Source organism: Clarias gariepinus, chromosome 14 (genome assembly GCF_024256425.1).
Source record: "Clarias gariepinus isolate MV-2021 ecotype Netherlands chromosome 14, CGAR_prim_01v2, whole genome shotgun sequence".
Taxonomy (NCBI): Eukaryota; Metazoa; Chordata; class Actinopteri; order Siluriformes; family Clariidae; genus Clarias; species Clarias gariepinus.
This window is the reverse complement of record NC_071113.1, coordinates 12,873,868-13,018,046: the sequence shown is the minus strand read 5'-3', so window position 1 is coordinate 13,018,046 and position 144,179 is coordinate 12,873,868. Positions and strand designations below refer to the sequence as shown.

Genomic DNA, 144,179 nt, shown 5'->3' with positions numbered 1-144,179 from the left:
AGCAAACCTGAGTGATCAATGAGAGTGAGGAAGACAGCATCCAAACATACCAGTTCACCATAATACTCTACGTCCACGAGTCCCCCAGATCTGCTCCTTTACCTATGGCAAATCTATTTATAAAAATGCTTGGCTAAATAAATAGGTTTTTAGCCTGGACTTAAACACTGAGACTGTGTCTGAGTCCCGAACACTATTTGGAAGACTATTCCATAACTTTGGGGCTTTGTAAGAAAAAGCTCTGCCCCCAGCTGTATTTTTCATAATACGCGGTACTGACAAGCAGCCTGCATCCTTTGATCGAAGTAGGCCTGGCGGATCGTAAGACACTAGTAGTTCGCTCAGGTACTGCGGTGCGAGACCATTTAATGCTTTATATGTCAAGAGTAGTATTTTAAAATCAATGCGAAATTTCACAGGGAGCCAATGGAGTGAAGATAAGATAGGGGTAATGTGCTCATATCTTCTGGTTCTGGTGAGGACTCTCGCTGCTGCATTCTGGACTAGCTGAAGCTTATTTATGCATCTAGCTGAACAACCAGACAGTAAGGCATTACAATAGTCCAACCTAGAGGTGATAAAAGCATGAACTAGTTTTTCTGCGTCGTTTAGCGACAATAAATTTCTTATTCTGGCAATATTTCTGAGGTGAAAAAAAGCTATCCTGGTAGTATTATCTACATGTGCTTCAAATAAAAGGCTGGAATCAATAATCACACCAAGGTCTTTTACTGTTGCATTTAATGGAACAGAAAGGCCATCTAAAGTTACGGTGTGATCTAAAATTTTACTCCTAGCTGTATGCGGTCCTATGACTAGAACTTCTGTCTTATCCGGATTTAGCAGAAGGAAGTTAATTAGCATCCAATTTCTTATGTCCTGCACACATTGCTCAATTTTAGTAAGCTGTTTTTTCTCGTCAGGTTTTGCTGAGACATATAACTGTGTATCGTCAGCATAACAATGAAAACTAATACCATGCTTACGGATTATGTTGCCCAGAGGAAGCATGTAAAGGGAAAAAAGCAGTGGACCTAAAACTGAACCCAGCGGAACGCCAAACTCCACTAGAGAACATGCAGAATAATCACCATTTAAGTCTACATACTGATAACGATGGGTCAGATAGGATCTGAGCCAGGAGAGGGCTGTACCCTTAATTTCCACTACATTTTCTAATCTGTGAAGAAGAATAGCGTGATCAACAGTGTCAAAAGCTGCACTGAGGTCAAGTAGTACAAGCATAGTTACACAACCCTGATCAGAGGCCAATAGAATGTCATTTACTACTTTAACGAGCGCTGTCTCTGTACTGTGATGAGGCCTAAATCCTGACTGATACAGTTCATGTATGCCATTTCTATGTATATATGAGCATAGCTGCTCCGCTACTATCTTTTCCAGAATCTTAGAGATAAAGGGGAGGTTTGATATTGGTCTGTAACTAGACAGCTGACAGGGGTCGAGGTCAGGTTTCTTAATTATTGGTTTGATAACTGCTAATTTAAAAGATTTTGGAACATATCCAATGCTGAGTGAAGAATTAATTATTCTCAACAGGGGTTCTACTATTGCTGGTACTATCTGTTTAAGAAAATGTGTCGGTACAGGATCTAATATACAGGTTGATGAATTTGAAGAAGAGATGAGTGAAATTAGTTCATTCTCTTCAAGGGGAGTAAAGTATTCTAGGTTCTGATCTGACATGGCTAGATTAACATCTGCATCAGTTACATTGTTCGGTTTCAAAACCTCAATTTTATGCCTAATATTTACAATTTTTTTATTAAAAAAGTTCATGAAGTCCTCACTATTGCATGATGTTGTTGTGGAGATTTCTGCAGTGGTCTTATTTCTGGTTAATTTGGCTACAGCATTAAATAAGAATCTAGGATTATTTTTGTTATTTTCTATAAGAGTGGAGAGATATGTTGATCTAGCTACACTAAGAGCTTTTCTATAGTTCAGGATGCTCTCCTTCCATGCTATTTGAAATACTAGTAATTTAGTTTGACGCCATTTACGTTCGAATTTCCGAGCGGTCTGTTTTAAAGTGCGCGTGTGATCGTTATACCAGGGAGCAAGTTTCTTATCTCTAATAATTTTTCTTTTGACTGGAGCTACATTATCTAAGGTATAGCGAAATGTCGACTCTAAATATTCAGTCGCCTGATCGAGTTCTGTGGGGTCAGACGGCGATCTAATCGAAGTTGGGAACTCTGGGAGATTACTGATAAAACTCTGTTTGGTAGTTGATGTGAATGTACGTTTCATACGGTAGCGCGGCGCTGTGTGTACATTATTATTATTGTGACACACTTGAATTGAGACAAGATAGTAATCTGAGATAACTTCAGATAGTGGTATTGTGAATAAATTTCTTATACTTAATCCAAATAATATTATTAAATCTAAAGTGTGACCTGCTTTATGAGTGGGTCCTACTACATACTGATTTACTCCTACCGAGTCCAGTATAGACATAAATGCAGTTCTTAGAGGGTCTTCTGGGTTTTCAAAATGAATATTAAAATCTCCAGCAATTAGCACTTTGTCTACAGAAACGACTAGATTTTAAAGGAAATCTGCAAATTCACTAAGAAATTCCGAGTACGGCCCTGGAGGTCTGTAAATGACAATTAGCGGGATCGACTGAGCTGACTTAATATAGTTAAATACACTTATGTTACTATAAAGAATTTCAAATGAATTAAATTTGTGTCCGTGTTTTTGTACAATAGTCAAATTATCATTGTGAATAACTGCGACGCCTCCTCCTCTACCAGTTAACCGAGGCTGGTGTATGTAGCTGTATCCAGGAGGACTAGCTTCATTTAGAGCTACATACTCGTCCTGTTTAATCCAAGTTTCTGTTAAACAGAGTATATCAAACTCCTGATCTGTGATAATTTCATTAACTATAACTGCTTTAGATGCGAGAGATCTAATATTTAACAGTCCTAGCTTCAGATCAGAGGTGCCGGCTGCGCATTCAGTCTGATCCAAGTTTGTAGTCTTTATGTTAATTAAATTACTAAAACAGACTTTCTGAGTCTTTCTAAATTTGATTTTAGCTCGGGGAACAGACACAGTCTCAATAGAGTGAACCCTGAGTGACGACTCTATGCAGCTAGCAGACGGTTGGGTTAGCCTGTCTGTCTGCTCCCTGGCCTGGGCTCTGGATCGTCACCGATTAACTAGGCCTTTTCTAAGACTATGAGCTATACTACAAGAAATGAGAGCAGCACCTTCCCGAGTGGGATGGACACCGTCCCGCCCTAACAGGCCAGCTTTGCCCTCAAAGGTCTTCCAATTATCAATGAAGCCCACGTTGTTTTCGGAGCACCACCTGGACATCCAGCGGTTTAGCGACCATAACCTGCTGTAAGTTATGTCACCACGTCTCATTGGGATGGGACCAGAGCATACTACTCCATCGGACATCGCCTTCGCTAATTTAAACACCTCTATAAAGTTATTCTTACTAACCTCTGACTGACGAAGGCGTATATCGTTAGCTCCAGCATGTACTACTATCTTGGAGAACCTGTGCTGTCCTAGAGCCCTAAGATTACCTGCTATGTCCGGTGCTCCCCACACGGAAAAAAACCTATATAAAACATATATGTTTTAATATAGGTTTGATATAGGTTTTTAATATATATGTTTTCCTATATTATATGTACATATATGTACATAGATGCGTGCGTGCATATATGCGTGCATATATGTACCTATAGACATATATGTGACATATATAAAATTGGCCGTTTTCCTATATTATATGTACATATATGTACATATATGCGTGCGTGCATATATGTACCTATAGACATATATGTGACATATATAAAATTGGACGTTTTCCTATATTATATGTACATATATACGTGCATATATGTACCTATGTGCATATATATGCACCTATATTTTTACCTAGATATTAGTAAAATTATTAAAATCTATAGCTGTTAGACAACATAAATAAAAGCCCAAAATGTAGAAATTAAATTTTTTTATTTTTTTAAGAACAATCAAATAGTAAAATAACAAAAATAAGACAAAAAAACTCAACAGGAAGAAAACATATATATATTTTGAGGACCTTCTCAGCTTCGTGAGCTTTGAATTGATAGACGTGCCTGTCTGCCCTCGGGTGGCTGCCGGCCACTTCTTCAATGTAGCATGTAGAAAAGACAAAAATAATAAGACAGTATAATAATAATAAATGATTATTTATTAAAACGTTTATAAACATCTGTAAACTCCATAAGGCATTAGCTTAGCCACCGGGAAATATCATGTTTGTGCTACATACAGAAAGGCAGCATGTTAGCATGATTTACCTCAACTATGTAAATGGCATTGAAAGCCAATGTGTCACACAAGCTGACAAGAGCTAGCTGAAGTGAGGAAAATATTTACTAATATTAGTTTAATATTATCAGAATAAGAGTTATATAAGACTTAATAACTTACCCAGTGTGTCCTCCTGGATTCTCTCTTCAAAATGCTCCCGTTCGTCGTTAGTTCGTCTTCTTCTGAGGTAAATGTAAACTCCTCCCACTTTCCAGAACATTCTGAAGAGTTTCCTTGTCCGGGGGCGTGGCCTAGTATGTAAATTAGCCGGACTGATTTCCGTGTGATTGGCGTGTGGGCGTGTCCTGGCTCGGGTCATTAGCAGATAATGCGACAGAAATTCTAAAATGTGTTTTTTATTTAGTTAGTTCTTAGTTATTGCCTTGATAATAGAAATATGAGCGCATCATGTATGACAGTTGCCAAAGTGAGATATGAGCTAAAATGACCAGATCCTGCCATGAGCTATATAGGAGACATATCTTGTATGTACATATAGGGCTTATATGTGGATATAAAGAAGCAATACAGGAGACCTATATGGCCTGTATATGCACATATATGCACCTCAATTTTGCCTATATGCAGCATATATATTATCATATATATGCATATATACTGCATATAGGCTTTATATATGCGCATATATCCTCATATAGGTCAGGATATATGTGCATATATACTGCATATAGGCTTCATATATGCGCATATATCCTCATATAGGTCAGGATATATGTGCATATATACTGCATATAGGTGAAGATATATGCGCATATATCCTCATATAGGTCAGGATATATGTGCATATATACTGCATATAGGTGAAGATATATGCGCATATATCCTCATATATGTGAGGATATATGTGCATATGTACTGCATATAGGTGAAGATATATGTGCATATATCCTCATATAGGTGAGGATATATGCGCATATATACTGCATATAGGTTTCATATATGCGCATATATCCTCATATAGGTGAGGATATATGTGCATATATACTGCATATAGGTTTCATATATGCGCATATATCCTCATATAGGTTTTTTCCATGTGGGTCTGGCTCCCGGGATACACCTAACCACTGCCGCTGGCGCCCCTAAAGGTCTAGCTAATTTCACGTGTCTCATTATAGAGTCTCCTATAACCAGAGCTCTTTCAGGTTTCTCAGTGGGTGCATCACTGAGGAGAGCAAACCTGTTGGACACGTGAAGCGCAGAAGAGGTGTGCTCCGGTGGGCTAGCCTTAGCGTTAGCTTTGGCTGAACGAGTATGCCGCCGAGTCGTCACCCACTCGCCCCGCTGTGAGGGCTCTAATGCCGGAGTCGGGGGCTGGTTATCTCCGCCTGTGGCACCCAGACTGTCCGCTACAGAATAACACTGCTCTCACACTCTCTAACCCCTTTCTAAAGTCTGGATGCGCTCCTCTAACGCTGATATCTTCTCCGTCAGAGTGCTCACTAGCACACACCTATCACAAATAAAATTATTACTAACGACGGAGGAAGAATGTCTAAACATCCTGCACTCTACACACTGAACAAGCTGAATATTGGACATGATAACGTACCTGAGTCGGAGTTGTTTGGAGCTGAATTCCGTTTGTTGTTTTTAGACAAAGAAACTCGCGCGTTCTCCAAAAAGCGCAGAAAAAGGCGAAGCCAAATAGTGTGAGATGTAAAAAACTAGTTGCTATTAATATTATTATTGTATAAATGAAAAAAAAAAAAAAAAGTATGTAATTTAAACGCTAACACAAACGCAAACTTTCGCGGCAACGATACGAAAACAGGAAGTTAATTTGGATAGTTAAACCTTAACTGCATGTATTTGTTGTCCTAATAAGTTAACATCCAAAGGTATGTTACTAAATCATTGCACTTGAAATTATTAAAAGAAATAACAATGACTTAATTGACTTAATTGATTGATTTTATAAAGGGGTGTGATCAACGTTAAGAACCTTCTAGGACAGGAAGCAAACTCCAAAATCTCATTTTAGCAAAAGGACTTTTCTATGAAAAGTCTCATCTTATGAAATAATTTTTATTAGGTTGTTAATTTGTGCCCACATTTATCATATTTATGATATAAATTTAGGATATTCTCTAAAACATGAACATGAAGTTCAAGTAATAATACAGATGTTTATATATTTTGTAATGATGTTTTAGTTTATCAAGCCATGGCTGTGTGTCAGGTTCATTGTGGAACTGTATTAAAATACTGTACAAGAAAAGTAAAATTTAAAGAATGAATAAAAGGGGTAGAATGGATTTTATTCAGACTTTTATTCCAACTTTTACTCACACAAAGTTAAATGGAAACAAACACAAAGTAATAATTATACTAAGATTTTATTTTTATTTTATTTAAAAAATTGGTAATATTAGAGGAGGCATGGAGTCTTACTGGTCTTAGGAGCACAGATGCCTTGCACCTGCAGTGAGTGAATTACATTCTCTGAAGTAGGGTGATGGACTATTCCACAGATTCGCAATTTTGCAAATACAGTAATTCCCAACATATTAAGTCACGTGAGGGTGTTCTGGAGACTGTTCTAAGTCTTTCTCCACTAGACTGTCTGCCTGGTTGTACTTATTTTGTCTCAACAACCTCACAACAAAACAAACCTTGGAGCCTAGTTTAAACTTTTACACCTGGAGAATGGGAGGCCACCTAGGTATTGGGCACTTTGGAATGAGCGAGAAATGAAAAATTATTTGGGCGCACACCTGTCACTGATGAATTGTTATAAGCTTCACAACACTGAATTAGGGAAATTCTCCTAGATAAACTAGCTCTTCTATTGTTTTGGCAGCTAGCAGCAAATTTTACAAAGCTGGAATTTTTGAGCAAGGAAATTGTACTCCCCTACTACAGTATGCTGACGTATATCTGTTATCACTGATTAAACAGAAGGAATGTTCAGCATGTGGAGTTCAGCCCAATGATGACTAACTAATATGTTGTTTCAATTTGTTGAGATGTTGGGTAAAGCCTCGTCTCTACACAAGAAATATGTAACCAAAGATGAAGTTTTACAATCGAAAACAACATTTACCTTTAAAAACACTTTTTTCACTTTTTTTTTTGCATTAACTGGCAGTGATATTGAATCGAGCCTGGACCCTGGAGGTGCAAGGTGACTGTACTAACCACTACACCACTGAGCCACCTTTTATTTAAGCTTTAATGGAAAAATGTAAGCTTTAGTTTTTTTCTTTCCTAGTAACAACTAGCTACTGCTTTACCTTCATAAATACGAAAGTTGTAAATAAGTGCTGTTTGTAGTACACAAATATGTGTTCAAAATTTAAATAACAATTCGTTAATTAAAAACATAATGTACATTACCTCTGTACAAAATGATTGCAAAAATTTAGTTGGAAGATTTTATTTTTCACTTTAGCATACAAAGATTTGAGCACCACAGATCAAGTTGCTTTTGCCATATGTCCTCCCTCAGGCGTTATTGACAAATTGGTTCCTGGGGTTTAATTCTTGATGCACAATAGTGCAAGTGTCAAAAAATGCAACGAGCATGCACTTGGTAAAACTGTGGACTAGCCTTGCCTTTTTTAGTCATGAAGATTATGGGGCTGTGTATAATAGTGAAGACCATTGCTTCTTCTGGTGGACTGTTTGATATGCTACTGGCAGCAGTGTTGTGGATTGTTCTCTGACAATCATCATGCACAAGTTGCTAAATGATTTTGACTTTTTCGAGGGGTTGTGCTTGTTGAAGGTCTTCTTGATCTCGTCATCTTCCAGAGATGTTCTTCTGCTTTTAAAGCTCTTGTGCCACTTAAAACACCTCGAACGACTCGTTGCAGCATCGCCGTAAAGGTGCCGAATTATGTCAATTTTCACTTTCTCATTTAAGGAAAGACAAGTAAAGACGTGGTAGACAGAGTTAGATGGAGACAAATGGAGTGCTGTGGTGAGTCTTGATTTCTTTTTACCTCGGATACAGCCCTGACATACTATACTGGGCACTTCTAAAAAGGTGAAATGAAAAGCTGCTCCCAATGTTGGCCTTAAGAATGCTGACTGGCAAGTGCAAGCAATCAGAGAGTGGATTCCGATCTGCCTGAAGTACAGTACCCTTTAAGGTAAACTGCACAAGGTGTTCAGCCATGTTAAGAGTGATTCCAAACTGGATGGATCAACCCAAATGTTAAAATAAAAAAAATAATAATACAAAATATAAAGTAAAAGTAAAACAAATTATGCTGCACTTCTGAAAATTTTTGTGGCTAATGTAAGATGAGAGAGGAGAGGAGGGGGGCTATTGTGTACACCCAAACACAGAGTTGTGGACTCGAGTCATGTGACGTGGACTCGAGTCAGACTCGAGTCATGAATTTGATGACTTTAGACTCGACTTGACAAAGTATAAAAAGACTTGCAACTCGACTTGGACTTTACCATAAATAACTCGGACTTTCACTTGGACTTGCGCCTATTGACTTGTAAAGACTTGCTACTTACCATAAAAAGCCTAAAGATAAAAAGTATGTTAACACGGTCCTCTTTATCTCTGTTTATGTGTCTGTGCGCGTGTGTGTGACAGAGAGCATGCACGCATTCGGTACGACATCCAATCAAGGTACCGTAGATTCTTAAAATAAAATAAAATAATTGTGGACAAAGATAAAAGGGAACCTTTCATTAGTGGGTGTTGATCCCCGGGAATGAATACTTGGCAACAAACGCTGCTGCTCACGAGATGCGAGTAGGCGCGCGCGCCACATGTGCTTTTGACATCACAAATCAAGCAGCACCATCACGTCACTCCATGAGAGCGTTGTAGTCAGAAGCGTCGGTTCGGTTGTCTGTGGATGAACAAGCAGCATTCTAAAATGTCAGGTAAATGGGGAAAGTTCCAAATGATGATAGAAAAGCGTTCTGCAAATATTGCATAAGAGCTCACCACGGTGATCTGGTAGCTCATGCTGCGACTGAAAAACATAAAAAATGCACCTCCTTTCTCAAATGCCAGAACATTATTTGACACAGGCAGTTCCTTTCTAAGAAATAATGCGCCTGTGAAAGAGGCAGAGTTAAAGCTGGCTGCCCATGTTGCTTGTCACTCAAGCACTTACACTGTTGACCACTTAGGAAGTGTTGTGAAAAAAATTCACAGTTCACAGAACGAAATGCACAGTGATAGGACCAGTAGTACATGAAGGCCTTTTGGAGGATCTAGGAAATGAACCATACTCTCTCATTGTTGTACAAGTTACAGTAAGTTAAGTACAAGTTAGTACTTCTGACTAGGGTCAGAAAATATCAGAGAGGACATGTTCTTATTTGACATTTATTGTATGAGATTGTGTATAAAAAAAAAACACAGTGTGTTATATTAAGAATTTAGGTAAGACAAAAGGCCAATACTTTAAACTTAAACTTATATAAATTTATTTTAAGGCCCTTTGTGGGAATCCAGCCGTTGTCTAATTTGATTGGACACTGAAAAATTGGGCTAGTTTTCAATCATTTTTGCGGATTTTGAGTTGTCATTGGGCTGGAAATATTTCTGGGACCTGGCAACCCTGAACGTGAACGCGCCAGTTCACGAAATGATAACGAAGGTAGTTTCGTTTGGCTATAACAATTACGAGGTGGTTAACAAAAAACGAATTGCAGTATCGAAGATTTCAGATGGAGTTGCCACAACTTCCAACTTTGTTCGACACTTGAGGTAAGTTTTGAATGAATGTCAAGACTACCTTATCAGCTAAGTAATTTACAAGCTGCATGTTTATATCAATGAGACTGTACATTTCCTCAATGTCACCTTTCAAACACTATAATCTGCAAACCCCTGCTGGTTCATACTGAGCGGGATTTTGAAAGCCGGATTGTTTGTATAAGGTAGCCTACGTAAGTGTATCACACAAGGTAGGGAGCAAAGTTCTTTAACGTTCTGTGAAGAAAACAACGTTATTGTTTGTATGAAGTAGCCTACTTCATTGAGAATATGTGCTACCATTTTACATTGCTACTAGCATTTACTAACATTTGTATTTTTATGTAAAATACAGATCTGCTAAAAAGACTTGAAAAGACTCGAAAGTCAAACCGTAGGACTTTGGACTTGACTTGAGACTTGTTGGCCTTTGACTTGGGACTTGACTCGGGACTTGCCTGTCGTGACTCGGGACTTGACTTGGGACTTGAGGGCAATGAATTGAGACTTACATGTGACTTGCCAAACAATGACTTTGTCCCACCTCTGCCCAAACATACGAGGATGTTGACTATACGAGTGATGCACGGGCACTAACACAGAGCATAAAAGACTATTACCCACAATCTCACAGCGTGCAAGAGAGAAGAACCACTGGCTCAGTTGTGATCATGTGAGGCTCAGCAGAGAAAGTGCATATGTACTAGTTGTATGTCAAGACTAAAATATGTGTATTTAAAGATTTTGCTGGTCTTGCCAAATTCTTACAGACCAAGGTTAATACAAGGTTCCACTGTATATATTTATTATTATGATTATGATCATTATTATTATTATTATCATCATCATCATCATTGAGGACATTATATTAATAGGACACAATAATTAAATCCTTAGTATTATATAGGCTAATAATCTGTAAAAAAAAAAAAAACTGTACATCTTGTAAATTAATCAAATAATTTATTTAGGAGTTATACAAGAGTTATAACATATATACTGTACAATAGTATATGTAGATATGTTTTAAAATGGTTTTGTTTTATAATGTTTTAGTTTCAAGAAACAGTCCATTTAATTTCCTTAGTGTAAAATTTCCACAGCAGCAAGAACAGGTATCTAAAGCGCTTATGTTACCAGGGAAACGCACAGAGGAAGTGACGTCTGTGCGGTGACGTTGCAGAGTGTTTCGGATGGTGGAATCTTGTTGAGGGAAGTTCCCTTGACCGATATTCCCTGCACACAGAGCAGGAGGAAGGGCGCACCCTGTGAAGTACACTTCGGAATGGAACGCAGCCGGGGTAAATCTGCCTGGAGACTTCTGGGCGGTTCTCCCGCACTGTTACTCTCCCTGTGTGCCGCTGCTGCCCTCTGCTGGCTCCCATCACTTTAGCGGAGACAGCTGTTAAATTTGTGTCTTCAAGCTCTACTGTATACAAAACGCAGTGGCATTTTTTTTTTAATTTGGCGAAGGGTTAAAAAACCGTGATAGACTAACAATTGCCTTTGTCTTTGAGTGACTTCGTTGTTGAAATGTATGTGTTTTTTAAATGAATGTATTATTTTTTCCTCATAATGGCATCTAAACAAGTTCGGTTGCATTTGAAAGATACTTTCAGTTTCTTTTCATGGATTTACGGGCGGAGAATTAAATATCCTGCATCCCTGTCGCTATAGTCTCTCTGTTTTCAAGCTTTTATACTGTATATACTATACACTATTATGATGAGGTAAGTACAGCGTTTTTAATCAGTATACATCGTATCATTCTTTCATTATCGGGGGTATTTGTTCCTTTAATATTAATATTTTAATTTGGGAAAAGTGCAACGGTAACTTTATGACTTTAATAGTTAATTTGACAAAGAAATATACGTAATCATTTTAAATTGCGCTAAGTTCCCTTTACAGTGTAATATATACACACCTAATGTACAGTAAATATGTGACCATAAAGGTGTCACATCAGTGACAGTGGAAGGTCCAGTTAAATGACGTCATGTCGTCTCGCGTTCTACACTGACCGGCCATAAAGGTCGCACGCTCTAAATATTTAATTGAACCGCATTTAGCTTTAATGTGCACTCACGGCATTGTCAACCTTATGCAACGTCATAACAATTATTCTTCTCTAGAGCTGCTGGATCTTTGGCTGAGATCTTGTGCTTATTATTGGAGAGTTGAACCCCTCCATAAAATCTTCTCCAGCACACTAAAGACTTTAAACAGATAACATACAAATTTTATGTACTACACTTTATATGCTACAGTTTAATGGAAATGCATGCTAATCTAAAAAACAGTCCTATGAAGATTCTTAGCAGTACATTTTCATTTAAAGAATGTGCATCTGTTTTCTATTTTTTGAATCAGTTTATTTTGTTCATCTGACTTCTTTCTTTTTCTAACAGTTCAGCTCAAGACACAAATTTAAAAACCAGACTTCTTCAGCTGGAATGCCATTTCACTTGGGGGCTGAATAAAAATGATATGGATCTCACTGATCTTCTGACCAGGCTAGAAGAACAACTTAACCTGGACCTTGGAAGGGAGGCAGGAGTTGCACGCACACACAGCTGTATGGGATTTGTAAATTTTCTACTAGGCTCCAATACTAAGGCACTTACCGACTTTACGAGATCTGTAGAGCTCACAAAGTCTCATGGAAATAGCTGTGAGAAGCTGCTTGTTGTTGTCTATGGAGATCTTGCATGGTTATATTATCATATAGGTAATTTTGCAGAGTGTGAAATCTACCTGAATAAACTTGGAGACATTGAAAAGAAATATCCAGTTGTTCCCTATGCTGAAGTACTTGGAGAGAAAGGGTGGAGCTTCTTTAAGTTTTCTCGAAAATATTATGACAGAGCTAAAGGGTGCTTCAATGAGGCCCTGAAACTGGACCCAGAGGATGCTGAATGGAATGCCGGCCTTGCAATTCTTCTTTACCGGCTACAAGATTCAGAGGCTTCAACTGCAATTGGTCAACTTAGACGGGCCATAGCCACTAACCCAAATGATGATGTTCTTAAGGTGTTACTTGGCCTAAAATTGTCTGCACAAAAAAAGCGCAGTGAGTACAATGAGGCTGAAAGTCTAGTAGAGCAAGCCTTAGAAGGGTCTCCAGAACACCCTCATGTTATTCGATATGTTGGAAAGTATTTCCGAAATCAAGGCTCTGTGGACAGGTCCATTGCCCTCCTCAGAAGAGCATTAGAGAAAGTTTCCAATACAGCTCTTATACATCATCAGCTGGGGCTCTGCTACAAGAAAAAGGTAATAGATCTGAAGAAAGCAGGGAGATACCATAAGAGACATAAAGAAATTAAGCATGCTCAAGGGCAGTGCATCCACCACTTAGAGTTAGCAACTGAAATGAAGACCAGCTTTATTATTGCTATGAGTGAACTGGCCTTGCAGTATGGGGTAAACAGAGATTTTTTAAAAGCAGATGAATTGTTCCAGAATACATTACAGGAAGCTAAAGAAAAAAAAGATAACTACCAGTCTGTTCTTCTGTGTTATGCAGAATTCGAGCAGTACAGGATGAAATGTGAGGCTGCTGCCATCAAACACTACACTGAATGTCTGAAAATAAATCCAAAAAGTGATGAAGGGAAGAGAAGTGCTAAAAATCTGATAAAGATTGCAAATAGACGAATTGAGCACAACCCAAAAGATGGAGAAGCCTTTGGAATACTTGGAATCGTTCATAAGGAAAGAAGAGAAAAACAACAGGCAGTAGAGTGCTTTGAGAAAGCACTGAGCTATGCAGACAACAAGGATTACCTTAGTGATCTTTCTGAACTTAGGCTTTCATTACAGTAATATTACCAATATGTTATATGATACATAGCCAACTATTTACACATTTAGATTTATCTGTAGCAACATTAGCATTGCAGATAAGTCTTGTATGGAAAATGATGGTTGCTTGACTTAGTAGTAGTAGTAGTAATGCTTTATGACTCTAAAGTCTGTTCTGCACATTTTATATTGTATGTGTTTCTATCTAAAATTAAATTATTTCTAAATGTTGAAAAAAGAAATCAGTGTGTGTTTATATTAGGCTTTAATGGAGAGAAAACATACATAACTTTTATGTAAATAACTGTTGAAACACCTGTCAATAAAACCTGTTTAGCCTCTGAAAGAAGCTAATTTTTAATCAATGGCATCATAATTTATTACATACATAAATTCCACTAACCATTTTACAGATTCATTTAATAAAAATTAATAAATCCACAAAAAGTATTTTTGCATTATATATTAACACAAAAACTAAAACCATTAACATTATGACAACCTAGATTTTTTGTGTTACCCTTGTGTCACTGAAGCAGGCGGCTTTGGGTCATTGGTCCGGGTTCGGTTCCCAACAACTGGATGAAGTGCCTGTCCCAAGCCCAGATAAAATGGGAGGGTTGTATCAGGAAGGGCATCTTGCGTAAAATCTGTGCCAAGCTTGTGTGCGGACTGGATTGTCTGCTGTAGCGACCCATTGCTGGGAGCAGCCGAAAGACTAATGACAATTTATTTGATTTGCAACAACAACAACAAAAAAAGAGTACAACAAACTCAAAAACTCATAGTTCCATTTACTTAAAACCGGAAACAGGTGCCTTTATATAATGGCTTTTTTTTTTGTGGGATTGGACTGGAGTCAATCTATGGGTGGGCCTTGGGTATGCATGATCCTGTCACCAGTTTCCTGGACTATATTTGGTGATCAATGTTGTTCAGTTTTTTAAGTAGTCATAATGAAGCATGAGGAATTTGCAGATCCATGGACAAAAATAGGAGTAAAGACCAAGAAAATTGTTGAGGAGAATTTTCTTATAGTTTCTTCTTTGAGAAATTTGGTCCAGCAAGGACCTTTCTCAGCAAAGTAGCATCTTCTGGATGGTAAGATCATCCTTACACCATCAAAAAACCTTGACTAAGGAATAGCCTTTGTGGAAGGGTAGCAGCCAAGAAACCACTTTTTTAGAAGTGAAACAGGGAGGAAAGCCATATATATGCAAAAGTTTACAAAGAATAGGATGAAGATACGTGGAAAAAGAGTATTACGGAGTGATGATTCGAAGTTGGATTTTTTGAGGGTCCAACTGTCTGAAATGATAGCAGATCATGATCATAAATGCTGAAAAGTATAAACTGGTTTTCCAGTTTTTCTTAATTACTTTGGTTCATTTCTCAAATAATAACCGAAATTCTCAAAATTGCCTGAAGCATATTCCCAAAAGAATCTCACATCCTCTATTTACATGTCCTCATCATAGCGTCATAATCACATCTTCTAACCCCCAAAATATTAAAGCACTAGTTCATTGTATTATTTGCATTATATGCAAAATGGTTGAAAGGTTCATCATCTGTTGTGCATATTTTCTATATAATTCTAACTGACATTTGTTCTGTAAATGATACCTAAAATGATGAGCGATGATTTCGGCGACTTCACCAACACCAAGATTGTTTAAAGTGTTTGATCAACTAGTGATTAACCAGTTCTCTAAAATACCTTGCAGTTCTTGCAGTGAAAACATCCAGATTCCTGCAAAGGATGGCTAAGACACTCCAAATCATTTTGTCAGCAATGTGATATGCTGTGTTGTGATGTGGAAGACAATCTGTGGCCTGGCAGACAGGAAAGTCAGCACATGTAGAATAAAAGCACTGCATTTCCTTATAACTGTACACTGCATGTACAGTTCTGCTTATGTAATGTTTCCCATATTTACATTTCTAATTTAGTATTTTGTTGTTCAGTACTATAAAATTAGCTTGTCTTTTTCTTTTCTGTTACAGTGATATTATTTGACAACAAATTACAGTGCAATCAGTGTAACGTGCAAAAGTGAATCCTGTCAAAACATTAAAGCATTTCGCTTGAACTCAATCTTGAACCTAACATTAATGTGTAACTTTGTACTTTGTAGTTTTTTGAATGCCATGCAGACAGAGTGCTTCCTGTACAAGACACTAAAGCAGAATATGAGAAAATATAAAGAGAAACTTACTTTTACAAGTCAGTTACAAAAGATTTTACACATCTGCCTACCATTTCATGTTTAATTCTCCTTACCTTTTAGTTACACATGCTTTAGTTACAAAATGCTTTAATGTTTTGACAGGATTCACTTTTGCACGTTATACTGATTGCACTGTAATTTGTTGTCAGATAATATCACTGTAACAGAAAAGAAAAAGACAAGCTAATTTTATAGGTCAGCGAATGTTTTCGCAGGACAAGCAATTATGCTAATTAAGCTATTATTTCTTAAGGGGAAATTCACTTTGATATACAAATGTTTTGACATACAAGCATGTTTTCAGAACAAATTATGCTCACAATTCAGGGTTTAACTGTATATAAAACAACCTATTCAATCTGAGCAAAATCATGCTCAGAGCTTGAGTCAGTAGCGGATCATGCCTGGATGACACATGATTCCATCTACATATAATGAGAAGAACTGACCCTGGCTTTGTAGTGTTTTGAGCAATTCCCCTTTGAACGTTCAAAGAGAAAGAGGCAATCAAACCTGGTAACCTTTGTTATCTCCCCTTTTGGTCTGAAAAATTATCTACAGTCAAGACTACAGCTACACTAACAGCTTTCTAGTGTTTTGTAGCAAGTGTCGCAGCAACATTTTTGCATTGCCTTTTTAAAGAATTAGTTTTTTCTCTTAAAGCGCATTGTCCAAATCTTAGACAGGTAACCAAATGTTCTAATGAGGTGAGGGTAATGTTATAAAAAGTGATGCTTTGACTTTAAACAAAAATCTGGAAATGTTGCCTGCAACGGGTGTCTGTGCTCTGCTATCTTAAAGTCCAGGAAATTCAAAGCCACCATCAATTTAAAAGCCTAAAGCAATCGTAAACTCCTCCCTTGCTGGAAGAAAGTTCTCCTAAATATTCTGCCTATCTACATAAGATCTGTATTTCTGTGGGACATGGAGGTGTTCTGACATACAGTAACTTAGTCTGATACATCAGTTTTTTTAAAGGGGTCATCCAGTCCCATTTTTATAAGTTAATATGATTCTTTAGCGTCCTAATGAAAAGTTTGTAATATACTTTAATAAAAAATTTTCAATGGTTGTGTAAAAAAACACCACTTTTACCTGAAAAAAGTAGCTCTGTTCTCAGCAACCTATTTCAGTACATGTTCCTTTAAATGCTAATGCCATCTGCTGAGCCCACCCCAGTTATGTGGGGCGTGTCTTCACAACACACATGGGGTATAGCCACGGATATAGCCACGGGAGTGTAGTCCAGTGCGGGCAACGCTTTGTAGGTAATGCAGTCCAAAGTGCGAAAATGTGAGATAAGCTGGAATATAGAGCCTGAGTCTGTTTTCTTAAGTAGTTTTTTGGTTTGATTTAAGTATGGAACCCACCCGGAAGTTTATAATATCGTCTGCCAGTGCAGAAATTAAAAGAATGGACATGCATCGACTCATTTGTCTTTCTCATCACTGCATGGGCATGAATTAACGGGCTGTTACGCTGCCGCGAGCAACGACAAAAAAAAAGCCGAGAAGCTAACACAGGGTAAATAGCGTACTGAGAGAGATACAAACGCGATGTGTTTACTGATGTGTTTACATGATTTCTTAATCATTGACAGACACCGTTATAAACCGTCTAGCGTTACAAAGGTAAGCATAATATAGTTTTCCACCTACGTACACAGTTTGCAACTATACAATCACCTTAATGCATTGTTTATTATAAACGTGCGATTAGGAATTATATAGAGACTGATGTACATAGAGAAGACAACATAACCATGTTCTATGAGAGTGTAAGTTAACTTTGACTCCGCATTGATCGTGATTATTAGAAAAGGCGATCTGCAAAGATTCATAGAAAAAGAAATTACACTCACCGAGCCTGGTGAAGATGAAGCAGGAACACAAAGCGTTAGTACAGATCTATTTTTCAGGAGCAGATTCCTAGCAAAACCTGCTTTATATTGACCCGCGTTTATGAAGCAGTCTGGTGAAAAATGATAAGCGCAAACATGAACGCATTTAGGTAGATCGCCGGAGATGTTAGCTTCAAAAACTAAATTCAGCCACTGCGTCCTCAGCGGCTCAGATGTCGGTAGTGAAAGCCGACTGCTGTGTTCGCTATTACACTCAACAACTGTACACAACACTCGCTTAGGCTTTCTTAGCACTCGGGGCGGGTCTTTGCTAAAACACCAGTGTCAATAAACTATAGTCGGGGGGGCCTCTGTCGGTGTGGCGTCACACCGACAGTCATTTGCGATTGGCCTGATCATTGTAGAGTGGTTGTGTACACACTCTCCTAACACACATTTCAGTCCAAACTGCTTGAAAAAGTGCATGTAGGACCGTATGACCCCTTTAAGCAACCTAGTGCAGCCCTTAGTCTGTTTTTCAGAAGTAGTTCTTATAGCTGATTAATTTGACAAAGCTGTTGTATTACTATTTGCACAGCACTCTCGGGTATGTGCAGAACAGTGTGCAGCTTTAACAGCAGAGATGCTATTTTCTGCTCAAGTTGGTTTTCTAAATCAATCACAAAGAACAGATGACACTTGACTCATTCTCTCCTTAGATACTCAGGTTTTCACTCAGATTTTAGCATGTCTGGCAGACTCTCCCTGGATTGCAGCTTATCACTTAAATCTCAGTAAAAAACCAAACTGCTGTTCATCCCAGGTGATTCATCCCCCTGTCAGGATCTTATGATCCCCCTGGACAACGACATCAGAAGAATTCATCAATTTCTTTCCACACAGGCCACTGAGGTGCTTGTTCAGTTCCTTGTTAGTTCAAGACAGGACTACTGCAACTCACTCCAGACAGGTCTGCCTCTGTGCACCATTTGTCCCCTATAGCTGTTCCAAAATGCAGCTGTAAAGCTTGTTTTCAACCGTCCTAAATTATGCCACACCACCACACTTCTTCGTTCCCCCAGGGATCAAGGAAGACATGCATTTACTGTAGACTGTTTTCTGTCCTGGGTGGTAAAATTAACTTTCTCTAGATGTCTGTACAGCTGAGTCACTGGCAGTCTTTAAGTGATGATTCAAAATCTGTCTGTTTCTTAGGTATTTGGGTTAAAAAAAAACCTTCCCACAGTGTTTGACTGATGGTACCTATAGTCAGTAACCTAATAACCAAGTGTAAGGATTTATCAATGACTTCAAAGAACTTTTGGAAGTCGCTCTGGATAAGAGCATCTGCTAAATGTAAATATAAATTACACTACTGTAATATTTTAACATTTGCGACCCTTTAAGAATATACCACATTATAAACCAGGGCTGGACTGGGACAAAAAATCGGCCCGGGCATTTTGACTAGAGACCGGCCCACTAGGTATTATTGGCAAAGCCATAAAGCCTTTGAATGAAAACAAACGCTGTTCTGACAGCGATGTACACTGTCCTGTTGGTATATATGTATCAATCTAATAAACTTAAACCTACACCATCCTCCCTATTCTGGTATTCTAAACAGTACTTAGCGGAAAACAAAAGACTGCTTAGTCGAGCAGTCTATCTATCTACAACACATGATGGAAACCTGAAATTAAGACAGAAGACTAGAGGTGAGACATGATCATTAATGAGTATTAAAATTAATAAATTAGAGATTTAGTGATATTTTCATAAACTATTTATTTACCACATCAACAAACAGCATGGCAGCACAAAATATTTTTTTAAACATGGCAACCTTTAAAAAGTGAAAGGAGAGAGAAAGAAAGTTGAGAAAGAATAACACTTAATTGAATTTTTGATGCCATTTTACACACAGTACATGGCACAAGAACTGACAACACAACAAAACACAGAGATCACGATCGCTGGAGTGTCATCCAGAGACCTGGGCTGCCACAACCAGCTAAATCGTAACACAAATGCACAGAAATTAATTATTTTTCTACAATAATTAAATAGATTTAACATCTTTCTTCGACATAATTTCAGACTGCACAGATGGTAAGCTTACTGGGCTTACAGAGACTTAATATTTTTAGACTTAATATTTACTATAAATGATAATGGATTTCTATACATTTAACATCAAATGACCACTTTGGTTGTAAGATTCAGATAATTATTTAAAAGCTAGACATTTAAAATGAGAATAAGAAAGAAAAGAATTTCTTTGTGCCCCCCTTTCCTTGTTAATGCCCTACCTGGCCCCCTAGCAAAACTTTGCTAGACCCGCCCCTGCACAGTTACCAGCTATGTAGAAAAGGATCCTGGTGTTATTTGTCTCTCAGAAACAGTTCATAACTTCCCTTTAACTCATTCATGTCACCTAAAAGATAAACCTGTTTCTCCATCACCTGTTCAACTCTGATGATTCATTAAGGACATCTGCTGGTTTCACCTTTATGTTTCTCTCTCACATATCCAAACCGATCATGACTAGCAGCTTTTATGGCTGTGGCTCCAGCAAACAGCTGATAAACCGATCAGCTGATCAACAGGAGAAGGAGGGGGAGAGAATGAGAGAAGCCGAGGCAGCTGCGCAGCGTAAAGTCACAGGATAACTCCAGCTTTGTGGGTTTTTTTTTTTTTTCTTCATTCTAGCTGAAATACAGGACAAATCGCGTTCCTTTCCACCTCAATACGTAACGCGTAATATTTTCTCTGAATACGGGCCGATTACATTTTTTACGTTTGGCAACCCATACTAACTAACCTTATCAATAATTCACTCTCAGTAACATCATAGCACCAGCATAGAAACTCTGTCATCATGCTAACTAGTACACAGTAGGAGTTATTGTAACTGACTGTAAAAAGTTAGCAAGCACAACGAAAATAAGCTACACCTACTTGGTTTATAAGTTTCTTTTAATGGTTTTACTTGGTTTTACTTAGGCTACCTCAGGTTCAGTTCTGCCACTTGGACCGGCAGCCGCCTCGGGTCTCTCCTCCTCCGGCCGCCTCGGGTCTCTCCTCCTCCGGCCGCCTCGGGTCTCTCCTCCTCCTGCCTCCCCTTTCCCTCTTTCGCGCTAATTTTTTCGGCTCCTCCTGCTGCTTTGCGTTTTTTGTTCTCCATTTTTGTTCAGCAATGATATGTGATTGCTGAGCCGTTGCAAGGGGGCGGGTGCATCTGACCTCCTCGGCTGTAATTGGTCCAGCCCAGAGTCGATCATGACCAATTGGCCAATCCGCCACCTTTAATAGTTTATAAAGTTACAAAAAAAAAAAAAAAAAACATGGGCGGCCGGCCCACAAAAGACGAAAATCACCATCGGCCCACCGGGCAAATGCCCGGTATGCCCTATGGCCAGTCCAGCCATGTTATAAACACAAGAGTCACAAGATTGGACTCTCATAGCCATACTCATCTGTAAACCTTTATTTAAAAAATTCACTCATAATCTATCTATCTATCTATCTATCTATCTACACACACAAAAAATATCAATTATTAATATTAATTAATAGTGGTTAGCAGTGTCACCTTGCAGCTCGAGGGTCCGGGTTCGATTCCCGGCCAGGATCGATTCTCGTCTCTGTGTGCATAGAGTTTGCACGTTCTCCCTGTGCTTGGTGAGTTTCCTCCGGGTACCCCGGTTTCCTCCCACAGTCCTAAGATATGCAGTTTAGGCTAATTGGCATTCACAATGTGCCTGTAATGTCTGAGTGTGTGAATGGGTGTGTGAGTGTGCATATGTGTGTGTGCCCTGCAATGGATTGGCACCCTGTTCAGGGTGTACCCCGCCTCATGCCCTAAGTCACCTGGGATAGGCTCCGGGATGCAATTATTATTTGTCCTTATATTTCTCTTCTTTTTTGTTGCCTTGGTTTTGCCTTACATCACTTGCATGTGTTAGTGTTTTTACATTTATACTGTATGAGTTTGTATTTTTTACATTCCTATTTACCTATTTTCAAACTTAAGATTAGAGGAGTAAATAGCTTACATCACAGCATGGGCGTTGCTAGGCCATTTTTAGGGGGGCTTTAGCCCCCTTAACATTTGTACTCAGCCCCCCTAAAAATTCTGCATAAACTTCACACAAATTGGTGATCGTCCATCGTCCCCTTTAAATTTCATATGAAAGCGGCAGCAGACTTCGACTCCTCTCCGTCTTTCAGCGCGGTGTTCAATTCGCCATCACAGAGGGAGGATTAAGGCAAGGTGTGTGTTTTTCGATAAATTGTTATATCTGCGCCAGTGCAGTCCTTTCTCATAAATACAGTTTACAAAATGTCCTGAGGGATTAATCAGTTACTAAGTTTTCGCTATTCACCCTCATCACACCAGCTGTTTCCTCTAGTGAAAATGAAGCCCTTAATTCACACTCTATGAACCTATAGTCATGCCGTTGCTGTTTTAATTGGAAAACCTAACTGTCTATATAAAACATTGCACAGTACATACAGGCCCGTAGCCAGCCTAGTGCAAGTATTTACTCATTTTGTATTTCATTTTGAGGTTTAAATACTGCATTTTAGTGACATGTGCTGGATTAGCTTGTCTGCTGGTATCATAATGTGCATGCTTTTGATGCACCAAAAATATTTACTACAATGTTGTCAAATTGCTTATCAAAATCATGTGCGACTTTTTTCACTCCAAACACACACACACACACACACACACACACACACACACACAGAGTTTAAAAAACACACTAACAGAATACATTTTTATTTTTTTATTTTTCCTGGAATATTATTAAACTACAAATTCAATTTCTCTCATCAACATGCTCTCTCATTTCTTTGTCTTTGCCTCTTCACTTTATTGAAATTATGGAATAAGAACACTGGTCAGCTCCAGTCTTCTTGGACTGTATAAATCTGTGCATTTATCATCTCGTCCACAATCTGGGCCTGAATCATTCTCTTTCCTATCACGTCAATTATCTGATTTTGGGTTTGGGGTGAGAGGTAGGTGGCATTTCTGAGCTTTGGACGTTCTATGTGTAACCCACGCCAGTAGGAGTGCACCGTGGTTACTAGATTTTTTTTCTATGCGGCTCTATGTGAAAAGATATACTAATAGACCAGTCAAGATTCTAGGATCGCTACAGGAGGGCACAAAATTTATATGAGTGTTGGTTAACAACAATAACAACACAGACAGACCAAGAGAATGACTTAAAATTGCTTGTTTACTTTAAAGTGGTAAACCAGGAAATTAAAATGAAAACATAAAATTAAATAGCAAACAGCACAGATAATATAAAATAATGCTTTCCCTTTAAAACTAAGTTTAAGCTCCTTGTACAGTAGCTAGTTAATTTATATATTTGTATTGCACTATATTTATTTATTCTGTTAATAGTTAACTTGCTCTAGTTTTAGAATTATTACCTTTCCTATATCTGTTTACTTTTAATTAATTTATATTATTTTCCTGTTTTAAGTCTTATAATAACTCTTTTTGGAGCTTTACTTTGGTTATTCGTTTCATTTGAATTAAATCTGTGACCCACAAATTAAAACAATTTTACAGTAAAGTCAATCTGATCTGAGAAAAAATCAATTAACCATAATAATTAAAACACTAACAATTGTAATATGCAACAAGAATTTTGGTCCATAGAATAAATGTAAACATGGAAAACAAACAAAACAGAAATGTCTTCTTACTCTAAATGACAAATTCAATTAACACAAGAGTCTTTGTGTAGTGCAAATTCTTGTAGTGCTAATGTTCAGTTGTGCAAAATTCCAAACAGGGCAACGATCAGCATGAGGTAGTTTCGTGGAAAAAAATGGATAAATTCCACCTGTAATACTGGATGAACTTCCAACACTTGTTGAATTGCAGGATTCTCTTCTGATTATGCTTTTCAAGATTCTCTAACTGGGTGGCTCGCCATCTCAGGATAACATCTCAACTTAGGCTCAAGGAAAAACCTGACCTGTTTATACAAACAGTGTCACAACATCACAGACAATTAACATGACTGCTAGACTGAACACATCTTCCACATGTAACCTTAAACTACTTTGGAAATACTATTTAAACACTTAAAATCAGTTATGTAAGTGATTAGTTGCTAATTTACACTTTTGAGCTCTTCAGAATTACAATGCTAAAGTTACAACACAACATGTGACCAATAGATGCATATAAACTCACATAAAACATTTCAAAACATTAACACATCACATTAACACTTAATTTAACAGAGTTGCATGTCATATTTTGAAACTCACCAAGTCCGGAGAATTTCAACACTCTTTAAATCAACCGTGTCAGAGCTTGCAGAGTTTACAATCGCACTTCATCCACTTCAATAACATCAATAATCATGCTAAGATGACCCAAATAAGATTTTTACACATGTTAAAATATTGTCCAAAGCATTATTTATGCTTTTTAAACAAAAATGACCGATATACCTGTCTTTGAATCAGTGCTGACACTCGCTCGTTGAAAAGCGCATGTTCTCTCTCCCTGCACCTATCTGTCACACTAATGACATCATCACCATGCGTATTTCACAAAACCCATAGTTATCCTAATAGTTTAAAAGTTCATGCTTTTCTTGTGCCATTTTGTGAATGGAGCATTGACTGAAACTCCCATCTGCTTTCTCTCTTTGGCATTGGCAAACAGGGCACAGCACACACAGAAGGCACCATCAAGCTTGGAACTGTACACCAACCACCAGCCATATTCCTCCAACCACCCATGCTTGAATGCCCTATTACATCCAGTAAGAAATTGTGTCGGAAAAATTAAGTTTTTAGAAGGCTTGTTGTGGTTCCTGAGTAAATGGTATTTCTGGCCATCAGACATCTTACGCACACCTTTTAAGATTTCTTCTACCGATTTTGTGGCCTGAATGAAAAATCCTAGATCACTGAAGATCTCTTCTTGACCTTCCCTGAGCTGTTGCACATCACCTTGTCCTTCCCTGAGCTGTTGCACACCACTTTGACCTTCCCTGAGCTGTTGCACACCACTTTGACCTTCCCTGAGCTGTTGCACATCACCTTGTCCTTTCCTGAGCTGTTGCATACCACTTTGACCTTCCCTGAGCTGTTGCATACCACTTTGACCTTCACTGAGCTTTTGCACATCACCTTGTCCTTCGCTGAGCTGTTGCATACCACGTTGACCTTCCCTGAGCTGTTGCAAACGAAGTAAATATGGGCTCATAGATGTGAGAGGAATAGTTTAAACACTCATGAACAATAGAAAAGATTAAGTACATGTTTTTTTTTTTTTAGAAAAAAGTATGACTACTTATTTTGATCAGTTTAATTCATACATATAATTTTACGTATTAAATTCTTTACAACTTATCACAAGACATAGTTTTAAAAACCAGACTTCTTCAGTTTTAAGGCATATCACTTGGGCTCTGAGTAAAATAATACCGATCACACAGATTTTCTGACCAGGTTAGAATAACAGCATAACCTGGATCTTGGAAGGGAGACAGGAGACACTTCTTATGGCTTTACCATACATACTGTACACTCATAAATAATGAAACAAATAACATACTTTACCTGCTACTCGTCTGTACAATTTCTGCTGTCATGCACACTCAATCGGCGACCAGCACTAGGACCCGGAAGTAAAGCGGTCGCAAACCAGGAAGTATAAGAGGAGTAAACAAACCACGATTCAACACTCAGTCATTGAGTTCGGCCCATGTCAGTTCTAGTTGTCCGTCCACCGATTCGTGAGTACTCACTTTCTTGGGTTTCGCTTTCTGATATTGAGTGTGTGTTTATAGGATGCGGGTTAAATTTGTGTTTTTCCCTTGCTCCCCTTTTGTGAGAGTCCTAAAACTAAATTGCGTGGTTATCCTACCTACTCGCTTTCTTCCGCGTTTGGGTTCACCATCCACGCTACATTGGGCTAATCGCTAAAGCTAAGTCATCTGGTCGCCTAGGTTAGTTCATCCTGACAGAATGACTGAGCCAAAAGCGGTAAACCCAGCGGATTACGCGCATCTCTGCAACGTGGTTGACCAGCATGCCGAGCTAATCAATAAGCTAACCGGGGAGATCGCTACTCTGCGCCAGGGCGTTGCGGAGCTCAGGCAGGAGAACGCGGATCTCCGGGCGGCTGTTGCTAGCACGGCGAGCCGGCCTCCCGGCGCGACAGTCGCGGCGCTGCATCACCTCCCCCCCTCTTCTGATGTTTTTCTCTCATTACCAGAGAAATGGAACGGCACGACAGGAAGTGTAGTGTGTTCCTAACAGCGCTCGATCTGGTGTTTACGTTTAATTCCACCAAATACTCCACCGATCGCATTGCTCTCCTCGTCTCGTTGCTATCTGGGCAGGCAGCAGAGTGGGCCACGGCAGTTCTTAAATCAGACTCGGACACCGCCCATTCATACAATGCCAACTCAGACTCACCTTCGAACACCCTGCGGGCGAGGTGGAGACCGACACCAAGCTCTATCACCTGCGGCAGGGTGGATTGTCTGTGAGTCGCTACACCGCGGAATTCAGAACCCTCGCCGCGCAGACATTATATATCACATCACCTTGTATTATTTATAAAGACGCCGCGCTCCGGACATCCTACTACGAGGGGCTGGCATCACGTATATCGAAGGCTGGCTCTCCGCATCGACCAGCGCCTCCTCTCTCGTCCAAAGCCAGCCCCGAGGACCCTGCCGCCTGCTCCCATCTATCACCATATTGCACCTCCACCACCGACCATTTTCACCACTGCTACTACTGGACCTGTCGGATCTCCACCTCCTGCCGTGGTTGACACCGGAGCCGGGGAACCCATACAATTAGGACGCGCCTCCCTGACCACAGCTGAACGCGCGCGCCGGTATCGAGAGGGGTTGTGTGCCTACTGTGCGTCCGCGGCACACCACCGGGCGATCTGCCCTGTTCGTCCGGGAAACGCGCAGCCCCGGTGAGCCGGAGGAGAGACTCACCGGGCTCCCTCCAAATCTCCAGCACGACCGACACCACCACCTCTCATCTTACTATTCAGGTAATCCTCCAATTTGGCCATAAACAAGTCAGAAGTGCGGCGTTCATCGACTCCGGTGCCGCCGGCAACTTCATTGACTCTACTTATGCCAGAGAAATGGGGGTAAAAATCGAGGCGTTATCCCAGCCAGTGCAACTCACTTCTGTTGACGGTCGGCCCCTGTCATCCAGCCCTATCACCCACCAGACTCAGACCATCACCCTTATCATAAATCAAATTCAAATTTATTTGTCACATACACAAACATACACAGTACGAAATGTAGTGAAATGCATTATACGACTGCCATTGACCCTAGAAGAGAATTAAAGTTTACAAATAAGAAATAAATATGAATAAAAGAAATACGATAGAAATTAAATAAAAAATTTAATTAAACTAGGAAAAATAGAACTAAAAATAAAAATAGAAATCAATACCACGAACCCATTCAATTCCACCTCACATCCATCTCCTCACCTCCCATCATCCTCGGATACCCCTGGCTGCTACAGCACGACACTCTCATCTTCTGGACCAGAAATAGAATCCTCCAGTGGGTGAGTTCGTTCAGGCGTGCCCGGTGTGCGCCAGGGCCAAGGACTCAAACCAACCTACCCCCGGAGAGCTCCAGCCACTGCCTGTTCCCCGACGGCCCTGGACGCACATCGCCTTAGACTTCATCACAGGCCTGCCGGTTTCCGAAGGAAAGAACACCATTTTAACCATCATCGACCGGTTCTCCAAAGCCGTACACCTGGTGGCCCTCACCGGACTCCCATCAGCCAAAGACACCGCCGAGCTGATATTGGAACATGTAGTCCGCCTGCATGGGTTCCCCAAGGACATCGTCTCGGACAGGGGGCCCCAGTTCACCGCCCGGTACTGGAAGGCCTTCTGCCGTCTGATCAATTCCACCTGCAGTCTGTCCTCTGGTTATCACCCCCAGACTAATGGTCAGACGGAACGGGCCAACCAACAACTGGAGCGCTACCTAAGGTGTTTTGTTTCGCCAGCGCTCCTGGGCCCGCTACCTCAAATGGGCCGAGCTGTCCCACAACCTCCACGTCTCCTCGGCCACCAACCTAAGTCCATTTGAGGTATGTTATGGTTTCCAACCTCCAACAGTTGGTCCGTAGGTGTCAGCGGTTATGGAACCAAGCCAACCTCGCCATCCAACAAGCCAATACCACCTACGTCACCCAGCATCGCCGCCGACACCCTCCGGGACGATTGTACCACATAGGTGACAAGGTATGGCTCTCCACAAAGAATCTGCATCTGCACACAGAATCCCGCAAACTATCTCCCAGGTTCATCGGTCCATACCGCATCACCCACCGGATAAATCCTGTCACCTACCGGCTCCAGCTGCCTGCGGCGCTCCGGATCCATCTAGTTTTCCACACCTCCCAACTAAAACACTTCACCACCTCTCCAATGAATCCACCCACCCCCCTGCTCCTCCTCCCCGGATCATCGACGGTGGTCCCGCTTACACCGTGCGCCGGATCCTCGACTCGCGCCCTCGGGGCAGGGGCACCCAGTACCTGGTCGATTGGGAAGGCTACGGTCTTGGGTCCCGGCCCGGTTCATTCTCGACCCTGAATTAATCTGAGACTACCGTCGTCGGGTATCCTCCACCCCAGGAGCCGGTCCTGGACAGGGGGGTACTGTCATGCACACTCAATCAGCACTAGGACCCGGAAGTAAAGCGGTCGCGAACCAGGAAGTATAAGAGGGGTAAACAAACCACGATTCAACACTCAGTCATTGAGTTCGGCCCATGTCGGTTCTAGTTGTCCGTCCACCGATTCGTGAGTACTCACTTTTTGGGGTTTCGCTTTCTGATATTGAGTGTGTGTTTATAGGATGCGGGTTAAATTTGTGTTTTTCCCTTGCTCCCCTTTTGTGAGAGTCCTAAAACTAAATTGCGTGGTTATCCTACCTACTCGCTTTCTTCCGCGTTTGGGTTCACCATCCACGCTACATTGGGCTAATCGCTAAAGCTAAGTCATCTGGTCGCCTAGGTTAGTTCATCTTGACATCTGCCTTCAGTCTTGTCTTCAGTAAGTGAAAAGCCAGCTCTATTGGCTATAGAGCAGACTTGGTCATTGAAGAATATCCCATTTCATTGCACTGAAAACTTTTCGGTAGCGTGGACTGTATGTTTTGGGTCATTATCCATGTGCAAAATAGTGCAAAATCCTATTGGTTTTGCAGCATTTGGCTAAATCTGAGCAGAGAGTATAGTTCTATACACATTAGAATTTATCCCGCTACAGCAATCAGGTCATCAATAAACACCAGTCACCCTGTTCTATTTGCATCCATACATGCTTATACCATAACTCTGCATCTGCATGTTTCAAGGTATCTTATTTGAAAACTGGGCATTTTAAGGTGTTTTCTGGCCAAGTCTAATCTGGCCTTTCTTTTCTAATTGTAAAGCATCTGTACAGTATTTACATTCATAAAGGCATCGCTCCCTATGACGTGCCGAGCTGCTCAAGAGTTCTTGACCTGGCTAGAGGTTGTGAAAGCACCATGGACAAAATTCTGTGGTCATCCACATTAGTTGCCTTGCATTGTCCTCCAGGCCTTTAGCAGTTGCCAAGTTTGCCAGTTAATTCCTTCTTTTTAATAATGTTAAAAACTTATCTTTGTTGTTAAATTTTTAGACCTAACTGCATATACATTACATAATATAATAAAAAATTATTTGAGGTACACTTGACCTTAACTCCACACTTGTACAGTACCATAACATTAGCTTTTAGAGGAATGTTTTATACATGCTTAATAGAACAATAGAACAACAAAAGAGATAAGACTGAGTAAACATTTTATGGAAAAAGTGTTTACTGTTCTTATTTAAAGATCTTATTTAAACTTATCAAAGAAACAGTTTGAAAAAAACAGACTTTTTCAGCTGGAATGCCATTTCACTTAGGGGCTGAATAAAAATGATACAGATCTCAAGGATCTTCAGATCAGGCTATCAGAACAGCTTAACCTGGATCTTGGAAAGGAGTCAGGAGTCACACACACATACAGCTATATGGGATTTGTTAAGTTTCTACTAGGCTCCAATACTGAAGCACTTAAATACTTTAAGAGATCTGTAGAGCTCACTATGTCTCAAGGACATGACAGTGACAGGCTCCTTGCCCTTGGAGACCTTGCATGGTTATATATGACATGGCTAAAGAGTGCTTCAATGAGGCCCTGGAACTCGACTCAGAAGATAATGAGTCGCATTGCCGGTCTTGCAAATGTTCTTTATCGAATAGAGCATATTCTGCAATTGACATATGCAAAGCATATTTCGCTTGCAAACGAACAGCTTTATACTGCGGTGTCTTACCTATCTGCCAAAACAGACAAACACTTCAGCATATATATATCAGAATCAGAAATCAGAAAGAGGTTTATTGCCAAGTACGCTTGCATGTACAAGGAATTTGTTTTAGTGACAGAGCTTCCAGAACAAAAAACAAATGACAAGACAAAACAGCACAACACAAAAAAAGGTTGACATCAAATGGAGTAGGGTGTAAGATACTTTTAAATGAGTTACATAAATATCTGAAATCTGTGGTATTATACAGTATATTGCACTGTGGTACTGTACACAATATTGCACATATATTTATTGACAGTTAGAATGATGTTTAACTGTTCATGAGGTAGATTGCCTGGGGAAAAAAACTGTTTTTGTGCCTGACTGTCCTAGTGTTTGGTGCTCTATAACAATAACTGTTTTAAGTGTGTTCAGCTCCAGGTTGTCGTGACTGCACCAGACAGCCAGCTGCTCGACCTAACTTCTATATGCAGACCCGTCACCGTCCTGGATGAGGCCAATGATTGTAGTGTCATCTGCAAATTTCAGGAGCTTGACAGTGGGGTCTGTAGAGGTGCAGTCGTTGGTGTAGAGGGAGAAGAGCAGTGGGGAGAGAACACATCCCTGAGGGGCTCCAGTATTGGTGGTGTGGCTGTTGGACATGAATTTCCCCAGTCTCGCTAGCTTCTGCCTGTCTGTCAGAAAGCTGGTGATCCAGTGACAGATAGAGCTAGGAACAGAAAGCTGGTTTAGTTTGGTCTGAAGCAGTGCTGGGATGATCGTATTAAAAGCTGATGAAAAGTCTATAAGCAAGAGGGACACTTGTGGAGGCATGTACACACTCACAAGAATGAACGAGGTAAACTTCTGCAGCAAATAGAAAGGCTTGCAGTTGATGAAATATGCCTCTAGATCAGGACAGCACATCTTCTTCAAAGGTGTTTCCCCATTGATTCTGTGTCGCGATCCGCTCTAAACAGCTGGAAGCCCGGCAGGTGTAGCGTGTTGTCCGGAATGGCTTCATTCAGCCAGGTTTTCGTAAAACACAGCGCGGCAGAGTTTGAAAAGTCCTGGGGCCTCATGTATCAATGCTGCGTACACACAAAAACTTTGCTTACGCCAGTTTTCATGCTCACAGTCGGATTTACTAACAGTGAAATTAACGTGAGAATGTGCTTTCTTCCACGCCAACTTCATGTCTGGCGTACGTGTATTTCTTGTGTGTGTTTGTTTTACTTCCATTGGCGACTCCTAGAGGCAATTATGTTAAATTGCACACTACAAAGTATCGCACCAACACGTAAAAAACATTTCTATTAATTTATAATTGATAAAATGGGTTAATTGACACAATATTTTTCTACCAATTATTTGATTTAGAACATATAAAAGCATTTGCAAATGTATACAACCCTTAGTCTATAGCAATGGCAGTGTTGGCCTTATTAGAGGACATTGTCAGTGGCCGAATCCGAAGGGAACGCGGTTTTAGGGATCACAGTGATTTTCTGGCCCACGATGATGACTGGCTTATTAGCCGTTTTAGATTTCCAAAAGCTATCCGCTTGGAGCTCTGTGCTGAGTTGGGTCCAAATTTGGAAAGAGAGACAGCAAGGACCAAGCTGTAAATGTGCACAATTAAGCTTTGTCCGTACGCAATGTTTTAGTATGAATTCAACGCAAGTCTTTGTACATGAGGCCCCTGGAGTTTGAAAAAAGTTCCTTTTCCTGGAGATCAGGAAAAGTTCATCCATTTTGTTTGGTAGAGAGCGGAGATTCGCCAGATGAATACTCGGCAGTGCAGTTCTAAAGCCGCACTGTCGGAGCTTCATAAGCGCGCCGGCTCTCTTTCCCCGTCTGCGCTTCTTAAAGCATTTCAAAGCGCCGCTGCTCCGCCGGTTATAATGTTCAGCAAAACATTTGAAAAATCGAAAATTGGTTAAAAATTGTGTGATGTGTCCTGCTGTTCAGCAGTTCATCCCTGGTATAAGTGATAACATTTGAGAAACAAAAACACTAAGACAAATAGAGAGCTCCACCCCGAGGCAGCCATCTGCGGCGCCGTCACTGATATTCAGACATTGCGATTGTTCAATATTGTGAACTAATATTTCTATTCTGTAGTTGAGCGTAGTGTGATGTACTGTACAGGTAGGTCTGAAGTGATTTGTTCTCTCAGGTAATTAATCCAGAGTAGTTTCAGACTCCCTTAAGGTGTAAAAAGTGGACAGGGCTACGCAACATATATTGTCTGTAGCGGTAAAAAGCATAACAGTTAGTCACAAATCTAGATAGGAAGTGCATTGCAGATCTAGCACGTATTCTTGTTTAGAAATAAAAATAGCACGTATTCTTGTTTAGAAATAAAAAAAAAAAATCGCCAGTTTGCCTTAGACCTCATACCTGATTACACTGTCAGTTCAGACAAATTGAATTTACTTGAAAATTTTAAGGAAATCTGTTGTCTTAAAATAAGTAATGTAATGTGTGATGAAAAATTAAGTGAGTTCACGTGAAGTTTATTCAACTTAAAATCTCAATCATTCATTTAATCAATCTATAGTTCAATGCATTAAATTCCAAGTTGATTAACTTAAAATAATTTGTACAGTAATATTGTGGCGTGGGCGGGGTTTCGATTGGGACCATCATGCTTTGCGGGAGGGGTTGTTGTGTGTTCACCCTGTTGGGAAAGGCTGTTTGGGTTAGTGGCTTCGGCCAGGTGTGTGTGGTTAGAAGTATGTCTTGTGATTGTATGTCTTGTGCCTGTTTGATTGTGGATGTGCCGTTTATGTACCAAGTGAATAAAATACTCCCAGCCATTTGCATTGGGCAGCAAGGAAGCTCACTCGCCTCTTCAAGTTCCTGCTTAGCGGTGAAAAACGCTACAATGGTGTCAGAAGTGGGATGGAGAGTAGCAGGTTAGAGTGCACCCCGGAGGAAATCCGGAGGATTCGAGTAGGCCGCCGAGTAGCAGAGCAGCTAAGGAAGAAGAAAATCCTCCCTGACGGGGCCAGCGCGGGCAAAGAGTGGCGACCAGAGCGGAGCGGCGCGTTCCAGGTTCCGGCACTGGACCTCGGAGGGGATTCCTCCAGTGACGCAGCGCCGGCACCGGAGCAAGCTACAGCTACGATCCCCACGCATTCCTCGCCCAAGTAGAGCTAGCCGCCGACTTCGCGGGCTGGTCCCCGGCAGAAACAGTCGTCTGGGTGGCCCTCTCGCTGGAGGGTGACGTGCTGCGGGCGTTGGAAGACCTCCGGGCTGATGAGCGGAAGGACTGGGGAAGCCGCAGGAACACCACGGCGAAAGAGCAGAGCGATTTCCCGTGGCTCGGGGCCGCGCGGTAGGTGAACCTAGCCGGGGACAGGGCTACCCGTCGCGGCTAGGCCTCGACCCAGCTCCCGAGATTCCGCGCCAAGGCCAGGAACCGCCGGACTACCGCTGCAATGTTCTCAGCAACAGACAACGTACCTCAGCAGCTGTTAAACTAGCTTTCGGGGGGCGCCGAGGGGAAGCCGCCTCCCACAGCCGTTTTTGTTTCCCCAACTGCCGGGTTCAACCTCCGGTCAGGACGTGTAGGAAATCATTTTGGAAAGGTGGGGTGCGGTACTGAATCTCGCTGACGGAACGTTGCGTGGTAACTTCTGGTTAGCCAGGTTGCTAGTGCTCAAAGCGCAGCTGGATGTGTTAGTAGCACGCACCAGGGGGGCGGAACTTCCAGTGGACGCACCATGTAAACATCCGTAGCAGACCGAGCGAGAATAATGGCCAGGCTTATGCGGCGTAGCAGCGTGGGGCTAAGTCAGACCCAGACCGACACCATGAAGTCCCTTTTACACGAGTTCGCAGACATTTTCATGGTAGATGAGCGCGAGTGCACACATACCAATCTGGTGCAGCACACGATTGATACGGGTAATGCGGCTCCTGTTCGGTTACATCCGAGATGCCTTCCTTTAGCTAAATGAGCTATCGCCGAACAAAAGCTGCGTGAGATGGCCGACTCGGGCGTCATAAAGCCAGCGACCGGACCGTGGTCTTCACCGGTTGTGTTGGTGCGTAAAAAGGATGAATCGTGGCGGTTTTGTGTCGATTACCGGTGGTTAAACGAGGTGACGCGCAAAGATTCCTATCTGTTGCCGCGAATAAATGATGCGCTGGAACACGTTGCGGGCTCGGCGTGGTTTAGCTCGTTAGATCTGCGTAGCGGGTACTGGCAAGTAGAGCTCGCCCCGGAAGCACAACCTAAAATGGCGTTTTCGATTGGGCAAAGGCTGTGGCAATTCCGGCGCATGCTGTTCGGCTTATGTAATGCTCCAGCTACGTTCGAACGATTGATGGAGGAAGTGTTGGCCGATATACAACGCAACCGTTGTGTCGTCTATCTGGACGATTTACTAGTACACGGCAAGGAGTTCGAGGTCGCGCCAGCTAATTTTTGGCGAAGTATTTTTGGCTATCCGGCGGGCGAATTTGCGGCTCAATCCCAAAAAGTGCTGTTGCGGCGAGAGACGGGTTTTCTAGGACACGTAATTAGTGCGAGGGGGATTGCCACCGATCCACCAAAAATTGCGGCCGTACAGAATTGGCCTGAACCGCTAAATGTGTCACAGCTACGCACCTTCCTCAGGTTAGCCTCTTACTATCGCCGGTTTGTGAAGGATTTTGCCACGATCGCCAGTCCGCTGCACGGGCTTACAAGAAAGAATCAGCCGCTTCGCTGGGACAGGGTGCACGCGCGTGCTTTCACTCGGTAACGGGAAGCTTTGGTCACATCGCCCGTTCTCGGATATCCTAATACATCTCGTATGTTTATCCTCGACACGGATGCAAGCGATGTAGGGCTGGGGGCTGTCCTGTCTCAGGTTTCCGAGGGTAAAGAGCGTGCTATAGCGTACTTCAGCCGCGCGTTGTCTGGACCGGAGAGGAACTACTGCGTCACCCAGCGCGAGCTGCTAGCGGTCATCGCGGCCCTTAAACATTTTAGGCCGTATTTATACGAGCAATCCTTCTTACTGCGGACCGATCACGCTTCGCTGCCGTGGCTGCTCAGTTTTAAAGAGCCCGAGGGGCAGTTAGCGCGATGGCTCGAGCGGTTGCAGGACTACAACTTTACTGTTCAGCACTGAGCGGGAAAACTGCATGTTAACGCCGATGCTTTATCCCGCCGGCCGTGCAGCAAAGAGCGTTGTCGGCACTGCGAGCGGGTTGAAGAGCGCGTGGGGGGTTGCGACATCGAACACTCTCCGACCCCCGTGAAGCAGAACGTTCTCCCTGCGCAGTCCTCCTGAGCCCCCGTCGGTAATCAGCCGTCCGAGCCGGCGTGCAGCCGAGTTACTGTGTCGCGTAAACCATCGCCTGTAGTCGTTTCGCCTGTGCCACAGATGGACTGTGCTCAGCTAATTGCCGAGCAGAAGAAGGATCCGGCGCTGCAGCGGGTACTGGGGTGGGTTAACGCAGGCCAGAGACCGGATTATGCCGCGGTTGCTCACCTGGGGCCCGAGGAAAAAGCTCTCCACTTGCAGTTTAACCGACTAGCGTTGTGGGGGGGTTTACTCTACCGCCACTGGGAACGGCCGTGAGGCGCTGGCGAATCTTTTCAGCTGCTGGTGCCGCGGACTCTGCGGGCATGTGTGTTAGGAATGGTTCATGGGCATGCGGGTGCGGTACACTTTGGAGTCACTAAAACGCTGCGGCGGTTGCGCGCTCGCTTCTACTGGCCGGGCTGCCACACTGATAGTGAACTCTTTGTGCACAGATGCGACGTCTGCACGGCAAAGAAGGGCCCTACCCAGCGTTCGCGAGCACCCCTGCAAGACTTTCGGGTGGGGGCACCTATGGAGCGTATGGGCGTTCGCTCCGATCGCGTGAACCGGTATGTGCTGGTGGCCATGGATTATTTCACCAAGTGGCTGGAGGCGTTTGCTGTTCCTGATCAGAGCGCTTCCACCACGGCTCGAGTGCTGGTGGATGAGGTGTTCAGCCGATTCGGCGCCCCGGAGCAGTTGCACAGGGATCAGGGGCGTAACTTCGAGGCAGAGGTGTTTGCGGGCCCCCTCCACAAGTGGATTTACCCACGAAGCCGGGGTTGGATTATTTTTGTTCTTTAAAAGACAAACTGTTCTGTGTCCCGAGTTGGTGCGTAGACACTTGGCGGACGCCGGTGCTAAGCAGCGCCGCTTGTATGATACTCACAGCCGGGGGCGAGACTTTGCTACTGGGGAGCAGGTTTGGGTGTATTCCCCCGGAAGGAAAAGGGGACTCTCGCCTAAGCTTATGTTGCACTGGGTGGGCCCCTGCACGGTCGTTGCCCAGCTCTCTGATGTAGTCTACCGGGTGTAGTTGACCGGGCGGTCGCGATTGGTCGTGCTCCACCGGGACCGTCTCCCTCCCTATCAGCCCCACGCCAGCGAAACATTGAACTCTGTGGAGGCCTGTCCGCCTCAGGAAGAGGGCTGCGCCCCTCCTTCCCCCACAAAAAGACTCCGGCGTTCACAACGCCAGCGCCGACCACCGTCACGCGTTCTAGACTGAGTTTCCTCTAGATGTCCGTACATCAGAGACTTTGACTATCTTTAAACGACGACTCAAGACTCATCTGTTTCTCCAGTATTTGGACTAACCCCCCCCACAAAAAAAAAAAAAAAAAAAAAAACTCTTCTCAGTTGTGTTGGACTAATGGTACTTAGTTATTAACCTAGTTAACCCAGTGTAAGTATGTATCCAATGTTGTAAACATTAAAGCACTTTTTGTAAGTCGCTCTGGATAAGAGCGTCTGCCAAATGCCTAAATGTAAATGTAAATGTAAATGTTCGTCATGGTGACCGGGGACGGTCACAGCTCGGGTGGGGGCAGTGTGGCGTGGGCGGGGTTTCGATTGGGACCATCATGCTTTGCGGGAGGGGTTGTTGTGTGTTCACTCTGTTGGGAAAGGCTGTTTGGGTTAGTGGCTTCGGCCAGGTGTGTGTGTGTGTGTGGTTAGAAGTATGTCTTGTGATTGTATGTCTTGTGCCTGTTTGATTGTGGATGTGCCGTTTATGTACCAAGTGAATCTTTCTCACTAAAGATCTGATTTGAGTCAATATACAGATCCCATGGGGCCCAGCTTCCTCCAGTGTGTGTGTGTGTGTGTGTGTGTGTGCGTGCATGTGCGGGCATGTGTGTTAAAGTCATAGTAACCCCCTTCCTACCCCTTCCTGTCTCTGGCTCTATCAACAGCCTGGTGTGTGTCCATGTGTTTGGACAGTTCAGTATGTATGTATGTGTGTGCACCCTTGGGTGATTGAGAGTCTCTATCTGTAAACTGGTGTGTGTGTATGTATGTGTGCCTGAGTGTGTGCACGCATGCATGGGTGCGTGCGTGTGTGTGTGTGTGTGTAAAAAGTTATCCTACACAGTAGCCCACTTCCTCCTCCTCTCCTCTCTCTGGCTCTGTCAACAGCGTGGTGTGTGTGTCTCCATGTGTCTGTGAATGTGTGTCTGCGTAGGCCCTTGTGTGAGTGAGAGTCTCTATCGGTAACCTGGTGTGTGTGAAATCTCCACAACAACATCGTGCAATAGTGAGGACTTTATGAATTTTTTTAATAATAAAATTGTACATATCAGGCATAAAACTGAGGCTTTAAAACCAGACAGTGTAATTTTTGCAGATGATAAACTAGCCATGTCAGATCGGAACCTAGAATACTTTACACCCCTTGAAGAGAATGAACTAATTTCACTCATCTCTTCTGCAAATTCATCAACTTGTATATTAGATCCTACACCGACACATTTTCTTAAACAGATAGTACCAGCAATAACAAAACCCCTGTTAAGAATAATTAATTCCTCACTCAGCATTGGGTATGTTTAAAAATCTTTTAAATTAGCAGTTATTAAACCGATAATTAAAAAACCTGACCTCGACCCGTGTCAGCTGTCCAATTACAGACCAATATCAAACTTTCCCTTCATCTGTAAGATTCTGGAAAAGATAGTAGCGGAGCAGTTCTACATAGAACATGCTTATATCTACATAGAAATAGCATACAGGAACTGTATCAGTCAGGATTTAGGCCCCAGCACAGACACAGCACTCGTTAAAGTAGTAAATGACCTCCTATTGGCCTCTGATCAGGGTTGTGTATGCTTGTATTACTCGACCTCAGTGCAATTAAATTCAAATTCAAATTCAAATTTTATTTGTCACATACAGAAGTCATACACAGTACGAAATGTAGTGAAATGCTTATACGACTGCCCGTGACCCTAAAGGAGAATTAAAGCTTTTAATAAGAAATAAATATGAATAAAAGAAACAAGATAGAAAAATTTAATAGAAAAAAATTTAATTAAACTAGGAAAAATAGAACTAAAAATAAAAATTTAAATATGCTGTACATGAAAAATAGAAATATACTGTACAAATCGAAATATACTGTACTGTAAAAGAGCATTTAGGAAATTGAGAAAAAATTTGATATTTTGTAAGAAAAACTTAAGGATTAAGGGAACAGCCCTCTCCTGGTTCAGATCATACTTGACCGATCGTTATGTAGACTTAAATGGTGATTATTCTGCATGTTCTCTAGTGGAGTTTGGTGTTCCACAGGGTTCAGTTTTAGGCCCACTGCTTTTTTCCCTTTACATGCTTCCTCTGGGCAACATAATCCATAAGCATGGTATTAGTTTTCATTGTTATGCTGACGACAACCAGTTATATGTCTCAGCAAAACCAGATGAGAAAAAACAGCTTACTAAAGTCAAGCAATGTGTTTAGGACATAAGAGATTGGATGCTAATTAACTTCCTTCTGCTTAATCCTGATAAGACAGAAGTTCTAGTCATAGGACCGCATACAGCTAGAAGTAAGATTTTAGATCACACTGTAACTTTAGATGGCCTTTCTCACTGCATGAAAAGAGCTGTATCCAGACAAATATGGTATGGGAAATCTCTGCTAAACTTTAAGTTTGCCAAATGTATGAGGCAGAGTGCTTGGAAAGGTAGAATGCAAAGGAAATTTTGTGAAACGACCAGATACCTCATGTATGTAGATGTATACGGGAATCTGTGAAAATTTCTAGGAATCCTCACAGCTAGCAGTGAGAGGTAATGGCTGTGAGGTGTAAAGGCCTTTTGTTTGTTAATGACTAGCAGAAAGAGGTGCTGTCCTTCTTATCACAGCCGGGTGGGGGGGATTAGCCATGGTGTGCCTTTGTCTCTTCAGCTTGAAGGTTTAAAGGAGAAGCAAGCTGCACACACTGCTTTTATCAAAAAGATTATCCAGCATCTTGATGCATTTAAGCGCAAGATGGAAAAAGAAGACAGCAGGAAGAGTCAAGCCATGTGCATAAAAAAGCTAAGAGGGCGCATAACGTGGGCATTGCGGTAAGTTGACCCATATGTTACTTGACAATACAGTGGTAAATTATACCTTGCCAAGTTAGCCTAAGCACTTGGCTACACAACTCCTTTTTGTTACTTGCATTGTTGTAGGTGTTCAGCATATTTAAAAGTTTGTCACGTCCGAATTATACAGAGTTGTTTACAAACGTATGTATTAAGGTGGTTTTAATTCAACATTACAGGAAGCTGTAAGGAGCCTTCATAATTCAAAAAACAAACAACATAAATATAATTCCAAAACTGGGTAAGAATTTTGTTTCTTTACATGCTATGTATGGGGTTTTACATAATCATTTTAAATGTAATTAATGATACTACTCTCTTTTCACAGAATAAGTTTACTTCATGATCAGGCAGTGAGGATATATCTGCTGGAGGAATTAAAGATGACCTTTGCAGATGCAAACCCTGAGTGTATAAAGGGTAATCAGAGGTTGTTATTGTAAATATTTTCATGGGCCTTTATTTTTGTTCCTTTAATAATTTGAATTGTTTCTTTCACTTATCTGATTTTGTTTTTTTTTACCAACATGTTAAACATTGCAGAGGAAATACTTTTTGTCTCGGCCAGGAAAGTCTCAGCTAAGAGACTCCATTAAGACAGGGGCTAAAAACCGACAAAGATAAGTAAGTGTACAAATTCATCTACTGTATGTATTAAGTTCGGTACATCTCTGAGTGTTTTTAGTGGGTTAACGTATGGTGTGTTTTGCAGTTGCTGGAGTCCAGGTGTAGAGTCGTTCAAACAGATGCAGAGAGAGAACTGTGGCAGACTGCAATACTGGAACTGATGTCCGATGAGGAGGATGCCATTGCGTGCCATGCCGTCAGCGTGTAATATCTAATGGGACCGTGCTAGAAGGACATTTATTTTGGACATCTAACAAGCACTGGTGCATGTTTGTTCTAGTATTTCTTTTAATTTAATTGCACCTTCATAAATGCACATTTGTTCATTTTATACATATTTTAGGTTTTCCCCCTTATTCTTACTTTGCACATTATATGCACAAAAAGATTATATATCAATGTTTTTGGGTTTGGAACAAATCCTCTGAGTTTCCATTATTTCTTTTGAGCTTTCTTATGAGAATTTCGAGCAATGTGAATTGCATTTTTAAAGAATGTGTTCTTTCCCTCAAAGTGCATTGTCCAAACCTCAGACAGGGGACCAAATGTTCTTACAGTATGTGGTAAGGGGAATGTTCCAATCAGTGATGCTTTGACCTTAAATAAAAATCTGGAAATGTTGCCTGCAGCATCCATCTGTGCTCTACTATCTTGCAGTCCAGAAATTCATTGTCTTTTTAGAATGCTTTGGTGCTACAGCTAACTCAGTAATGTCTTTAAGAAGAAGAAGAATTTTCCATGTGCCATCAACCTCAGGGACACAGTGGCCAAAAAGAAATGGGAGTAGCCTTATGAGACACAATTCCTTGGTGGACAATTCCTTCCCAATCATTTTAGGTTGGTTTGTTTTGTTAGTAAAAGTGTATGTAAAGTACTGGCTCACCTGATGTGGCATGTCTTATGTCAAATACCTCTTGTCTCAGGTCTGTAAAACACAGGGACAACCCAGTTGGAACAATGTCTTCCAACAGATAATCTAGGATGTCAGGTGGGTAACTCGAGACCACATGAGCGTTTGATAATCTCAGGTAAAGGACATGCTGTTTTTACACCATAAATTCGACTCAATTAATAGAATAAAAATAAACCCTTACCAACAGTGTTTGACTGATGGTACATAGTTAGTACCAGAAAAGTTGGCAGCTTTGCAGAGATGCTAAGTTGTGCTCAAGCTGTTTTTCTAAATCACAAAGATCAGATGACACTCGACTCATTCTCTCCTTGCTTTCCTTAGATACTCAGGTTTCCACCCAGAATTCAGCATGTCTGGCAGACTTATATTCACGTGATTTAAGCTCATCACTTAGATCTCAGTAAAAACCAAACTGCTGTTCATCCCAGATGAGCAAATAGCTTATCCTGACTGTTTTCACATTGTGAAAGTGCTGACATTTTTCCTGGACAATTATGTACACTATATAGACAGAAGTATTTGGCCAAACCTGTTAATTATTGAATTCAGGTGTTTTAAATCGTACCCCTTATCCCCACTGGGCAAATATTAATGCTTCAACATACCAAGACATCTTGGACAATGCTATAGTTCCAACTTGGTGGCAAGTACATGGAAGGCTGGCCCACAAATAGCCGTTCCTTTGGGATGAACTGAAATAGAGATTGTGGGCCAGGTCTTCTCGTCTAACATCAGTGCCAGACCTCATAAATGTTCGATAGAAAGAATGAGCATGAAATCCCACAGAAACACTCTAAAATCTCATGGACAGCCTTCCAAGAAAAGTGGAAGCTGTTATAGCTGCAAAAGGAAGATCAACTCTATATTGAACTATATGAATTTGGATACAATGTTATTGCAGGTTTGGCCAAATACTTTGGCCATATAGTGTATGCATGTATGATATACATGGTGATATAAATGGCCATGACATATCCATAACCACTTATGGGGTTATGATTTTTAATGGTTGAAAATTGTTCTCATATCCACGTGTGTTGGAGATGCCATCCTCCTCGGGCTTAGCGCTCTATTCACACATGCAAGATTATTGTAAACAGCTCTATTCAGATTTAAATAAATGCTAACTGCTGCATTGTTTTTTAAATTTGTTTTCTATGTGCTAGTGCATGCCCAATGCTGGTGCCCAACAGAAAAAAAATGCTTGAATGAAGAAACAAAATAAAATCTTTATAAAAGGTGGTAAGGATAGCTTAGGGTGGGTAAGGATAGCTTGAACTCAGTCATAAAGAGTGGTAACTTTTGCTTAGCAGACGAAATTCTGCTTCAGAAAGTAAAAGTCCTGCCAGATATTTCTCCATCTCCATATTTATCGCTGCATGGATGAACGTAGGTTTGTACAAATATATACAAATAAATACTGAATTCCATCCAAATCGCTCACCAATGCCTGATTAAGGAGCCCACTTGGTGTATGTAAAATTGGAAAGTACACCCTACAGTACATAGCACTCTATCTATCCATTAAACGATATAATTCAACCTGGAACACAGAAGTTAATGAATCTGATCATTCAAAGCAGAGGAAGCGTAAATATAAAGAGAAACTTTCAAGATTTATAGAACTGTCCACCAACCCCATGGTTTATTCCCCTCGCCTAGTACTGGGAAGAATTTAAAACTACTTTCACCCCACTGTAAATTACCTGTTGTTCGCTAACTGTCAGTCGCCAGGTCCACCAGGCACGGTTAGTTAGTTCTGCTAGTGGTGGAAGGATATGTGTTTGTGGGGCAAAGTAACTCGTTAAATAAAGAATGTAAACCTTCATTATATCATTTACATTCACATACTGTAGGGCCGTGGTGGCTCAATCAGTTAAGGCTGTGGGTTATTGGGTTACTGGTTGGAAGGTTGGGGGTTTGTATCCTGGCTGACCTTGAGCTCTGACCCCAGCTTCCTGACTGAAAAAAATATTATTTCCCTGTGCTGTGAGGTACACGTGACAAATAATCAAATCATCACCCAAGACCTATTTATATAACATACACAGAGAGGGAGAGAAATTATAATTTAATATTATTGTACCGTCACCATTTTATATTACAAGAGTCATGATTGTTTTTGTTTTTGTTTTCTTTTTGTTTTTTTTTAATTACATCACTTGCAGTTTAAAATGTAGGATTTTTCATTTGTATAAGTTTGTATTCATGACATCCTTATTTACATATAAAAATAAGGGTGGCATATTGCAGCTGTGTTTAAAAAGTAAATACATTAGATTTCCATTCCTGAACCTAAGGCTGGAAGATCAAATAGTTTATCTTTAACAGTGCAGTCTCTTGGATCTTATTTCGCATTGCGATATAAATATACAGAGATTGACCACAATGAGGTAAGTGCTGAAAAATCGTGGACATTTAAAGTATATACCCTATAGTCAGGTCCATAAATTTGGGGTCAGAGATACATTTTTTTTGGCATTTGCCCTCTGTGCAGCACCACACTGAATTTTAAGTGAAACACCTAAGATTTTATGAAGTCAAGACTTTTATGTTTAATTCAAGAACTTTGACAAAAGTATGGCTTTATGGCAAGTATGGCATGAAAAACCTGCTCTATTGGGTAGAGAGCAGGTGACCGACTTAAAGAATATCCCATTCCACTGCCTTAAAAAACTCTTGTGTAACTTCCACTGCATGTTTTGGTCATTATCAATGTTCAAAATAATTTATCGATTATCGAGTATAGTGCTATACACATCAGAATTCATCCTGCTACTTTTATCAGTAATCAGGTCATCAATAAACACCAGTGATGCTCTTTCATTGGCATTCATACTTATATTCATGTTTATATGTACCATACCACTTCATCTAACATGTTTGACAAATGATGTGGTATGCTTTGTAACATTAGATTTTTTTTCTTCTCCGATTCAATTTAATTCAATTCAATTCAATTTATATAGCGCTTTTTAACTGTCTTAAAGCAGCTTCACAAAAATGAAAATAAAATAAAAAAGAAAATTTATGAAAGCGTGCATGTGTGAGAAAAATGTGTCTAGATAATAATGAGATGAATGAATGAATAATAAATAAAATGTCTCTGATGAGCAAGCCAAGGGTGACGGTGACAGTGGCAAGGAAAAACTCCCTGAGATGGCAATAGGAAGAAACTTTGAGAGAAACCAGACTCAACAGGGAACCCATCTTCATTTGGGTGATAATACTGTAGATAGTAATTATACAACATCATGTGTGTTATGCAGCTTAAAGTTCAATATAACAGAAGTTCTTTAAATTAACATGAAGTCCAGTTCAGCACAGGGATGAGTCAGCAGATGCAGAGGGCAGATGGGATCGGGATCACTGGGAGCACAGGAGCAGCATGTGTAGCTTCAACCATCATAAAGCAGAATCCAGCTGGAGCTGGTCCTTCTCTGGATGCCTTAGGATCCTAACAGGGTTGGCCTTTGTCTACTGAAGCTGGCACAATCTTTAGATGCATCAGGCAAAGATTTTTTTTATAAATTTTGATTTGAAAAATGAACAAGCCTTGGTTCGTCTTGGCACGCACTTCTTGTTTTGACGCCGATCATGTCAAGTTGTAATGTCACATGATCACAACTAAGCCAATGGTTTTTCTCTCTCTTGCGCTGTGGATCGTGGGTAATCGTCTCCCCTGCTGGGTCTTGGTGTGAGTCTTTCAATGGTATAATCAACATTTGTACTGTTTACTATAACACACGTGTGTGTGCATGTGTAAAGCAAAAGCATGTCTAATTGGAGAGGTTAAAGATCCATTTTCTCTCTTCCTCTCTGTATCAGCCTGCTCTTTGTCTGTGCGCACATCATTGGACACCTTGCCTCTTCACACACACACCAGCTTTCGACTTCACACACACACATACACACCCACCCATCCCCTCCTCCTCTCGTCTTCACACACACACTTTTTTTTTTGTCAAAAAAAGCTTAACAAGTAAGTTATTAAGCTTAACAAGGCAGTATCCCCAAAAGAAATTAAGACCTGCTTAGTGTAAATTGGAGGTAAGTACAGTACAGTAAATACTAATACTGTAAAAACATAAAGCTTTAATCAGGCCTAGAAGGCATCTTAAGGCATGAAGCAGTAAGAAACATCGACAGATGATGATGGAGGATCAGGCCGGTGGTAAGCATGCTGGTGATGCTGAAAGCTGAATGACTAGAACAAATGAGAGTTTGCTGCTAAGGTTGACACATAAAAAACAAGTGATAATTTTATCTTCATGCACTATGCAGTAAAACATTTGTTTCCATTTTTTTAATATATTTTTTTAATATATAATAAAATGAGAGGTGGCTCAAGACATTTGCTCAGCCCCTTCTTTTTAGGATAATGCACAGTTACAATGAGAGAGAGAGAGAGAGAGAGAGACACAGCTCTTCATTGAACTATTATTGTAACTTAAATTTTTTAATTCAATTCAATTTTATTTATATAGCGCTTTTATTGTCTCAAAGCAGCTTCACAGAAATGAAAGAAATTAAAAATATATATTTTTGGAAGTGTGTGTGAGAAAAATTTGTCTAGATAATAATGAGATCAATGAATGATTGATGAATGAAATGTCTCTGATGAGCAAGCCAAGGGTGACGGCAACAGTGGCAAGGGAAAACTCCCTGAGATGGCTGCTCTTATTTAGTGAGTCTAAGACGGCAAGCGCTCTGCCCTTTGATCTTTCACTGTTGCTCTCTCGCCCGTGTTGTATGGGCTCTGGATCTCACATCTTCTAGACCTCTGCCTTCAGCCACTTCTAACCTCCCCTGCTGCCCATTCCTAGTGGCATTTTGAGTGAACCGCATATTTTGCCTAACTTTCCTCTGTATCTACTTTCAGCATAATCTCATCTGCTATAGCTCTGCCCACAGCCACTTCCAACCTGCCCTGCTGCCTACTCCTGACCGCCTCTAGACTATATATAGAACTACATTATACATAGCTATATCTATATCTATTTATCTATCTATCTATCTATATCTATATATATATATATATATATATATATATACATATATACATACATATATATATATATATATATATATATATATATATATATATATATATACTGCCTAATGTTCCCTTTATCTGCTTCCAGCATATTTCCCAATTAAATACTTTTTTTCCATTTGATCTGTTGTGTCTGCTTGTGGGTCCTTTTAGCCTGCTGACGCAGGTCGGCGTGTGACGGAATAATTCGGCCAAGCATGGACCCAGCAGCGTTAGGACAACTTAGGACCGCCGTAGAGGCACAGGGCTCCCTCCTCGGTACACACCAGGGGGAGATTCAGCAGGTTAATCAGAATCTAAGGTCTATGGCGGACACCCTCAGTGCACTCACCTCTCGTATCGAACAACTGCAGACTCCATCTCCCTTAGTTCCAGCTCCACTCCCTCTTCCCCGGGAACCTCGCCTGCCCCCTCCTCAGTCATACAATGGAGAACCTGGCACCTGCCGATCTTTCCTCTCGCAATGTTCTCTTTCTCTAGAGTTACAGGCTTCAACATTTCCCACAGAACGCTCTAAAATAGCTTATATTATTACCCTCCTCTCGGGAAAAGCACGTGAGTGGGGAACAGCGCTGTGGGACGCCGATGACCCATGCTGCACCAACAACAATGCGTTTACCAATGAAATGAGGAGGGTCTTTGACCGTTCCCTTTCAGGCCGGGAGGCAGCTGGGCAGATGCTAAGACTCCGTCAGGGAACACGATCAGCCTATGATTATGCCATCGAGTTTCGCACCCTGGCGGCCTCCTGTGGATGGAATGAGTGTGCCATGTTTGATGTTTTTTTTCATGGACTAAGCGAAACCGTCAAGGATGAGCTGGTCTCTCAAGAGCTCCCCTCTGGCGTAAATGAGCTCATGGATTTAGCGGGGCGCGTCGATGCACGTCTCCGGCTCAGGCGCAAAGAACGCACACCACCCCTGGTAAGGACCAGACCAATGTCCCCCCCACAAACTGCTGATTCACCTGACCAGCCTATGCAGGTGGACCGAGCCCGAATTTCTCCCGAGGAACGCCAACGTCGGCGGGATAAACAGGCCTGCTTCTACTGTGGACAAACAGGTCATTTCCGCCTCCAATGCCCGGTAAAAGGAGGGGGCCCACATTGAAACTGGGAGCCTTGGAGGGCCCTTCTCACACAAACCTCCCAAGCCAACGCCCCTTACTACCGGTTATGATCATCTGGAGTAACAAGGCTCAACCACTAAAAGCCCTCATTGACTCTGGATCAGACCAGGACTTGATCTGTGCTGCAACAGCCAGGAAATTGAACATCCCCTCTTTACCCCTAGATAACCCCCTATCTGTCCAGGCCCTCAACGGAAGTTTCCTTCCATCAATCACTCACCGTACACTTCCAGTCACTCTTAGAATCTCTGGCAATCACGTTGAAACCATCTCCTTCCTTATTATGGAGGATTCTCATGCCCCTGTCGTCCTTGGCACCCCATGGCTAATTAGACATAACCCCAACATTGACTGGGCCAAGAGCACTATCCTTGATTGGAGTCCTGCCTGTCTCTCCTCGTGCCTTCATGCTGCTAGAACCCACTCGTCGCTCTCTGCCACTGAGGAGGTTATTGAGCCCTCTGACCTATCCAATGTCCCACCTGAATACAGCGACCTCCAACAGGTGTTCAGTAAGGCACGTGCTCTTTCTCTACCACCGCACAGACCCTACGATTGCTCCATTGATCTCCTTCCAGGATCTACCCCCCCTAAGGGACGTCTGTACTCCCTATCGGCTCCAGAGAGAGAAGCCATAAACAAATACATCATCGAATCACTGGCGGCAGGAATTATCCGACCCTCCTCCTCGCCCGCAGGAGCCGGCTTCTTTTTTGTGGATAAGAAGGACAAGTCCCTTCGCCCCTGCATTGACTATCGTGGGCTTAATGCCATTACCATCAAGAACCGTTATCCCCTTCCTCTCATGTCTACTGCTTTCGAGCTCTTGCAAGGGGCATGTGTTTTCACAAAGTTGGACTTACGAAATGCATATCATCTGGTAAGGATAAAGGAGGGGGACGAGTGGAAGACCGCCTTTAACACACCAACAGGCCACTACGAGTACCTAGTAGTTCCTTTCGGACTAACTAATGCCCCTGCCGTTTTCCAGGCCCTCGTTAATGATGTCCTGAGAGACTTTTTGAACATCTCTGTCTTTGTTTATCTAGACGATATCCTGGTATTCTCTCGGTTCTTGGAAGAGCATAAGCAGCACGTCCGACAGGTCCTGCAAAGACTCCTGGAGAACAAACTGTACGTAAAAGCAGAGAAATGTGAATGTCACCGCAGCTCTGTGGCCTTTCTTGGGTTCATTATTGCTCCCTCTAGCCTACAGATGGAGCCGTCCAAGCTAACGGCCGTCACAAACTGGCCGACTCCCAATTCAAGGCGAGACCTCCAAAGATTCCTAGGGTTTGCCAACTTTTACAGGCGTTTCATCAGGAATTATAGTTCAGTGGCAGCTCCCCTCACAGCACTAACCTCCACAAGAGTCCCCTTCCGTTGGAACAAACAGGCCGAGAATGCATTCTCTGACCTCAAGCACCGATTCACTTCTGCGCCCATTCTAACAATCCCAGATCCTTCTTTTCAGTTTGTGGTGGAGGTAGATGCCTCCGAGTCCGGAGTTGGGGCTATCTTATCACAACGATCACCCAAGGACAAAAAGCTACACCCCTGCTCGTACTTCTCCCGCCATCTCACCTCAGCAGAAAGAAATTATGACATAGGAGATCGAGAACTGTTGGCAGTAAAGCTTGCTCTAGAGGAGTGGAGACATTGGCTGGAAGGTACTGCTACCCCATTTTTAGTCTGGACTGACCACAAGAACTTAGAGTACCTCAAATCAGCCAAGAGGCTCAACGCCCGCCAGGCAAGGTGGAGCTTATTCTTTTCACGCTTTAATTTCATGCTCTCGTACCGCCCTGGCTCCAAAAATGCCAAACCTGACGCCCTGTCTCGACAGTTCTCCACACCTCAACAACCAATGACGAGTGAGTCAATCCTGCCCTCCCGCTGCCTAGTAGCAGCCGCACTCCTGAATGTCGAGAGGCAGATTAAGAAGGCACTTAATCAGGAACCAGGCCCTAGCAACGTTCCCCCCGATTGTCTCTTCGTCCCGGCCTCTGTGCGAACTCAAGTGTTAAAATGGGGACATAGCTCTCGGGTTGCCTGCCACCCGGGGGGGGCCCGCACCCTATACCTACTCCAGCAACGATTCTGGTGGCCCTCTATGAAGGATGATGTCCTGAGATTTGTGGCAGCCTGTGACACCTGTGCTAGGAGTAAGTCAATCAATAAACCCCCTACCGGCCTCTTGAGACCCCTCCCTGTTCCACGTCGGCCTTGGTCACATATCGCCCTGGACTTTGTTACTGGTCTCCCCAACTCTGATGGCAACACTTGCATCCTGACTGTGGTGGATCGCTTCTCAAAGTCTGCTCATTTTATTCCCTTGCCTAAACTTCCGTCAGCCAAGGAAACGGCGGAACTAATGATTCTCCACGTTTTCCGTCTGCATGGCCTCCCAACTGACATTGTCTCTGACCGTGGGCCCCAATTCTCAGCTGAGTTCTGGAGGGACTTCTGCAAATCAATTGGAGCGACACCCAGCCTATCTTCTGGCTATCACCCCTAGTCGAACGGGCAGACAGAGAGACTCAACCAGGAATTGGAGAAAGCCCTGAGGTGCATGGTGTCTCGTGATCCGACTACATGGAGCAAGGCGCTTCCCTGGATAGAGTATGCACACAATTCATTACCGACCTCCTCCACAGGTCTCTCCCCCTTCCAGTGCTGCTTTGGCTATCAGCCACCCCTGTTCCCAGCACAAGAAAGAAAGGTGATGGTACCCTCAACCAGTTCTTTTGTACGCCGCTGCAAGAAGATTTGGTCCCAGGCCAGAACTCGTCTCCTACACACCGTTAGCACCTTTAAGAGGCAAGCGGACCGAGGCCGCACAACAGCCCCCAGATACCGAGTAGGTCAGAGAGTGATGCTGTCCACCCGAAATATCCCCATTAAGACAACCTCCAGCAAACTGTCACCTAGATTCATCGGACCATTCACAATCACCAAGGTAATCAATCCTGTCTCCGTCAGGCTTTCCCTACCACTCACTATGCGCCGCATCAACCCGACCTTTCATGTCTCACAACTCAGACGACTAGTACACAGTTCATTAAACCCACCCCCCATCCTCCTCCTCCTCCTCGACTCATTGACGGGGGTGAAGTTTTCACAGTGCGTAAACTACTAAAGGTTCGACGCCGAGGGCGTGGCCTACAGTACCTTGTCGATTGGGAGGGATACGGCCCAGAGGAGAGAAGTTGGGTTCCCGCCAGGTTCATTGTCGACCCAACCCTAATTTCAGACTTCCACCGGCAACACCCAAAAGCACCAGCTAGGACGCCCAGTGTCGCCCATAGGGGGGGGTACTGTCACGGTACGCCGGGTAATGCCCGCTTCTCGGGATAAGTCCTGATCTCCAGCAACTCCCTTCCACACTCCATTCCGCGGCTTCCATTTTGCCGCCTGAGTTACTCATGCTGGCGCACACCTGCGCCTCATCACCACCACTCTATATAACTCTCCCTCAAGCAGCGAACCCTTGCCGAATTATTGCGTGCCAATGCTCTATTGTCTCGTGCCTTTTTGTCAAGTATATCTGCCTGTTTTTCACATTGTTGATTCTCTTTTCTGCTCCCCAGGATTACGCTCTTGCCTCTCGGATTAAACTCATTTGCTACGCTGACTGCTCTACCGGCTTTGATTCTCTGCTTTCACTTTCGACTACGGCTTGTCTCGATCCCCCTGGATCATTCTAGTTTGGACTACAGGTGTGTGCTGTCCTTATTCAGTTGTTGGTCAGTGCCTCTGCTCTCTACCCTGACTCCTTTTGGCTGCTCTTATTTAGTGAGTCTAAGACGGCAAGCGCTCTGCCCTTTGATCTTTCACTGTTGCTCTCTCGCCCGTGTTGTATGGGCTCTGGATCTCACATCTTCTATACCTCTGCCTTCAGCCACTTCTAACCTCCCCTGCTGCCCATTCCTAGTGGCATTTTGAGTGAACCGCATATTTTGCCTAACTTTCCTCTGTATCTACTTTCAGCATAATCTCATCTGCTATAGCTCTGCCCACAGCCACTTCCAACCTGCCCTGCTGCCTACTCCTGACCGCCTCTAGAGTAAACTATATATATATATATATATTCAATATAAAAGAACTACATTATACATAGCTATATCTATATCTATCTATCTATCTATCTATCTATATCTATATATATATATATATATATAATACATATATACATACATATATATATATATATACATACATATATATATATATATACTGCCTAATGTTCCCTTTATCTGCTTCCAGCATATTTCCCAATTAAATACTTTTTTTCCATTTGATCTGTTGTGTCTGCTTGTGCGTCCTTTTAGCCTGCTGACGCAGGTCGGCGTGTGACACAGCCCTTTTCATAGTTTGCCTGAGGTGGCTATTTAAAAAAAAGTTTCGCCTTCCAAGGCAACAAATTATAAAGCTTCTTGACCTGCTCAGACCTGCGCTTGCCAGGCCAACGAGTCAGGCCAATGCTCTACGTCACGATGTCCAGCTGCTTGCTGTTTTTTGTTTAAAATATGTTTCATTGATCATTAGCCATCATCCATGACTGGATGGACATGTTTTATTTTTTTTATGAAATGTTATTTAGTTAAATTAGAAAATAAACTTTCCTAATTCATTCCCCATTCATTTATCTGAGTGATTGTACTACTTAAAACCTGCACTCTGTCATCTCATTGTATTCATTTCATAAGTGCGCTATACAAGCCCAACCATGACATGCTTTCATTGTTTCTTCACATTGTTTCTGAGTGTTGTCAGCTGTTTGTCAATCAACTACAGTACAATTGAATATCCGGTTTGTTTCACCGCCACTACAGGTTACATGAAAATATTAGTGACAGGCGATTTATTTTATATATTTGTATCATATGGCATGCTAGTGATAAGTTAACCCATGTTGAAATAAGCATTGTAGGAAAAATTTTGTGCAATGTTTAATTTGCATAGAAAGTTACATTTACATTTAGGCATTTGGCAGACGCTCTTATCCAGAGCGACTTACAAAAAGTGCTTTAATGTTTACATCATTGGATACATACTTACACTGGGTTAACTAGGTTAATAACTAAGTGCCATTAGTTGCAACACAACTGGGAAGAGTTTTTTTTTTTTGGACAGAGGCAGGCCTGCCAGGAGTGAGTTGCAGTAGTCCAGTCTTGAAATAACAAGGGACTGAACAAGCACCTGAGTAGCCTGTGAAGAAAGAAATGGGCGAATTCTTCTGATATTGTAAAGAAGGAATCGACAAGAGCGAGTAAGGTTAGCGATGTGTGGGGAAAATGACAAATGATTGTCCACGGTTACCCCAAGATTGCGGGCGGTGGCTGAAGGAGTGATTTGGTTATTGTCCAGGAATATCACAAGGTCTTGACCTGGGGATGAGTCACAAGGGATAAACAACAGTTGGGTTTTAAAAAAATTCAAAGTTCAATTTAATTGCTCAGGAATCTATGTCAGCTAATACAGTACCTTAACTGTACTTATGTTATTATTAAATGTATTTACATGAGCATATGTTACCTTAATAAAATCTCTAAAAATCACATACATGATTGTTTGAGTTAGACAAATCTAAGTAAATGCCTAAAAAAACAACTATTTATTTTGTCTTAAATTTACACTATAATTCAAGTTTATTTCACAAATATAAATTAGCATTTGACTAACTGAATAATTTTTTTTGCACTTAATATTTTTTATACATTTCATTCAAAATATTTGGCAGTGGAGTAATTAATGCTGATCAGTTTCAAGAACTACAATTATCACTCATTCCAACTCAATATTCTTTATGTTTAATAACAAAAACTTAAACAATTAAGTAAATTGCCCTGTGCAAGTGCTCATGGGAAGTCTGATGTGACATTAGAGACAAGAAGCCGAGGATGTGAGAATGGACATGAAGCACCTGGAACACTCCTTACAAATCCTGGTAAGTAAGCAGCTAACACAAGTTACTGAAATAATGACTCTGTCTGCAGCCATACACAACTTTATAGAGTGTAAGTTACTTTTCTGAATTGTGTCACAGCCGAGCTCCAAAGCCAACGATAGTTAGCAACAGGCCAGTCCTGGTGTTCATTGTAATTTTGCTTGTTTTTTTCAACCACCAAACTGCTCAGCTAAAGCGCGCTTAATACAGACACTTAAAATCTGGTGTAAAAGGAGAAATTTTTCTGCCTCCACAGGGCTCTCTCCGTTTCAGTGCTGTCTGGGCTACCAACCACCACTGTTCCCAACTCAAGAGCAGGAAGTAGAGGTCCCCTTGGTGCAAGATTTTGTCCGCCGCTGTAAACGTACATGGTTACGAGCCATATGATCCCTGCTGCAAGCATCCAGGTCATACTAGAGACAGGCAGACCGCCATCGCTATAAGACCCCCAGGTATCACGTAGGAGACAGAGTCATGCTCGCCACCAAAAGACACTAAAGACACTTTCACGGAAGCTCTCCCCACGCTTCTTCGTCCCATTTACAATAACCAAGCTAATCAACCCGTGCGCTGTCCGACTTTTACTTCCCTCGTCCATGCGACGTATTCACCCCATCTTCCACGTATCCCAGATACGACGCATTATAAATTGTCCTTAATGGAGTTCCTTGACTCTCAGCACAGTTCTTGGGAAAGCATGTCCAGATGTCAGAAATCGCAGCAAATCTGTCTTTATTAGTCCCACAAGTGGAAAATCTGCATTGTCATTGCAGAAAAGTGGACAGTGCATGACAAAAACAGCTAAAATAAAAACTGAACCAAGAGTACAGTATAAAAAGTGCATTATACAAACAATCTGGGGACATAAATATGGACACATGTATTGAAAAATATTGGTGTGTGTATATATAAATATATATATATATATATATATATATATATATATATATATATATATATATATATAAAACCAGGGTTTCCGCGGAGTCTTAAAAAGTCGTAAATTCGCTGTTCTAGGTCTTAAATTTTTTTTCACAGGTCTTATTTTTCCGATGTCCATGTAAAGTTCATTTTAATTCTATTTCTGTTTTTGTTGTTGCTTGGTTAATTCTGTGGTGTTGTAGTTTTTTATTTCACTAGTCCAATATAACTCGCTGTATTACGACTAAAAATGAGACCAACATGCAACAGCCAATCAGCTTTCTGTTATTGGCGCGAGTCTCTCTCGGATTGTATGTTACCACAGACGTAAAACCGAGTTTACATTTTAACTATGGGAAAGTGCAGGTTTAGCGATACTTGGCTTGAAAAAACTGAATATAAGGATTGGTTAAGGCCAGTTGCTAACAATGCATTTGAAACATACTGTTTATTATGCAAGAAAACAATTAAACTGGGAACGTTAGGTGTACAAGACCTAGTGTCTCATGCAAAAAGTGAGAAACATCTGACTGCTGTGAAGGGTCTCCAGCAAATGACTGCCATCAGCCAATTCTGCCGAGTATCTGGTGGCTCCACGCTGCCTAACGTTAGGCAAGGCCCACACTGCAGCTCCACGACCTCCATGTCGCTTTTGGATCAGAGCCAACGCTAAGAGCAGAAGTGCTCTGGGTCCCCCACGTCGTGACTAGACACCAGTCCTATAGTGCGAATTAGGAAATCGGTAAATTGTTTCAGACAATGTTTCCGGACTCCGACATCGCTAAATCATTTAGGTGCGGGAAAGATAAATGTATTTGTGTGTCTTTGTGTGCCAGTGTGCCCTTTGATTGCGCTTCTAACCAAGGAACTCTGTTGCAGATTCATGCAGCATAATGCAATTAGAGGGCAATTGGCACTTTTGGCAGTGTTCCATTGCCATGGCATTGATGGCAGTATGGCAGATACTTTAATGCATTAGGCCGGCTTTTCACAACATATGAATGCTGTAGAGGTGACCAAAAGGTGTGAAGCTGTCCATTGTGACTGTGTATGTAAGGGAGTTGCATTGCATGACTACAGCACAGCGCTGTGCATAAAAGCAGACCGACCCAGGCAGGAGAATCATTTCTCAGCATTTTTTTAAAATCATTTCTCAGCATTTCTGAGAACACACATCTGGATGCCCTCCGTATCACTGCCATGCAGGGAGAACCTCTCCGCGCAACAGGCTTTGGTCTGGCTTCAGGAAATGGACAAAGCAGACTCTGATGGAGGAGAGATTTCATTTGTCCAGCAGGCCACTGATACCTCAGATAGTGGTACCTGGAAGCCCTGTCTGAGCCAGGCGGCAAAAGACGGCACTGTGTGGGTAGAGGTGGGCATTGGAGTGCCCAGTGCAGTAGCAAATCTCTGGGAATGTTGCGGACCATCAGGGAGTGTATGGTCCATCAAGCCTGCAGAACAGAACCGGATTGGAATTTGGCAAATTATTGATGGCATTCATTTCAATTCTGTTTGTAAGAGCAATCATGTGTCCCGTTGGTGCCATTGTGGATTGCTGGTCAGAAAACCTTCGATTTGATGACAAGGACACGTGGACAGAACAGGTGAAAACAGACAAATTTGCTGCAATCTCTGACATCTGGACACGCTTCAACAAGAACTGCGCTAAGAGTTTCACTCCAGCAGATGACCATAGATGAACAGCTGTTCCCTACCAAGGTTCGTTGTCCATTCACACAGTATATGGCAACCAAGCCAGACAAATTTGGGATCAAGTTCTGGATGGCCATGGATTTGAAGACCGAATATGTCTCCAATGCATCTCCTTACTTGGGAAAGGACCCCAGTCATCAGAAGGGAGAGAGGCTGGCAGAGAACGTGGTCATGAATCTGATGGAGCCATTTTTGGATGATGGATAAAATGTCACAACGGACAATTTCTTGACTTCACTGTCACTGTCGCACAGACTGCTGCAGCGCAAAACAACGCTACTGGGCACGGTGAAAAAAGTCTGGCGTGAACTTCCTTAACTTGCAAAAGATACTGCACAGCGAGAGGTGTTCTCCACTTCAGTGCTTAGAAGTGGCAGTGTCTCCCTGACAATTTATGCACCTAAAAAAAACAAGACTGTGTGTGTTCTAAGTTCCATACACCAAGACGTGACGATCGGTGATGGCAGAAAGAGGAAACCCAACACGATAACAGACTATAACCCCATGAAGGTATGTGAATGTATGTCTAATTTTACACCAGTGCTACAATGTTTTCTAATGTGTACTATACAGGCCTATTGAAAAAAAAGCACATATACAGTACGCATGACAATATATACGCAGTCAATGATCCACAGCAACACAGATCTCTTTTTCTCTCGTCCAAAAAAATAATGCCAGCGCTGGTCCGCCATTACTACTCATGCTTTTCCCCTCTGGGCATGAGGCATGCGCACTTCACGAGTGTGTGATGCGCGAAGTGTGCATGCTCCGTGCCCTTACACTTTGCGTGTGTGTGTGTGTGATGCGTGAAGTGCGCATGCTCCGTGCCCTTACACTTCGGCATTCCTCCCCTCTGGGCTTGCTGTAGATAGGCATGCTATCTAATTTGATTTGCTAACAACTTGTTTAGACGAATGGGAACTGATTCTTTTTTTTTAAAGACATTTAATAGACTTCATTCACTGTCAGCGTCACAGATAGTGCAGATAGTTTATGTTCACATACAGCTACATGACACACTGCATGAAAGAAAATATTTGAAAAAGCATACAGTAATAGTGGCACTTTAAAGTCAGAAGAACATGATGTTCTAAACTTCAAATGTATTTGAAGTGCAAAAGTACTACAAGTACTTCACAAACAAAACAGTGTACTTAAACATTATAAAATTAGCTGTTGATAAAATAAATGTGCTAAGTAATGTATTAGTAACTAAAGCTATAAAATATAAAGGTTTACTGTAGTAGAAGTACATTTCTCTCAGAATTATAATTAGAAGAAAGTAATATAAAGTGAAATATGTTATTTATGTTGTGACATGTAAGTAAAAGAAACTTAAACGGATTTTAATATTTTTTGTGTGTGAAACATGCTATATATTTTCAATATCTCTTTTACAGCACCAACACCACTAAAGAAGAGAAGTTAGAATGGAGATAAAACAGAAGATAAATGTCAACTTTCTAAATGTTACAGAAGTATTAAATGTGTAACCATTACAAATTAAAACAAGGCTTGAAATATTTTACTTTACCTATAATAAATCTGGAATATACAAGTTTTTCAGTAGAATATACTAGATTTTCCATTAACTAAAGTAAAAAAAAAAAAAAAAAAAAAAAAAAAATATATATATATATATATATAGGTGATAGTAATGCGTAAATAAAGTTGAGTATAATTTTTATACAAGGGACAAAGACATGTACAAGGGACATTCAAGTCAAAGTGGGACCTTTGTGCAGAATAACAGAACACACTCATAAGAGTAAAAGCTCCTTTTATTTCTCCATATATGAGGTTGTGCATTGTTCTGCAAAAGCAAAACGCCTTTGGTGATGGAGATCAAAGCAGTTTGTTTTGTGTAAAAGCATTCCACTGGAATGTTCACCAAAATTTTACCAGCAATGGGCTCTGTAAATTCAAATCAGTTTTACCTCTTCGTTTCAGAGAATTTTCATCACAAGTCACGCTTTGACTTGAAAACCACTCATAGATCAGTATGATGATGTATATAGTAACAGTCACACTTGTACTTATTTGTATGCTATAATTCCTTCTTTAGGTGCCAGCTTATGGGATGGTGGTGTACTGTAAGCTCTGCACATTTGTCGCATCATTAAAAGAAATTTAGATCATTATCAAGTGAAGCATGGTACTGTTGGTCAAAAATATTCAGTGTCCTGTCTTCATTTAGTCTGTCATTGCTTCTTTAAGACCTGAGAAGGTCTGCACATACATTTGTATGGATCTCACAGTTTGCAGGAAAATAAAGTGTTAAGGTGTGCACTCTTTCAGATATAAAATGTGACTCTATGTCATTATATTCTAATATAAAAGTCTACTTTTCACATATTAACTGTATAATACTTGTATCAGAAGTATTGTTTGTGAGATGGTTAAGATCAATTCAGCTCATTGTTTGTTACATGGCATTTGCAAAGTAAACCAGATTGAGTTTAGACTTCATGTCTTGTCAAATTTGGCAAATGCTGAATTAAAATGGTAATGTGTGTACTGTAATGTTTTTGTTTATAATTTGGTGTCATTAGATACATTGACCTAAAATAAAATCCCCCTTAGTGAAGGCTAAGTATATTTAAAAAAATTAAGTGTAACATATTAATGCATATGAATGCAACCACGGGGGGGCTCAATCCAGTGTCTTCTTGTGCCAGTCCCAAGTCTGGATAAATGCAGAGGGTTGTGTCAGGAAGGGCATTCGACGTAAAACATTTGCCAAATCAATGATGCGAATATAATTCCCATACCGGATCGGTCGTGGCCCGGGTTGACCTACAGGGTGCTGGTGGAAATTGGGCTACTGTTGGTCGAAGAAGGAGAGGGGGAAGGCGTGTTCGAAAGCAGAGAGAGAAGAGGAAAGGCAAGAGTTTAGAAGTGATAGTAGAGACTTTGAATGTTGGGACTATGACAGGGAAGGGAAGAGAGTTAGTTGATATGATGCAGAGAAGGAAGGTGGATATACTGTGTGTCCAGGAGACCAGGTGGAAAGGTAGCAAGGCTAGAAGCTTAGGATCAGGGTTCAAATTGTTTTACCATGGTGTGGATAGGAAAAGAAATGGAGTAGGAGTTATTCTAAAAGAGGAGTTTGTAAGGAATGTTCTAGAGGTGAAGAGAGTATCAGATAGGGTGATGAGTCTGAAGCTGGAAATTGAAGGGATAATGTTCAATGTTGTTAGTGGTTATGCCCCACAGGTAGGATGTGAGTTAAAAGAGAAGGAGAAATTCTGGAGTGAGTTAGATGAAGTGATGCAGAGCATCCCCAAAGGTGAAAGAGTGGTGATCGGTGCAGACTTCAATGGACATGTTGGGGAAGGGAACAGAGGTGATGAAAATGTGATGGGCAGGTTTGGTCTCCAGGACAGGAATGTAGAAGGACAGATGGTGGTGGACCTTGCAAAGAGGATGGAAATGGCAGTAGTAAATACTTTCTTCCAGAAGAGGCAGGAACATATAGTGACATATAAGAGTGGAGGCAGAAGCACTCAGGTCGACTACATCTTGTGTCGACGTTGTAACCTGAAAGAGATCAGTGACTGCAAAGTGTTGGTAGGGGAGAGTGTAGCCAGACAACACAGAATGGTTGTGTGTAAAATAACCCTGGTGGTGAGGAAGGCGAAGAGGACAAAGGCACAGCAGAGGACAAAGTGGTGGAAGCTGAGAAGGAAGAATGTTGTGTAGTCTTCCGGGAGGAGTTGAGACAGACTATGGGTGGTCGAGAGGGGCTTTTTGTTGACTGGACAACTACAGCCAATGTGATCAGGGAGACAGGTAGGAGGGTACTTGGTGTATCATCAGGTAAGGGGAAAGTGGACAAGGAGACTTGGTGGTGGAATGAGGAAGTCCAGGAGTGTATACAGGGAAAGAGGCTAGCTAAGAAGAAGTGGGACACTGAGAGGACTGAAGAGAGTAGACAGAAGTACAGGGAGATGCAGAGTAAGGTGAAGGTAGAGGTGGCAAAGGCCAAACAAAGAGCATATGAGGACTTGTATGCTAGGCTAGACAGTAAGGAGGGAGAGGTGGATCTGTACAGGTTGGCAAGGCAGAGAGATAGAGATGGGAAGGATGTGCAGCAGGTTAGAGTGATTAAAGATAGAGATGGAAATGTACTGACAGATGTCAGGAGGGTGATTGGAAGGAGTACTTTAAGGAGTTGATGAATGAGGAAAACGAAAGAGAACAAAGAGTAGAAGAGGTGACTGTTGTGGAACAGGAAGTAGCAAATATTAGTAGAAGTGAGGTGAGAAGGGCGTTGAAGAGGATGAAGAGTGGAAAGGCTGTTGGTCCTGATGACATACCTGTGGAGGTATGGAAGTGCTTAGGAGAGGTGGCAGTAGAGTTTCTGACAAGTTTGTTTAACAAGATCTTGGAGAGTGAGAGGATTCCAGAGGAATGGAGGAGAAGTGTATTGGTGCCAATTTTTAAGAACAAGGGAGATGTGCAAAGCTGTGGCAATTATAGAGGTATAAAGCTAATGAGCCAGACAATGAAGCTGTGGGAAAGAGTAGTGGAAGCTAGGTTAAGGGCAGAGGTGAGCATTTGTGAGCAGCAATATGGTTTTATGCCTAGAAAGAGTACATCAGATGCAGTATTTGCTTTGAGGATGCTGGCGGAGAAGTACAGAGAAGGTAACAGGGAGTTGCATTGTGTCTTTTTAGATTTAGAGAAAGCGTATGACAGGGTGCCAAGAGAGGAGCTGTGGTATTGTATGAGGAAGTCTGGAGTGGCAGAGAAGTATGTTAGAGTGGTGCAGGACATGTATGAGAGCTGTAAGACAGTGGTGAGATGTGCTGTACGGGTGACAGAAGAGTTCAAGGTGGAGGTGGGTCTGCATCAAGGATCGGCTCTAAGCCCCTTTTTGTTTGCTCTGGTGATGGACAGGATGACAGATGAGGTAAGACAGGAGTGTCCATGGACTCTGATGTTTGCAGATGACATTGTGCTTTGTAGCGAGAGCAGGGAACAGGTGGAGGAAAATTTGGAGAGGTGGAGGTATGCTCTGGAAAGCAGAGGAATGAAGGTTAGCCGCAGCAAGACGGAATACATGTGTGTAAATGAGAGGGACCCAGGAGGATCGGTGAGGCTACAGGGAGCAGAGGTAAAGAAGGTGCAGGATTTTAAGCACTTAGGGTCAACGGTCCAGAGCAACGTGGCAGAGACAGTGACGCTGAAGAAAAGACAGGAGGCAGAGTTGGAGGTAGCAGAGCTGAAGATGTTGAGGTTCTCTTTGGGAGTGACAAGGATGGATAGGAACAAGAATGAGTTCATCAGAGGGACAACCCACGTTAGATGTTTTGGAGATAAAGTCAGAGAGGCCAGATTGAGGTGGTTTGGACATGTTCAGAGGAGAGATTGTGAATATATTGGTAGAAGGATGCTTAGGTTGGAACTGCCAGGCAGGAGGTCTAGAGGAAGACCAAAGAGGAGATTTATGGATGCAGTGAGAGAGGACATGAAGTTAATTGGTGTGAGAGAAGAGGATGCAGAGGATACAGTAGGGTTAGATGGAGGCAAATGATTCGCTGTGGCGACCCCTGAAAGGGAACAGCCGAAAGACAAAGAAGAAGAAGAAGAAGTGTAACATATTAATTCTGTGATAGAGCAGTATGAATTAAATTCAGTTAAAATATTTAGTAAACGTAGCACATTTGTTTGTTAAATAATAGTCTAATTTTCAGTTTCTTCTACCTTGCCAGTTTCTTCTACCTAAATCATATTTACTCAATTATTTTACCTATTTTCCTTAGGGTAACCATTGCATTAACTTCAGATTTTTATTACATTAACTCAATTTTGTACATCATTGTACTAAATAAAGTTATTCAGGTCTACTTAATTTTTTTTTTACTGACATGTACTAAATTCATGAAGTATATTTTACACAATTTTGCAACTTTTATATTTACTTTAATGTTTAAGTGTTAAAATGTTTCACAAAAAAATTGAGTACAGCAATTGAGTAAGTTTTATTTTTTAGAGTGTATAGAAGAGTGAGTGAGTTTGACTCCTATGGTTAACTTTTTTCCTTAATTTTAATGTATTACATAATATGAATGACAAATAATTTGAGATATATTACTTGAACATAAGGACTACGCTTTTACAAATGAATAGTTTTAGACAAACAGGAGTAACTAGAAACACGGGGACAATAATCACATACCCCATACTCATATAAACCAAGGTAAAATCAAAGATACACTTAGCTACATTCAACACAGAAAGCAAGTTCTCAGAGCCAGTTTAACACAAAACTAAATTTAAACAAAACAAAACAAATGCCCACTAGACATTATTAATGCTCGACCCAGTTTCCCAGAACTACCAGCTTATTATAAGATCTCTAATGAGCCACCTCAGCTTAGGTGAACTTCTGCATCCCCTGACTGAGGTGCCTTCTGGGAAACTGAGTCTTCTAACAAAACTATAAACAAAAAATAAACACAGCCACAGTGCCCTCTAGGGGCAGTCCCTTACAGTACCGTCCCCCCCTTAAACCCTCCTCCCTTCTTTAGGGGCGCCACCTTCCTACGTCGACGAACTAGCTCCCCGAGCTGGGTGGGAGAGCCCGGACAGCCGCCGAAGTCAAGCAGCGGAGGCAGCTGCTGGATTCCTTACGTAGCGCAGGCAGTTGAGGCAGCACTGGATCGTTGGAGTCGGCCAAGCGGCGGAGGCAGCAATAAATCGTTCTTGCATATGAGCAGCAAATACAGCACTGGGTCGTCCCCCAAGCCGGGCGGCCGATGCAGCAGTGATCTCTCCTTGCAGCCAGGAAACGGCTCCCGCTCGCTGTCGAGGTCTCTCGCTGGTGGACTCCCGGGGTGGAAGCAGGGTGGTGGAGGCAGTCCTGGATCCGCTTTGTGGACCCGGCTGATGAGGCAGCGCCGGATCATGTAGGCTGGGCGGCGGAGGCAGCACTGCGTCGCTCGTGAAACTTGACCCTCGTAGGCAGCGCTGGGTTGTCCTCCAAGCCGGGCGGCCGATGCAGCACTGGGTTGTCCTCCCAGCCAAGTGTTGATGGTCCTGGATCCTTTCTGTGGACCCGGCTGATGAGGCAGCACTGGATCATGTAGGCCGGGCGGCTGAGGCAGCACTGCGTCGCTCGTGAAACTTAAGCCTCGTAGGCAGCGCTGGGTTGTCCTCCAAGCCGGGCAGCAGATGCGGTACTGGGTTGCCCTCCCAGCCAGGGCCTCCACTGCAGCTCTTAGACGAAGGTGGAGTCTTACCTGGGGCTCACGGGGGTTGAAGGGACCTTTCTTGTGGCTTTGCCGTGGGACGCTCTGCTATGCCCTTGTAGTGGTCGAGCATTCTGTCACGTTCGGGGTGGTACGGGCAGTTGTTATTGCCGTAGGCTCAAAAAGGGCAGGCATAGATGCAGAGGGTATTAAAAATAAAGAGTTTTTTAAACAAACCAAAACACTGGCTCTGGAAGCATAACACACACACCGGGACTCTGGGATCAAAACCCACTCAGGGGTTCAAGAAACAAGTGGGAAACAAGTGGGTTAGTCCAAGTACTGGGGAAACAGATGCGTCTTGAGACGTCGTTTAAAGATAGTCAAAGTCTCTGCTGTACAGACATCTACAGTAGGTGCCAGAACAGAAAAGAGCCTGGATGAATGCTGCGATCCCTGAGAGATGGTGGGATGAGGAGAGCAGTGCTGAAGGATCGGAGGGAGCAGGGTGCAGTGCGTGGTGTGATTAGGCCATGTAGCGTGAACTTACAAACTTGCAAAGGCTGTTGCATTAACTTCTTCAAACTACTTAAAAACGATGTGTAATTTTCTTAATTTGGCCTACAAAATAGTTTTAAAAAACTGTGATTGACTAATTTTTGTACTGAACTTTTCCTTTCCGGAACCTCCAGCAGAGGATTAAATAGCCTGCATCCCTGTCGTTATAGCCTCTCTGTTTTCAATATGCTTTCTATATATATATACTATTATAATAACTGAAGGTATTGGGTGTTACCCTCAAGAGTATGCTAGCTATTCCTTTAATATGTATTTTTACATAGAAAAGTACATAAAAATTTATATTAAAGGAACAACTGACATACACTTGAGGGTAACACCCTACTGGCTAAGGAGAGTGGTGGCTCAGGTGGCTAAAACTCTAAGGCTATGTTTACACTGCAGGTCTCAATGCCCAATTCTGATTTGTTGCCTATATCTGATTTTTTTGACCGTCTGTTTACACGTTCTTTCAACTATGACTCATATCCGATTCATGTGTTTACACTTGCCATACCATCTGAAACATTGTGCATACTTAAAGGGAGGTTCTTGCACTACACACTAGCCAAGATAGATGAAGGTGAAGTATGTTTGATACTCTGCGATATATGCAAAGTTCGCGAAACCTCACCATGGTTTTAAAACGGAAGAGGAAAACAAAACGGCATGATTGCAGCCTGCGCATGGGCTTCATTAACCAAATACTGATTTCTTAATGTTATTTAGCCTAAATAAGCATTAAATAAAGAGGGGGCCCTTTCCATGTCACCTGCGATGTTATAATTTGCGGTGAAATTCACGCGCTTTTACCGGAGAATAACATTACGTCATAAAACAGCGAAAAAGGCGCTGTTTAATGACGTACAGAACACAATGACTCAGGAAATCCGATCTGTCTGTTTATACGACAATCACATTAGCACATATCTGATTTATATCTGATTTATTTCCACATATGAAGGAGGCCTAAAACCGTTCTTGAAATATCGGAATGCATGCATTTTTTTCCTGTTTACACGGACATAGAACATAACCGATATGTCACATATGAGCAAAAAATTGGAATTCGGTCACATTTGCCCGACAGTGTAAACGTAGCCTAAGTTGTTGCTTTGAGGGTCTGAGGATCCAGGTTCAAGTTGACTGTTGACTTTTAACAGTTAAAAAAACTATTTTAATTAATAAAATTAATGTGGCTAATATTGTTTCTCTATTGAAATACACATTCATAGCCTCCCTAAGTTTTGATTTCGACCATGAAGCACATAAAGCGACTTTTACGTTTGATTGCATTTAAAGACAGTATGTGCAGCTATAGACAGGCTCTAAAAACTGCTAGGACCAAGCATCTTAGCCAACTGATAGCAAGAAACCAAAACAATCCCAAGTTCTTATTTAGTACAGTGGCTCGCCTAACGAAACTTAAGATGCCTGCAGAGAGTACTCCACAACATTTTAGTAGCGAAGACTTTATGGACTTCTTTAATGAAAAAATCGATAGCATCAGAAAGAAAACGGAGGTTCAACCTCTAATGGCATCTTATGATCTAGTTCAGTCTAAAGCTTCACATTTAGTTTTTCAGTGCTTTACAGGTATAGGACAGAAAGAGCTTTATAAACTTATCACCTCAGCTAAATCAATAACGTGCCTGTTAGACCCAATCCCAACCAGATTTTTAAAAGAAGTGATGCATACGGTTGGAGAGCCACTTTTAAACATTATTAATTCCTCTTATATCTAGGTCATGTCCCTAAACATTTCAAGTTGGCAATTATTAAGCCTTTTTAAAAAATCTAATTTGGACGCGAATGAAATAAATTATAGACTGATTTCAAACCTTCCCTTTATATCAAAAATATTAGAAAAAGTAGTATCAGCTCAAATATGCACATTCTTGCAGGAAAACAACATCCTTAAAGAATTTCAGTCAGGTTTTGGGCTCCATCATAGTACAGAAACTGCACTAGTTAAGATTGCAAACGACTTTTTTTTAGCTTCGGACCAAGGCTGCATCTCAATACTAGTCTTGCTTGAACTTAGTGATGCATTGGACACTATAGATCATAATATTTTCATAGATCACTTACAAAATCACATAGGTATTCAGGGACAGGCATTAAAATGGTTTAGATCATACCTTTCTAATCAATTCCATTTTGTAGATCTAAATGGAGAACCGTCTGGTGTAATGCCAGTGAAATATGGGGTCCCACAAGGGTCAGTTTTAGGACCTCTGCTGTTCTCAATATACATGCTTCCCTTGGGTAACATCATTAGAAGACATGGGATTAGTTTCCATTGTTATGCTGATGATACCCAATTATATATCTCAACAAAACCAGACAAAATACCTAAGTTGTCTAGATTAACCGAGTGTGTCCAGGACATAAAAGATTGGATGACCAATAACTTTCTTTTACTAAACTCAGACAAGACAGAGATATTACTCATCGGCCCAAAAACCGGCACACAACAGCTTTCACAATTCAGCTTGCGTTTAGATGGATGTACTGTTACTACTAGCTCAACAGTAAAAGACCTGGGCGTAATATTAGACAGTAACTTGTCTTTTGAAAATCATATTTCCAATATCACAAAAACAGCCTTTTTCCATCTTAGAAATATTGCCAAACTTAGGAGTATCCTATCCGTATCTGATGCAGAAAAGCTAGTTTATGCATTCATGACCTCCAGACTGGACTATTGTAATGCATTACTAGGTGGTTGTCCTGCATCCTCAATAAACAAGCTTTAGTTAGTCCAAAATGCAGCCGCCAGGGTTCTCACTAGATCCAGAAAATATGATCATATAACCCCAATATTATCATCCCTGCACTGGCTACCTGTTCAGTTTAGAATTAATTACAAAATAGTATTACTTACATACAAGGCTTTAAATGGTTTAGCTCCCACATATCTAACCAGTCTTCTGATACGCTATAATCCACCACGCTCCTTAAGATCACAAAACTCTGGGCTTCTTGTAATTCCCAGAATTTCAAAATCTACAAAAGGGGGTAGGGCTTTTTCATATTTAGCTCCAAAGCTTTGAAATAGCCTTCCAGACAGTGTTCGGGGAGCAGACACAGTTTTTCAGTTTAAAAGTAGACTCTTTAATCTGGCATACGCGTAACTCATCCCATAACTTCATACTTCAGTACATCTATCCTAAATAGCAACTACGCAAATTCTTTCCATCTGTTCTGTACTTTTCTACCCATTTCGAGGCATCTGGAGATTGTACCAGCTTCAGTAGACAAAGGCCAACCCTGCGAGAATCCTGAGGCATCCACAGAAGGGGATAAAACCGACACTGTTTGATATAATATAGGATAGTTTAAAAGGTTATAGAATATGATGCCTGTGTGGTGAATACTGTAGATAGAATGACTGTAGGGTAAGGGTTAACACACTGCTGTGAATGGGGAAAATGAAAGTTAACATTCCCTTTGGATTTGTTTAATGCAAATGTTGTTTTGCCTTTGTTTTACAAAAAATTTACAAGTAAATAGTTTCAGTTTCCATTTCTGACCCTGTGGGCGGAGTAATGGTGTATAAATACAGTATATATTTGTGTGTCTTTGTGTGTCAGTGTTTGTCTCCTGCACTTGTTTTCACATTGTGATATACATATACAGGGACTGAACAGAATGAGGTAAGTGCTGTCATTCTGCCTGGACACCTAAAATATATTAAAGCTTATTTTTTTCTTTGGCAATAGAATGTTAACCCTATGGTACATTTTTATATCTTCATTCTGTAACTATTAAATAATATGACAAACAAATATTGTGAGATATATTACTTCACCTCAAGAACCACTCTTGTACAATTAAAGAGTTAGACAAATTCTATAAACATACAGTGGAACCTTGGATTACGAGAATAATTTGTTCCCGGAAGCGGGCTCGTATTCCAAAACACTCGTAAATCAAATTTTCCCATAAGAAATAATAAAAACTCAAATTATTTGTTCCTCAGCCCCCCAAAAAAATAAATATATAAAAAGAATTAACACAAAATATAAAGTAAAAATGAAACAAATTAACCTGCACTTTACCTTTAAAAAAAGTAAAAATAAATCCAAAGAGATAAGGGTTTCCATTTATGTGTGCAGCCCTGTGTGTGTGTGTGTGTTTGTGTATAACTGTGAGGTTAAAGTAAGAAAACTCCTGTCTCCCCTTCTCATCTTATACAGTAAAACTTTCTCCTCTCTTATTTAAATTTCACACACACACACACACACACACACACACACACACACACACACACAACCCTTCAGGGGGCCCTAAGCAGAATTTTATTTGGGGGCCCCTATGTGCCACCAATATGACTAATTATTGTCAATCCTTTATTATTCGCACACTATAAATCTAACACACCCAATATAAATGTTTTTTTTTTTTTGTAGCTGTGTTGCTGACATCATACCAATGTTTTACCCTTGATATGATCTTTAATTGTAACAGTAGCAAAACCACAGGAGTAGTCAGGTGTTATTTTGCACTTTAACATTCAAAGTCTTGCAGTACCAGTTGGCATGCTTAATGTGGTGTACTGAAAAGTGGCAGAATAAACTAGTAGACAATGCTTATACTGTAAACACTTTAACCACTTTTATTAATTTTTTTGCAACATTTAAAAAGTGCAATACAATCAACTACAAATAAAATAAATAATACAGTATAATAAATAATAAAATATAAAGCTAAATACCAAAGAACTACAAATTAGACAAACAGGATATTTTTATATGAAAAGACAAACTAACTTAACTTTACATTCCACCTCAATATTCCACCTTCTTTAGTATTTGTGTTTCCTTGCTTTTTTGGAGGCAAAGTCATTTATTATATCATTATAAGATATCTGATGGGCAATTTCGTTATTAATACTAATTAGTGCAAGTCCACTCAGTCTTTCTTGGGCCATGAAAGATCTCAAATAGTTTTTGATCAGTTTGAGTTTGGAAAAGCTCCGCTCTGCAGATGCAACAGTCACAGGGAGAGTGCAGGCTATCCGGAGAGCAACCAAAGATTCGGGTACAACTCACAGATCTCATTTTGAGAGAGGTAAGTAAGAATGTCAAATGCAGTCATCTTTTCTTGGGGAAGTTCTGGAAGACTCTCCATCTGTTTTTGTCCATCTCATCCTTTGCACAAGCATGAATTGACGAGCTGTTAGCTGCAATTTAGCCTCGTTTAGTTTATACTAATTTTTTTAACTTACCTTTATCTTGCTGTTTTTTCTCTTCCTCTGATTTCTTCCGTTTTCTTTTCTCTGCACCAGAAAGATATGTCCTTTTTTGTGACATAATTAATTGTTTTGCTGCAGTGACACTGCTTCATCAATAAATTTAAGTTAGCTTCTCTCAGGCATCGTATGGCTGTCATACACCAACTGTGCATGCATCCTGCAGCAGCCAGTTAAAATAATATTGCGTTTTTTTTTAAATTTCATTACCAATATGATATCAACTGAAATATTAAACATATATAAAGGGCCCTAAGCAGCGACGTAGTTCGCTTATGTCTTGGGCCGGCTCTGCACACATTAACGAAAAGACTGTTTTGGCGGGAAAAATAGCAAGGAACATCGCTAATGACACTCGTGTGATTGTGTGGATTTTTAACTTCACTTTCTTTTGCTTTACATGCGCGCACACGTGTGTTATAAAAAACAGTACACGTGCGCTGTACACGTGTGCTTAAAAACACAAAATAAAATATGTACGGATGTTGATTATACCAGTGAGAGACGTGCACTAAGACCCAGCAGGGGAGATGATTACCCACAATTCCGCAATGCAAAAGAAAAAAAAAATTGGCTCAGTTGTGATCAGCTTTAAAACAATAAACACATGCGTGACACATAATAAACTCGTAAACCAAAACTTGCTCATTTTTCAAGTCAAAATGTATTTAAAATCTTTGCTCGTCTTGCAGTACACTCGCAAACTGCGTTACTCGCATTCCAAGGTTTCACTGTACTTTAAAAATATGAAGGATTTACTACACATCTGAAAAGAAAAACAACAAACATATAATTAGTTTCATTCATGCATGTGACTCAGTTATTTTTTTCTCTACCAGTTCACACCAAGGCACAAATTTAAAAGCCAGACTTCTTCAGCTGGAATGCCATTTTACGTGGGGTCTGAGGAAAAATGATACAGATCTCACTTATCTTCTGACTAGGCTAGAAGAACAGCTTAACCTGAATCTTGGTGGAGAGATAGGACTTGCACGCACATACAACTATATGGGATTTGTAAAGTTTCTACTAGGCTCCAATACTGAGGCACTTAGCTACTTTGAGAGATCTGTAGAGCTCACCAAGTCTCATGGAAATGACTGTGAAAAGCTGTTTGTTGTTGCTTATGGAGACCTTGCATGGTTACATTATCACATGGATCATTTTACAGAGTGTGAAAGCTACCTGAATAAACTGAGTGAAATTAAAGAGAAATATCCTATTATTCCATATGCTAAAGTGCTTGGAGAGAAGGGGTGGACTTTTCTTAAATTTTCTCGCAAATATTATCACATGGCTAAAGTCTGCTTCAGTGATGCCCTGAAATTGGACCCTGATGACAGTGAATGGAATGCCGCCCTTGCAATTGTTCTTCATCGGACAGAGCCTAAATTCGAAGATACACCAAATTCAAATGCAATTGATCAATTAAGACGGGCCATAGACACTAACCCAGATGATGATGTTCTTAAGCTATATCTTGCTATAAGGTTGTTAGGACAAAAGGAGTACAAGGAGGCAGAGAGCCTAGTAGAGAAAGCCCTAGAGCGGTCTCCAGAACACCCTCATGTGCTACGATATGTTGGGCAGTATTTCCGGTATCAAGGCATTGTGGACAGGTCCATTGCTCTGCTAACGAAAACATTGGAGAAAGTGTCCAGCAAAGCTTTTATACATCATCAGCTTGCACACTGCTATAAAAAAAAGATCACAAATCTGAAAAAATCAGGAAGGCAACACTTAGAAAGTGGAGAAATTTTGCATGCTCAAGAGCAATGCATCTACCACTTGGAGACAGCAGTTAAATTGAATCCCTGCTTTGTTATTGCTATAAGTGAACTGGCCCTGCAGTATGGAGAAAGTGGGAATGTGCATAAAGCAGAACAAACATTCCAGGATGCATTTGAGGCAGCTAAAATAAAGAGAGATAACTACCACCCTGTTCTTCTGCGTTATGCAGAATTTCAGCAATATTGTATGAGATGTGAGCCTGCTGCCCTCAAACACTACATAGAATGTCTGAAGATAAACCCAAATTCATATGAAGGAAAGAGATGTGCTGAAAACCTAGAGAAGATTGCAAAGAGAAGAATTGAGAACAACCCACAAGATGGAGAAGCCTTCGGAATACTTGGAATCATTCATAAGGAAAAAGGGGAAAAACAACAAGCCATAAAGTACTTTGAGGAAGCATTGAGCTATGTAGACAATGAGGATTACCTCGGTGATCTTTGTGAACTTAGGCTTTCATTACAGTAATATTGTAATACTCATTCTGTAATTTTCCAATGTGTAATATTATACACAGCCAACTATTTACTAATTTATGAAATTTAATGGTAATGGTGTATTATCTGAAATAATGTATGTAATGTATTTCTATGTATCACCAAGAATTGAAATGTAGTTGAATTGTAATAGTTAATAGTAATAGTTCAGTTCTATATTAGATAATAATTAGTTGCAGTGTATGTAATAAAATGCCTGCTTTACTTACCATTAGTATTTTATTACTAAAATCCATCTTGCATTGAACTGGATAGAAGATCTACATCACATGCATTTATTAGAGACCCACTATAAATACAATATTAGGGTCAAATCAGGTTAGTCTGGATAGTTAAAATCATTAAAATAAATAACATGACTTAATTGACTTAATTGATTCATTTTTATAAAGGGGTGTAATCAGCATCAAACAGGAAGCAAACTCTAAAATCTCATTTTAGCAAAAGGAATGATCTAATCTTAATTTGTACCCATATTCATGATGGATATACATTTACCATATTTCGTAAAATATGAACTGTCGCGGTATACAGGATTCCACAAATCGTAAAAAGAAAAAAACAGCATTGCAATTAACAGTGCTTGCATTTCGATTTGTGGAATTTAACAAGCTTTTTATTTCAAATACTTTAGGCAGGCTTTTTGTTCCATACATCTTTTCACTGCATCTGAGAGAATTGAATATAATTAATTTAATTTTTATTTTTTTTTAAGTCAAAATTGTAGGTAATTGACATGCACTTAATTTGAAAAATGTCTTTATAATCCTACAACATTAAAAATACATCTTGGAACAACATTTTATCAGGTTTATTAACAAAGCATTAGAAAAAAGTAATCAACATGCATTACATTACATTTTACTGTTGAATAATCTTTTGTTAATAAAAGATGTTCTGCATTAAATGTGTGCTAGGTGAATGAAAAAATAGCATGTTCCCTTCCCCTTTAAAACCACTGTGGTTGAGAAAGTTCCATAAGTAGGTGTGTAACTGTGTGAAAGTGAACAGGACATTTTTGTGGCCTTTTAGACAATATTCCTTGAATAGATAAATGGTACCAATAAAAAATTTAATAACATTTTACATCATAAGGCCAAAATTACCTTGAATTATATTGAATATGGTTATAGCTCTAAATGGCTTCTTTTGAAGTTGGCCACCAACCCTTATGAATTTTGCCATTAAGGCATTCAACATGATTCTGTAAGAGAAATTACTCAGGATTATTTCACCTTTAGGAAAATTTACATGTAAGGTTAATATTACAATTATTGTAGTTGTAATATTATCAGCATCTCACTTGCATGCAATGTTAAATCATACACCTTAACAACCACTTATCTGTCAGGTAATAAGGTCCCTGCACTATGTTCTTATCCATATTCACATTTTTTGAGACAACTAATTAGTCATTAATTAGTTCTTATCCATATCCACATTTTTTGAGACAACTAATTAGTCATTATATGGCTTACACTGAAATTTTGTTGTGGTTTTTTGGTTTTCAGTCTGGCTGACTGGCTGAAGTCAGTACAGACATCTAAAACCTTCTGAACTAGAAAACAGGCATGTATGTAAGGAGATATAATGGTCTGTAACTGATTAAATCCTGAATGAATGAAAAAATACCCAAAGCTGGGTTTATTATTTTGGCCATAATATACATTTACATATACATTTTATTTCTGAATTATGTAGCAATATAAACAATGCAAGGTAAAATACATACCTGTTCATGACTTTATTAACACAGTCCCTGACAGAAGATCCCTCAACTCTGGACAGTTGCTGAACCTAAATGTGACACCGCAATCTGTAATATGATATTTTTAAAAGAGAGCATTCCTTTTGTCACATATAAAACTTACGCAGATCGACTTCTTCTTCTCAACTTTGATAGACTCTTCAAAGGATTTCAGGTCAGTCTCTTACAGTATGTATTTTCAGGGTCCACAATGACAGCTACTCGCTGAAGTTCCTCTTTTATGTCAAATAACATCGCAAACACCTTCCTTTTGAAATCCTGGGGAAAAAAATCAGTACATTAATATGTTCACAAACCTCTACCCTTTACTACTTAAATTTCTGAATGTGACACTGTCATGATTTATGCCCTGTCTGCCTCGTATTCCTTTTTTTTTCTCCACGCTGTCACCTTACCCACGTGCCCATGTTTTCGCCCAGCCTGTCATGCATTCTTTCCCACGTCCCCGTTTCCGCCCCGTCTACACACCTGTTTCTCATCTCCTCCGCTGATTATCCCAGTGATTTAAGCACGCGCTGCTCAGATCGCTGGATTATTGTATGTATTTATACCTCGATTCTCTCGCGTTTTCTTTCATTGCCTTTCACGTTACGACCTCGCTTTGTTTTTTCTCGTTATTGATTTTTTGCCTGCCGATTTTGATTGTTCGCCTGCCGTTTGATCTCCCGGTTTCGACTCTCGCTTCCCCCTTTGATTTACGGCTCCTGTCTCTCGTCCTTCTGGTTTTGCTTTGCCTCGCTGCTTGTCTTCCTGGTTTTGACTACGCGTTTTTCTTTTGACTACGGCTCTCGCTTCGTATTTTGTTTTTGACGTTTTGCTGACGGACTCACGGCATTCGACCCTCGCTCACGCCTCCGACCACATAGCATCATCTACATGAATGGTAAAGTCTCCTACTATCAACACTTGGTCAGAGTTAACCAATAGGTCTGATAGCAGATGTGCAAATTCTTTAAGAAAATCAAAATGTAAAAATTGTAAAAACAAATTTTGATAGGACAAGCTCATGGCCGGACCATTAACATACATACGTACCCTCACGTCTGTGCTATCTCTGGGATGCAGCTGTTAAGAAGCAAGACAACATTAGGACATGCTGTTATTAATGTTTCACCACACACAAACACAGCAACTCACGTTGTATTATTTGAACTACAAACATTTAGACTTCTTAGGGTCCTATTCCACTCCAATTTCATCTGAAATGATATCTTCCAGCTTCTAATTGACTGAACACATTTGATCCAGGTAATCAGCAGTGGGTAGGGCAGGGATAATTGGAATACGATTAGGCCAGGTGTCCTTGAGGACCAGGGTTGGGAACTCCATATCTATTACACCATGTTCCTGCAGTAGCATGAAACTGCTCTGCTCTTTTGTAATTATTTTTTAAGGCAGTGAAACAAAATCCAGTAAACTTAACATTTTGGGGACTTGGTCATTTTGCTATCAGTTTTCCACCAAGAAGTTTGCTCAAATGCATAAAAAAACTCAACTTAAGGGTAGAGACAACATGGAGCTTTACACTTGTGAACTTATGCTAACATTTTTTTTTAAAGAGAAGCCTAACATTTACAAAAATTTTTAGCCTACTTCATTTAAGCCAAACTCAAACTACATTTTAATTCCTTTGTGTCAAACAAGTAAAACTTATAAACATTTAAAAACAATATAAAATTGACTTACCCAACAATAGTTTTTTATTTGTATTATTATCATATTAACGTTCACCCTCCTCAAGGCCTTCTCTCTTCTTGGCAGTAAACAAGACTTGTGAAAATGCGTTAACTCTCTCTTTTTCTGTCAAGATAATCTAGAATATCGCAGAATATTGCGAGATTTGCTTCAAACTAGTGGCGGCACTGTTTCCAAATTAAAAAACTTTATTGATCCACATGGGGAAATAAAATGCACACAAGAGTATTTTTTTTTAAAGTTTTTCTCAAAGAGTCGGCGCCTCGAGACATGAACACGAAATTCAAATAATAATGCAGATTTTTATATATTTTGTAAGGATCTTTCAGTTTATCAAGTCATGGTTGGGTGTCAGGTTCATTGAAACCGTATTAAAATACAGTACAATAACATTCAAATTTTAAATTAAATAGTGTCATGCAACCTAAAAAAAATCAACAGAGGAGTTTTGCTTTCCTTTCTTTCAGTCTTCATTCCTTTTAAATCAGATAAAACCCCATATTTTTAAAAAGGTGTGACGAAAAGCTGCCATGGTGAAAAGTATGTGCACACAGGTGCAGGCAGTACCCGTGAACCAGCGTAGAGGATTCTCTCTCCTCTGTAGTGCGACTTTGCAGGGATTGCAGATGTTGCATTTGCTTCTTCTAGCTACTGTATTTAAAAACTATTTAATTTTCTCAATTTGGCCTACGAGATAGTTTTAAAAAATATGTGATTGACTAATATTTGTCCTGAGATCTAGTGACTTGACTGTTGAAATCCATGTCTTTCTTTTTATTCTTCCTTAGAATGACATTCAAAAAAATTAGGTCGCATTTGCATTTTGAGTTAAAATTTCTCGTGCCAGAGACATAGAATTAAATACACTATAATGCCAAAATATTTGCTCACTTGCCTTCACATGCATATAAACTTGAGTAACATCTAATTCCTAATCCATATGGTATCATATGATGTTGGCCCACCCTCCTGCAGCTATAACATCTCTTCTGGGAAGGCTTTCCAAGGGTATAGGAGTTTCATCATTTGTGATGTGCTTCTGGAGCCTGGACGAGAGGGCCTGGCTCACAGTCTCTTCTCTAATTCTTCCCAAACGTGTTCTGTCCAGTTGAGGTCAGGACTATGTGCAGGCCAGTCAGGTTCTTCCACAACAAACTCGCTTATCCATGTCTTTATGGACCTAGCTTTGTGCATGCAGCGCTCTTCAAACTGTTACCTTGAAATTGTCCAAAATGTATTAAGAGTTCCTTCACAGGAACTAAGGGGTCGCATTAAGAGTTCTTTCACAGGAACTAAGGGGTCGATACCAACTCCTGAAAAGCAACCCCGACATCAAAATCCTCCCTCCACCAAAATTTACACCTGTCACAATGCAGTCAGACAAGTATCGTTCTCCTGGAAACCACCAAACCCAGACCCAGAGAAGCGGGATTTGTCAATACAGAGAAAACGTCTCCACCCCTCTAAAGTCCAGTGCATTGAAATTGGTGGTGTAAGGCTTGGATGCAGCTGCTCGGCCATGGAAACCCACTCCATAAAGCTCTATACACACTGTTCTTTAGCTAATCTGAAGGCCACATGAAGTTTGCTGGTCTGTAGCTATTGAGTGCAAACTAAAGCTATTGACACTGCAGAAAGTTGGTGACCTCTGTAAACTGTGTGATTTTACATGGGCTACCATTTCGTGGCTGAGTTGCTGATGTTCCCAATCATTTCCACTTTGTCATAACACCGGTTACGTGCTTAATTTTATACACCAGTAACCATGAAAGCAAGTGGAACACCTATATTAAATGATTTGAATCAGTGAGTGAATACCTTTGGCGATATAGTGTAGCCTGTGTCTCTGTTGCTCTATACAGTATACAGTGGAACCTCGGATTACGAGCATAATTTGTTCCGGAAATGTGTATGTATGAAGTATGTGTGTGTGTGTGAGGCTAGAGTAAGTGGAGACACTTGCTTTCTGCCCCTCCTGTCTCCCACTTCTCATCTTACACAGTAAAAGTTTCTCCTTTCGTCTGAATTAAACACACACACATTAACGGAAAGACTGTTGTTCTTCCCTTATTGAAGCTTCTTCACTTTATTTTAATGTTGCACGTGACAGCGTAACAGGTAACAGCCCGTTAATTCATGCTTGTGTAGTGATAAGATGGACAAACTGGTTGATGCACTCTTTTTTATTTTCTGCATTGTCAGGTTATAGTACAAACTTTTGCACTAAAATCCAACAAAAAAAACCTACTGAAGAACAAAACTCAGGCTCTATATCCTAGCTTACATCTCGCATTCGCGTTTACACACACTGGACTGCATTACCCACAATGCATCTCCCACACTGGACTACATTTCCATAAACAGCGGTCATAAATCAACCTCTACCCGCTACACTGTTTTATCTAAAAATTGGCAATAAACATCGCTTATGATACTCGTGTGAGCGCAAACTAACAGAAATAAAAAAAACTGCTGAAGAACAAAACTCAGGCTCTATATCCTAACTTACATCTTCCAATCGCGTTCACACACACCAGACTGCATTACCCACAATGCATCTCAAAAACAAGAAGCGCATGCGTGAAACATGATACTTGGTGCTCGTAAACCAAGACAATGCTTGTTTTTCAAGTCATAATGTCTAAAAAATCTTTGCTTCTCCTGCGGAACACTCGTAAACCACGTTACACATAATCCGAGGTTCCACTGTATACTGTTATAATGAGGTAAAATTTTGATATTGGGGTGTTATCCTCAAAAGTATGCTAACTGTTCATGTGCATTTTTTAGGTGGAAAAGTGCCTAGTTAACCTCATGACTTTGACAGCTAATTTAATATATAAATACAAGTAATAATTTTAAAGTATGCTAAATTAATATTACAAATGGCTAATATTGCTTTAGTGCAGAGAGATTGTTCACTATTAAAAACTGAGAATAGCTGTCAGGGTTGCCACTGGTGTCTTTAGATTTAGGAGTTGACCTTCCTAAGTTATTACATTATTCGCAATATTTTCACGCGTGTGTTTAGTTTAATTTCCTAAATAGGAGGATTATTTAAATCCCAGTGTTCTGGGTTTTTTTTGTTCCTAGCTGAATTACTGTTGTGTGGATTTCTGTTACCCCCCTCACCTCCCTTCACCCCTCAAAAACAGGACAATCATACTGGAGATGAAACATTTGCTTGCCAGTGGGGGTATTCAAACCCACCCCAAGGAGCCTAGAGCCTTAATTCTTTGTAATCTAAAAGCATTTTGTGTAAAATAAAAAAAAAAGTATTCCAAAACACTCATAAACCAAATGAATTTCCCTAAGAAATAATAGAAACTCAAAGTATTCGTTCCACAGCCAAAAAAACCCCATACAAATATTTAACCAAAAATATTACGTAAAAATAAAACAAATTAACCTGCAATTTACCTTAAAAAAATGTTTTTAAAAATAAATCCCGACAGATATGTTTCCGTTTGTGCGCACTGTTTGTGTTTGTGAATCTAAAGTAAGCTCCCCTCTCCCCCTTCTCGTCTTACAGTTACACTTCCTCCACTCTTTTCACACACATGTGCACGCACAAAACAGAAACCCTGTTTTATAAAAAAAAACAAGGTTCCACTGTTATAGTGATAGTATATATATATATATATATATATATATATATAGTTTTTTTATTAATTAGTATTCTCATTCTTTCTGGAACTTTCTTGTTAAAAAAATCCAATAACACTTAGAAAGGTACTAAAATTGGTACTTTATAGTTTCTCAATACTGTAATTGATTCTTTCTTTCACATCAGAAATTTAAGTAAAGTGTGAAATGTGGTTGTAGGCAAGGTAATTTAATCAGAACATACCTATGTACAGAACTTTTTTTTTTTTTTTTGCAAATGAAGACTTCCTGTGTTATTTTTATTTTAACCTGACATAAAAGCATCATTAATTGAGGCTGGGATACAAAGCCATACTGTTTGAGATAATATGCAAATGCTTTTTTGACAGATGTACATAAAAAAAAGGGACTGAAATGAAAGTGAACACTGCTGTGGATGAAGTAAGCGAAAGTTAAAAGCTTCACTTTTGGATTTGTTCCATACCCAATACACTGTTTGCCTAATGACATGAAAAATATTTTCAGTTTCAATTCCTTAACCTAAAGGTGGAGGTTTTTGTGGAGGTTTTTGTGGCGTGTTGTCACCTGCATCAATTTTCACATTGTGATAAATGTACACAAAGATTGTACACAATGAGGTAATTGTTTTAAAAACATTAAAACTTATTTTTAATTGGCAATAGATTGTTTCCCTTATGGGTGGCGCTTCAGGGTCAGAGTTCAATTTCGGACTTGGTTGTGTGTGCATGCCGTTATGTGTGAATGAGTGTGTATGCCCTGTGATGGATTGACACCCCGTCCAGGGTCTACCCTGCCTTGTGCCCCAAGTCTCCTGGGATAGGCTTCAGGCTCCCACAGCCCTGTATACAGGATAAAGCAATATAGAAGAGTAAGTGAGTGTTATCCCTATGGTTAACTTTTGTTTCTTTAGTCTTTATGTATTAAATAATATGAATGACAAATAATTTGAGATATATTACTTAAACATAAGGACCACTCTTATACAAATGAATAGTTTTAGACAAATTATTTAAACATACACATTTATAAAAGGCATTAAGCATTTATGTAAAGCATTTACCACACATTTTTGGTAAAAAAAGTAAAAAAAGCAAACATATGAATATGCATTAATTATTTCTTTCTCTTCAAGTTTTTTGAGAGATCTGTTCTTTGAGTGATCTGTAGCGCTCACCAATTCTCATGGAAATGACTACGACAAACTGTCAGTGAGGAGCTAAAACTAGACCATTATGACACTAAATGAAATGCTGGTCTTGCAATTGTTCTTCATTGGGCAAAAAATATTTTCGAAGATTCAAAAATCACCAGATTCAGAAGCAAGCTTTTAACGTAGATGGGATATAGACACAGTACAGTACACTACCAGTCAAAAGTTGTGACAAACCTTCTGATTGCATGGTCTTTCCTCATTTCCATCACACACACACACACACACACACACACACACACACACACACACACACAGAGAAAGACAAAGATATTGTAACTAAATATTATTTTAAATATGATAGTTTTATTACAATATTCATGTTTCTTTGTTTTCTTTTCTTTTGCTTGATGTTGCCTTGTTTTGTCTTATAACATTTCCACTTCTTAGTGTTGGTTTTTCTTATTTTTTCCTGTGCTGTTTTTATTTTAACATGATATAAGGATACATGTTATATGTTAGTGCTGGGATAAAACTGACACTGTTTGAGATAATATAAGACAGTTTAAAAGGTTGTATAACACAGTATAATGCCTGTATGATGAATAGATAGAATGACTGTACGGAATGGAATGTTTGCACACTGCTGTGAATGGAGAAAACGAAAGTTAACAATCCCTTTTGGATTTGTCTTATACACAATGCAAATGCACAAATTTCCTAATTATGTTTTACGTAAAATTTACAAGTAAATAGTTTTGGTTTCCATTTCTAAACCTATGGGCGGAGTAATGGCATATAAATATATATTTGTGTGTTTGTGTGTGTGTTGTCTCCTGCATCTGTTTTCAGATTGTGATATAGGTATACAGAGATTGAACAAAATGAGGTAAGTCCTTTCATTCTGCCTGGACAGCAAAAATATATTAAAACTTATCTGTCTTTGGCAATAGACTGTTAACCTTATGGTACATTTTAATGTCTTTATTCTGTATCTATTAAATAATATAAAAACAAATAATGTGATATACTGTATTACTTGTCCTCAAGAACCACTCTTGTACAATTAAAGAGTTAGACAAATGCTAAAAATACTTTAAAAATACAAAGGATTTACTACACATCTGAAAAGGAAAACAACAAACATACAATTAGTTTCATTCATGCATATGACTCAGTTATTTCTTTCTCCACCAGTTCACACCAAGGCATAAATTTAAAAACCAGACTTCTTCAGCTGGAATGCCATTTCACTTGGGGTCTGAGAAAAAATGATACAGATCTCAAAGATCTTCTGACTAGTCTAGAAGAACAGCTTAACCTTGATCTGGGTGGAGGGACAGGAGTTGTACGCACATACAACTATATGGGATTTGTAAAGTTTCGACTAGGCTCCAATACTGAGGCACTTAGCTACTTTGAGAGATCTGTAGAGCTCACCATGTCTCATGGAAACGACTGTGAAAAGCTGCTTGTTGTTGCTTATGGAGACCTTGCATGGTTACATTATTACATGGATAATTTACAGAGTGTGAAAGCTACCTGAATAAACTAAGTGAAATTAAAGAGAAATATCCTATTATTCCATATGCTGAAGTGCTTGGAGAGAAAGGGTGGACTTTCCTTAAATTTTCTAGCAAATATTATGACATGGCTAAAGTCTGCTTCAGTGAGGCCCTGAAATTGGACCCTGATGACAGTGAATAGAATGCCGCCCTTGCAATTGTTCTTCATCGGACAGAACCTAAATTCGAAGATACACCAAATTTAAATGCAATTGATCAATTAAGACGGGCCATAGCCACTAACCCAGATGATGATGTTCTTAAGCTATATCTTGCTATAAGGTTGTTAGGACAAAAGGAGTACAGGGAGGCAGAGAGCCTAGTAGAGAAAGCTCTAGAGCGGTCTCCAGAACACCCTCATGTGCTACGATATGTTGGGCAGTATTTCCGGTATCAAGGCATTGTGAACAGGTCCATTGCTCTGCTAACGAAAACATTAGAGAAAGTGTCCAGCAAAGCTTTTATACATCATCAGCTGGCACACTGCTATAAGAAAAAGATAAAAAATCAGAAAAATCAAATTAGAAAGTGTAGAAATTTTACCACTTGAAGACAGTAGTTAAATTGAATCCCTGCTTCGTTATTGCTATGAGTGACCTGGCCTTGCAGTTTGGAGAGTGTGGGGATGTGTATGGAGCAGAACAAATGTTCCAGAATGCATTTGAGGCAGCTAAAAAAAAAGAGATAACTACCAGTCTGTTCTTGTGCATTATGCAGAATTCCAGCACAACTGTATGACATGCGAGCCTGCTGCCGTAAAACACTACATGGAATGTCTGAAGATAAACCCAAATTCATATGAAGGGAGGAGATCTGCTGAAAACCTAGAAAAGATTGCAAAGAGAAGAATTGAGAACAACCCACAAGATGGGAAAGCCTTTGGAATACTTAAAATCATTCATAAGGAAAAAGGAGAAAAACAAGAGGCAATAGAGTGCTTTGAGAAAGCATTGAGCTATGTAGACAATCAGGAGTACCTCAGTGATCTTTGTGAACTTAGGCTTTCATTACAGTAATATTGTAATACTCATTCTGTAATATTTTAATGTGTAATATTATACACAGACAACTATTTACTAATTCATGAGATTTAATGGTGATGGTGTATTATCTGTAATAATGTATGTAATGTTATTCTATGTATAAGTCACATAGAATTAAATAGTAATTAAATTGTAATTGAAAATCAATAGTTCAGTTCTATATTAAATAATAATTAATGGTAGTATATGGAATAAAATGCCTGCTTTATTTACAGTACAATTAGTATTTAACTAAAATCCATCCTGCATTGAACTGGATAGAACCCCTACATAACCTACACTTATTAGAGACCCACTATAAATATAATATGAGGTAATATCAGGTTAATTTGGAAAGGTAAACCTTAACTGCATGTATTTGTTGTCGTAATAAGTTAACGTCCAAAGTTATGTTACTAAATCCTTGCACCTAAAATTATTAAAATAAATAGCATGACTTAATTGACTTAATTGATTCATTTTATAAAGGGGTGTGATCAGCATTAAGCACGAAGAAAAATCCAAAATCTCATTTTAGCAAAAGGAATGATCTAATCTTAATTTGTGCCTATATTTATGATTGATATACATTTACAAAATTCTATAAAACATGAACATGAAGTTCAAATAACAATACAGATGTTTTTATATTTTGCAAAGATGTTTCAGTTTATCAAGCCATGGTTGGGAATACTAGGTGCTGTAAGCTTTTCAGCTTCATTCCCCTTATAGTTTTTTTTAAAAGTCCTTGTTTATGGTTCAAATTGGCCTCCCCTTAAACCAGCTTTGGCTAATGGCCATACCAGTCTTAGAGCACCCGATCTCGTCTGGTCTTGGAAGCTAAGCAGGCTTGGGCCTGGCTAGTACATTTACATTTACATTTAGGCATTTGGCAGACGCTCTTATCCAGAGCGACTTACATTTTTATCTCATTACACATCTGAGCAGTTAAGGGTTAAGGGCCTTGCTCAAGGGCCCAACAGTGGCAACTTGGTGGATGTGGGATTTGAACCTGGGATCTTCCGAACCGTAGTCCAATGCCTTAACCACTGAGCTACCCCTGGCTAGTACTTGGATGGGAGACCATGTGGGAATACCAGGTGCTGTAAGCTTTTCAGCTTTATTCCCCTTATAGTTTTTTTTATTATTAGTTTTATTTCAATTCAATTTTAGTTGTATAGCGCTTTTAACAATTGCTATGGTCGAAAAGGAGCTTTACACAAACAAAAGAATTATTTAAGTTTTTATGGAATGTGAATGTGTATAAATCAAAATGGTCAGATAGTCCCTGATAAGCAAGCCAAGGGTGACAGTGGCAATGAAAACTCCCTGAGATGGCAATAGGAAGAAACATTGAGAAGAACCAAACTCAACTGGGAACCCATCCTTATTTGGGTGAAACAGAAAGCAGGAATTGATCTGCATTCATACGGTGTTAGGTGGCAGGCGGTTCTTGATAACAGTTGATGTTAATTGATGTTAATATGGAGTCCAGGTAGTTATTGGAGGCTCAGGTAGACTTGTAGGAAATTCCAGTCCTAAACTATCGAGCGACTGCAGCCAACTCAAATCCTCAGAGAAACAACATCAGTCAAGGCCAGAACTGTCTTCATGATAGAGTGAAACCGTCCCCAGACACCAGACGCATGCCAAAGGGACATGCCAACAGGGTATCCATGAGATGAGATCTCAAACCTGAAGATCGTAAGACACTAGCAGTTTACTCAGATACTGCGTGGTGAGACTATTTAATGCTTTATATGTCAAAAATAGTACAGTGGAAACTTGGATTACGAGCATAATTTGTTCCGGAAGTGGGCTCGTAGTCCTAAACACTCGGAAAACAAATAAAATTTTCCCATAAGAAATAATAGAAACTCTAATTATTCATTCTACAGCTCAAAATATATTTCAAGATGGCGCCGGTGAGGTCGGCTGCCGTCACGACTGCTCCGACCACCTTTTCTCTGTTTTTGTTTTTTAAGTTAGTTTTTAGTGTTTTAAAATTGGCAAAATTACCACCATGGAGTACTTTAGTTATGATAGGGACACTCTTGTTTCTATTGGTATACAATGTACTCACAATTCGACGTTTTTAACCCTGGATCTGAGCTGGCCGAGTGAGATCCTGAGGGAAAACAAAGGACGTGACGCGAAGCGGCGGCCCCGAGGGAAACGAGCCGGCGTCAGGAACAGGCTGAGAGCTCGTGCACACCGCACACCTCTGCCTAGCATCCTGCTCGCCAACGTCCAGTTACTGAAGAACAAGCTCGATGACCTCAGGGCCAGGATAAAGTTGCAGAGAGACATTCGGGACTGCAATCTCCTCTGCTTCACCAAGACATGGCTGAACCCAGCGGTGCCGGACCACGCCATCCAGAGTTCTTCTCGGTTCACCGCATGGACAGGACGTGGGACTCGGGGAAGTCAAGGGGAGGCGGCGTGTGTTTAATAGTGAACAGCAGCTGGTGCAACAGCGCGAGCGTTGTTCCTCTCACACGCTCCTGCACATCAAATCTGGAACTACTGTCCATCATGTGTCGTCCTTTTTATCTACCTCGGAAGTTTACATAGGTCATAATCAGCGCCGTTTAAATTCCACCACAAGCAGACACAGACACAGCCTTATGCGAGCTGCATGAGGCACTCACACAGCATCAGACACAACACCAGGACGCTGCGCTTATTGTGGCAGGGGACTTTAACAGTGCCAACCTCAAACGCGCAGCGCCGAACTTTTATCAGCATATCACCTGCCCCACGAGGAGCGAAAGGACACTGGATTATTGTTATACAACGGTCAAGGACGGTTACAAGGCACAATCTCTCCCTCCGTTTGGTAAATCCGACCACGCCGCCATCTTCCTTATGCCAAAATACAAACGAAAGCTGAAACAGGAAGTTCCGGTTCAGAGGGAGGTCGCGCGCTGGACGGACCAATCGGTGGCCGCGTTACAGGACGCACTCAATGGCGCAGACTGGGACATGTTTCGAAACAGCTCCGATGATGACGTCAGCGTGTTTACGAAAGCGGTTGTGGGATTCATTGGGAAATTAGCGGACGATACCGTAGAGAAAAAGACTATCGGAACGTCTCCCAACCAGAAGCCGTGGGTGGATAAAACCATCCGCGATGCTCTGAGATTTTGCACCGCTGCCTACAACACGGGACTCGCGTCGGGGGACATGGAACCGTACAAGGCTGCGTCATACAGCGTCCGGAAGGCAGTAAAAGAGGCGAAGCAGCGCTACGGGAGAAAACTAAAACAATTACGGACTATAAACCACCAACAACCGGTATGACGAACGCGGTCGCAACTCTGGCAGACGAGCTGAACACTTTCTATGCTCGCTTCGAGGCTGCAGCTAAAGACGCTAGCGATGCTAATGCTAACGGCTGCAGGCAGGAAGTCACTGCCAGCACCGGAAGCGCGTTCATCATCACCGAGCATGATGTGAGGAGAGCCTTCAAGAGAGTGAACACCAGGAAAGCAGCAGGACCAGACGGCATCTCAGGCCGTATCCTCAGAGCCTGTGCAGACCAGCTAGCACCTGTGTTCACTGAGATATTCAACATCTCTTTATCTCAGTCGGTGATCCCCACATGCTTCAAAGAGTCCATCATTGTTCCTGTCCCAAGCTCTGCATTTAATACCATAATTCCCTCCACACTCACCACCAAGCTGGAGCACCTGGAACTCAGCTCATCCATGTGTCAGTGGATCTCCAATTTTCTGACTGGCAGACCACAGGCAGTAAGGATGGGCGGACATGTCTCAGCCTCACTCACTCTCAGCACTGGAGCCCCGCAGGGTTGTGTTCTGAGCCCCCTGCTGTACTCTTTGTACACCCACGACTGCGTGGCCACTGCCAACATCAAGTTTGCTGATGACACTGTCGTGGTGGGCCTGATCACCAACAATGATGAGTCGGCCTACCTAGAGGAGATTGTAAATCTGGAGAACTGGTGCCAGAGGAACAATCTCCTCCTGAACGTCAGCAAGACAAAGGAGCTGATAGTGGACTTTAGTACAAACCAGGAGAGGAACTACCAGACCCCCATCATCAATGAGAACCCAGTGGAGAGAGTGGACAGCTTCCAATACCTCGGTGTTCACATCACGCAGGACCTGTCATGGTCCTGTCACATCAACACCGTGGTAAAAAAGGCCCGGCAGTGTTTCTACCACCTCAGACGCTTGAGAGACTTTAGACTGCCCTCTAAGGTGCTCAGGAATTTCTACTCCTGTACCATAGAGAGCATCCTGATGGGAAACATTACGACCTGGTTTGGAAACAGCACCATGCAGGACAGACGAGCTCTACAGAGGGTGGTGCGATCAGCTGAGCGCATCATCCGCACCGAGCTCCCTGACCTGCACTTGATCTACAGCAAGCGGTGCTGGACCAAGGCCAGGAAGATTGTGAAGGACCTCAGCCATCCCAACAATGGACTGTTTTCTCTGTTGCGGTCAGGGAAGCGATTCCGCTCCCTGAAGGCCAACACAGAGAGACTGAGGAAGAGCTTCTACCCGCAGGCGATAAGGTCTCTCAATCACATCACACCACACAGGAGTAATGTCTTTTAAACATTTACAATGACTGGACAATCATGGACACATTCATGCAATACATATTTACATATCTGAAGCCATTGCACATGTCACTTTATACAATACATGTTTACCTGTCACTTTATACAATACATGTTTACCTGCCATTGCACATGACACTTTGCCACTCTGACACTTTAAGACATTTCAATGCCACTTTAAAACATTTTTAAAAAAATTATATATATATTTCCCCCCCATATTCCTATATTCTATTTTTGTGATATTTTTACATGCCCTTATTTGTACAGTTGTTAATTTTACTAGTTACATTTATTTTCCTTTGTATTTTATTTCTTTATTAATATTTATTCCTTATATATAGTTTTTTATTTTCTTTTTAAGGTCACCGGCGGTCGTTTCACTGCATATTGTACTGTGTATGACTGTGTATGTGACAAATAAAATTTGAATTTAAATTTGAAAATTTGAATTTGAATATAAAGTAAAAATAAAACAAATTAACCTGCACTTTATCTTATAAAAAGTAAAAATAAATCCCGACAGATAAGTGTTTCCATTTATGCATGCAGGCGCAGTGTGTGTGTGTGTGTGTGTGTGTGTGATGTGCGTGCACACACATATTAACGGAGAGACTGTTTTATCGGAAAAATTAGCAAGGAACATTGCTAATCACACTCGCGTGAGCGCATAATAACGGAATCACTGCTGTAAAGTAAAAAAAAAAACAACAACATATGAACCTGCACCTTACCTTTAAAAAGAATCGTGACATAGCAGTGTTTCTGTGTAAGGCAGGTAGTGTGCGTTTGTATGTGTGTGTTGGTGTGAGTAAAGGAGCACAGTGTCAAATTACATGCGTGCACACACATGACAGACTGATACAAAGAGGAAGAGAAAAAATGGATCTTTACCTTCTAATGAGACTTGCTTTTGTTTTATACGTGTGCACACACGTGTTATAATAAACAATACATGCGCTGTACACACACGCTTACAAACACAAAATAAAATATGTTTCACACACATGTGGTCACAGTGTTATAGTAAACCGTACATGCGTGCATGGATGTTGATTATATCAGTGAGAGACGAGCACTAAGACCCAGCAGGGGAGATGATTACCTACAATTCCGCAGCGCAAGAGAGAGAAAAAATATTGGCTCAGTTGTGATCATGATACTCGGTACTCATAAACCAAGAGAATGCTCGTTTTTCAAGTAAAAATTTATTACAAATCTTTGCTCGTTTTGCGGAACACTCGCAAACCACGTTACTTGTAATCCAAGGTTCCACTGTATTTTAAAATCAATGCGGAATTTCTCAGGGAGCCAATGAAGTTAAGATAAGAAAGGGCTGATGTGCTCGTATCTTCTGGTTCTAGTGAGGACTCTTGCTGCTGCATTCTAAACTAACTGAAACTTGTTAATGCACCTAGTTGAACAACTAGACAGTAAGACATTACAATAGTCCAACCTAGAGGTGATAAAAGCATGAACTAGTTTTTCTGCATCGTTTAGTGACAATATATTCCTTAACTTGGCAATATTTCTGTAAAGTTTTTAAAGTTGTGTAGTAGAAGAAGCGAGTTGCTCGGTCTGTCCGCAGTGCTTCAGTAAGATTTTCTGGCACCAGGAGAGAATTAGTCAAACACACACACATTGTCTGTCAGAAAGGTCTCTGTTTATTACCAGCAAAGATTGGGTTTTTATATGTTTGACCAAACGCCTGTGTCATCGACATATGTTACTACAAAAATGAACCACTGTATGTAAATGTCCTGGTGAAACTAAAGTTAGGGGGAGAGGGGGAAGGAGACAGAGGGAGAGAGAGAGAGAGAGAGAAAGCATGAGAAGGGGAGTGTTCACACCTTTAAAAACAAATGCAAGAGGAGACAGGAAGATAGCAGCAGAGAAGATTTAACATGTTAATATCAGATCTACACCTTCTTCACGCGGCTGGTGTGAATCCACTGTGGCTGTAAGTCTGTAAGAACAGCTGTGCGAGTCACTGCAATTACAGTTGTAGGTGTATTGTAGGCAGCGTCCCCCACCATGCAGGGACTTAAATTTTTCACCAGAACTGTATCACCTAGGATGAAAGAGTGAGTAGGCTTGTCTGTAGGAAGAGGGAGAGAAGCAAAGAGATTACCATGAACACATTTTTAATGATCGCTTGCATATAATCGCCGACAATCATGTCCAAATCACCTGTAAGAAAAACACCGACGTTACCTTTTACCCAGGGGGTGGGAAATAGTCTTCCCATTATATCCTCAAATGGTGAGAGTTTGGTTGTAGAATTGTGTGTCTATTTTCACAAAGCACAGACAGTAACAAGTCAACCCAGTTCTTACCTGTATCCATTATGGCTTAGGTCAACCTATCTTTAATTGTTTATCCTTTCTACCACACCAGAACTTTGGGGATGGTAGAATGTAAAATTTCCAATCAATGCTTGAAAATTTACAAAATTTTTGTGTCACTTTGGAGATGAAGGGCATGCCATTATCACTGTCAGTAGATGTTGGAATACAATATCTAGGAATGATTTCTTTAGCCAGAATTTTAACTACTATTGTTGCATTTTCTTTTGAGCATGGAAATGCCTCTACCCATTTAGAAAATCTATCCACAATTACAAGCATGTATTTCAGATTTCTGACAGATAACATGTGTGTAAAGTCAATTTGTAAACATTGAAATGGTGCAATAAGCAGTGGCAAGGCATTATGTTTAACATGTTGTCCTTGTGTATTTACATGAGCACAGATCAAACAGGAATTTAATAGAACAAGTGTCCTCAATCATACGGATTTCCCCCCGTTTTGCGACATGTGAAATACCAAGAAAATGACGCACTAAAAACGGGAGGACAGATGCTGGAAGAGCTATGCGCCCTGTCTTATTCCAAAATTAGCATATCACTGCCAGGTGAACACTTACAGGAAAACCAATGTAGATCTTCGGATAAATAATGGGTTTCCAAGAAGGCTATGTCATAGTCGAATGACAAACTTGGGACAGAGACATGTGACGTAGAAGAAAATACTGTTTCCCTACAGACCTGTGGAGACAAGGGTGCTTCGATAACGGCCCATTTGGCAAGTTCTACTAATGCTACAGGATCTAGGGTTTTAGATAAGTATGCAACTTGGCGATAAGACCTGCCATGCTCTAGGGCTAATACCCCCACTGTGACACCGCCGCCTTCAGAGACATATAGGTGAAATGGCTTGACATAATCAGGTGGACCCAATGCTGGAGCTGAACTTAGAGATTGCTTAAGGTAATGTGGCAACTTTAAAATCTTGAAAGGCGGGAATTTGCAAATGAACTTAATCCGACTACACCACCCTGGTGGGGCGCCAGGGGAATATTCCCAATAAAGACACACAGATAAGCTCTACCTATCAAGGCAAGAATAACAATCAAATGAGACGTGGGTATTAATACAAAAGGGATGTTTTATTATTAAAACAAGCAACATCAGCTCCCAAGCAATAAACAAAAATGAACTGATAAAAACACTCCTCAGGGAGGGGGGAAAGAAATAAGGAAACGGAGACTGACAGGACAAAGCTCAAAAAGTCGTCCAAAACCCACCCAAATTCACATTCTGTCACGGTACGCCAGGTCACATCGTTGATTTTTTGCCCTCACGGATTTACTGTTGCTGACCCTCGGATTTGTCTTTCGACCACGAGCTCTGATCACGGACTTTTTGGCTCCCCGTTTTGGACCTCTGCCTGTTCATTGACCTCGAGCTATCATTTCGGATCTAGCGTCCTGCGCGATTCTTCTGCCTCGCTCCGCAGGATTGTCATCGCCAGCAAACTGCGTGTGTATTTTCTATGTGCACCAGCTTGGCACTTTCGCATTCCTGCCACGGAGCTCATTCAGAAAAAACTGTGAGGACGCGCTCGGCACTTCCGCATTCCTGCCGCTGAACTCATTGACTCTAAGCGCTGCACTTGCTCTCTACATACACCAGCTCTACTCTTCTGCATTTGCGCTGCAGCGCTCGATCAGAGAAGCAGTACACGCTCACTCTGCGTTTGGATCCTTCTCCTTTTACAAACTCAGTAGTATATAGAGCAAGGCACCAAGTCGTCTCCCAGTCCTATATATGACAAAGACCAGTGCCTAAACGCACCAAATTAACATAACCAAAAAGGGACAACAACAACACAAACACTCGCGCCGTCACAACATAATACACAAAGCAGACATGCAAAACAATCAATCAGTAAAGACAATTTCATCCACACACACAAAAAAACAAAACAGAAAAGCAAATCAAGAATAAAAAAAAAATAATCAATCCGCATGCACACCGTAGCTACAGCCCAACAGCCTACAAAGCAGTCGCAAGCAAGCAGTCTTCCTACTCATGAGCAAAACAGCAATGGCATCGCCGCTAGCATTATCAACTAGGAATAAGGCGAAGGAATTATCATATACTTACTTGGGTTAAACAATCGCCCGCGTGAAGCTGCATGAGTACTCACCGCCAATGCCGCAGCTCAATCTGCTAGCGTCGCTGACACTATAACAATACACTAAATATGCTTACTGCCAAAGTGATAACAACATTTATTGTAAGTAGGAGCATACCTAAAAGCGCGCTCCGCCACGGATAATCCACATGTTCATGCCGCCAACTCCACTAGAATTTTAACTGTAAATAGTATCGATTAGCATTAAGCTATTCACCTAGCTACACAGTCAACAGAATCCACCTTAATAACCAGGAACCAGGAATAAAAAGGGACACGCCAGTTTGAAGAGGACCCAGTCACCACAAACACGTCACCACCAGTCAAAATAAGGGTCCATAAATAGACTGCATTCCCCTTGTTAACCTGATAACCACACCCCAACGAATCACAAATCAAAACAACCACTTACCCTGCCACAGTAACGAAAAGAATCCTTCATCTTTGATGTCCATGTGATTTTGTCTGGTTAAGTGGAGGAGCAGGACTGGCGCAATATTTTGTCATATTAGAAACAGTCAGGAATGAACTGCCTACAATAGTTTATAAGTCCAAGAAAGCTCATCATTGCTTGCTTTGTGGCAGGTAAATAAATCTCAACAACAGACTGTATGCGATCAGCAGATAATATTCTTTGTCCCTGGGCGATTGTGAATCCCAGATAGGAGACCTTCAGACCGTCATCGGTGTATAACAGAAGGCGGACTTTCTTAGGCAGGGTCAGGGAAGCCATGGCACCTCTTACAACAGAGGACAGCTGGAGAGTCTATGAACCCTTGAGGAAGACGAGTCCAGGTCAGTTTTTTTTTTAAGGTCAAAGCGAATATAGGCTGCGTCTGCTCACTGACAGGGACACTGAAAAAGGTAGAACACAAATCATCTACTGTAAAATATGAATAGTTTGGAGGTATTGACATATATCCCATCAATAATTACATACAATATTAATAATTTTGCGCAAATCTTGGGTAAATCTCCACCTGCCTTTTGTATAGGATTAACAGGTGTATTGTATGGAGATTGGGTAGGAACTAGAACACCTTGTTGTATTAACACTAGAAGCACCGAGCAGCGGTCATTTGACCGCAAGGGGGTAAAAAAAAAAAAATACTTCACACTCGATCAATTTCCAGGACCCTCCTTTCATGACTTTTCCTAGTTCTGTGAGCTTAATCACCCTGTATGCTTAAATTTTTAAAATCACACCAGTAAAAGCCAGTATAAAGCTATTTTGCTCTTATTTACGTGAAATCGCTGACAGCTGCGCGGCGGCATGACGTTTCCTGTCTTTTCCAACCTGCGATTCTCATTTCTCTCAGCAGATGGCGCAAGGAATCGCGCATACTATTTATGCGTCATTCAGTGCGTATGTGTAACTATCTCAGGTTTCATTCCATATATGCAGTTTATATATATATATATGCTTCCGTAAAATATCGACAATTCGCCATTCGTTCTGGCGTTGATAATCAGCGATATTTTATAAGGACATTTAGGGAATTTCGCTTTACTTAATTTTATAAGGTTTTGAGAAAATTAATTAGTTTGTTCGTTCTGTTAGAAGCTTCCGTGAAATTATCTCTAAAACAATATTGTTTTACATATTACATATGTAATGACCCCTCCTGAGGATATAAAGCCTCATTATTGAATGTAAATAAATCAGATCCACCACAGCAGATAATAAACTATGCTATGTCATAACCGAAGCAAACACCACGATTATGCCTCGTTTCGTTCAGTGTTGCTAGGCAACGGACCACGCGCCTAATCGGCGGGAACGTGGTTCACTTGGCCGCGGTGTATTATAAACCTGCGGAATGTTTCACTGCTTATGCATAAAAGCGAGGGAAATGTGGAAGTGATGTGTGGCCACTGAATGAGAACTAAATAAAAGATTTCGGTAACTACACTGAGTGTAACATCTGCATAGTGACACTAAACAGCTGAACAACTTCACTTTGCCGTTTACCTCTGAGAAAGAAAAAAAAGCTGTATGTTGTTTGTTTATATGTAGAATGTTTATAAAAGTACACGAAGTAGGCGCGCGCGCGCGCGCGCAGACACACACACACACACCTCCCCTGAGCCCTCGGTCAACATCTAATGACCGTCGGTATGCAAATGAGTCAAGACGTAGCCTAACGTGGTGTCGTGTCGGATTTCAGCGGTCAAAGAAAGTGGAAAGACTTTGAAGTAGTTTCAGTGTTTTTTTCAGTTACAACAAGCACAGCGATGAGTCCACGTTGTTTCACTGGTTATGACATAGTGACACTAAACAGCTGAACAACTTCACTTTTCTGTTTACCTCTGAGAAAAAAAAGCTGTATTTAGTTTGTTTATATTCAGAATAACACCTTCCAACCACCTCTCATAGTCTATTGTTAGTTTTAATGATTTGGCTGAAACTAATTATCACTACATAAGTACCCCAACACCCCTGATCATGAGTTTCAGCTGAAACTAATTCTATACATGCAACAGAAAATGTAGATGCAGATTCCAAATGTATAAAGATACATGCTATGTTTCTTAATCTTTCCCTATATATATATATATATATACTTTTCAAATAAAATCGCTATTACTTGACCCTGAAGTTTAGTTTAGCACACAAAACAAAGTCCTTTCTGGTAAATCAACTGCATATGTAGTTTATTCACAGCAATTCATTAATAAAATGAATATACATTGTACAGTACAAGGTAAACACGAGAAAGATTACAAAATAAAAAAACAAACAGTGTCTTCTTTATAAACAGCTTATACTGTGCGTCGAGATGCTGAAATCCCTTGCATGTTGCCCCTCAATTTTGTGCTTCCATTTCAAGTGGAGAGATATTTGACCGGCAGCTTAGAACAAAAGAACTGTAGGTGTGATCACAACCCCCTCCGTACGACCGTGCCATCAATCACTGACCATCTCAGAAGTTCCCTCCAATGTATGCTGCTGTCCACTCTCTTGAGAGGTGGTTGGAATGTGTTATTCATTCATTTATTCTATACAAGGGCACTAACTACACAGATCAAACTGTTACCTTATTTTATTCTTATACTCATCGCTGTGCTTGTTGTAACTGAAAAACGCCGCAACTACTTTAGGGGAGGTGTGTGTGTGTGTGTGAGCGCGCGCGCGCGCGCTGCAGCCTGTGAATGAATACGCACAGCAGAGGGACAGAGACATGAGGGACATCTAATACCTTATTGTGTAGTGTCCCTTCTTCAGCGGATTTCTCTGCTACCGCAGATCAGTTTATCAACTTGTAATATATTAATTTTAGGAATATATTAACATGTGCAGACATTTAGTTGATGGGGCGCTGCCCCTATTGCCCCTGAATAGAGCCAGCCTCGATTACACACACATACACACACATATATATAGCATGCATCGAATACACACACACACATATATATATATATATATATATATATATATATATAGCATGTATCTTTATACATTTGGAATCTGCATCTACATTTTCTGTTGCATGTATAGAATTAGTTTCAGCTGAAACTCATGATCAGGGGTGTTGGGGTACTTATGTAGTGATAATTAGTTTCAGCCAAATCATTAAAACTAACAATAGACTATGAGAGGTGGTTGGAAGGTGTTACTCTGAATATAAACAAACTAAATACAGCTTTTTTTTCTCAGAGGTAAACAGAAAAGTGAAGTTGTTCAGCTGTTTAGTGTCACTATGTCATAACCAGTGAAACAACGTGGACTCATCGCTGTGCTTGTTGTAACTAAAAAAAACACTGAAACTACTTCAAAGTCTTTCCACTTTCTTTGACCGCTGAAATCCGACACGACACCACGTTAGGCTACGTCTTGACTCATTTGCATATCGACGGTCATTAGATGTTGACCGAGGGCTCAGGGGAGGTGTGTGTGTGTGTGCGCGCGCGTGCGCGCGCCTACTTCGTGTACTTTTATAAACATATAAACAAACAACATACAGCTTTTTTTTTTCTCAGAGATAAACGGGAAAGTGAAGGTGTTCAGCTGTTTAGTGTCACTATGCAGATGTTACACTCAGTGTAGTTACTGAAATCTTTGATTTAGTTCTCATTCAGTGGCCACACATCACCTCCACATTTCCCTCGCTTTTATTACATGAACATAAGCAGTGAAACATCCCGCAGGTTTATAATACACTGCGGCCAAGTGAACCGATTGGGCGCGTGGTCCGTTGCCTAGCAACAGTGAACGAAACGAGACATATTCGTTGTGTTTGCTTCGGTTATGACATAGCATAGTTTATTATCTGCTGTAGTAGATCTGATTTATTCAAATTTAATATTGTTTTAGCGATAATTTCACGGAAGCGAGTTCAGAACTAAATCGCTGCTCCGAGACGTTCAGAAGCTTCAAATAGAATGAACAAACTAATAACATTTTCTCCATACGATATAAAATTAAGTAGAGCTTTCCTTTTCGTTATAGTACGAAGCCCCTAGATGGACAAAGGAGGAGAAAAAACGGCAGAAAAAAGTCAAAAACTTTGGGTTATAATTCCAAACATGACTTGTTTTTTCCCTCTTCGTTTGTCCCCTTAGAGACTCTGTAGTAGGTTTTCTCAGTTGAATATGAAAAAAAGATACCGCTTATTATCAACGCGGGAATGAATGGCGCATTGTCCAAGTGCAAGTTGATCTTGGAGCTAAACTATTTGCTTTGGGTGAAAGCGCCATCTAGCGATCATTGTGTGTCAGCAGCAGCTTCCCATTCAAAACAATAGGCGGTCAAATGACCGCTGAACCGCGCTTTTAGTAGGTGACACTGGCGCGGCGCTTCTAGTGTTAATGACAAAAACACTTTCTTAATACCCGCCTCTAAAAGAGGGTATTGTTTACAATACACAGGTGTCAGTGTTTTAAGTTTTGTCATGTATGGTGTAGTACAAACTGTGCCCACTTCATTAGCATTAGTAGACCACAACCTCGGAGGTACAGCAGACAAGTAGGATGGGATGACAATAGATTCATCAGTAGAATCAACCTGTGGGATCACATCAGAGAACATAGTCAGATTATGAGGGGTCTTTAAAACAGTTTTGCCCTCTGCAAAAAATAAACAACAGCCTAATTTAGACAGTTCATTTCGGCCTTGTAAATTGAACGGAGATGAAGGTATCACAACAAATCGATGACGGAAATGCAAATTTGGATCATCTGGGCTAGTTACAGGCAGTTGAAAAGTTTTAGGGCCTGAAATTGGAACCCCATCAATCCCTACAGAGCTGATAGTGGATGCTGTAACATGGCCGTGGTACTAAAACCACTAAAAGAAGAGCATGTAGCTCCAGTGTCTACCATGTAAGGATAAGGAGTACCATTGATATTCAACATTAAAATGGGCAGGTCTGTGGATCATTATTCAGTACCAAGTTCAACATACTCACTGTGGGGTTTCTGCTCTGTGTTTTAATAGGTCTAGGCCTAGTTGGGCATATAGTACTTGATGGGGTAATTTGATGCATTTGGTGAGCCTGTGAAGTAGAAGAGACATAACCATTTTTCATATTGTTCTTTTTTTTGTCTACAGTCACATGCCCAATGTCCTTCTGCCTTGCAATAATAGGCATAGTGTCTGTTTACACTGCCATTCCTGGTGTCCTAGTTTATTCCAGCCTTTGCACCTGACATGTTGGCATTTTGGGGATTGTTTTGAACCATTATTATAAACAGCGGCCAGAGTTTGATTAGAGTTTCTACTGCAGGTGGCGATAGATGCCACCTGTGAGAGATCAAATGAAGATTGATTTTCTTTACAAGAAAAGCTTTAAGTTCAGTGAATATGCATCAACATATTTGTAATCTGCCCATGAATAATAAGCACTCCATGTGTCTCCATTAGCATCAACCTCATCATCTATAGGTATATCATCTTTGTGATGAAGAGAGGGCACGTCTTCCTGTAACGAGGAATCCGTCACCTTTGCGCCTGGAACAAGTGTTAAGATCCACCTGAAATCAGGACCAGTCAACTGTGAATAACGTGTTGTGCTTTTAAGTTGATCACAAAACAGATGGTTTAGGAAGGCTAAAAACAATGCTGCGGATGTCAGATAGAGTGTGTCTTCGTGGTTGAAGAATAGCTAGGGAAGGCAGAGACAATAGATGATTTCACCTTAGTAGTGAGAACAGGAAAAGCATGTATGACTGGTTTGGAGTTGGGGGTGAGTTTACACTTATGAATTTTATCTTTACCATTTTTAGTTATTACATTTTTAGAGTTTTATTTACAAACCTAGTTTTATCTATATCTTTCAATTACCCACAATTGCTACAGTCACTGTAATTTTAATCAATAAATCAACGTTTAAGTAATTAAACACAACGCGAGACAAAAAATAATTAACACGCATAAAGGTTTTCTTTTTCCAAAATATACCCCAAATATATGTCAATTTATTACATAACTAAACTATAGGTTCAAAAACTCTTCTGACAAAGGAAGGAAGTACAATAGCAAAAATAATGCTTAACTTAACCCACTGGGGTCCGAGGTGATTTTGGGGCCCTTGAGATGTTTGGACATGTTCTGATATTTGTGCTTTTTTCAGCTACTTATAATATATTATTGACCAACCTGTATTTTTCTTGTAATCAGCACAAACTGTTCTACAATGATACAGTGGTATGAAAAACTATCTGCCCCCTTCCTGATTTCTTATTCTTTTGCATGTTTGTCACACAAAATGTTTTTGATCATCAAACACATTTAACTATTAGTCAAAGATAACACAAGTAAACACAAAATGCAGTTTTTAAATGATGGTTTTTATTATTTAGGGAGAAAAAAATCCAAACCTACATGGCCCTGTGTGAAAAAGTAATTGCCCCCTGAACCTAATAACTGGTTGGGCCACCCTTAGCAGCAATAACTGCAATCAAGCATTTGCGATAAATTGCAACAAGTCTTTTACAGCGCTCTGGAGGAATTTTGGCCCACTCATCTTTGCAGAATTGTTGTAATTCAGCTTTATTTGAGGGTTTTCTAGCATGAACCGCCTTTTTAAGGTCATGCCACAACATCTCAATAGGATTCAGGTCAGGACTTTGACTAAGCCACTCCAAAGTCTTCAATTTGTTTTTCTTCAGCCATTCAGAGGTGGATTTGCTGGTGTGTTTTGGGTTATTGTCCTGCTGCAGCACCCAAGATCGCTTCAGCTTGAGTTGACGAACAGATGGCCGGACATTCTCCTTCAGGATTTTTTGGTAGACAGTAGAATTTATGGTTCCATCTATCACAGCAAGCCTTCCAGGTCCTGAAGCAGCAAAACAACCCCAGACCATCACACTACCACCACCATATTTTACTGTTGGTATGATGTTCTTTTTCTGAAATGCTGTGTTACTTTTACGCCAGATGTAACGGGACACGCACCTTCCAAAAAGTTCAACTTTTGTCACGTCGGTCCACAAGGTATTTTCCCAAAAGTCATTGAGATGTTTTTTAGCAAAATTGAGACGAGCCTTAATGTTCTTTTTGCTTAAAAGTGGTTTGCGCCTTGGAAATCTGCCTGCAGTTCTTTAGATGTTGTCCTGGGGTCTTTGGTTGTCTCTGCGCTCTTGGGGTAATTTTGGTCGGCCGGCCACTCCTGGGAAGGTTCACCACTGTTCCATGTTTTTGCCATTTGTGGATAATGGCTCTCACTGTGGTTCGCTGGAGTCCCAAAGCTTTAGAAATGGCTTTATAACCTTTACCAGACTGATAGATCTCAATTACTTTTGTTCTCATTTGTTCCTGAATTTCTTCGGACCTTGGCATGATGTCTAGCTTTTGAGGTGCTTTTGGTCTACTTCTGTGTGTCAGGTAGCTCCTATTTAAGTGATTTCTTGATTGAAACAGGTGTGGCAGTACTCAGGTGTGATAAACCACACTTAAGTTATTTTTTAACAAGGGGGGCAATCACTTTTTCACACAGGGCCATGTAGATTTGCAAAAAGCGTTTTACCTGAAATAATAACTATAACACAAGCCTGTGGAGTAAAAGGAAGAGGTATAGCGGATACAGTTAGCAGCATAAGAGATACCATAGAATACATGCAGGAGAAAAATGAAAAAGGATATATAATTAGTATAGACTTTAAAAAACCGTTCGACAGAATCGAACACCAGTCATACACCATCAGGGCTATATGGTAGAGTGGCCAGAGAGTCTCGTCAGACCTGAGAATTTTGTTTCTTATGGTCCGAGAGTCCTTCAGGTGCCTTTTGGCAAACTCCAAGCGGGCTGCCATGTGCCTTTTACTAAGGAGTGGCTTCTGTCTGGCCACTCTACCATTTAGGCCTGATTGGTGGATTGCTGCAGAGATGGTTGTCTTTCTGTAAGGTTTTCCTTTCTCCACAGAGGACCTCTGGAGCTCTGACAGAGTGACCATCGGGTTCTTGGTCACCTACCTGACTAAGGCCCTTTTCCCCCGATTGCTCAGTTTAAATGGCCGGCCAGCTCTAGGAAGAGTCCTGGTTGTTTTGAACTTCTTCCACTTACGGATGATGGAGGCCACTGTGCTCATTGGGACCTTCAAGGCAGAAGAAATTTTTCTGTAACCTTCACCGGATTTGTGCCTCGAGACAATCCTGTCTTGGAGGTCTACAGACAATTCCTTTGACTTTATGCCTGGTTTGTGCTCTGAGATGAACTGTCAACTGTGGGACCTTATATAGACAGGTGTGTGCCTTTCCAAATCATGTCCAATCAACTGAATTTACCACAGGTGGACTCCAATTAAGCTGCAGAAACATCTCAAGGATGATTAGGGGGAACAGGATGCGCCTGAGCTCAATTTTGAGCTTCATGGCAAAATCTCAAGTAAACTTTTTTTCATGTTGTCATTATGGGGGGTTGTGTGTAGAATTCCAACTAAGAGGGGAAATTACAATAATTACAGCCATTTTCATACATACCCATTTTTGGTGGCTCTTGAATAATATAACAAAGTACACTGCACAACAAAAGTGGAAAGAAAAATTATTAGCAGGGTCTAAAAGTGGTTCATGCACTATTATTAGCAGGGTCTGAAAGTGGTACATTTATCTGTCCTGGAACTAATGTCTTATGAATGCAGAATGCTGAGTTGCATCCAAAGAACACCATACCTACTGTAAAGCATGGGGGTGCAAGCATCATGCTTTGGGGCATTTTTTCTGCAAAGGGACCAGGACGACTCATTCGTGTAAAGGAAAGAATGAAAGGGGCCATGTATCGTGAGATTTTGAGTAAAAGCCTGCCATCGGCAAGGGCATTGAAGATAACACGTAGCTGGGTCTTTCAGCATGACAATGATCCCAAACACACCGTCCAGAGAATTAAGGAGTGGCTTCGTAAGAAGCATGTCAAGGTCCAGGAGTGGTCTAGCCAGTCTCCAGATCTCAACCCCATAGAAAATCTTTGGAGGGTGTTAAAAGTCTGTGTTGCCCAGCGACAGCTATGGAAGTATATTAGTGCTAAAATTCTTCAAAGCAAAATAGCAGGTTGAATTACATGAACTGAAAAAAACTTGTTGCAATAAAAATGTTCGAATTTTTCTGCATTGCAATTTAATCTGAATTGAAAAAAATCCATAAAGCATTTACAATGTTTGAAATTTTTGCCACTGCAATTTATTGTGGTTGTATATTTCAAGTGAAAATGCAATTTAAGCATTTAAAATTCAATGCAAAAATATTCAAGTTACTAAATTGCAGTTCAAAAATATTTTCAAATGTTAAAAATACAATCTTCATTATTTTTCATTCTTACAAATTCAGTTAGACAAAATTCAGGACGCTAAAATTCAGGTAATAAAATTCAAGTTGCTAAAATGCAGGTCTTCACATCCGGGATATCACAGGAAGAGCAGTGGAGTGCCGATTGGTGCTGTGCGTGCCGCAGTTTACTTTAAAGTGTGCTTCCTGCTCCCTGTGCAGTCTACTTCTCAGAAACTACTTACCGATCGGAACGCAGCACTTTTAACTAACAGGCTGGGTTGCCAGTTGCACAAAAAGGGTGTAATGTGTTAATATTACCCCTTTGCCATTCAAAGCAAAGCCAGCGCTCTTTCATTCACACGCGAAAGCGATGGGTTTCCCGCCCCTGCACTCGGTAATGTACAGCATGGTTGCCAGGGTAGCGGTTTTCCCGCACGATTGGCCTATTTTAGAAAAGGAGTTGCGGGAAAAAATACGGAGTTGCGAGTTGCGGTTTTTTGGGCTACATTTATAATGTACCGCGGCCGCAAAAAATAAATAAAATAAATTAATTGTGGACAAAGATAAAACCTTTTATCAGTGGGTGTTGATCCTCGGGAATGAATACTTGGCAACAAACGCTGCTGCTCACGACTGAAAAACATTTTTTAAAAAATGCGGCTCTTTTCTCAAATGCCAGAACATTATTTGACACAGGCAGTTCCTTTCTAAGAAATAATGCACCTGTGAAAGAGGCAGAGTTAAAGTCACTCAAGCACTTACACTGTTGACCACTTAGGAAGTGTTGTGGAAGAAATTTCAAAAAAAGGCATTAGTTTACATCGAACGAAATCCACAGCACTAATTAATTCAGTGATAGGACCAGTAGTACATGAAGACCTTTTGGAGGATGTAGGAAATGGACCATACTCTCTTATTGAGTACAAGTTAAGATAAGTTAAGTACAAGTTAGTACTTCTGACTAGGGTCAGAAAATATCAGAGAGGACATGTTCTTATTTGACCTTTATTGTTTGAGATTGTGTATTAAAAAAAAAACACAGTGTGTGATATTAAGAATTTGGGTAAGACAAAAGGCCAATACTTTAAACTTATATAAATTTATTTTAAGGCCCTTTGTGGGAATCCAGCCGTTGTCTAATCTGATTGGACACTGAAAAATTGTGCTAGTTTTCATTCCATTTGGGCGGATTTTAAGTTGTCATTGGGCTGGAAATATTTCTGGGACCTGGCAACCCTGATGTACAGTCACATTCAGTAACCAGATAGGATTAATTTACTCAGCAGCAGCAACAACATACATGCTGTTTACACTTTGTTAAATTTATATTGCTTATAAATAAAGGTAACCATAAAAACTTTGTAATTAAGAAAAACGTAAAGTGTGGATAGTACGGTTTAATGTCAGTCTGATTAAAATAAATAAAAAAAACTAATTTTTTGGTCACAAATTATTTTACGCAACTCAATTACAACATTTCAGTTTAATATTTAGTATGAAGTCATAAGTCTTTATGTAGTTGTTTGAGCAGTTAGTAGTACAGTGGAACCTCGGATTACAAGCATAATTCGTTCCGGAAGCGGGCTCGTATTCCAAAACACTCGCAAATCGAATTTAATTTTCCCATAGGAAATAATGGAAACTTAAATTATTCGTTATACAGCCCAAAAAAATAAATACATAAAAAGAATTAATACAAAATATAAAGTAAAAATAAAACAAATTAACCTGTACTTTACCTTAAAAAATGTAAAAATAAATCCCGACAGATAAGTGTTTCCGTTTGTGCACGCAGGGTTTGTGTGTATAAAATGTGCACGCACACATACACACACATTAAGGGATAGACCGTTTTTAAAACCGTTTAAAAATTAGCAAGGAACATCCCTAGTCACACTCACGTGAGCGCATACTAACAGGATCACTGCTGTAAGTAAAACAACAACAACAACAACAAAAAACTAATTAAACAGCTCCTCACCTTTGAAAACAATCGCAACAGAGAAGAGTCTGTGTGTTTGTTTGGCAACCTGAGAGAAGGGGGGCTGAAGGGGGCTCGCTCGCGTTTACAGCCCCCTTTTCTCAGGTTGCCAAACAAACACACAAACTCTGTGCCTTACACAGACACAAACACACACACGTACACTCAACAATTCCGCTGCAAGAAAGAGAAAAACCGTTGGCTCACTTGTGATGACGTGACGCTCGGTGTCAAAACAAGAAGCGCATGCGTGAAACATGATACTCGGTGCTCGTAAACTAAGACAATGCTTGTTTTTCAAGTAAAAAAAATATTAAAAAACGTTGCTCGTCTTGCGAAACAATCATAAACCGCATTACTCGTAATCCGAGGTTCCACTGTATATATTCTCAGCAAAAAAAGAAACGTCCCTTTTTCAGGACTGTGTATTTTAACAATAATGTTGTAAAAATCCAAATAACTTTACAGATCTTCATTGTAAAGGGTTTAAACAATGTTTTCCATGCATGTTCAATTAACCATAATCAATTAATTAACATGCACCTGTGGAATGCTCGTTAAGACCTTAATAGCTTACAGAAAGTAGGCATTTAAGGTCACAGTTCCAAAAACGCAGGACACTAAAGAGACTTTTCTACCGACTGTGAAAAACACCTAAAGAAAGATGCCCAGGGTCCCTGCTCATCTGCGTGAACGTGCATTAGGCATGCTGCAGGGAGGCATGAGGACTGCTGATGTGGCTAGGGCAATAAATTGCCATGTCCGCACTGTGAGACGCCTAAGACAGCGCTACAGGGAGACAGGAAAAAAAGAAACGTCCCTTTTTCAGGACTGTGTATTTCAACAATAATGTTTTAAAAATCCAAATAACTTTACAGATCTTCATCGTAAATGGTTTAAACAATGTTTTCCATGCATGTTCAATTGACCATAATCAATTAATTAACATGCACCAGTAGCTAACTTAGCTGAATTCAGTTATGTGTGTGGCATGCAATGCATAAAGTAACTCTGATGTAGAAGACAGTAAATAGATGAGGAGGGACAAATTGACAATGTTAAGCAATGTATTTATGAGTTTATTGCCAGTGCAATTGATTTTGATATTTTGAGTATTGTTTGTTCATTAGCTGACTTGCCTGTTGTGTTTGATTGTATCTGTTGAGGAGAAAAAAGTGAGAAATAATGTCAGTTTGCATACCTGTTGACTATGGAAGAATATTATTTTAATGTGTATATTATTTTAATGTTTAAAAACAGTACGTGTTAAATTATTTATACTATTATTTATATTATTATACTTTTGTTTTATATTATAATTATTTAGAAAAAGCTTTTTGTGAGGCCTTTTTTTTTGTTTTATATCTTCATTGCTTACTTGCTTATCTGCAAGTAAGCAAAATGTAGCAGTCACAGTCCTGTCAGACCCATGCCACTATTAAGCTTACCACAGTCCTTTTGTCACGCAGTATCATTAAGATGCAGAAAAGAAAGGGGCAGAAGAAGATTGACACCTTTTTTAAGAGAAGTTGAGAGATGAAAGTTGAAAAATGTTGACATTAAACATGTGAAGACCCGAATTTTAGCGACTATAATTTTAGCGACCTGAATTTTATTACCTGAATTTTTGCAACCTGAATTTGTAAGATTTAAATATTAATGATTGTATTTTTAACACTTGAAAATATTTTTGAACTGCAATTTGGTAATTTGAATATTTTTGCCTTAAATTTAAAATGCTTGAATTACATTTTCACTTGAAATATACAACCACAATAAATTGCAGTGGCAAAAATTTCAAACACTGTAAATGCTCTACAGATTTTTTTTTCAATTCAGAATAAATTGCAATTCAGAAAAATTCAAACATTTTTATTGCAACATGTTTTTTTGCTTTGAAGAATTTTGGCACTAATATACTTCCATAGACAGCCCAAAACATCACTTGTCGTGGCAAATTTGTTGTGTACTATGCCAAATTTCCAAAACAAAATCAATAACTACTCAAGCACTGAAATAGCAAAAGAGTTTATTGCAGCCAAAAGTAAATGGACAGCACTGGGCCAGCCAGACAAAAGACAAACAGACAAACTGCGAAGCTGTCTATCTCTCACCTCCTCCAACTTCCCTAATTTTACATGGTTTATATACCTTCATTTAACACTTACATCATTGTTTGCTCCTCCTTAAGTCAAGAAATCACTTAATATTTATTAGATGTAAGCCAATTTTGCCTAGGTTAGGTTGATGTAGCGCCTCCCAATTGCGTAATCTCCCTTTTTCCTTTTTTTTCATCTCATATTTATTTAAGTCTTGGCCTAAGAAGTCTTATGCTTTCCCTTTTTTGGAGAAAATTTGGTTTGTTCCTTTTTCTTGACCAGACCATTGACCACCGCTGGTGACTTGAGGTTTTGTTGAAGCCGCAATCAATTTTTCTAAAATTTCCTCATCAAGATGTGTAAGTGTTCTATTTTCATAATTATATTAAATTTTTTATTATTCTCATCACAGTATACTTTGTCTTATTTGTTTTTTAACTGTCCATTATATATTTTAGAGATTTTAGCTATTTTAGAGAACATATGTTTAAACAGAACATACAAACAGAACATATGTTCTGGTTATTCATTTAGATTATGCTTATAACTAATTAATTTAACAGATTATTTTAATGATTTTTTCCCTTATATTTTAACTGAGATAAGCATTGAGGTATATTTAATCCGCTTAAATCTGATTAAAGTATTGAAATGACTTTAATCAGATTAATTCAATCAATTGATCATGTTTGTTAGTATTTAATTTTTGTTTACGTACTTATTATTCCCATATTATGTGGGAATATAAGGTTAATTTAAACAATCACATTACTCTGATCATTGCATGATTATTTGCCAGTTTTGAACTTACACTACTAAAATCAAGATTACATGATTACATGTATACATATATGTATATTACAATATTAGTTTAATTTGGTTACTGGTTGGTAAAGAGATAATTAATTTTTTAGTTGTGCATGTTGCAGTATGCTTTGTTTTGTTATATTGTTTTTTAATATGTGCAAATTGCATTTGTTTCATATATTTATTTAATATATATATATATATTTTTATTATTTATTGTTCTAAAATATTTATTATTTATATTTATTATTTTTTATATATATTTATTTATTCTATTGTTCTATATATTTATTCTAGTTCGCAGGCAGCGCTCTTCTCGTACATCTTCTCGTCTAAGATTCCTTCTGGGAGCAGGTGGCTCCACCTTCCCTTACCCAAATCGTCACAATTTGCGTCTGATTCGAGCTCTGATGAGCAAGGATGATGATACAGCTGAAGATCAGTGATTTACTTCAACAATTTACCTGATATACTACTTATATTTTTCTTAACAATTTGATAAATCTGATCTTGTTTATCTGTTTTTCAAAGCAGAAGTCTGGCTTTTTTTTTTGCACTTTGTCCCAATTAAAGCAGAACTGAAAGTTTATTTTTATATTTTGGATCACTGCCTGCACTTTCTGAATTTTCCATTCCATTAAAGTTGCACAACTTCTTGCACTCTGTGTGTACGGGTTGTTCTTGGGTCACACTTTGCACATTTTCTTTAATTTACATTACCCAACCATCGTTAATCATCTTAAGCGTAAACGTAGTAAATATTATTAGTATTATTATTAAAGATTACAGGTTATTATTTTTCCTGATGTTAGTTTTCTTATCTTATTGCTCTATTATCTAACTCCTGCCTTCTGCCTGCATGTTTTTCTCACTTCCTCAATTTGTCGTGCAGGCTGCGAGGATTAAGGCCTCTTGAACTAAGGCCTTCTGGGTATTTGGTACCTTCCACTCAACTTCAATTATAGTTTAATAATTTTTTTCCACACACTGCTCTAAAGGAGATCTGCATGGAGGAATGGGCCAAAATAGCAGCAACAGTGTGTGAAGACTTACAGAAAACGTTTTGACCTCTGTCATTGCCAACAAAGGGTATATAACAAAGTATTGAAATGAAATTTTGACCAAATACTTATTTTCCACCATAATTTGCAAATAAATTCTTTAAAAATCCTACAGTGTGATTTTCTGGATTTTTTTTTCTTATTTTGTCTCTCATAGTTGAGGTATACCTATGATGAAAATTACAGGCCTCTCTCATCTTATTAAGTGGGGGGACTTGTTTCTGACTGTGTTATGAGGTGTGATTCACGAGATGCACATGGTTCAAAATCTGAATCAGTGTTACTGCCAGTACCCTGCATTGCAGGTTCTAAGGACCACTCTTATTTAGAGGAATGCTTTAAACATAATTAAACAGATTGAGTCCACATTTTCTGGAAAATGTACAACTGCTGTCTGTCTTTTAATTTGTGTTTTTGACTTACTTCACAACTTTCAGAGATATGTAGAGCTCACTATGTCTTAAAGAAATGGCTGTTACAAGCATTTTTTTCATTGCTTATAGAGACTTTGCATGGTTATATTATCATATGGGTAATTTTGCAGAGTGTAAAAGCTACCTGAATAAACTGAGTGAGATTAAATATCAATCCGTCCCATATGCTGAAGTGCTTGAAGAGAAGGGGTGGACCTTCCTTAAATTTTCTCACAATTATTATGACAGGGCTAATGTCTGCTTTGAGGCCCTGAAACTAGACCCTTATGATGGTGAATGAAATGCCAGCCTTTTAGTTGTTCTTTATCGAACAGAGTATATTCATCAAGATACAGAGGCTTATTACAGTAAAATTACCAATTTGTTACATTGATACATAGCCAAATATTTACACATTATTTAAATGTAGTTATTTTAACATTTTTATACCACTTGTATGTAATATAATGCTTTTTTGGCTCATTCGTAGTGCTATAAGACACCAATGTTAAAAGAGAAATCAGTGTATGTTTAGATTAGGCTTAGGCTGGGAAGAATGCAGTACACAAAACTTTTGAAACACCTGTTAATAAAATGTGCTTTGCCACTCAAAGGTTTTGTAACCACTGACACTATTATTTATAACGTAAATTCCATACCCCTTTTATTCTTATGTATGACTATTTCATGAATACAAAATATTTTGTATTATGCTTTAATAAAGTCTTTACTTTTTATTTACACATGTGGAACACAGTATTTCAAGTGTATAATGTAAATTAAAAGTTATGTTTTTTTTCAAGCTTTGGATTAACATGATTCAATTTAAATGACCTGTCAAAGCATGTAATAACTATAAAAGCACAATATTAAATGCACTCATGACATTAAAACTGTTAACCTTTTAACCATGGGACCCCTTGTGTCACTGGGGTGGGTCTGGCCCCTTAGGGCACATTCTATACTCAATTTTAAATAAATCCTTGTTCGGGGGCATGTAGTTTGAAACTATAATAGCAAAATAATAATAATAATAATAATACATTTTATTTATAATGCACTTTATATTTGAAACAAATCTCAAATTGCTACAAAATAATTTCGACCCGAAAGCTCTGATAAAAAGATAAGTTTTAAGACCAGATTTAAAAGCATCAAAAAAAGTATCCTCAGATACTCAGGGAGAGCATTCCACAGTCTGGGTGCAGCTGAGCAAAAAGCTCGATCTCCCATGGTATGAAGTTTAGACTTAGGAGTTTTCAAAAGATGTACTGATGCAGAGCGGAGGTTGCGTGTGGACGTATGTGAGGAAATAAGTTCTTTGAGGTAGGGAGGGGCATCCCCATAAATACACTGGTGGGTAAGAAGGGCAACCTTGTAATCAATTCTAAATGTAACAGGGAGCCAGTGAAGAGATTTAAGAATGGGCGTAATATGGTCGTATTTACGCCCTCTCATCAGTATCCTAGCAGCACTGTTCTGAATATACTGCAGCTTTTAAAGTGTTTTTCCTGTAGTCTCAATGAGAAGGGCAGCCTGAAGGAGACAAACGCTTGGACTAACTTTTCTGCATACGTGAGTGCTGAACGCAGTTTTGCTATATTCCTGAGGTGGAAATAAGACGTTTTACACAGATGTTTGACATGAGCCTCATACGTCAAATGAGAGTCCATTTTAACCCCAAGGTTTATAACAGATGTTGACAATGGGATATCCTGAACAAAAAAGGTAATACTGGTGATGTTAGATGATCTAACCTGGTGAGGGGTGCCTACTAAAATAGCTTCAGTCTTAGAGCTGTTCAGCTGCAGGAAATTTTGCTTCATCCATTACTTTATCTCCTCCAAACAGATGGTCAAAGAGGATGATGGCAGAGTAGACGAGGAGGTTGAATTTATCCTGAGGTAGAGCTGAGTATCATCAATAGTGAAAAAAACACAATTTTTTGCTTCCAACACATCAACTAATACTGTATATCCTACCCACTTCCATCCGCTATTGTAAGAAGATATTGAAAATTTAGCTACTGTAAGAAGAGCAAAATTGTGGATAGACAACTTCTTTAAAGCAACTTCAAAACTGCAGCTTTTGTGGGATGTTTATGGTCTGTAGTAATCAGGACATACCAAAAGTGATCCAAGGAAGGAAAAGCCTGTGTAGTCCGATCCAACAGAAGCGTTAGTGGAGATCAAATTGAGAAAAGGGTTAATACTGGTTATGATAGAAAGGTATGACAGAACACACAGTGTGGTACTGTTTTGGTGACAAAGGGAGGATATATATATATATATATATATATATATATATATATACAGAACATGTACTAAGTGGGTTTTTTGTTGTTGCTGTTATTATTATTATTATTATTATTATTGTTGTTGTTGTTGTTGTTGTTTTTATCTTAACCTGACATGAAGCGTCAGTTTAAAACAAGGTGGGATTAAAACCTACATCTTTTGAGGTAATGAGAAGGTTTTAAAGCTAATATAAGAGCTGTACGGTTATGTAAAATGTGAGTGGGTGTAGGGAAAGTGAACGTTAGCTCATTTCTGTGATGGAGAAAACGAAAGTTAAAGGATTCCGCTTCTCCTTTATACTTCTAATCGCACCGTTTTCTTACATACGTTTTTAAAAATTGGACTGATTTAATATTTGAGGTTCAGTTACATCGTTTACTATTTTTACCAAATATATGCGTTTACATTGTTATTTACTTATGTTATTATTGAATGTGTTGAAGCTGCGTTTGACAAGTAAACGCTTTCGGTTTTCATTTCTGAATTTAAGGATCGGGGACATTACAGCTTACATCCGTGTCAGTGTTGCGCTGGTTTCACGCTGAAACATTATACGCACAGTATACAGAGACTGACCACGATGAGGTAAGTGCTGTCATTCTTAACAATAAATATAATATTAAAACTTACCTTTAAAGGATACATTTTAGTTTTTTTAGCCAGTGTACATTACATAATATAAATAAAATATAATTTGATGTACTTTGACCTTAAGGAGTGGTTTTGTACATTACATAGCTTACATAGACATGCTTTAAACATTATTTAATAATATAAAATATTAAGTACACTTAAACGTGAAAGATTTACTTTTAATCAGTATAATTTATGCACAACTTACTGAATTTTTTTCTCTACCAGTTCAACACAAGACAGAGTTTTGAAAACCAGACTTCTTCAGCTGGAATGCCATTTCACTTGGGCTCTGAATAAAAATGATACAGATCTCACAGATCTTATGACCAGGCTAAAAGAACAGCTTAACCTAGATCTTGGTAGAGAGACAGGAGTCCCACGCACATACAGCTATATGGGATTTGTAAAGTTTCTACTAGGCTCTAATGCTGAGGCACTTAGCTATTTTGAGAGATCTGTAGAGCTCACTTTGTCTCAAGGAAATGACTGTGACAAGCTGCTTGTTGTTGTCTATGGGGACCTTGCATGGTTACATTATCATATGGGCCATTTTACAGAGTGTGAAAGCTACCTGAATAAACTGAGTGAGATTAAAAATATATATCCATCTATTCCATATGCTGAAGTGCTTGGAGAGAAGGGATGGACCTTTCTTAAATTTTCTCGCAAATATTATGAGAGGTCTAAAGTCTGCTTCAGTGAGGCCCTAAAACTCGACCCTGATAACAGTGAATGGAATACCGGCCTTGCAATTGTTCTTTATCGAACAGAGTATATTGACCAACATTCAGTGGCTTCAAATGCAATTGATCAACTTAGACGAGCCATAGCCACTAACCCAGATGATAACGTTCTTAAGGTTTTGCTTGGTCTAAGATTGTCTGTACTAAAGAAATACCAGGAGGCAGAGAGTCTAGTAGAGCAAGCCTTAGAGAGGTCTCCAGAACATCCTCATGTGATTCGATATGTTGGGAAGTATTTACGGGATCAAGGCTCTGTGGACAGGTCTATTGCCCTGCTCAAAAGAGCATTAGAGAAAGTGTCCAACAAAGCCTTTATACATCATCAGCTGGGACTCTGCTATAAAAAAAAGACTGTGTATCTAAAAAGAGCAGGAAGTCACCATACAAAAAGTGCAGAAATTAAGCGAGCACAAGAGCAATGCATTTACCACTTGGAGAAAGCAACTGAACTGAAGCCCAGCTTCATTCTTGCTATGGGTGAACTGGCCCTGCAGTATGGGGTAAACAGGGATTTGACAAAAGCAGAAGAATTATTCCAGAATGTATTAAAGGTGGCTAAAGAAAAAAATGACAACTACCAGTCTGTTCTTCTGAATTATGCGGTATTCCAGCAATACAATGTGAGATGTGAGCCTGCTGCTCTCAAACACTACATTGAATGTCTGAAGATAAATCCAAATCAATATGAAGGGAAGAAAAGTGCTCAAAAACTGAAAGACATTTCAAAGAGAAGAATTGAGAACAACCCAAAAGATGGAGAAGCCTTTGGAATACTTGGAATCGTTCATAAGGAAGAAGGAGAAAAACAACAAGCCATAGAGTACTTTGAGGAAGCGTTAAGCTATGTAGACAATGAGGATTACCTCAGAGAGCTTTGTGAACTTAGGCTTTCATTGCAGTAATATTACCAATGTGTAATATGATACACATATAGCTATTGATATATTCATGAGGTTAAATAGTGATGTGGTTCTCTAATAATATACTGTGGATGAGATTCTAAGATTAATGTTTTGTAATTCCAAATCAGTAGTTCAGTATTAATTGAAGTAATGGAATATGTGTAATGTTTTACTCACTATTAGTATTTAATTTTTTGCTAAAGTCTGTCCCACAATTTCAAGTTTAAAAAATATTTTTTTTCTGTAAATGTAACAAAAGCACTTTTAACTGTTTTATATTGAAATAAATATATAAAATGACATTAATTATGGATATCTAGTAATATAGTAGCACAGCTGTTTGCCATGTTTTACATGTACAAGACATGTATACTATGCACTTCGCAAATTTGTTACTGTAACTAAAGGACTTTCAACTGTTTTAATATTGAATTAAAAATAAAATGTAATAAATTGTGGATATGTATTAATATAGTAACACAGCTGTTTGCCATGTTTGCATGTACTGACACCTATATTATGCATTTGCGAATGATGAAAGAGTTGAGATTGGACATACTTAAGATGATTAATGTGAACATTGAAGTGAAGCAGGACAGTTTGCCTGTGCTAAGACATAAAAGCATCATTTAGAAAATAAAATCATAAAATTTGTTTCACATTAAAAATAATATCACTAAATAAAGCAAGGAAGTGATGAATAAATGTATTGTAAGAAACTGGAATTCAAAAACAAAACCACAGACTTGTTCATCTACATCTAGTTCCCTTGGAGTTATAAGGTTCTATCTGCTTTTTGAGCAGTTTTGAGATATTATGCTTCAAATTTTCACCCTTAATTCTAACAAAAAGTCAGATAGAACCTAAATTTTCAATGTATGAGTGATTCACTAACTAGTGAACTTAACCTCAGGATAGGTAAAGTTAACAGCATTTATTTTTCTGCACTGATCAGGGAAAGTCAAAAGTTGTGTTTCTAGCATTCAATCTGACTGGTAGAAATAAAATGACTAAAGTGATTTTAAATTTTTTAAAGGGTTGGGTTTAGTGTTAATATAGAATATGTGGAGAGGAGAACAATGAAGGAGATTATGGATTTTATACATACAGACTTTCATTGCAACACACCCTCACGTACAGCAATAATATAATGTAATAATGCATAATAATCAATAATCTTTTTTTCTATTATTATCTTCACTTTGTTCTTACAGTATATTATTTGCACATAATAGTGTTTAAGCTTTCCTGTGGAAGTATTTAACAACAGTACCATAATGGTTTACAGAGGAGAAGAGAACAGAAATCAGTCATTGTGATACTACATAATTTGTCATGATAATTTTTAATTTTTTTGCATTCGGAAATGTTGGTGAAATGCAGGGTGAAATTAAGGTTTATGGCGTTTTAATCAGATTTCACACGGAACAGTATTAACATTTCAACTAATTTGGATTTTTCTCAGAAATACTGATCTCAACACATACGCAAAATATCATTGCTTGGCAGCGGTGGGATTCGAACCCACGCCCCCGAAGAGACTGGAGCCTTAATCCAGCGCCTTAGACCGCTCGGCCACGCTACCATGGAAACGTAGCCCTTCTTTTAGGCCTATGAATGGTTTATATGTAATGGTCATATTTACAATTCGCATTACACTGGAGTCCAAAATACAAAGCGTACTTGCAACTTATAACTTAACTTCATTTTAAGATGTATGTTAGTTACATTATTTGTATTAAGTCCAATTGTCTCGCCCTTTCCATACGAAAAAAGGTTTGCCTCTTTAAGCACACACCCAGAGATAGCCTGTTTAAGTTTCGATTTCGACCGTGAAGCACCATTACGTTATCAAATATTTAAAGGTGGATCTGCTTTGAACGCATGAGCTTGTCACTGCCTCATATTCATCCACTTTCTGATTTCCTCAACAATACATTTACAAGTCGTCAGAAATTTCTCCGAAAGCCGTGAGACAAACACAATGAGGTAGGCATTTAAAAAACTGTAGGCTTGATTGTGTATATGGAACAGAAGGAATCATAAAGCTGCATGTTACTTTGTCAACAGTTCAACCGAAGGGAAACATCTCAAAGCTGAACTGCACAAGCTTGAATGTCATTTCACGTGGGAGCTGAATAAAGAAGACCTTGATCTGACTGATCTTTTAAATAGACTGGAACAGCACGTTGACTTTAACCTTGGTGGTAAGGTGGGACTTGCGCAGACGTACAATTCTTTGGGATACGTGAAGTACCATCTAGGGTCTCCACAAGATGCACTTGTTTTCCTGCAGAAGTGTGTAGAGGTCACTAGAGAGTACCGGGAGAAGGACTGTGACAAGTGGCTCATAGTGCCCTATGGGAATCTGGCCTGGCTGCAGTACCACATGAAATGCTTTAGTGAATGTGAGAGTTACCTAGAGAAGATCAGAGGCATTGCGCAGAAATTCCCTGATTCTGCTTTAGGTCTTCATCACGAAGTGATTGGAGAAAAGGCTTGGGCCTTGTTCAAGTTCTCACGCAAGTACTATAACCAGGCTAAAGAGTGCTTTGAGAAGGCTTTGGAGCAAGACCCCATGGATCCTCAATGGAATTGTGGTTATGCTTTTGTACTAAACAGAATAGAAAGCCGGCACTCCAGTGCACCAGACTCGCCAACAATTAAACAACTCCGACAGGCAGTGTACACCAATCCAGATAATGATGAGCTTAAAGCTATTCTAGCATTAAGGCTTGCTCAGTCCAAAGAATATGATGAAGGGGAGGGACTGATGGAAGAAGCTTTGGAGGGTTCTCCTAATGCTCCCAATGTCATTCGATATGTGGGTAAATTTTTGCGGGCCTTTGGCTCTGTGGATAGGTCCATCGCCCTGCTAAAAAGAGCTTTAGAGAAGTCACCTACATCAGCTTTCATACACCATCAGCTAGGCCTCTGCTACAAGAGCAAAACAACCGATTTAAAATGTAAAGGGAGTGCTGGTACTGAGATTCAGAGGCTTCGAAGTCAGTGCATTTATCATTTAGACAAGGCCACTGAACTGAAGCCTGGCTTTGTTATAGCTATGACTGAGCTGGCAGTTCAGTACAGTGAAGATGGGAAGCTTGATCGTGCAGATGAACTGTTTCAGCAAACCTTGCAGATTGCTAAAGAAAAAAATGAGGGCTTACAACAACTGTATCTCCATTATGCAGAGTTTCAGCAGTACAGAAGAAGATCACTACCCACAGCCATCACTTATTATATGGAATGTCTGACGATAGATGAGGACACAACAGATGGGAAAAAAAGTGCAAAACATCTGAGCAAGATTAATGAAAGACAATCATCTAAAAGCCCTGGGAGCGGAAGACACCAGAGAATCTCTCTTAGGAAAGAGGCAAAAAATGCAGGGCCTTAAAGCACTGAGAAAATTTTGTAGTATTCTGTGTATGCCGATAAAAGTGTAACTTCTCTCATCATTTAGTGATCATTCACTTTGCCTAAGTAAAACAGAGTATAACAGGGAAAAATAGCAAAATAATAATAATAATAATAATAATAATAATAATAATATTGTTTAACAGACACATTTCAAGATTGGCAGTATTGAACATGTACACTTTATTATTTTAACAGAAATAAACTAAAATTCATGATAACTGTCAAATCAGTACAGAAGATTTATTTCACCAGACTAATCTTTTATTAATCATAATGTTTTTATTTTAAAACATGTTTATTTTAAAAGACATCATAACTCTTTCTTCTTTCATAAAATAAAGATAACATGTAAAACTAGCTTATAAAAAGGTCACTAAAACTATTCCATCTGTCAGTGTACTTGATATGAACCTTGTGTGACAACATGGCAACTTCCAACAATCACCCAAGATTGTAGTGAGTTAAATCAGCACTGCCCTCTTGTGGCACTCAATTCTTTTCCAAGCTTATTCGTGTCATCAATTGCTGTTCTTCCTACTTAAAGGAAAATCATGAGGCTGATCAAGTCTTGCACAATTCAGTTCAAAATAAAAAATATATTTTACCTTCTTACATTAATGAACAAATACATTCACAAGTTATATGACACTTTTGGACAAGCACTTTATAAAAAAGAAAGAAAGAAAAAAAGAAAAAACTCGATGCAATATGCACCAACTCTAACTCAACTTTTTTTGTTTCCAATTTTCATTCACTCTTAGAATGAAATAATTTTAAACAGAAATTTTGCTGGACAGAATGAAAGGCACATGATGAGATTTGAAACTGTGAAAATGTGCTGGTAACGCTTTAAATGTTTTTCTCTAATAACTAATGAAGGTAATTCATTAATTGCATTTTGTAAAAAAAAATTGAAGAAAAGATAACAGATTATATAAATGATAGGTGCAACACTATAAGATTTTTGCAGTATAAGACTCTGCCTGTTTGTCTTCACATGCTTCTGGTGTGGAGACTTTGTTCTGTGAGTTCCTCTGAATTCTCTGGCAGTGGCGGACCACAGTGATGGTGCACAGCAGGAGGGCGCTGGAGATGAGCGCAAAGCCACTGAGAAAGAATGTTGCAGTGTAGGTGCCTGTGGTGTCCACCAACCAGCCTGAGCAGAATAAGAATTAAACATCATCACTGTTAGGACAAATTCTGGCCAAAATCTGATAACTCAGATAAAAAAAAAAAAAAAGACAGTATGGAAAATATTAATATGTCAAATCTGATGACTGCAACACATTTCAAAAAAGTTGTGATGGGGAAGTGCTAGCTACTGTACTTTGTAACCTCAAACCATCATTTAATAATTTAGCAATATTACACAAGAGGGAGTATTATTGAGCTGAATATCAGCTGAAGTGCTGATATCCATTACGACAGCACAACCTTGTGTGTGATATTGCTATCATCATCACTGATGATGCGGCTGCTCCCTCCTCTGTACTGGGAGCGGCTGCTCCCTCCTCTGTACTGCAGACTGTACCAACCTACTTTCACCCATGTTGGCAACCACTAGTTGGTATAGTTAATGATTGTTAGAACACCAATGATGCAGAGTGATACATGTAAATAAACATCCCAATGCTGTTTTGCTCCCTACCACAATGCATGGAATGCCTCTCGCCAATCAGATAACTCAAGTCTTAACTAATTGTTGTATAATACAAAATATTTATTCACCGAAGACACAAGTTGGTTAAGTGGGTAAAAGTTACCCTTTTTTGGATTTTCCTCTCCGCTATGCACTAGTGTCTATGAAGTCATGCTGTCTTAGCACGCACAGAATTAGACTTACTCCATACATTATAAAGTTTTGGGGATGCATTTCTTGATGCAGCAGCTGTTTTTAGTAACACTGTGCTCCCAAGCTCATGTGGCTATATTTATCACAGTAGCATGACAGATTGTCATGCAAAAGTCGATGGTCACGCACACATTCAACAGTGGTTTCCGGCCTTGTCGTAAACAGACTAAGATTTCCCCAGATTCCGAATGTTTTTCACAATATTATTTACTGAAGATGGTGAAATATCTAAATTCATGCAATCTTGTGCTAAGAAAAGTTATTCAAAGTGATTGCGACAAATTGGAGAGCTTTGACCCGTGTTTGCAGTTGAAGGTCAAGTTTTTTTTTTTTCTGCAAGCTTCCTATGCACTATAAAATTATTGCTGTACCAGTTAAACATCCCTTTATTACTTCAACTTGTCACATTGTAGTCCAAAATCACCCCTGCCCAAACCTTTTTTTAAAATGTGTTGCATTTATCAATTTTAAATTAAACATATAAAATAAACACACATACTGTATGTACATTGTCTTTAAGCTGTTCATGTTTAATTATAAATTCAAGGGAATTAACAAAGCACACCCTTTTTTTGATTACACATTTTCCTTACTATATCAATCTTTTTTGGCGTTATAATTCAACCTCAATATTGTAACTTCAAGCTGATGTCTCTTCATCATCTGTTTTAGTGTTGCTTATGTATGCCCTACAGTGGCACATATTTATGTATTTATACTATATATATATATATATATTTGGACACTCACCTCCAATAGGGGGGCTAAGCAGGTATGGAATGGCGTGCAGGAAGTACACAACACCTAGTGCAGACGACAGGCATGCTGTTCCCACTACATCTGATGTCACTACGGGAATAAGTGCCACATAAGCACCGTCAAAATAACCATAAAGCACAGAGAAGGGCACTAGCAGAGCGAATGTACGTAGGAGCGGGATGAGGAAGCAGCAGAGACCCTCCATCCCCACAGCAGCCATGTAACAAATGCTCCTGTACTTCTTCAAGCACCTGTAAAGATGGAGAAGAATGATTTGATTTTAATGTTTATGTTATATGAAAGTTTTTAGGTTGTTTCAAACGGTCAGTTGTAAATTAGCAATTTACCACCAAAAACAGCTAATTATCAGCAATTACACATCACAAATCCTTGGAATAGACTTACAGCCAGACAGCCATAATTGACCTGTCAATCTGTCAGTTGATAATAATGACAAAAGTACTTTCCTGGGGACTTTCACTTTTTTTTATTTGAACTAATTGGTTGTAATTGGACCTCTATCACACTTTGATATATTGCATTTCACTAGTGTTGCACTTGTACAACCATGTATGTGACAAATAAAATTCTTAAATCTTGAGGAAACCACAATCTATTTATGGTAGTGGGAGTGTAGTTGCACGCCAGGCTCTAAAAAGGAACAGCAGGTGGTAATGACCTACATCTGTGGTAAATTTCACTATTTAGTGTTTTGTGTTGCAATTAGTTATCCACCACCACCAAGAGCTCCTCCAGATGCATGGCAAGCTGGAGAAGCTGTTTCAGGCCCTGCTGCAGCAGGATGACCGGCAGGTAATCCAGAGCCTGGTGCAGTCTGGATTACTTCAACTGGACATGTGGTTGTAAAGACCACACCTCATGTCACGCTGGACAAGATGGGGACACATGATGGTTCTAAGTTAAGTACTGAACTGTCTGAGTGTTCACATAGGACATAGTGCAGCCTGAATGGTGAAGATAAGGTGTGTGTGAACATGGACATTCACTATCGACTAGAATTTAATTCCTGGAACAGAAGTCTATAATAGAGGTGTAGGTTAGTTCCACTCCAACTACGCACTGATTCGGGGACAAGTTGACCAATTGTTTTGGTTTTAATGAGGGTAGTATTTATGGATGGGTCCTGATACACGGCATTGACTTTAGGGATTTCCCTCTGAAGCAGTCATGCAATGAGACTCTCAAGCACACCCTTGACCAAGTGCGACCAGCCAAGTGCTGCCCTTTCCCACCTATATATTGCAGATATTAGAGACAGACTATACCACATGATCCAGGACATTCAAATAGGAGGGGAGAAGACCCAGTTATTTGCACCAAAGAGCTGCTGGAAAATGCTATTCTAGGCAGCTCAACATTACCTGGGGGTTAGGCATGTAGGAAAGGACAAAACACAAAACTGCCTCATGGTTTGGTTTTGATGGGCACTGGCAGCAATGTACACAGGTAGCATGGTTCATACACATAGCAAATCTTCTGGCCACCTTCTATTGATTGAGTTCCTCTTTGGTCACGGCTACATAATAGGGAGACCCAGCTATGGATCTTTACACAGAGAAATAAGGCACTCTTTTCTACCCATGTTGAGCTTTAAATTACCCAGTTTCTTTTGAGGTTGAAAAATCCGATTATGAGGTAAGATAAACAAATAGAGATGGCTGAATGGCAATTCCTGAGAGGGCATTGCTGAGACTAGTATGTCAAAAAGGTGTGTAAATTTGATGTGTGTCCAGTGTTCCAAAATTTGTAAAATTTTTAGTTAGAAAATCAGTTAGGTGCAGCTTGCTTCAGCAAAGTGAAAACAAAGGGATACTGGTAGGATCTTTGGACATCCATGACCAATGGAACAAATGGCTTTTCCTGCACTGTTTGGATTACACCAATTTGTCACCCTTCCTTTCGAGTTTTCTGGAGCCCCAGCAATTTTTCAGCATTCTATTTAGATGACATAATCATTTATAGTAACCATTGGCAGTGGCATTTACAACATCTGAGGGCTGACCTAAGAGTCTTGAGATAGACAAGACAAAAAAAATTGGAAAAACGGTATCTGGCTTACACTTGGGTTACCATACTGTGATTGTGACCTGACCACCTGGTAAGGTAAAGCAGTTGAGGTAAAGCAGTTTCTGGGGCTGGATGGCTATTATTACAAGCGCATAGCCCAACTATTCAGATGTCACCTGCTCTCGGACTGATGTTACTCAAAAGGGGTGATGAGGGTGTAATCAAGAGGCAGCTTGTGTAGAGCATGAGATAACAGTACAGTAAGTGGTAAAGGATACACATCTGCAGTGAACGTCACTAATTAGTGTTCTATGTTGCAGTGAGCCATAAAGAGATAAAAGGAGGCAAACAGAGCCATGTTCAAGAGATGCGTTTTAGTGTTTGTGTCTATGTGAATGATCGTTACCAGTAATGGCGCTGAAAAGTGTTGCAAAATAAAAGAAAATGTAATTAAATTAAAAAGAAAAAATCTTAAATAAATTCTGCACTTCATTTCCATGATCGCCAGAGAGTGTTACAATATTTGACAAAATGTCATAACAAATGAGGTGCATAAAAACTTATAAAACCTGCAGGGAATAAAATAATTATTTTTATAATTACCAAATAATTATATATATATATATATATATATATATATATATATATATATATTAATTATTTGGTAATTATAAAAATAATTATTTATTTTTAATTATTATTTTTAATTATTATATATATATATATATATATATATATATTTTCAGTTTTATTATTTTATATTCTGTCTATATCCTTTACAATAAACCTATGAAAATTATAGACCCCTCATTTCTATGTAAGTGGGCAAACAAAATCTGCAGGAGATCAAATTATTATTTTTGCCCACTGTATATACACACACTGCCACACAATGTTTTTTCAGCAGTGAACTGCAAGAATCCACTGTGGATTACCTTCTGTCTGTGAACCATCCAAAGGTGATGTTTCCCACAATGTCTATGACACCTAAAATAGACATAAGAAAGGCGGCATGATGGTGACCGACACCCACATCTAGTGCATAGGGCACCAAGTAAACAAATGGCAGGCTGCAGCCACTGGCCAGAAACAGGAAAGAGCCTGCCAAAACCAGGAAGTCGGGCATAAGCAAAAAATGGTAGTCCTGCATAAACTGCATGCAGTATTGCTTGCTGCTTTTTTTCACTTTGCTGTTCATTTCTTTCTGATCAAATGTAAGCAGTGTTGAACTATATCCACACTCTGTGTCCACTGGCAGGGGGAAGGCTTCTTCTTCTTTGAGTGTGATAGGCCGTAGCAGGGCTCCACACACACACAGGTTGGCCACCAAGCCTCCCAGGATAAGCAGAGCACCACGCCAGGAGTAGTGTTCAATCAGTAGCTGCACCACAGGGGCCAGCACGAACGTGCCTATGCCGCTGCCAGACATAGCAATGCCGTAAGCCAAAGCCTTCCTCTCGCAGAAATAAATGCCAACCATAGCGATGGCTGGTGTGTAACAGAGAGCAAAGCCAAGTCCTGCAAAGAAAAGCAACACTTTCCCTGTAACAACAGCCAGCCATTTATAATATTATCTCATTATATTTATTGATTTCTTGACCTTCAGTAACAAAACACTATCAAATTAGCTGTGAATGTAGGGTGTCTTACCAGTTAAAACACCTAGAGAGAGGTAGAGGTACTCTAAACTGGTGGCAAAAGAGCTAAGCACCATTCCAATAGAGGCCAGGAATCCTCCAAGTATCACAGCAACACGGCACGAGAGCTGATTCCCAATCAGGCTGCCTAGAGGAGCTACCATTAGAACAAAAAAAAAAAAATAGTCAAATAACATTGCAAAACAGTGACAAAGCAAAAGGCAGCATTAAAGATAATCTAAAGTTTTTTGTTAAGTGCAATTTGCATGATGATGAAAATTGATATATACACAAATCAGTCATACTATTACAATGCCAAACCTTATGCTGAATATTGTGGTTCACTTTGTGCCACCTGGGCAGCTTTGGCCCCTTAGGGTATTAGCGGATCATTTGAGTGCTGTGAATTATGAATCGGACTTGTTTGGCCCACGCATTTGCCCCAGCACTGACATTTTTGACAGCATTGACAGCGAGTTGTGCTGCATTTGCTTTTCTGTGGGATCGGACCAAACAAGCTGGCTATTGGTCTACATGGGCATAAATGAGCCATGGTCATGTTGCCAGTTACATACTGATATATAATTGATAAGTTAATGTGTTCATTTTATATGGTGTTAACCTTATGGATGATCTGTGTATCTTTTAATTGTTTAAGACAGCCAAAAGTTTCTATACACCTACCACAATAAAACATATGATTTTAATATAAGTTACCCATGTTTTGCCAATTAGTATATCTACTTTATTTACATAAGAGGCCACTACACCTTTTAGTGTTTGGAGGCTTTATCTTTTTATTGCTCGACTTTGTATCAAAGGCTTGGGAGAGATTATTACAAGCTTCTCATAATATGTTGGCCCAATTTTCCTCTCAGAACTGGTGAAACTCAGGCAGGTTTCTGAGGCTCCATATTCAGACACGTTTTTTCAGTTCAGTCCATGAATTAACCAATGGATTCAGGTCATAGCTTTGACCTAGGTGGTGGCCACTCCAATTCTTTACGCCATTTTGTTATAACTCTGCTTAGGATCACTGTCCTGGAAGACCCAGATGCTGCCACCACCATGCTTCACATTTGAGATGTTCTTTGTATTAAATTTTATTTTATTTTACCCTTTTTCCTCCATACATAGTGTTGATCGCCAAAGTACAAACAGTTAGTGTTATTATCAGCTGAGCAAAGAACACATCACATAGGCTGGTGATAACCTAGAAACTTTCCTCTGGCTTTTCTGCTAGTCTCATCGTTGCAAAACAGCCTCTCATGTCATTTCATTGTATGATTCCTTTGATTGTGTTCGTACACGCTTGTTACCTTATGCCTTCAACTTTCAGACTGCCTTCAAGACACAGTCAACTTGTTGTATGTGAACATGTGAAAACTTGAATTGTGATATCGTGAAATATACATCATCAATTTTTACTTAGTCATTGGTGTCACTCCAGAGCCCCTAAGGAATATATAATGGATATTTAAAAAATATGCTATCTATATTACTACCTGACAGCTGAACCAGGACCAATTCTCCTCAGTATCAAGGAGTAAAATTTTGAGTTGTGACTTGGTTAAGTTATATTTTCATCTCAGAGTTCAAGTTAAAGACAGTAAAGTTTTGATTGCTAATGATCACTGTTACATAATCTCTGAGGAGAAATTGAGGTTGCATGTTTTTTGTCATAAGGTATTCACCAGTATTGAATTGGGTTATCATTTTCTTCAATAAAAAACTGCAAACAACAGGACAAACTCCATGGTTAAAAGGTGAATAAACTACCAGTCAAAAGTTTGGACACACCTTCTAATTCCATGTTCTTTTCAGATTTTATTTCTGACTACACTGTAAAACAATGCAGCCGGCATCCAAAATATGCAATAATCCCTGGAACAGTTGATATTGAGGCCTTCATAATCTGAGGTACTGTTAATTTTTTTTTTTCTCTCTAAATGAACTTCTCACCTGCAGCAGCGGTAAGCCTTGGTCTTGCTTACCTGGGACGGTCTTTATGAAAGCCAGTTTCATCATATTGTTTGATTGGCTTTGCAAATGCACATGATGATACTGTTCTTGCAAGACCTGTCCCAGAACAGCTGACCTTTGTGTTACAAAATGACAATTGTTGCTGTAATTAAATAATCTCATATGGGTTATTTCACAGTTTTTTAATCTGCAGTATTGTTCTAAAATGTAGAAAATTAAGCCTGAATTTGTGTCCAAATATTTGACTAGTGTGTCCAAACTTTTGACCGGGATCTCTTGGTTCGACCATTCTCCTGTCAGAAATGTTTCACCTATTGAATGGAGTTGAACACCAGATTTTTTACATTTTCCTTCAGGAGCTCTGAACGTACAGTAACAGTAAATTTAAAAGAAAAAAAAAATTTTCAGGTAACTAGATTTTAAAATGCTATAACTTTACTTCTGGTTGAGATGCATGCAAAAGCCCAGGATATCAAAGATATTTCATTACATTAACTGCAATGTTTGCATTTTTTTCAACTCATTGAACTTGTTAGGATTTTGTCCAGCAAAAGCTATACTATCAGTTTTCTGATAAGAAAATTACCATGTCAGCTAATGTCAGCAAAGTGAAGACTTTATGTTACTAAGTCAACAGCATTGATTAGTGCTATTCATGTTTTTTTTTTGTTTTTTTTTTTAAACACTCAGTTCCTTACAAATGCTAAGTGTTGTGACAGCAGACATTAGTGGGTAGAACCAAAACAAAAATCCCTGCTGTTTCAGGTCAAGATGTGTCTTTATAACTTTTAAGAAAGAGAGGGGGTCGAGCCTCCTGTGGTCTTTCATTCTTTCTATTGTATTACTCAAATGAAAGTCACACACAGTTCAGGGTTTGATTTTCTTGCAAATGTACGCATGAGAATGAGACAACTGAATGCATTTAAATTATGCAAAATAAGCTCAAGGTGATACCAGCATGAAAATATAACATCAAAGGAGAAATAATTATCAGCTAAATATGGTGAACACTAAACCAGAGAAATACATTTGCCTACTTCATGATTTAAATGGAATTAAAAGGAGGGGCTCAGTTGGTTTCAGTTACAAGAAAAACATTTCACAATTTCTACATAGATGGTTTAAAAGGTGATAATGCAGAAACAAAATCTAAAGAAATATCACATACCACACAGCATGGTGGTGCAGTCTACTAACGAGTGGATCCATGCAGTCCCAGAGTAATCCCGTGCAAAATGCATTTGAAATTCAACAAAAAATATAGAGATGCATCTAAAAAAGAGAAAAAGTGCAATTACATGTCTAATACAAACAATTAAAATCAAAGCATGTGATCCTTCCTGACTACTGCTCTATTCCCCATGAAACATCACATTTAGTAATTACTGAGAAGTACTTTCTGTCAAATGAGAGGAGACACAGGATCCTACAATTACTGCTGCTTAGCTGGACAGTACGAAGTTGAGCTTTTGAGTCCTAGGGGGGCTTTTGAATTAGAGAGCTGGGAAAGGGGCTAATGAGGCACAAGCCTCAACACAGCCTGTCTGCACCTGCACAAACACGGTGAAAGCACCAGGCAGGAGACCAGGGTCAAATCACTCAGAGTGAATATAACAGCCAGTGACTTTCACATAGTCAGTCAATGGCCAAAGAACATACATGCAAAGCTAGCCAGGGGCGATGGGAGGAAGGAACATCTTTCATTCTACTGTTCAGACTGGATAGAGCCAGCCAGATGAGGGACAAGCGTTTCTTCAGGTTCTAACACCACACCCATCTATTTTTACATGCAAAGCTGCTTAAAAAAAGAAAATGAAGAAAAACTGTCGAATTGCACTAATCGTTTGATCCAGAAGAGGCTATAGAGGCTGTTTATTACCACGTATCTTTGGTCTGTAAAGGGTGAGAGGCCATGCCAGTTCTTGTTATCCTTTATTTATTTATTTAAATAATTGTCGACACTTTAGGGGAACAGTTTCTCTTTCTTCAGTTTCTGAGAAAGATGATGAAACTAGTCTGCTGTGCTCTACAGTGTAATGATCTGTCATCTTTTAAACACACCTTTCTTAACCAGTGAAACTGGTATGTCATAGGCAATGTGAAAAACCTCAGAGAACAAGAAGTCCCTGGCCACAGTCCATTGGCCATCAGGTACTTTAACAATTGTAGGAACGTAGTATCATTATAACATTGTATCACTATAACAGGTTAACAGTTTCACTGATAGGAGATATGGCACCACGTTAACTCTACATTTCTCAATATAGGGCACCAAACACATGGTTCTACACAATAGCTGACGTTACACATCGAAACACAAACAGCTAAGATTACACTTTAATCCTCGGTAAATTACTGTAAATTATAGTGGAAAGTGAACTATTACTTATAAACCCAGTATGTCCCCTATGGTCCCGTGTTCTTTACCCCCATCGCAAATGTAACCTGAACCAGCCACAGCAGAAACTCTATGTACCTGTTGTGCTCAGTTAATTTTTTTAAGAATTCTCACTGTGAAATAAATTTAAATATAGAATGCATGGTGTCAGCAGTGCCTGCATCTTAATGAGCACAACATCATTACACTTCAAATTATTAATTTAATGTGTTTGTCATTGCATTCAGATTTGAATGAATATTGCAAAAGTATTTACAGGCAACCCTGTGGTGGTGTATAAAATTGGCACAATAAACCAACAGCAAGTCAGAGTAATGTGATCCAAACAGGTTTTTACCTTGTTACAGCACGGGTGCAGACAGTGACCATGAAACAGCCGGCTACAATCATCCAGCCCCAGCCACCATCTGGCGGCAGCACTCCTGCTGTTTTCTTTCTCTTCTTTTCCTGAGCCATGGATGCTGCACCCACCTTCACTTCTTGCTCCTTAGCAGCAAGTGCAAACCACATTCATTCATAAACACACACACGATACACACACAAAAAGGTTTTACAACCTGAGCACACTCAGTCACTCATGGAGCTGCTTCTAAAGTTGCGTGAAACATGGAACCGCTGGGCTGAGCAGAGGATGTCACTACCAGATGAACGCTTGGAAATAAGTGACAAGGTGAGCTGCAATGATTAACAGACAGCATGTCATGTCTAGCCTACAGGCTTGGGACATCCTAGAAAACTGGGTGTAGAGAAGCGGCCTGAGCATACTGTTTTTTTTTCAGCACGTGGCACGAACTAATAATTCACAGCTGGTCTGAGAAAGGTGAAATGTTTTCTCGTGACGTGTGTTTATGAACACAGGGGGCCGTGCTAACTCAGGAGTCGCCATATTAACTCAGAAACCGGCTGTCTGCCCCAGCAACCCTCCTAACCCTGTTGAAAGGCTAGTGCGTGTTTAGACATGCTTTTCCTGGAACTACTCATTCAGTTGCTCTCAGTTACCCATTACCCACCTCCACCACAAAAAGTCTCTAGATAGTGCATGGATTATCAATTCTACTGATTTGGTCACACAAGGCAGTATTTCGCTACAGCGGATTTTAGGAAAAAATAACTTACTCTCACACTATTGTCAAATTTATTGTCTACTGTTTATATATACTCAACTTAATAAATAATAAAATGTTAGAAGACTGCTTCTACGAACATTTGTGAAGGAATGGGTCGCTCTCAGAAGCTCAGTGAATTTCAGCATGGTACCGTGATAAGATGCCACCTGTGCATTAAGTCCAGACGTGAAATTTCCTCACTACTAAATATTCCACTGTCAACTGTTAGTGGTGTTATAACAAAAGTGGAAGTGATTGGAAAGGTCAGCAACTCAGCCACAAAGTGGTAGGCAACGTAAAATCACAAAGCGGGGTCAGCGGATACTAGGGTCAGCAGATACTAGGGTTAGCATAGTGCACAGAGGTGACCAACTTTCTAAAGAGTCAATAGCTACAGACCTCCAAACTTCATTGGCTTTCACAAATAGTGCATAGAGAGCTTAATGGAATGGGTTTCCATGGTGCGAGCAGCTGCATTTAAGCCTTACATCACCAATTTCAATGCAAAGCATCGGATGCAGTGGTGTAAAGCACGTTGCCACTGCACTACTACACAGTACTTCTGACATGTTCTCTGGAGTGAAAAATCATGTTTCTATGTTTGGCAATCCGATGGACGAGATTGGGTTTGACAGTTGCCAGGAGAACGCTACTTGTCTGACTGCATTGTGCCAAGTGTAAAGTTTGGTGGAGGGGGGATTATGATGTGGGGTTGCTTTTTAACCTTAGTTCCAGTGAAAGGAACTCTTAATGCTTCAGCATAGCAAGACATTTTGGACAATTTCATGTTCCCAACTTTGAAGAAACAGTTTGGGGATGGCACTTTCCTGTCCAACATGAATGCCCACCAGTGCACAAATCAAGGTCCATAAAGTCATGGATGAGAAAATTAGGTGTGGAGTCCTGACCTCAACCCGACGGAACACCTTTGGGATGAATTAGAGCCAGGTCTTCTTGTCCAACATCAGTGTCTGACCTCACAAATGCACTTTTAAAAGAATGGCCAAAAATTCCCATAACAGACTTCTAAACCTTGTGGAAAGCCTTCCCAGAAGAGTTGATGCTGTTGTAGCTGCAAAGGGTGGGCCAACAGCATATTAAATCTATGGATTAAGAATTGGATGTTACTCAGTTAAGTTTGTATGCATGTAAAGACAGGAAAGCGAATACTTTTAGCAATTTAGTGTATATGAGCCATAATATAAAATCTGTCTGCCCAACATTGTGTAGGTCTGCTTGTGTCAGCAAAACAGGTCTGACCTGTCAGGGCATGGACTCAAGACCTCAGAAGGTATGCTATGGTATATACATAGGAAGCATGTCCTTAAAGTTGCGAGGTGGGGCATCCACAGATCAGACTTGTTTGATCAGTACACAATGTAAAAAAGTTCTGAGAAATCAGTTTCAAGTTGCAGTTTCAGTGTGCATTATCCTGTTGAAAGATGCCAGAGCCCTTGGGAATAGCCCAACTTTGATAATAAAGGAGTATATTTGCAATGTTTAGGAACACAGGAACAATGTTTAGATAGGTGGTAAGTGTCAACAAAACCAAGCAGAAAATTGAGTTTTTACAGCAGAAAATTGCCCACATCATCACATGCCTGGCCCTCCATATAAGGTAAAACAAACGATGGTTTATTAAAGGAGAGGACCTTTTTGCATTGCATCATGGTCCATGCTTTCAGCGGTGGACAGGGTCAATATGACAGGTCTTGTAGCTTTGCAGCCGAGACAGTAAGCTGCAAAGCTCTGTGTTCTGAAAGCGGTCTACCACAGTTAGCATTATATTTAGTTTTTTTTTTTAATCAATTCCTACCTGTGTTGGAAGGCTGATGCACATTTAGACATGCTTTTCCTGAAACAATACTGTCAGTAGCTCTCAGCTCCCATTTATTTCTTACCCACTTCCTCCTTATCCCCAACACCAATATCCCCTAGATAACGCATCAATCAATTTCAATGATTTGTACACAAAGGATTTGCAGGCAACAGAGGTCAGCAGAAAATGACTTACTCTCTCACTCAAGCTGTCAAGCTGACACAACTTTGACAAAATTAAATATCTATTTTTATTTAGGACCGGGTTGCCATTCTTGTGTTCCTATTTTGTAAAAGTGAGATTTGCAAAATAGTTTTGTTCAACTGAACATAAACCACACACTCACACACACACACACACATATATATATATATATATATATATATATATATATATATATATATATATAGAATAAATTATTAATTCTGTAGAAGGCTTTTTATAAGTAATTAATTATATTGGAAATTAATTTGTGTATATATTTTAGTATATACCTGATTATTATTATTTTTTTAAACAGGTCAAATGCAGGGTAATGGAGTGGTCAGATTTTTGATAGTCAGCACTTCAACACTATCCACTTAATAGGGGCCTGTTTTTTTGCTAGCAGTGAAATGAACAAACACACTGAATAAAGTTTTGCTGAATCTATCCTCCTGAATCTATACAGGAGGCTTTTCAGAAAATTAGACTAGGTTACTGATAAAAATGTAATAAGTCTATCTACCCGCTTATCTATATATCTATTTATATATTAACACCAAATCTCTTAATTGTGTACAATATATACATTTAATTTTTATATTTTGTATCAGGTCATGTGCAGAGTAGAATAACAGTATGCAGTTCCAATGTACACACATAGTATAGTATAGTATAGTATAGCAGGTTTTTGATGGTCAGCACTTCTACTTAATAGGGGTCTGCTTTTTGTTAGACGTTAGGAGTAAAATTAATAAACACATTAAATAAAGTTTTTTAGTCAATGAATCTAAACTATAGTCTTTCCAGAAAATTTGACTAGATTGTTGTAAGAGAGAGAGAGAGAGAGAGAGAGATTGTAGGAGTTTATATAGAAATAGACCGGGAGATATACTGGTACATATATACATTTATTACACCTTTTTAAAAATAACATTTGTGTGGTTTAGGTTTGGTAAGATGTGACTTTACAGTGAAACCTACTGGAACAGAGGTGATGATGGTGCTTACCATTCCAGCAGACAGACAGCAGCTTCGTGCGGTTAAACACTGCGCTGATTCCTCATCGGCCTCCAGAACTCAACCAAGTAAACACAAACTCATAAACAAGTTAAACACTGCGTAACTTGGATGTTTTCTCCATCCCTGTATCGCGCTGGTAAGCTGTCCCCCGGAGCCCGAGTCTGCAGCGGCGGGTAGACATGCTGCTCTGTGCCGGCACAGACTCCTCCGAGCACGCTGTGGGACGGATGTGAACTTACGGTACTCAGGCACGCGCGTTCCCAGTGCTACTTCCCAACCTACATACTCACACACTCGTATAGGCTACTCAGTAGTGTGTGTCATGCGCTAACATGCCCCACCACCCCACCCCCTACTTAATCGCTTTTAAAAATATATTACACATCTTTATTATGATGAACTATCATAGCACAGTTATAAGTACAGGGCCTAGTCACGTGACAGTCATTAATCAAAGTCCATTAATCAAAAATTGGTTTATGATATTAAGTTGCCGGCCCATTTATTTTGTTACATGGTAATAATATTTTTCAACTAAAATATGTAAATCACCGTGTTCACATCTTAAGATATGAACTATAAGATGAAAGAAAAAAAAAAAGGACAACGGATTTTATTATAAACTATAAAAATATATACGTTGTGCATGAAAACGATTACATAAACACTGATTTAAAAAAAGAAAAAAAGAGAAGCATAAATATTTAGTCAAATATGACAACGGAATGGCAATTAGTTTAATCTGCATGTCTTTGGACTGTTGGAGGAAACCCACCAAATACGGGGAGAACAAGTACGAACCCGTGACCCTGGAGTTGCAAGGCGCCAGTGCTAACCCCTACACCACCATGATCTAATATTCAATTATAATAAAGACAGAAATTTATATTCTAATGTAATTTTTTATACCGATTAAGTTGGGAGTCGGGGACTTAGTGTGCTCTGACACCAGAAGTGGTGACTTCTGTCTAATGATTTATAACGAGGTGAGATGTAGAGCATTTATAAAGCTATGAGAAGAAGCATGTAAGGAGTAAACACTTTATTCATTTTTATACTGTGTAACTATTTCGCTTCGCACACACATGTACACGTGCACACAGAGGCATTAAAAGAGTCCATGAACTTCTTACCCATTTACCACATTTAATAATTATTCACAAGGTTTGTTGACAACAGAGTTTTACAATTATTCACAAGGTTTGTTGACAACAGAGAATTAAAAGGGGGAAAAAAATCATAGGAGCTTTGTGAGAAAAAGCTAATAAATTTTCAGAGCAGTTTGGAATGAACTGGTCATTCCACATTGGGCATAAATGAGTCCTGGCCCCGTCATAAACATATAAACACACACACACACACACACACACACACACACACACACACACACCCAGGTCAGAGTGACAACACTGAAGAGGAGTGTTATACACATGGTAATATACTGCCTTTTAACAGATAAAGTATGTGCCACACAGCTGAGACCAAACACATTCTGGTACGCCATCAATGCATGTTGAACTCATTACTGCTAAACGGAACGAGATGACCGTCTGTTATAAAAGGAAAGACCAGATTCTAAACGGATTTTATTACCATATCATATCAATGCTTTAAAGGTTTGAGATGATGATGCATTGGGTATGACTATACCGGCTAGTGTGAAGGTAAAAGACAAACAAAAGTAAAAGAACATGCTTGAGGATATGCTAAGATCTATTATACATGCATTGAGCAAACAAATCAAGCAAATATTCAACATTAATGGGAAGGACTGTAGTGCCTCAACTTCTCACACTGCTTTATATTCATATGGTTCTGCCTTGTGTAGTTTCAGTTTGCAGTGACTCAAAGCTTAAAACAGTGTGTACTAACATATGGATTCAATTTCCTGAATTAAAAAAACAACAACAAAAAAAACAACAACAACATGATGAACAGACCAACATTTTACAATGACATCTAGATGATGGACAATGCACAGATAAAAGTCTGGTCTCCATTAGTAAAAAGGCACCCTGTAACACTTGAAAGAATCAACACAGTGTTGTGTTGGACTCCCATCGTGCATACACAGATACTCAGAAGTCAAAATGGCGACCAACAGCATAAGGCAATTTTGAGGACTAAGAGGTAATGGGAGAATGAAGTAGAAAAATGTATAAAAGAACATGGATGAACTCCAGCATCATATATATAGGTTGGAGATTCTATTCAATAAAAGGGAATGCTTGATTCCCATTGGCATTGCAATGTCTGCAGAAGCTTAATAGTCTATGTGTCTCCACCTATAAATGAATTTCTGAGTATTAATCAATTTAAATGGAGATATAACATGTACTGTATATGTGGCTGGTGACAGCTGGTGATTGAACACTAGACATTTGAGGTGACACAAAAATATTAGTAGTGTTTGACTTCATTTACTATGATTAGCTTAACACTCTATATTTGCCTTAAATACTGCAGTGTTTGTCAACAGAACTGCAATGCTGATATCCTGCATACCTTTGTCACATTATTTGCAAAGGTAGATACACATACACAATCTAGGGGTTAGTAAGGGCAAACCATTTACATAGAAGCAGAGTGTTTGTAAATTCATTACAGAGACTGGATTTTCAAGATGGTCTACATTTTCAGCCTTGTTTCAACCCAACAGCTGCCAAGCCCTCTTTCAACCCAACAACCTTAACTTCGAGTTCTCTGCCAAATGATAAAGAACCCCTTTCTTCATACTGGCACATTCTCATAGGAACATAGGATTCTGTCGGCATTCAGACTAACAGAGAACTACTCTTACTGCTGGATGGAGCTTTGGAGCAGGTTCTTTAAAGGTGCATGTTTATTTTAAAGGTACACTATGCTGGGATTCTTTAAAAGAAACACACAGAGTGTCGATGATAAATGTACAGAGAGGTCAATAAAGGCATTTGTTGGAAAAGTGTAGGGGGTATGTTTAGAGGCTCAATTAGAAGTTTCAAGTGAAAATATGATACCATCAGATAATGGCACAAACATGACTAACAGTAAAATGATACAATCTGCAAAAAAAATTTGTTTAAATAAAAACTAATTTAAAAGCCCACAAAAACAACATCTATTACAGTGTAGTTACACTTCAAGGCTAAATAGAATTATGGTCATTGTGAATGGAGTAGTCATTCAGTGAACAATTCATCATTCAGAGTATTAAATAAAAGTAGAGCATATTGTTACTGGTGAACAAATCAGCACTCAGGTAATCTAACAAATCAAAAAGCTGATGATTGATAAACATGAAAAATCTTGGTCCCAAAATTTATAGCTTCTAAATATTCAGGTGAAGGAATCTTACAAATGCCACAAGCCGATATAATTGATTTGATTTGGATAACACTGCTAAGTCCCGCGGTCCTGAATACAGGATAAAGCGGTATAGAAGATGAGTGAGTAAGTGAACACTGCTAACTTGTCCTATGGATCTTTTAAACTGATTTAAAACTGTACAATACTTTTAACATAAATAAGAAAGTCAATAAGTACTAAGTTTAAATCTCGTGCCCTGCTGTTCAGGCCTAAGTCTCCTGTTTACACTAATGCTGGACCACAGTGTTTAGTTTACTGAGGTGTGCATAGTAATGCTTACATCTTAATCATGGAATGATTTTGCTGTACATTGCATATTACTAACTGGTAATCATGTTGGGTCAAATGTTCTTTTGCTTTCTGTAACATCAAACTGGATGCAACTCCAGTGTGGCCAATATGAAGGGAAAAGCAAGTCACCTACCCAGATCATGTATGACTTTTTGTTACTATGGCCATGAGTGAATGCCTATGAAAATGAATTGATGGCCATGTATTATATAAACTACCATTAAGGGTTAATCGTAAAATCTAATTCATTGGACCTTAAAAACCAGAAATGTCAGCAAAATCTCACTAAAAAATTTTGGTAAGATAAAGAAGACTATAATACAATGGAACCATGACTTTGAGATTTCTTTTAGATTAATTTAAATCTATTGTACAAGTCCTGTTCTATGCCAAATAGTTAAAACATATAACACAACAAGGATTCTGTAGAAATGCTCAGCATCAGTCTAAAAATCATCAGATTTTGGCTTATGGGGCATTGTCTACTGACATAACCATGTTCACTTTATCTTACAGCAGATTGTACCGTTCTTATTAGTGGCAAACCCACAGTACCCTCCAAACCTGAAATCGGTATCTAGATTAAGCTTTCAAACATGATCTCAGACAGCTGACTTGGCTTGTCCTGGTTAGAGAGGAGGCTTTCTTGGACATCTTACAGCAGCTTCTGGTTTAAAAGTTCAGGAGTTCTTCAATGCCTCAAAGGTCATCTGTCATTTTCAGTAGCTCGAGGAAGGCACCAACAGCCCCAAAATAACCCTGGATACATGGGAAATAATGGAAAATGGTCAGCAAGTTCATCACAACCTTTTTGAAACATGCTCAGCACCTTTTCATTATGTACAAAACAGTCAGTTAAAGTAAGTACTTGAAAAAGTTAAATATTTCTTTCTTAATATGGTTCACATTAACTAACATTAAAGACTTACTTCATGTTCCAAAAACAGGGCTTTCAACTGTCCTTTTGACCAAAAGTCCATGGCGTAAGCTAGCAGCTTCGTGGAAACCATGTTGATTCGCAGGAAATTCCCAACAAATACAACTCTTTCAATTTTCTAAATAAAAATAATAAAAAATATATTTAAAAAAAAAAGAAGTAGTTTATGCCTCAGGGTTCAGAAAACTACACATTCAAAGTCATGTCTACTCATTTAAAGCATAAATGTGACCTCAAACCATCTTATTTCCAGATCTTAGTCTGGTTTATAAAGCCAAGCCAAGCTTATCTAAAGAGGGAGATCTAGGTTATTTGAAATAAGCTGCCTACAACAATGATCGGAAGGTGTTTTTAGTATTTGATGAAAACCCATGGATGTTGTCTGTCATTTCGATGTCTCTAGTGTTATCTCTTGTGATTTCTTTAGGACACAAGATTTTAGTTTAATAATTTGTATATATTCTGTAAGATACAGCCTGAACAATTACACTAAAATGGTTACTATGCATTTATTGACTGCTAACAGAACAAGTTGTTTCCCAAGAACCAAGAAAAAAGTGGAAGGAAAACTTTCAGCCTCACAACGCCCCCTGTCGGGTCCTCCTGGAAATACCTGGATATTTAACAAAACTTCTGATAAAGTAACCTTATTACATAAGATAATCTATTCACTTATGACTTTGCAAAAAAAATATAAATAAAAAAGTGTAATGCAGTGTTGCATTTACAAAGGGAAAAAAATGGATGCAACCTGCGTTAAATGAGACTCTGAGTCTTTATTGTCTTACCAGTTGGGATTTATAATAACTACATTTCAGATCTCTTCCATTACGCCCCACTACTAATCTCACATTTCTTTTAGACAAATGTAACAATGTTAGACAAATGTCTTAGAGCTACACTACTTTCATTTTCTAATGACCAAACATATAAAAACAAACAAGGACAATAGCACGGTGGGAGTGTGTTGTTCTGTGTGCTTTGATAGCCCTGTACAATGCTGCTTGATCTCCATGCCACAAGGCAACACTGTAAAGAAGCTGAAAGCACACAGTATCAGTTTTCCACAGGCTTAACAGGCTTTCTTCTGGGTGGGTATGGCTGAAATTATCAAGTGTTTTAGAGGCAGTTCATATTAATAAAGAAGAATTTGATCTGAGCAAAAGATAGATGTAAAAAAATAAAAACATTTCAGTGCTTTCTTTCATTCTTACTGCAGAATGAATGATATCATTCATAGCTGTTACATTACACAAAGAAATAGTCAAACCTCATTCACAGCACACATGCGGGCAATGGACCCAATGTTGTTTGTTATGGTGACAAGAGTAGCTCTGGCCAAGTCTTCTTTGCTGATGCTGTCACGTCTCTCCTTGCTCATCATGTGACCAAAACTAAAAGACAAAAGTAAAGCACTTCCATAAAGATGATCCATAGTTTCTATAAAGACAAAGCATTATATTGCTGTGAGGACTTATTGAATGGATGAAAAAATAAATCATTTGGTACCTGGAGGCTACAGCAGACCCTTGAAGACCAAAGCGCTCGTAATCACCACCGTAAATGTCCTTTACCAGCTTATCGACGTTGGTACTATCCCCTTTCGCTGCCATTTCTAACGCCTCCTCGAACGTCTCACAGCCAGTTAGCAGGCAGCACAAGCCGAGGAACGTACCCCCTCCCAAGCTGAGAATGACACAGATTATTTATTACTGCCACAGTACAGAAAGGACATTACATTATTTTACACCCACATATCCTAAAGCACAGTTCAATCTCTTCGGTCTAACAAAAGACAGCAGATGCTGGCGGGATGGCAAATCACAAGTTTAACTTAATCTTCTTATTCTAATACATTATCATTTCTATAGTAACAGCTAATTCACGGGACTTGGCTGATGTTAACAAGACAAATTAAAAATGTTTTGCTATTTAAACAAGGCCAGGGATATGATAAAGCATTATGTAAGGACACATTAATTCAACATTAATAATTTTTTAACTTTGTAAGTTTTTAGCAATAGGAATGTCTTCAGAACAGATGCTCCTCAATAAAACATGATGACTGATTTTTGTCTTATTCATTTCAGGACAAGAAATTTCCTGCATGTCTTTTTCCCTGCATGTCTGTCTTTATATCTGTCCAGACGATTTTGTCACAGCATTGGACAAAACTGACTAAACAGAATTTAATAAAACTTTGCCAATCCTTTAGGATTTGCCTGAAGTTAAATCTGTGGCATAATTAAAATAATGTTGAGTACAAGGGATGATGTGAGCAGTTATGGCCCCCTTAGGTCACAGCATCTAGCGTTTTTTTTATTTTTTTTACTAATACAGTGCTTTTTCTCCTCGAGGTGGGTTTTTTACGCATCACTCAAAACCAATCAACGCGATAGTTTTCTGTGTATACAGTGGAACCTTAGATTACGAGCATAATTTGCTTCAGGCGCATGCTCGTATTTCAAAACACTTATAAAACAAATCAAATTTTCCCATAAGAAATAGTGGGAACTCAAATTATTCGTTTCACAGCCAAAAAAAAAAAATACATAAAAATAATAATAAAAAAAAAAATTAACCTGCATTTTACCTAAAAAAAAAAAAAAGGAAAAATAAATCCCGACAAATAAGTGTTTCCGTTGTGTGCGCACAGGCGCTGTGTGTGTGAAGCTGAAGTAAGGAGCCGTTCCCGTCTCATCCCTTTTCGTCTTACATAGTTACCCTTCCTTCACTCTTTTCACACAAAAAGTTGTGTGTGTGTGTGTGTGTGTGTATAAATCTAAAGTAAGCGAAGAAGAGGAATCAGCCCCTCCATTTTCATCTTACACAGTAAACCTTTCTTCTTTCTTATTTTAATTTTACACAAACACACACAAACGGAAAGACTGTTTTGTCGGAATAATTAGCAAGGAACATCGCTAATGACACTCGCATGAGCGCATACTAACGGATTCACTGCTGTAAAGTAAAACAAACAAACAAATGAACCTGCACTTTACCTTTGAAAAGAATCGCGACAGAGCTGTGTTTCTGTGTAGAGCAGAGAGAGAGAGTGTGAGTGAGTGAGTGTGTGAAGCCATGAAGGGGTTGCGGGGGATGTAAAGGTGAGAGTGTGTGTGTGTGTGTGTGAGAGAGAAGGGGCACAGTGTCAAATTACGCGCATGCACACACATAACAGGCTGAAACAGAGAGGGAGAAAATGTATTTTTAACCTCTCTAATGAGACTTTCTTTTGCTTTACACGCACGCACACGTGTGTTATAAGAAACAGTACACGCGTGCTGTACACACGTGCTTACAAATTGATTATACCAGTGAGAGACGTGCACTAAGACTCAGCAGGGGAGACGACTACTGACAATTCTGCAGTGCAAGAGAGAGAAAACATTGGCTCAGTTGTGATCATATGACGCTCGGCATAAAAGCAAGAAGTGAATGCGTGATAAATGATACTCGGTACTCGTAAACCAACACTTGCTTGTTTTTCAATTTAGTTTATTACAAATCTTGCGGAACACTCACCGTGTTACTCGTAATCCGAGGTTCCACTGTGTAAGATTTTGAAGTCAGTGTGGCGATACATAAATTGGTGCATAAAAGAATTTCAATCCAGTAGTGAATAAGGGCCATGCTGAGAAAGCTTTCTAACTTGATGGTATCCAAGCGCTAGTGAAAAGCTGGGATAAGTACATTAGTGTAGCACGAGTCCCCTTGTGTATGTGTGCACGTGTGTACACATATATGTACTTTAGGTACACCTTGGACTCACTTTTGCATTCAGAACCGCTTTTATTCTGCATGCAATAGATTCAGTATTCCAGCACCAGCCTGAGCCATCCATACATGGCAGGATGAATCCATGCTTTCATGCCAAATTTTGGCTCTGTAATTTGAATGTCGCAGCAGAGATCATAACTCATCAGACCAGAAAACTGAAGCCTCAGTTTCCTGTTCTTAGCTGACAGGTTTGACACCCGGTGTGGTCTTCTGCTGCTGTAGACAGTATGCTACAAGGTTCAGTGTGTTGTGCTTGCAGAGTTTCTCTTTAGCATACCTTGGCTGTAACAAGATTGAAATTTAGGTTTATTTTGCCTCTCTATCAGGTCCAACTCACCCCTGGCCTCTGACATCAACAAGGCATTTTCCGCCTGAGAACTGAAGCTCACTGAATATTTTCTCTTTTTTACACCATTCTCTGTAAACCCCAGAGATGTTTGTGTGAAAATCCCACTTTCCCAGAAACACACACACCAGCTCACCTGGTACTAACAATCATGCCACATTCCAAGTCACTTAAATCACCTTTTCCTTCATTCTAATACTCGGTCTTGATCCTTAGCCGACTGCTTAAACAACGTCTACATGCCTAAATGCAATGATCAAACTCTTTGAAATGAATGCTGATTAGATATTTGTGTTAATAAGAAGTTGCACAGGTGCCCTTATAGACACACACAAACACCGTACAGTAACTTCCCTGTGGCAAAGGTCAATTTTGGTGTTATTGTCCTGGGATGGTCATCGTGGTGCTTGATGGGTTTTGCAAATGCACAAATTCTTGCAAGAACTGTTGACCTTTGGATCTTAAAATAACTGACTGGTGTAGCTGTTGGTACTTGATTATATAATTCTATATGTGTTATTTCACACTTTTGAAATCTCCAGTGTTCTAGAATGTAGAAAAATAAACCATGTTTTGCCAATGTTTACCAAGGTAAGTTTGTTGTCAATGTGTTAGGGTCATTTACCTGGTGCCTGTGACGCGCTTGTAATTGTCTTTTGAGTAAACTGCAAGGATGCTGACCCCTGAGCCAATGTTTACCAGCAACATGGGAAAGGGATTGTCAAGGCAACATGGCATCTTGACACAGTTTTCGGGATCAGATGGGTTTTGGAAAAAGTAGCACTCTGGGTGGCCGTTGAAACCAACCGAGTCAACGTAGAGCAGGCCCTGGATCAGACAGTCCAGCTCATCCAGCTTCTGCAGCTCCAGATTTGCCACCTAGAAATAAACACAGACAATGAGAGATAACGATCACTGAATGTCTTCTCCAAAATGTACTATAAATAGATGGCTTATAAACTGTGGTATAGGTCTCATTTTGTGGGGTATTCCAAAAAGTCATATGAGCAGTACCAATGCTCCTAGCAATGCATCCTCCCCCATGTCTCAGAGAAAATATGCAAACTTGTGAGGACAGACTTGGTAGGCTTGGCTAATTTGGTAAGAGTATGAAAAACAGTGAAGATTATTTTCATGTCAGCCACTTTAATAATTTTAGTAGCCAAGATATCACATGTATGCATGTAGGAAGATATGACGTACTGGAATATCAGCACTATATGAAGCTTTTTTCCTTTCTGATATATATATATATATATATATATATATATATATATATATATAGTATATAATTTTATATTATATATAATTTTATATTATATATATTTTTTTTTTTTTAACTAACCGTCCTGAAATCCTCCTCAAACTTGTAGGCTCCGCCTCCAGTAGCACACAGAGTGGTGTGCAGGCTAGAGAAGTTCTTATCACGACCCATCTGGATAAAGCTGTGCATGTCGTGTGTGGGAAAGCGGATGAAGTGAAGGTTGCCCTTGCGGCCACACATGATCAGGTTCTTCAGCTCCAGGTGTACATCACGGATGCCCGCATTGCCGTAGGCCACGTTAGAGGTTAGGTAGCGGCGGATGCTCTTCAGGCTCTCCACTTCTTCCTGCTCCTCTTCGGCTGTGATGTCTTTAGGCTCAAAGTAGACCAGCTTCACCAGAGTGCCTCCGATATCCATGCCAAACCATGGAAAGGCTAAAATACAGCGTTAGAACCATTAGAAGCGGACATTTGTCATATCTGGCATACACGAACACCCTAGTGTACAGTAAAAGGTGAATTATGTAAGTCACCTTTAGTGAAATGTTAAATAGATTAAAAGAATATTAGATTTGAACGTTAAATTTTTAAAAGGTTAAGCTAAAATGTTGATACTAGCTTTGACCATCTACACAAACAATTCTTTTGGATAAAAAACTAAATTCAAACAAAAACTTTTCTTTGGGTAAACACGCCTTAATAGCAAAGGCATGACAACAAAATGTTTAGAATTGGTGCTTGAGAGAACAATTGTCCTCGGGCATCAGTACGCTGAGAAACAACATGGTAGAACATGTACACAGTAAAAATTATTTAAACAATAGGACTATGTTTCGGAGTGAGTGTAAAGTATTTTTCCTGATTTTAAACATATATTAGGTAGAAACATATGAATTACTGCAAATTATACCTTAACACATCGAAAAATATGCTGTTATACGTTAACTTCTATATGCACCCCCATTTGAGGAGTCTAAGTGATAAAATCAAAGAAGGACATGCAGGAATGGGTTTATTGATCAAATGTGGTCATAATATAAATCAAGAGACTTTATTATTAGTGGAACAACATAAGCATGCATTGGAAAGAAATAGATGTGTTTAATTGTGATAGGGGTCACCCTGAACTTTCTTTGCTGGATTATATGCTATGCATCCTATCCATTTTTTACGATGTATCTGCTATCTGTGGACCCTATCAACAAAGCCTTATTGAGTTGATAAAGGAACTTTAACCCTATTTCAACAAAAGAAACGGCATGACTGGCAGGAGCACATGTAGGTGAAAGGTGTGTTTACCCCCTCCATGAGGCTCAGGGAGAGCAAAGTACTGGACAGGCATAAGGAGCAATGTGAACATATGAAGGGCACGTACCAAAAAAATGTCAACCTATCCCTCACTCTCACTCTCTCTCTCTCACACACACACACACACTCTCTCTCTCTCTCTCTCTCTCTCTCTCTCACACACACACACACACACACACAAAGAAAGACAGAGGGAGGGATGTAACATTGTTACAAGGAAAGAGATATGATATGCACTCCCTTCTGTAATAAAGCTACATTTCACGTGTCTTGTGTGATCAGTCTGACTTTATTTCGATTATGTTAGCAATACGCCCCGCCCATTTTTATGGGCCTCGCTTCTGATTGGTTGTGAAGCCATGTCAGTCAGAGTGGTCGTGTTTTTGTCACATCTCCTGAATCTGTGACGGCCAATCAAATTCGGTTTCAGAACCATACACACGATTTCACAATATAATGCACTCAGGGCCATTTCAATCATATACCAAACGCTACCGTCGCTGTTTTTAGATTACAGGAAAAAAAATTCAGTGTTCGTCATGACCATTTCATGTCAAGTGTATTTAAATAAAAATGTTATAACATAGCATGCTCTGGATTCTTCAAGGACGCAGTGGAGATGGGTTCGGAAGCTGGAAATGGCTGAATAGATGAAAATGTGCATGATATATATATAGTCTATTATTTAAAATTTTCCACATTTAATTTAGACGTGGAAATGTCTTTAGTGATTTACATCTTTGAAAAAGAATCGCTTAGTATTTACTGTTAGTCAGTTGTATGTCATATCTTTCCTGGAGGAAGCGGCAGTAAAATGCCGGACCAAAACCCTGAGGCGATGCGACTTACGCGGTCGGTGTTTCCTCCCCGAATCCACGCGTCTCCGCAGCCTGCAGCGTTTAGCAGGAGAGCCGTTGTTATGCGCGACGTCCTGATGCTGAAGAAGATGGTGGAAATTTTCGATCCCATTATGGCCACCGCTACAGTTCGAGTCAATATCCTCTCCTCCTCCAGCGATACCGACACTAACGCCACCTCCGCCGCTCTTTTCAGCCTGCGCCGGGTGAAACCCGTTCAGCAGACCGTTGGTGTAGTGTGAAGGCGCCCCATTATGCTCGGGTGTTTTGCCGTTCTCCATGGCTTCTCACACCTAATGGGAGAGCTAGACGCGAGTCTGTGAACGCTTCGACGAAACACAATGAAAACCTTAAACAGAACCGAGTAAAGGCTGTAGTAAATCGGGGAGCTGTCACTGATAAGCCGAAAAACGCCTTTTCTCCGCTGTCTACGACGTGAATTCGATGTCGCTGTCGGTCATTTTTCCCTTCCTCACGCGCTGCGCTCGAGCACTGCAGCTTCCGAGTCAAACAGCCGGTCGGTGACGTCACGCGCAGAAGCAAACGTCACGATACAGAGGAAGGAATGAAGGAGTGGAGAGTGGTAGGAGGAGAGGAGGGGTGAAGCGGGGCAATACGCACTGGTCTCACCTCTGCCCTCATTTCACTCTGCTACTGTATTCCAGTTACTCAGATATGCCCAATTACTGTGCGCTCATATTATGTTTCATACGTCTTTTTATTTGGCACGTTAACTGCTACACATCGTTAACTGCTACGCATCCAGACGTAAATAAACACCCATAGTTTTATTGCATGCACCACAATATGTTGAGCAAGTAAGGTTCAGCTATTAATACATTATATATTATATAAATTACACAGAATGAGAGGGTTCTATAACGGATCTTCGAACAGCATAATCAAAATAATGCTCACACGTTTTGGTTCATGCATTTTCTCACTGGGGAAACTGGAGACTCAGGGCACACACACATACACAAATACACACTCAATTGCACACTATGGGCAATTCGGGAACACCAATGAGTCTAATCTGCATGTCTTCGGACTGTGGGAGAAAACCCACCAAGCATGTGGACAACATGCAAACTTCATGCACACAGACTCAAGGCGGAAATCGAATCCAGACCCTGGAGGTGCAAGGTGACAGTGCTGTCGACATATTCTAATTTTAAAAAGTGTTGGTCAAACAATGGTAATAATTGTATAAGTTAAAAAATAATAAGTGCTTCTCATATGTATTTGGCCTAGGTTTAAGTTGGCTGTTCCAATTTAGTATTATAATGCAGTATATTTCATCTTTGCACTTCTTCCACCCTAGAATTTGTACTGGTTGGCATTCCACTTTCCTTTACCGTGCCCATAACTATTGTGTGCACTGTCTGAGGATGTTTCCATTTTACTGTATGCAATTTTGTGCTGATACTTTAAGTTGGTTATGTGTAGTTTCTGTGTTGTTTTATGTAGCACCACAGTCCCGGGGCAATGTTGTTTAATATCACTGTGCTCTGTCCCTGTTGATGACACTAAAAACCACTAAACTTGAACTAATTTGCCACAAGCTTTCACTTGCCATACCCCTCAAATGTAGAAGTTATTATCCTATAATAGTGTTAATTATATTAACAATATCAGTAAAATAGTGAAATTAATTTCATTTTGTGTCAGATTTCACAAAGAACAATACGTTCATTGTTTAATATCATTTATCAGATTTATACCCATACACTAAAAATACAAGATTTTACAATAATTGGCATGCATAAAGCTCCTTAAGAGTAATGCAGCTCAGCTACTGCAATGCTTCACCTACCTTGGGCATACACTAACTCTCCCTTTTTTTATAAGGTGATTTTTGGGTTTAATAAGGTGACAATTGGGTTTAACACTGCATGAATTCTTGTGCACTGGCTTTAGTTTGAAAGAGAAAGCTGCTGGATAT

The 144,179-nt window shown here is 39.8% G+C and overlaps 6 protein-coding genes, 2 long non-coding RNA genes, 1 other non-coding gene and 1 pseudogene across 10 annotated transcripts; 6 read left to right on the top strand and 4 right to left on the bottom strand.

Moving 5' to 3' along the window:
* Positions 1 to 11,446: 11,446 nt before the first annotated feature.
* On the top strand, positions 11,447 to 14,159 carry LOC128540931 (interferon-induced protein with tetratricopeptide repeats 5-like). The gene is made up of 2 exons (XM_053510928.1): positions 11,447 to 11,787; positions 12,469 to 14,159. The coding sequence occupies exons 1-2, from the start codon at positions 11,780 to 11,782 to the stop codon at positions 13,883 to 13,885; spliced, it is 1,425 nt and encodes a 474-aa protein (XP_053366903.1). The 5' UTR covers positions 11,447 to 11,779; the 3' UTR covers positions 13,886 to 14,159.
* Positions 14,160 to 67,395: 53,236 nt separating this feature from the next.
* LOC128541621 (interferon-induced protein with tetratricopeptide repeats 5-like) lies at positions 67,396 to 71,502 on the top strand. The gene is made up of 2 exons (XM_053512128.1): positions 67,396 to 67,451; positions 69,889 to 71,502. Exons 1-2 carry the CDS (start codon positions 67,447 to 67,449, stop codon positions 71,306 to 71,308), a joined length of 1,425 nt encoding a protein of 474 aa, XP_053368103.1. The 5' UTR covers positions 67,396 to 67,446; the 3' UTR covers positions 71,309 to 71,502.
* A 1,576-nt stretch (positions 71,503 to 73,078) lies between these two features.
* LOC128540777 (uncharacterized) lies at positions 73,079 to 73,834 on the bottom strand. The gene is made up of 3 exons (XR_008365594.1): positions 73,574 to 73,834; positions 73,209 to 73,363; positions 73,079 to 73,134 (listed from the first exon to the last, which is right to left on the bottom strand). It is a non-coding gene; the product is annotated as an uncharacterized LOC128540777 (long non-coding RNA).
* Positions 73,835 to 80,461: 6,627 nt separating this feature from the next.
* On the top strand, positions 80,462 to 82,158 carry LOC128541286 (interferon-induced protein with tetratricopeptide repeats 5-like; annotated as a pseudogene).
* Positions 82,159 to 104,880: 22,722 nt separating this feature from the next.
* Positions 104,881 to 106,486, top strand: LOC128541508 (uncharacterized). The gene is made up of 2 exons (XR_008365636.1): positions 104,881 to 105,378; positions 106,124 to 106,486. It is a non-coding gene; the product is annotated as an uncharacterized LOC128541508 (long non-coding RNA).
* Positions 106,487 to 109,811: 3,325 nt separating this feature from the next.
* LOC128540825 (interferon-induced protein with tetratricopeptide repeats 5-like) lies at positions 109,812 to 112,331 on the top strand. Its single transcript, XM_053510813.1, has 3 exons — positions 109,812 to 109,957; positions 110,088 to 110,182; positions 110,459 to 112,331. The coding sequence occupies exons 2-3, from the start codon at positions 110,178 to 110,180 to the stop codon at positions 111,876 to 111,878; spliced, it is 1,425 nt and encodes a 474-aa protein (XP_053366788.1). The 5' UTR covers positions 109,812 to 109,957; positions 110,088 to 110,177; the 3' UTR covers positions 111,879 to 112,331.
* Positions 112,332 to 113,381: 1,050 nt separating this feature from the next.
* On the bottom strand, positions 113,382 to 113,463 carry trnal-aag (transfer RNA leucine (anticodon AAG)). The gene has a single exon. It is a non-coding gene; the product is annotated as a tRNA-Leu (tRNA).
* Positions 113,464 to 113,725: 262 nt separating this feature from the next.
* LOC128541680 (interferon-induced protein with tetratricopeptide repeats 5-like) lies at positions 113,726 to 115,418 on the top strand. The gene is made up of 2 exons (XM_053512210.1): positions 113,726 to 113,867; positions 113,949 to 115,418. The coding sequence occupies exons 1-2, from the start codon at positions 113,863 to 113,865 to the stop codon at positions 115,276 to 115,278; spliced, it is 1,335 nt and encodes a 444-aa protein (XP_053368185.1). The 5' UTR covers positions 113,726 to 113,862; the 3' UTR covers positions 115,279 to 115,418.
* Positions 115,415 to 130,404, bottom strand: slc16a12b (solute carrier family 16 member 12b). Of its 2 annotated transcripts, XM_053512209.1 has the most exons (7): positions 130,096 to 130,404; positions 126,296 to 126,444; positions 124,729 to 124,832; positions 121,591 to 121,734; positions 120,876 to 121,458; positions 117,904 to 118,163; positions 115,415 to 116,457 (listed from the first exon to the last, which is right to left on the bottom strand). In XM_053512209.1, exons 1-7 carry the CDS (start codon positions 130,096 to 130,098, stop codon positions 116,255 to 116,257), a joined length of 1,446 nt encoding a protein of 481 aa, XP_053368184.1. In that variant the 5' UTR covers positions 130,099 to 130,404; the 3' UTR covers positions 115,415 to 116,254. The 2 variants fall into 2 exon arrangements, with proteins under 2 accessions (XP_053368184.1, XP_053368183.1); XM_053512208.1 differs by lacking the exon at positions 130,096 to 130,404 and having other exon boundaries at positions 126,296 to 126,806.
* A 730-nt stretch (positions 130,405 to 131,134) lies between these two features.
* pank1b (pantothenate kinase 1b) lies at positions 131,135 to 142,745 on the bottom strand. The gene is made up of 7 exons (XM_053512032.1): positions 142,227 to 142,745; positions 140,152 to 140,504; positions 139,432 to 139,685; positions 136,190 to 136,366; positions 135,951 to 136,074; positions 134,673 to 134,798; positions 131,135 to 134,502 (listed from the first exon to the last, which is right to left on the bottom strand). Exons 1-7 carry the CDS (start codon positions 142,513 to 142,515, stop codon positions 134,443 to 134,445), a joined length of 1,383 nt encoding a protein of 460 aa, XP_053368007.1. The 5' UTR covers positions 142,516 to 142,745; the 3' UTR covers positions 131,135 to 134,442.
* Between the last annotated feature and the right edge of the window lie 1,434 nt (positions 142,746 to 144,179).

Coding starts and splice junctions, on each gene's coding strand:
- slc16a12b (XM_053512208.1), bottom strand. CDS start 126,468: ATGTGGTTTGCACTTGCTGCTAAGGAGCAAGAAGTGAAGGTGGGTGCA. Junction 121,735..124,728: donor CTGCACCACCATGCTGTGTG/GTATGTGATATT, acceptor TTCTAATGGTAG/CTCCTCTAGGCAGCCTGATT. Junction 121,459..121,590: donor CTCTCTAGGTGTTTTAACTG/GTAAGACACCCT, acceptor TTTTCTTTGCAG/GACTTGGCTTTGCTCTCTGT.
- pank1b (XM_053512032.1), bottom strand. CDS start 142,515: ATGGAGAACGGCAAAACACCCGAGCATAATGGGGCGCCTTCACACTAC. Junction 136,075..136,189: donor GGGTCTGCTGTAGCCTCCAG/GTACCAAATGAT, acceptor TTTGTCTTTTAG/TTTTGGTCACATGATGAGCA. Junction 134,799..135,950: donor GCATGTGTGCTGTGAATGAG/GTTTGACTATTT, acceptor ATTTTTATTTAG/AAAATTGAAAGAGTTGTATT.